General features: G+C 44.5%; 6 protein-coding genes, 3 long non-coding RNA genes, 1 other non-coding gene and 2 pseudogenes across 21 annotated transcripts; 2 read left to right on the top strand and 10 right to left on the bottom strand.

The window, feature by feature from the left end:
* Positions 1–4,540: 4,540 nt before the first annotated feature.
* Positions 4,541–5,428, bottom strand: LOC127296087 (17.4 kDa class I heat shock protein-like). Its single transcript, XM_051326118.2, has one exon. It carries the CDS (start codon positions 5,299–5,301, stop codon positions 4,846–4,848), a length of 456 nt encoding a protein of 151 aa, XP_051182078.1. The 5' UTR covers positions 5,302–5,428; the 3' UTR covers positions 4,541–4,845.
* A 14,202-nt stretch (positions 5,429–19,630) lies between these two features.
* LOC127296083 (lecithin-cholesterol acyltransferase-like 1) lies at positions 19,631–21,458 on the bottom strand (annotated as a pseudogene).
* Positions 21,459–31,631: 10,173 nt separating this feature from the next.
* On the bottom strand, positions 31,632–37,193 carry LOC127296088 (uncharacterized). Of its 5 annotated transcripts, none has more exons than XR_007848256.2 (4): positions 35,703–37,193; positions 33,806–34,368; positions 32,524–32,653; positions 31,632–32,321 (listed from the first exon to the last, which is right to left on the bottom strand). It is a non-coding gene; the product is annotated as an uncharacterized lncRNA (long non-coding RNA). The 5 variants fall into 5 exon arrangements; XR_007848255.2 differs by having other exon boundaries at positions 31,632–32,653; positions 35,703–35,963; positions 36,108–37,193; XR_007848253.2 differs by having other exon boundaries at positions 31,632–32,653.
* Positions 37,194–37,848: 655 nt separating this feature from the next.
* LOC127296084 (17.9 kDa class I heat shock protein) lies at positions 37,849–38,632 on the bottom strand. Its single transcript, XM_051326115.2, has one exon. The coding sequence runs from the start codon at positions 38,581–38,583 to the stop codon at positions 38,095–38,097; it is 489 nt and encodes a 162-aa protein (XP_051182075.1). The 5' UTR covers positions 38,584–38,632; the 3' UTR covers positions 37,849–38,094.
* Positions 38,633–44,081: 5,449 nt separating this feature from the next.
* LOC127296086 (17.4 kDa class I heat shock protein-like) lies at positions 44,082–44,966 on the bottom strand. Its single transcript, XM_051326117.2, has one exon. The coding sequence runs from the start codon at positions 44,838–44,840 to the stop codon at positions 44,376–44,378; it is 465 nt and encodes a 154-aa protein (XP_051182077.1). The 5' UTR covers positions 44,841–44,966; the 3' UTR covers positions 44,082–44,375.
* A 76-nt stretch (positions 44,967–45,042) lies between these two features.
* On the bottom strand, positions 45,043–114,437 carry LOC127347800 (lecithin-cholesterol acyltransferase-like 1; annotated as a pseudogene).
* On the bottom strand, positions 100,779–103,391 carry LOC139830685 (uncharacterized). The gene is made up of 2 exons (XR_011743798.1): positions 102,798–103,391; positions 100,779–102,595 (listed from the first exon to the last, which is right to left on the bottom strand). It is a non-coding gene; the product is annotated as an uncharacterized lncRNA (long non-coding RNA).
* Positions 114,438–117,082: 2,645 nt separating the features above from the next.
* On the bottom strand, positions 117,083–117,950 carry LOC127296085 (17.9 kDa class I heat shock protein). Its single transcript, XM_051326116.2, has one exon. It carries the CDS (start codon positions 117,787–117,789, stop codon positions 117,301–117,303), a length of 489 nt encoding a protein of 162 aa, XP_051182076.1. The 5' UTR covers positions 117,790–117,950; the 3' UTR covers positions 117,083–117,300.
* Positions 117,951–122,793: 4,843 nt separating this feature from the next.
* LOC127296082 (17.4 kDa class I heat shock protein-like) lies at positions 122,794–123,677 on the bottom strand. Its single transcript, XM_051326114.2, has one exon. The coding sequence runs from the start codon at positions 123,550–123,552 to the stop codon at positions 123,088–123,090; it is 465 nt and encodes a 154-aa protein (XP_051182074.1). The 5' UTR covers positions 123,553–123,677; the 3' UTR covers positions 122,794–123,087.
* A 312-nt stretch (positions 123,678–123,989) lies between these two features.
* Positions 123,990–126,559, top strand: LOC127296081 (uncharacterized). The gene is made up of 2 exons (XM_051326112.1): positions 123,990–125,729; positions 125,805–126,559. Exon 1 carries the CDS (start codon positions 125,021–125,023, stop codon positions 125,681–125,683), a length of 663 nt encoding a protein of 220 aa, XP_051182072.1. The 5' UTR covers positions 123,990–125,020; the 3' UTR covers positions 125,684–125,729; positions 125,805–126,559.
* TRNAC-GCA (transfer RNA cysteine (anticodon GCA)) lies at positions 124,786–124,856 on the bottom strand. The gene has a single exon. It is a non-coding gene; the product is annotated as a tRNA-Cys (tRNA).
* Positions 126,560–138,205: 11,646 nt separating the features above from the next.
* LOC127296079 (uncharacterized) lies at positions 138,206–141,078 on the top strand. 8 transcript variants are annotated; one of them, XR_007848251.2, is made up of 6 exons: positions 138,207–138,456; positions 138,551–138,968; positions 139,267–139,421; positions 139,506–140,307; positions 140,457–140,556; positions 140,757–141,078. It is a non-coding gene; the product is annotated as an uncharacterized lncRNA (long non-coding RNA). The 8 variants fall into 8 exon arrangements; XR_007848248.2 differs by having other exon boundaries at positions 138,211–138,456; positions 138,551–139,421; positions 140,757–140,919; positions 141,040–141,078; XR_007848247.2 differs by having other exon boundaries at positions 138,213–138,456; positions 138,551–139,421; positions 139,506–139,664; positions 140,162–140,307.
* The last annotated feature ends 3,101 nt before the right edge of the window (positions 141,079–144,179 follow it).

The following is a 144,179-nucleotide window of genomic DNA, read 5'->3' as shown; positions in this document are numbered from 1 at the left end:
AGAAATCCAATTGGAATCACTATACCCTTCAAGTCCTCTTGGATACCCGGTATAATGAATTCCATAACTCATGGTTCCCTTTAGATAGCGCATCACTCTCTCAAGAGCATGCCAATGATCATCTCCCGGGTTGGCCACAAACCGGCTAAGTTTGCACACAGCAAACGAGATATCAGGCCTCGTAGCGCAAGCTAAATACATGAGTGAACCAATGATTTGAGAGTATCTCAATTGATCTCTAGTTGTCTTTTCATTCTTTCGAAGCAGGACACTAGGATCATAAGGTGTGAGAGAAGATTTGCAATCAGCATAGCCAAATCTGTTCAACACCTTCTCAACATAATGAGATTGCACAAGTGTAATCCCATTATTCTCATCTCTCAATAGCTTGATGTTTAATATAACATCAGCTTCTCCAAGATCTTTCATCTCAAAACACTGAGATAAGAAGGTTTTGACCTCCTCAATCACTTTGAGACTTGTCCCAAAAATTAGTATGTCATCCGCATACAAGCATAGGACAACTCCCTCACCCCCACCATGGCGGTAGTACACACATTTGTCGGCTTCATTGACAACAAAGCCCACAGATGTCAAAGTTCTTTCAAACTTCTCATGCCATTATTTGGGTGCTTGTTTGAGACCATACAAAGATTTCTTTAATTTACACACCTTTCTTTCTTGACCTTGCAGTACGAAACCATCAGGCTGTTCCATGTAAATTTCCTCGTCCAACTCTCCATTTAGGAAAGCCGTCTTAACGTCCATTTGATGAACGAGAAGACCGTGTGAGGCAGCCAATAATAGTAGTACTCGAATGGTGATCAATCTCGCCACAGGTGAGTAAGTATCGAAGAAATCTTCGCCTTCCTTTTGGGTATAGCCTTTGGCTACAAGCCGAGCTTTGTACTTCTCAATAGTACCATCAGCTCGAAGCTTCTTCTTAAATACCCATTTACATCCTACAGGTTTTCACCCATAAGGACGCTCAGTTGACTCCCACATTCCATTAGCCAAGATGGAATCCATCTCGCTTTGAACCGCTTCCTTCCAGTAGTCTGCATCAGGAGATGCGAGAGCTTCTGAAATGGTAGTGGGAGTATCATCCACAAGATACACAATGAAATCATTACCAAAAGACTTTGCAGTCCTTTGTCTCTTACTCCTTGTGGGAGCTTCATTGTCATCTTCATCAGAATCTGAACTCTCATCATCAGATTCCTCATCAGACTCCATAGGAGTTTCATGTATTGGATCAGATTCCCAACTAGACATGCCATGCATATCTCTCATAGGGAATATATCCTCAAAGAATGTAGCATCTCTTGATTCAAAGATGGTGCCAGCATTCATGTCGTCCACTCCAGATTTCACCACAAGAAATCTATAAGCAATGCTATGGGTAGCATAGCCAAGAAAGACACAATCCACGGTTTTTGGTCCAAGCTTTCGCTTTTTGGTGATTGGTAAATTCACTTTTGCCAAACAGCCCCAAGTTCGTAGGTAGGAGAGTGTTGGTCTTTTCTTTTCCCATTCCTCATAAGGGGTAATCTCTTTATTCTTGGTTGGAACACGGTTTAGGACATGACACGAAGTCAAAATAGCCTCCCCCACCATTCCTTGGATAAACCCGAAACATCTAACATGGCGTTAACCAGATCTGTTAGAGTACGGTTTTTCCTTTCCGCAATCCCATTGGATTGTGGGGAATTGGGAGGCGTCCTCTCATGGATTATACCATGTTCCGCACAGAATAAATTGAACTCATTAGAAAAGTACTCTCCACCACGATCGGACCGAACCCTTTTTATCTTTCTTTCAAGTTGATTCTCAACTTCAGCCTTATAGATTTTAAAGAAATCAAGAGCCTCATCTTTAGTTTTCAGGAGGTACACATAACAGTACCTAGTGGAATCATCAATCAAAGTCATGAAATATTTCTTTCCACCTCTTGTCAACTCACCATTCATCTCACATAGATCTGAATGTATGAGCTCTAGTGGTGCCAAGTTTCTTTCCTTCGCAGGCTTGTGAGGCTTGCGAGGCTGCTTTGCTTGCACACAGGCATGGCACTTAGAGCCTTTGACAAAGGTGAATTTCGGAATTAAACTTATATCAGCAAGCCGCATCATACAACCGAAATTAACATGACGAAGTCGTGAATGCCAAACATTAGTTTCATCAACACTAATGCTTACATGGTTCACAACATTATCACAAAAGTCTTCTAGAAAGAAGCGAAACATTCCCTCACATTCATATCCCTTTCCAACAAAAGTTCCATACTTAGACAGTACAACTTTATTGGACTCAAACACCAACTTAAACCCATCTTTCATAAGACGGGAGCCACTAACGAGGTTCTTCTTGATAGAAGGGACATGCAACACGTTCCTCAGTTGCACGATCTTTCCCGAAGTAAACTTCAGATCTACCGTGCCAACACCACGAACAGTAGCATGTAACCCATTCCCCATCATTATTGAGGAACCTCGGGCCTGATAAGAGGTAAACATGGAGATGTCAGCACACACATGAACATTAGCACCTGTATCAACCCACCATTCCGTGGGCTGAAACACCGAAAGAACAGTAGGTAACATATTACCATACCATGTAGTTCATTCCTCTGTGTTGCCAATGACCATGCTGACAGAATTTGAGTTCTGTCCAGCCTGACATTTCTTTCCTTTGCGTTGTGGACAATGATTAGCCCAATGGCCTGTCTCGCCACACACCCAGCAAGGATCTTTCTTCTTCGTTTTCCCCTTCTTCTTGAAGTTGGTAGTCTGGAAGACTCCCTTGTTCTTTCCCTTGGACTTGTGGGCATTTTTCTGTACCATATTGGCAGCAGAACGTCCCTCGGTTCCTCCAGTGTGTTTGTCTTTTGCCCTCGCCTTCTCCTCAACATCCAGAGAGCCCATGATATTCTCAACAGAAAACTCATGCCTCTGATGTTTTAGGGAAGTGGCAAAGTTCCTCCATGAAGGGGGAAGCTTAGCGACAATGCATCCCGCGACAAACTTGTCACACTTGAAGAGCTCGAGTTCCTTTGCCATGATCTGTATCTCATGAGCCTGTTCTACTACAGATCGGTTCTCAACCATTCTGTAGTCATTGAACTGCTCCATAGCATACAGTTCACCTCCGGCATCGGCAGCACCAAACTTAGCGTCCAGTGCATCCCACAGTTCCTTCCCATTTCGGATGTGCAGATAAGCATCAACCAACTTGTCTCCAAGCACACTTAGAACGCCACCCACAAAGATTACGGTGGCATCCCCGAAAGCTTTATCCTCGTCAGGAGTAAGCGGACCTCTGGGAGTACCTTCCGCAACCCGGTGCACACCCATAGAAGTGAGCCACAAGAGGGTCTTACTCTGCCATCTCTTGAAATGAGAACCCATAAACGGACTCGGTTTGAGCGCAGCAGCAAAACCAGACGGTGAAAATTGACTAAGCAAATAAGGTTTTTGGATTGTTGGATTATTAGGCAATTTCCGTGTGAGTTTAATTACCGAAAGCAACATTACAGATGCACAAGCATACTTAACCATACACATCAGACTAAACACATGCATCAGATCTGAACATGGAACAAGTAGCAGTGCAAGGTAGGAGAGGAAAAACACGTACATCGCGACCGGGAAGGTCGCACCAGCAGCACCACCACCACCATGGGAGTTGTTGATGTCGCCCATGGTGTAGTCGAAGTCGTCGATGAAGCAGCCGAACCGGCGAAGATGAACACGAACAACAGCGAGCAGTCGCGCCGAGACGCTCCCGAAAAACCTTATCGCCCGTCTCCCGGTGCAGGATCTCAACGGACGGAGTTTCGGAGGCCTGCTCTCCCGGACGGCTGTGCACGCAGTCGCCGGGATGGGGAAGACTAGAGAGTAGCACAGCAAAAGGAACTTCACGAGAGAGATCTAAGAGTACTATTTTCAGATCTGATCGGTCTCCTTGTATAGCCTGGGAGGAAGCCGACCCGTCTTCCTTACTTAATAGATGTATTTATGCTTAGGGGAATGGTTTCCCCCCACGGTGATCGGACTATCGTCCTCTCCCCTCCCCCCTTCCCCGAACTACTGACTTGACTTCCCCCCGCATTGACACGCGTAGGAAGCCAGGGACACGCGGCGAGCATATAAGGAGGAGTGTGTCTCGAACTCGAACTCGAGTCACGAAACGCGACGTGCGTGTCGTGCCAAGACGAGTGGAGGAGGAGTGCGCGAGGGCTCCTTCTATTCTCACTTACTTGGAATGACTAGAACAACAGCCCTTATATACCACTCCAACTCTCTCCCAACTAGCAATGTGGGACTGAACTTTGTCCCCCAAGGCTGTCCCAAGCTACCAACGTGATGGGCCTTGAGATTTCAGAAATTGTAAACCACATGGCCTGGTTTATTGGGCTGCAGCCCATCTACATTCAACATCCAGGAGGCCTTTTGCTGGAGATAAAAATAATGGACAGTATCCGTCGCAGTCGTTTTTCGATAGTAAATAACTGAAGATTAAATAGGCACAAACAGAGCAATAAAACACAAACACTTTAAACGATGCTTCCCTGCCAAACATAGCACAGTATACATGATACAAAGCTCATTATGCTCACAGTTTGGAAAGAGACAAAGGAAATCTCATCGGGCTCACACGCACACCAGCTGCTGCAGTCTACGGCACACCGAACTATCAGCTAGGACCAAAGATGCAGCTTTACACAGCGAGCCCAACCTTGCACGCAAACTCAACACCAGCAGAAGTGCAGAACACACACCGCAGCGCCCATATCAGAGCTGATTTTATTTAGGCTGTGAGCAGAGAGCAGCTAAGCCGGAGTCTCTAGCCGGTGATCTGGACGGGCTTGGCGTCGGGCTTCTTGGCCTCCTCCTTGGGCACGGTCACGGTGAGCACGCCGTTCTCCATGGACGCCTTGATCTGCTCCGTCTTGGCGTTGTCCGGGAGTCGGAACCTGCGCAGAAACTTGCCGCTGCTGCGCTCGACGCGGTGCCAGGTGTCGGACTTCTCCTCCTGCTCCTTGTTCCGCTCGCCGCTGATCTGCAGCACGTTGCCGTCGTCGACCTCCACCTTCACCTCCTCCTTCTTCAGTCCCGGCACGTCTGCCTTGAACACGTGAGCCTCAGGCGTCTCCTTCCAGTCGATCCGCGCGCCGGCGAAGGCCGAGGTGTCGGAGCTGGCGCGAGGGAAGATGCTGCCGCTGCCGGAACCGAAGGGAAATGGGTCCCAGAGATCAAGAGAGAAGGGGTCGAACACGTCGGCGCGGCGAATCAGCGACATCGTCGGCGGGTTGGCGATGAACTGCTGAATGTTTAGTGAAGTGATTGTTGGCGTCTAAGAGCGGCTGGTTTTGGACGATCTATCAAGAAGCTGGCTTTCCTTGTTGCTTGTCTTGGACCTGTATCGATGCAAGATGGGATGATTTATAGGGCGAGGACGTACAATGGAGACGAGGTTCTTGAGAGTTATCGCTTCTTCCCGCACCTACCGGTAGAAGCTAGATTTGTGTAGCTGGGCCGTGAATGCTTTCCTTCAGCCCATTCGCTGGACCCTGCGGAATGATTTGTGTAGCCCAGTAGCACAATTTTACGGCAAATATCCAGGAAAAACGTGTAACATCTAGAAGCCCAATAGCACACTCTGGAGCCCTCGAGAACCACGGCCGCTCCCTATAAAATGACACATTATGTTATATAAACGGTAGATGTGCATAGTTTTAAATTTATTGAATAGAAATTTGAATTTCATCAAAATCAATGTTGAATTGGTTTTTTTCATTGGGCTATTTTTATGTTAGACTACATTTTCTAGAGAGAAAGTTAGACTACTTTAAATAGTGCTGATATACACATCATATATGTGCCCCCTCACATGGAAACTATTTTTTGATTTTGGTTTCTCCGGCTAGTAGCACATTTGATATTTGACTGATTGATCATAATTACTATGTATATGATGCATGTGTATATGATGCATGTGTTTCTAGTCGACCTGAGTGGCTAGTAGCACACGTACTTCTCTCAAAACTCAACAGAGGCATAGAGCATCACCACTCCTTAATTATAGATATACAATAGTTGTAAAAATATGTTTAGAAGACAACACACCAACCATAATTTCCATATATTTATTAATAAATTGAGATTAATTAATGAATATAACCCATTTCTAACTTATGATTCAAAACTTGGAATGACGTACCATAGATGTATAAACTACCTGACACCTAGCTCGTCAGTTCATAATATATGTAGTGTCACCATTTAGGAACTGATCATGGATCAATCCAAAAACTGGCTTCAATGTTAAATAATAAAATATATAACATGTTAAGCTAAGGATTTTAAGTAGATGTCATTGGCTTTATATGCTCTCTAAGCAAAATCAAATATTAGAAAATAAGCAGAATAAATTGGTAAATTGGTTGAGCGTTCGCGTGTGTGTCGACATGTCACATGTATTTTACTGTTTATGAACCTCGAAAACAAAACAGATTGAGTATTATTTTTTATCATCACCTAACCAAATGGAAACAAATGACACACCAAAAAACTTAGATCAGGCAATACATGAAACAAGATGGTAGAAACCATAGCTAGGACTGGAGAATGGGAAGTAATTACGTGGCATTGAGTCTTATGCAACTGAAAATAGTAAAACGTAATTTTTTGTTTAAAATGAACAAAGTGATTAGCAAGGTGATGTCAACTTGGACATGGACTTTTCTTATTTTTATGTTTATGGATCACATGAGTAATAATAATAATAGTTAATGTGTAATAGTATTCAAATGGATGTTGGACTTCAAAGTCAAAAAAATGGAAATTGAACTACAATACAAGTACTTGTCCATGGCCCTAGACCCTAGTAAAAAAAAGCACAACTAGGTGCAGGGAGCCACCACGGGAGGACTAGTAAGCGCAGGGCTCGTGGGGATGCGCTAAAATGTCCGCACACAGAAGATGTGGTGGGAGAGATTGGCATACGAGTGAGTTGTGGGTATGGATGGACATAAAGTTCGAAGCTCGGTGAGCTTAACGAGCACTCGTTTTGGTTAAATCGTTTAGCTAGGGTCGTTTTACTAACAAACCGAGCCAAACATCACTTTTTTCTCTTTAACGTTAACAAGCTAAACAAACAAACTTGTGAATCTAGCGAGCTACTTGGTAAGCTCGTTAATTTGGAGCACATCTTACTGAGCCAGTTAAAATAAACCAGTATGTACTAAGCCCAGCTAAACCGCTCTTATGGGGTATAGGAGCAACCAAGACAAGCAAAATTACCGTAACCTTTCCCTGAATCTTCGTGTCGTAGATTTCTCGAAGTCATGCATGCGTTGAACTTCTTAACGAGGTTAGTGAGCAGCTCGTGAGCATATATTGAACCGAGCCAATCCTTATTTTTAGCTCATCAAGTATAAGGAGCTTAATGATTCGAGTCTTAGCAATCACAAGCCTTAATGGACCAAGTATTAATGAGCCAATTCTTAATGAGCCGAGCTGCTTGTTAGTCCAGCCCTATCTCGTGGGCGGGAGTCACGGACGGCAACTTGTTCACGCGTTGTCTTCCATCTCATAGAAGTTATTCATGTAGGCTTCAATAGAAATTCAAGAAATTGATATTGAGCATTTGTAAGTACATTGAAAGTATTCAACGTGTCATGACATGACATAAATGAAGAAACTAGCCTAGCCCATTTTTCATAGATTGACCTGTACCTCCATATGAAAGTGTATCCTCGCAATTATTTTGGTACTACAAATGTTTGTTTTATGGTGGTACAGTTTATTTGGTTATGTTGGTAGAACTTAGTATACATAGACGTCTCTTTTTTTGCGGGTATAGATGTCTCATTTTTACATGTAGAGAAATTTGTATGTGTGCTCATGCAATAGTTTTCTTTTCTTCCGTATATGGAGTATCATGGCAACTTTTGTGTGTGTCTTTGTGGATTAATTAAAGTTCCATTCTAGATATGATCATAGTCCTAAATATGTACTATGTTTTTTTATGTTTTCATCAACACTACGTGGGTTGATTGACGGTTTCTTGTCCTACAACATGATAAACACCTTTCTTCGGTTCATCTCACTGGTAGAAAAACAGGCTTCCGTCCAGCCCCATAAGTCGCGAAGCTATAGGAACCGCGACTAATGGGACCTTTAGTCGCGGTTCGGGAGGCGAACCGCGACCAAAGGCCTGGGCCCAGGGCGCTCGGTGGCCAGCTGGTGCACGTGGGGGGCTTTAGTGGCCAACCGCGACTAAAGGTGCCCGAAGGCCTTTAGTCGCGGTTGGCCAGGCCAACCGCGACTAAAGCCCCTCCCCTATATATACCCATCCAGCAGCCAACACTTAGCCATTTGGAGCCATTCTCTTCACAAACTTCACAAGTGGGTGTTAGGTTTGCTTTTGGTTCCTCTTATGCACATAAGGTGTTTGATGAAATGCCCCAAGAGCATGAAACAAACATGATATGAAGTGTTGGAGCCACACTTGAGCTTTCTCATTTATTTTTTCCTCCTCGATCGCGGTTAGCAACTTGAACCTTTGATGTGTCATTGATAAAATATGCATGTGTGTAGTTCATTGTTTAATTTATATTGTTTGTAGCTAGTTAGTTTAACAAATGCATGATGGTTAATTATATATTTTATATTATAATAATGCAGATGAATCGGCAATGGATGTACGGTAACCGACTCTCCGGCGAGTTCACTACGGGTTTGAAAGATTTCCTCGTAGTGGCTAATGCGAACAAGCATGGGGGTTTTGTTATCTGTCCATGTGTTAACTGTAAGAATCAGAAGGATTACTCTTCCTCAAGAGATGTTCACATGCACCTGCTTCGGCACGGTTTCATGCCAAGCTATAATTGTTGGACCAAGCATGGAGAAAGAGGGGTTATAATGGAAGAAGATGAAGCAGGGGATGATTTCATCGATGAAAGCTATCTTGCTCATTTCGGTGATACTTTCATGGAGGATGCTGAAGGTGAAGGGGAAGGTGAAGGGGAAGGTGAAGAAGAGGCACGTGATGATCCCGTTGATGATCTTGGTCGGACCATTGCTGATGCACGGAGACGCTGCGAAACTGAAAAGGAGAGGGAGAATTTGGATCGCATGTTAGAGGATCACAGAAGGCGCTGTACCGGATGCGATGATGGTCTGAAAAAGCTGGGCTGCACACTGGATTTGCTGAAATGGAAGGCACAGGCAGGTGTAGCTGACTCGGCATTTGAAAACTTGCTGAAAATGTTGAAGAATATGTTTCCAAAGAATAACGAGTTGCCCGCCAGTACGTACGAAGCAAAGAAGGTTGTCTGCCCTCTAGGTTTAGAGGTTCTGAAGATACATGCATACATCAACGACTGCATCCTCTACCGCGGTGAATACGAGAATTTGAATGAATGCCCGGTATGCACTGCATTGCGTTATAAGATCAGAGGCGATGACCCTGGTGACGATGTTGAGGGCCGAGAAACCCGTGAAGAGGGTTCCCGCCAAGGTGATGTGGTATGCTCCTATAATACCACGGTTGAAACGTCTGTTCAGGAACAAAGAGCATGCCAAGTTGTTGCGATGGCACAAAGAGGACCGTAAGTCGGACGGGGAGTTGAGACACCCCGCAGATGGAACGCAATGGAGAAAGATCGACAGAGAGTTCAAAGATTTTGCAGTTGACGCAAGGAACATAAGATTTGGTCTAACTACGGATGGCATGAATCCTTTTGGCGAGCAGAGCTCCAGCCATAGCACCTGGCCCGTGACTCTATGCATCTACAACCTTTCTCCTTGGTTGTGCATGAAGCGGAAGTTCATTATGATGCCAGTGCTCATCCAAGGTCCGAAGCAACCCGGCAACGACATCGATGTGTACCTAAGGCCATTAGTTGATGAACTTTTACAGCTGTGGGGCAGACCTGGTGTCCGTGTGTGGGATGAGCACAAAGAAGAGGAATTTGACCTACGAGCGTTGCTTTTCGTAACCATCAACGATTGGCCTGCTCTTAGTAACCTTTCGGGACTGTCAAATAAGGGATACAATGCATGCACACACTGCTTACATGAGACTGAAAGTGTACATTTGCCAAATTGTAAGAAGAACGTGTACCTTGGGCATCGTCGATTTCTTCCGAAAGGTCATCCAGTAAGAAAGAAAGGCAAGCATTACAACGGCAAGGCAGATCACCGGCCGAAGCCTGCGGAACACACTGGTTTTGAGGTATTTGATATGGTCCAGGATTTGAAAGTCATCTTTGGAAAGGGTCCTGGCGGACAATCGGTTCCGAAGGGAGCCGACGGGCACGCAGCCATGTGGAAGAAGAAATCTATATTCTGGGAGCTAGAATATTGGAAAGTCCTAGAAGTCCGCTCTGCAATCGACGTGATGCACGTTACGAAGAATATTTGCGTGAACCTCCTAAGCTTCTTGGGCGTGTATGGGAAGACAAATGATACAAAGGAAGCACGGAAGGACCAGCAAAGTTTGAAAGACCCTGATGACCGGCATCCGGAACGGTTTCAAGGTCGTGCCAGCTACGCTCTGACCAAAGAAGAGAAGGTCATCTTTTTTGAATGCCTGAGCAGTATGAAGGTCCCGTCTGGATTCTCGTCCAATATAAAGGGAATAATAAACATGGCGGAGAAAAAGTTCCAAAACCTGAAGTCTCACGACTGCCACGTGATTATGACGCAATTGCTTCCGATTGCTTTGAGCGGGCTCCTGCCGGAAAATGTTCGAGTAGCCATTGTGAAGCTATGTGCATTCCTCAATGCAATCTCTCAGAAGGTAATCAATCCAGAAGTTCTACCACGGTTACAGAACGATGTGATCCAATGTCTTATCAGTTTCGAGTTGGTGTTCCCGCCATCCTTCTTCAATATTATGACGCACCTCCTGGTTCACCTAGTCGATGAGATTTCCATTCTCGGTCCTGTATTTCTACACAATATGTTCCCCTTCGAGAGGTTCATGGGAATATTAAAGAAATATGTTCGTAACCGTGCTAGGCCAGAAGGAAGCATCGCCAAGGGCTATGGAAATGAGGAGGTAATTGAGTTTTGTGTTGACTTTGTTCTTGACCTTAAGCCGATTGGTCTTCCTCGATCGCGTCACGAGGGGAGACTAAGTGGAAAAGGCACGATCGGAAGGAAATCAACGATATGTATGGACGGCCATTCTCCGATCGAAGCACACCACACAGTTCTGACCAATTCCAGCTTGGTGGCTCCGTACTTTGAGAAACACAAGAATATTTTACGCTCGGATAACCCTGGGAAGCCTGAATCCTGGATTAGGAAGGCCCACATGGAGACTTTCGGCAGTTGGTTGAGAAAACATTTAATGAATGACGATCATGTTGTAGATCAGCTGTACATGTTGGCCAAGACACCATCTTCGACTATAACGACTTTCCAAGGGTACGAGATAAATGGGAATACATTTTACACGATCGCCCAAGATAAAAAGAGCACCAACCAAAACAGTGGTGTCCTCTTTGATGCAGCAACCGAGAATGGGCAAAAGGTCACATATTATGGTTACATAGAGGAGATATGGGAACTTGACTATGGACCCTCCTTTAGGGTCCCTTTGTTCCGGTGCAAATGGTTCAAGCTAACAGGAGGTGGGGTAAAGGTGGACCAGCAATATGGAATGACAATGGTGGATTTCAACAATCTTGGTTACCTTGACGAACCATTCGTCCTAGCGAAAGATGTCGCTCAGGTTTTCTATGTGAAGGACATGAGTAGCAAACCGAGGAAACGGAAAGATAAGAAAACGATCAGTACATCATGCGATGATCCAAAGCGCCACATTGTTCTTTCAGGGAAAAGAAACATCGTGGGAGTGGAGGACAAGACAGACACGTCAGAAGATTATAATATGTTTGCTGAAATTCCGCCCTTCAAAGTGAACACCGACCCAAGCATTAAGTTAAATGATGAGGATGCTCCATGGATACGGCACAATCGTAAGCAAGCAGGGACACAAGGGAAGAAATGATGTGTAATAATTTATTGTACCAAACTTTGTTGAATGAATCATGTGAATTATATTACCCGTGATGTGTTTGGTGTCCATTTTCGAATGATTCAATTGACTCGAGATAGCACTGATGATACATGAAATTTGGAGTGATTCAGTCATGCTCCTGCCTAGGCGTATAATATGCATACTCGTAGTCTTCATAGCCGCCGCCGTTGTACTGGTAGTCGTCGCCTTCTAAGTTGCCGCCGTCGTCGTCGCTGCTGTCGTCGCTGTCATCGGGCGGCGCTCGTGGCTCGAACTGAGGGTAGCGCAGGCGGGGGATATCGCCGGCCGTGATGTAGTCCATGACGCTCTGCAGAGTCCGGCCGTACCACCATAGCCGACGGCCGGCCTCGTGGAAGTTCCCAGGAGGCAGACCGTCCTCCTCATACCTGGCGAGCGCCCTCTCACGCCGATTGATGAAGAAGGTGTCCCAAGTATGCTGGTTATCGGGATGCCAGCGGGGATTCATCCGCTGCTCCGGCGTGAGGTCGAGGTAGTAGTGGTTCGTGATGGCCGCCCGGCGCGCAGTACCCTGAGGGACGGGAGGGACCGGCACGCCGCCGGCGCTTAGGCTCCAGCCCCCACGGACGCGGTAGCCCGGTGGGCAAGGGTAGTTCGAGGCGCAAAGCTCCTCCACCTGCTGGTAGGTTAGAGTGGGTGCGGTGGAAGCCATGAGAGAGTGATGAGAGATTGTAGAGATGTGATAATGCTGGCCAAGCCGGGCTACATATATGTAGTGACAAATGGCGGGAAAAATGGGAGCGGGAAGACAGGAGGCGGGAAGAAAGTGGCGGGAAGAAAGAGGCGGGAAGAAATTGGCGGGAAGAAATTGGCGGAAAGAAAGAGGCGGGAAGACAGGGAAGAAATGGCGGGAAGACGAGGCGGGAAGAGGGGGTCGGCGGAAAGACAGAGGCGGGAAGAGGGGGCCAACGAGAAGACAGAGGCGGCCGGGAAGAAATTTTGAATTAAATTAGTTTTATTTTTATGAATTTATTGATGTATTATTTGTATTTTTAAAATTTTGAATTGAATTAGTTTTATTTTTCTGAATTTTTTGATATATTATTTGTATTTTTAAAATTTTGAATTGAATTAGTTTTATTTTTCTGAATTTTTTGATATATTATTTGTATTTTAAATTTTTTGAATTGAATTAGTTTTATTTTTCTGAATTTTTTGATATATTATTTGTATTTTTAAAATTTTGAATTGAATTAGTTTTATTTTTCTGAATTTTTTGATATATTATTTGTATTTTTAAAATTTTGAATTGAATTAGTTTTATTTTCTGAATTTTTTGATATATTATTTGTATTTTTAAAATTTTCAATTGAATTAGATTTATTTTTATGAATTTTTTGATATATTATTTGTATTTTTAAAATTTTGAATCGAATTAGTTTTATTTTTCTGAATTTTTGATATATTATTTGTATTTTTAAAATTTTGAATTGAATTAGTTATATTTTTCTGAGTTTTTCTGTATTTTTAACATTTTGAAAAACAAAAAGTAATTCGAAAAATACCTTTAGTCGCGGTTCTGTGCGCGCGCGGGAACGAAAAACCGGCGAAAAAAGCCTTTAGTCGCGGTTGGGCTGGCCAACCGCGACAAAAGGGTACCCTTTAGTCGCGCTCTCCTCCCCAACCGCGACTAAAGGGGGGGGGGCTATAAATACTTTTCCCGAACCGTCGCTCCGCACATCGTCTTCTTCGCCGCTCTCGCTCCGTCTCTGCCGATCGATCGAGAGCTCGCCGTCGCCGCACCGTCGCCGCACCGTCGCTGCCGCCGAGCCTCGCCGTCGCCGCACCGTCGCCGCCGCAGACGCTGCCGCCGCGCCTCACAGTGTACCGCGCGCCGTACGTGTACGTCGCCGCCGCCGGCCGGATCGATCCGTGTATCGTGTATATGTCGCACCGCCGCCTCGTCATCACCGGCGCAGAAGAGAGAGGAGAGAGGCGCCAGGGCCGCCGCCGCTCATGCGCGCTCGCCCGCGGCGCTTCTGCTCGTCGCCGGCGGCCGCCGCGTGTGCGCGCATGAGAGAGAGAGGGGGAGGAGCGCGCGCAGACGAGCCCCGGCCTGCCTTTTTTTTTTTTTTTTTTTTAGTTTTTTACTTTCTTTAACTATAAGTTTTTTTAATTAAAAACTAGTAAAAATGCAACTACAACTTTGACTTAATAAAAATTGAACTAAAATGGGTACTAAAAAAAGAACTAAAATTTTGACTTAATTAAAAACTTTGTCTTAATTAAAAACTTTGACTTAATTAAAAACTTTGTTTAAAAAAAGAACTAAAATTTTGACTTAATAAAAATGAACTAAAATTTTGACTTAATAAAAATTGACTTAATAAAAAATGAACTAAAATTTTGACTTAATAAAAAATGAACTAAAATTGTAACGCCGCCGTACCGTCGCCAACGCCGTCAACGCGCCAACGCTACCTCTATTCATAAAAATGTAACGCCGTCAACGCTACCGCCTCTATTCAACGCGCCAACGCCAACACTACCTCTATTCAACGCGCCAACGCCAACGCCGTCAACGCGCCAACGCCAACGCGCTCGTCCTCGCCTCCCTCTTCCGCGACACCCTCTCCCACCCCTTCCTCGCCCCCTCCTTTTGCCACCGCTATTTCACCACCGCCACCGGTCTCTCGGTCACTTTAAAATAACTTAACAAAAGTTTGTCACTTTTAAAATAACAAAAATAACTTAACCACCGCGCGTATACGGAGGGGGCATCGCCATCGCGAGGGTTATGTGTCCTCGGCACCGCCACCGCCCTTTCGCCACCGCCACCGGTCTCTCGGTCACGCGGTCACTGCGTCCCCCCTCTCGCCTCCCGCTCGTCGCCCTCTCTGTTTATATGTAGAAGAGATGTGATAATGCATATACACAATTAATTTGTTTTGACTACATGTTTTCAGGACTGACAAATGGCGGACGATAGAGCTGACCCGATTATGGACAACTATGATCCGGACCTTGAAGACCATATGTTCGGCATCATAAACGGCGATATTCTATATGTGCCGACCGGACAAGAAGAAGATGATATCTCTTCTTATCTGAACCTTGAGGGTGAAGATGAAGGGCGCCGTCAGCAAGATGATGCCGAAGAAACGTCGATAAACGACGATCTTCAATTGGAAGTAGCAACCACCTCCGGCGCCGAGGTATATATATACATTGAGCCTCTGGTGATACAAACTAACTGATTTGAATAAATATGTGTGTACTAACGCGCGCGACTCTCTTTCTTATTTTAGCCCTCGGCCGGATCGTCGAAACAATAGAGTACGTCGTCAAAGCATGGCGCAACCAAGACGATGAAACCAGGAGAAATATGCACCATCGAGGTTGTCGAGGAAGCAACCGGCAGGCCGCTGGAGCCCCGCAAGAAAGCCACCAAGTTTATCAGCCAATGCGGAGCCGTTGTTAGAGACAACGTCTCGATCACCGTCCAGGAGTGGAATGAGCCAAAGAAGGCACGTCTTGGTTTCACTTTTGTCGATAAGACAACAAAAAAAGATTGCTTCAACAAGCTTATGGAACATTTCGTTCTACCTCCGGAATACCGCAAATACGATGAGGAGGGTAACAAGATTGAGGAAAACAAGGAGAGGTGCAAGCTAGTCAAACAGTTCGCTCTTTCTAAGATGTCCGACGCATTCCGGAAATACAAGCAAAATCTAGCCCATGACTTTGTCAAGCAGGGCAAGACTCCGAATTTCAAAGGACAATATGAGAAACTGCAACATGATTGGCCAGAATTTGTGAAGCAAAAGAAATCGAAGCAGTTCCTTGAAATATCGAAAAAAAATAAGGAAAATGCGGCCAAGAAGGAGTACAATCATATTATGGGGCCAGGAGGGTATCGCTTTTGGCTACCTAGGTGGGAGAAGATGGAGAACGAGCTGAGGGCGCGAGGAATCCGTCCAGGTACGGAGGGATGGGACCCAAGGGCCAAAAGCTGGTGGTACGGGCATGGGGGATCGCTGAACCCGGAGACAGGGGAGTGTGTTTACCAGGGCAAAATAATTAAACCCACCCAAAAGCTTATTGAGGCAATGAGGGATGCTCAAGAGGGGAGGATCAAGTTCAACAGAGAGAACGACGCCCTGACAAAAGCCCTCGGGAATCTTGCACACGGAGGACGTGTACGAGGCATGGGGCACATTCTGTGGAAAGTAGGGTTCCCCCAGAACGATGACCCATACGGTTACAGAAGCCGTAAGAGAAAGATGGATCGGGAAGCAGATGTTGTGGCGCGGTTGGCATCGGAAATGGATGTCATGAAGAAAACCGTGAGTGTACTAGTAGCCGAAAGAGATGCAGCTCGGGCGCAGCATGAAGATCATCCATTGGATCTCGGAAGCCAGCAGCGGAGAAGCAGCGTGGCTTCCACGGAGGCCCCACCGGCTGGTGCAAAGACGATCGAAATTACTGCACCGGAGCCTCTGGTGGTCGAAATTACTGCACCGGAGCCTCCTCGCTACCCCGTGGACGATATAAAGGAGATGAAAGCATGTCATCTGTATTATCCTATCGGGAACATGTCCATGAAGGTAGCCATCGGCAGTGCTTTACCACCTGGAGCACTCCACCACAACAACCCCATTCAAGATGGCTATGCTCGTGTCACGGTGGAGGACATAGTCCAAGGGTTTGAGGACCTGGACATTGACATTGCTACACCTGAAGGGGCGACAAGACTTGGAGATGTCAAGCGCCAGTTCATTCTATGGCAGAAGAAGTTTATCAAGTTTCCAGGCGAGGCACCAACAAGTCCACCCCCCTACGGTGGTGGTGGTGGCGGCGGTGGCGGCGGTGGTGGTGGTGCTTCACCTACACCTCCTTCACGTCAGCCGACACCGCCCCCAATTCACCTCCGGCGGGTAAGCAGCCGCCGCCCCCTAGTACGCCCCGGGCGGGTAAGCAGACGCCGCCCCCCAATCCACCTCCGGCGAAGAAGCAGAAGCAGCAGTCCTGGATTATTAACCCGGACCCTTACGTACCTAAGAAAACAAAGGTACCGGAGCCATCACTGAAGCCTCTCCCCACGAGGCCTTGGGAACGTAGTGCCAAGGAAGTCGAGGCGGCCGCGACTGCTGATTTAGAGAAATGGAAGGCGGGCTGCAAGAAGAAAAGAGAGCCCGAGCCCAAGCCAGTATTTTCTGATGAGCAGAAGAAGTGGGCTAAGTCATTTTGAACACACCGTCCCAAGCCGCGAAGAATCTGCCTGACGACTATGCACGTGAACTAAAGAATCAGGCACGCATGTTCAAAGAGAAGAAAGAGGAGGCCGATAAAGCGGAATTACAAAGTGCACAAAGCGGGAAACGAGTTGTTGCCCAGCTCGGGGAACAAAGTAAACAATCGATTGCCCCGCTTATAGTGACAGCCGCCGGTTCGGATGCCCCCGAAATCATAGAAGCTGCGGCAGCACAGGGATTGACTGTAACGAGTGCCAGAGAACAAGCGGCCAACTTAGGTATTACTCTTCGTGAACTGTTAGGCCTTGATGAAGCGCCAGTGAAGGAGGTAGTACTTACATATGTGAAGAATGGGCCTCTCGTTGGGCCTGCGCAGGAAGAGGATCTACCTCCACAAATGAAAGGTCTGCTGAACTGGTACAAGGGTTACATAAAACATAAAAACGCCAAAGATTATATTTTTGCGGAAGTTGGATATGAGCATCACTTCAAACAATACTCTGTACAAATTCATCTGAGTGAATTGTTCCAGCTTTTCAATCTGCGCGAGCTCGACAAATCTATCATCAGTTGCTACGTTCTGTAAGTGATTTATTTCTACCCCATCTCGTTCATATTGCTTGCACTATATATATATGTCCTAACTATATTGTTGTGTCCGCTATTATACATGCAGATTGAAGATTAAGGAATGCAGAGTAAGGAGCATCCATGATGTTGGGTTCATTGACCCACACATCGTTAATGGATATACGTTAAAGCATCACCCCGCCGACGTGGAGAAATACCTGTGGCGGTTTCTTGAAAAGCAGGAACTCAAAAGTGATATTCTATTTCCTTACCATTTTGGGTGAGTGTTTATGTCTTGAGCACATTCTCTTTTGTTTACTCCATGCATGGTATGTGGCCGGCTAATCGATGAGTTATGCATGACGTACTGTGCATGTATCGTGTCCGCAGGTTCCACTGGATTCTGCTAGTAATTAAAGTTGACAAATCAGAATGTATCGTCCACGACTCTTTGAATATGGATAAGGCGGAGTGGGCCGACATGAGACAAATGATTCAAAAGTAATTGTTTTCATTCATTTGCGCTCTATATCGATCGGCCTATTTCGTTCATTTCCTAATTAAGCTTCAAGTAATTAACTAATAACTCTCTTGTTCATTTAATTTTCTTTGCCTCGTAGGGTTTGGAGACGGTTTGCAGATACAAAGGTCGGTGAATTCAAAAAAGAGCTAAATTTCATGCGGTCAAAGGCTAAGAATGGTAGCGATATTCAGCCACCGGGAACCAATCTGTGTGGATACTATGTCTGTGAGATGATCCGGAGATACACCTCTGAGCGCGTTCCGAGTGATCTCAATGCTCAGAGGAATAACCTCCGGATGATGCTTAGTCCAGAAGCTCGCTTCCGACCACTTCAAGAGGAACTAGCTGGATGGTTCAGGAGGGAAGTCCTCGATCCTAAAGGAGAACACCATTGCGAGGACGTAGAACTATACATGCATTAAATTATGTATGGAAACTTGTTCAAACTTGTATATGGTCATCCGATGATATTGAATATATATTGTATATTCCTCTTGAATTCTTTTTGGTTCTAATTTCAAATTTGTTTGAAATTGTACATTCATATGCATGTATATATGTAGTACCGTAGAATATGTGAAACTCCTTCAAAATTACAATAAAGCACAAAAGAAATAAAACAATATACAAATTAAACAGAAAATATGTTTAGGGGGGGGGGGGGGCAGGTTTAGGGGGGCCTAAAACCCTAAACCTGCGGCGGCCTTTAGTCGCGGTTGGCCAGAAGAACCGTGACTAAAGGTCCTCCGCCCTGACGGTCGCCTGGCGCCCATGTGGACGGGTCTTTAGTCGCGGTTCGTAAGCAACCGCGACTAAAGGGGGGGCCTTTAGTCTCGCTAATTTGGTCGCGGTTGCGCAACCGCGACTAATGGCAGTTGCGAACCGCGACCAAAGGCCCTTTTTCCACCAGTGTCTTATCATATGCAACTATCAATTTTGAAAGAAATAAAAATCACATTTACCAGTTCTAGCATTTTATAGAAAACAATCCAGATGTAACCAATGATTTATCCCAAGAACGTGCAAAATATTAATTTCAAAAAAGTTACCACTATGCCTAGATTTGTTTTCAAAATTTTGTTTTCAGAATCCCTAGATTTCATAGAAAACAATCCAGATGTAACCAATGATTTATCCCAAGAACATGCAAAATATTAATTTCAAAATTTCAAAACATAACTTTTCATAGTAACTATGCCTAGATTTGTTTTCAGAATTTTTTTGAAACTTATAAATATAATTTAGTTATGTTTTTAAAACGAAGATATCGCTGAAGGTCTGGAGGAAAATACACATTCCGCAGAAGAATTCAACCTCCCGGTCCACATATAGCCGATACAGAACAATAAATATCCATGAAGCAGATCAGAAACTCATGGTGCTTGCTCGTGCAGGCAATGTTATGCTCGGCAAGCTACATCACCCGTGTATCCACGGCTCGAGTGGCAACAAGAATCTCACCGATCAAACGCTGCAACGCAGTACTATCCGAGACAACACCGAGGTGAGACATGTTGGCGATCCTGACGAACTTGTAGTACTCCTGCCTCGGGCCTCCACCGATCACCTCGTCAAGCGCCAGTATGCTCGGCAAGTTCACCACCCCGTCGCCGTCTCCGTACACCACCTCGGGGGCGTTCCCGCCGCCGTCTCGTAACACCAGCATCTCTGGTGTCGGCACGCCGCCGCCATTGACGCACGTGACGGGCACCACCGGCGCTCCGAGGTTCAGTGCCACGGGAAGCGCCCGCGTCTCGTAGAGCTGCACCGAGTACGGCGGCAGCCCGGCCGCCGCCAGAAACGCCGGCGTGTCGCGCGCGGCGTAGCTCCTGTTCCGCGTGACTACAGCGGCGTGTCGTCGCGGAATGCTATGGGAGACGGCAGCGCCGTGAACGTGCTGGCGAAGGTCCTGCCCACGCTTGGCAGCGACAGGACGTCGGCCGGCGACGGCGAGGAGGCGGATGAGCTGGAGGAGGTAATGCTGGCGGCGAGGCCCTGCATTGACAAGACGAACCCGCCGGCGCCCGTGGAGGCCATGACGAAGTGCTTGACGAACCTCCTGCGCCAGGGTAGCGGGCTCCATCTGAGGAAGTCCAGAGCGAAGTAGCCGCCCTGGCTGTGCGAGACGAGGAGGACAGGCTTGCCCCCATTCGCCCTGCTCGCGCGCTCCACGAGTGCTCTGAACCGCCACCGGAATAGGGACAACTCCCTGTTCGCCTGCCCTGCCGGGGAGGGAGCGTGCCGGAAGTCGTACGGAGCGCCGAAGAGGGTCTCGCCGTCGCGGTATCCCTCTCGCTCCAACGCCTCCACCAGCTTCCCCATGCAGAGCTCCCTGGCCAACGAAACCCTTAACAAAATCGACCGGTGTGATGAACTGAATTGGAGTGCCCTGCTTTGCATTAGTTGTTGTGATGAACTAACGACATGAGAGGTTAATTAGTCTGTGATAATTACTTGTCGGCAGGGTCGTCGGCGAGGAAGCCACGGGTGGAGCCGAAGGAGACGGCGCGGGTCTCGACGCCGGGCGCGTTGCCGTAGTCGCCGACGGCTTGGTCATAGACCAGGCGGAGCTGGCCTGCGAAGCAGGGGACTTCAGCATCAGGAGCGGTGATGTTCTTCCATAGCAGTGACCACCGGCCGTCGCCCTTCCGTGCCACGCAGAACGCCGGCGGCGGCTCGTAGGCGTCGGTGAGGCGGACCTCGATCTGGCTGCAGGTGTTACCCGGCAGCAGCACGACAGGGTGGACGCCCAAGGCGTGGTCGAAGGCGTATGGTTCAGTGTATTGCAAGGCGGCGGTGTAGCGGACTCGGAAGAATATGGAAAGGATGAGCAGGAACCGTGGCCAGTTGGCCACCATCGGAGCTTTGTGGCCATGGAGAAAGATCTGTGCCCGTGCGTAAGCTGCTGGTTTCGGTCGACGAGATAGAACGGATAGTGCGCAGCAGGGTTCGAGTGGTTCTGTGGTTGACACAAATATTCCGATTTTTTTTTAAAGTTTTGGCTCGAATACTGATCTCGTCACAATATTCTGACCACAAAGTGTTTGACATGTACAGAAACTTCGGTTCAGAAATCAGAACTTAGGGGCATCCAAATTCAGTACTAGCATAAACATCTTGCGAGATTTCAGTACACCCTTCTCGATAGAGTTTTCTACGCGCTGGAATGGCATCATCGAGACTGGAAACCTTTAGAAGTTCAACAGGGATTCAGAAACGAAGAGGAAAACTCTGAACGTAAAAGAGGATGATGACTCACTCGTTAGATAAACTAGTTGAATGCCCGTGCGTTGCTACGGCTTATTATTTTTTCTTTCATCGTTGTACATGTGAACATAATCCATGTGATAAATTTGGTGGTGTGAAGGAAACAAATAAAAACACTCCTTTTTATCAATATTTCTGTTAGGCAATATGCTTGTTGTATTACCAGGGGCCAAAGGTCACAATATATAGTACATGTACAGGTGCAAATATGCAGGAAGCCCCCTAACATATGGGGAAACTACAATATACAGATATATACTCTAACACCCCCCCCCCCCGCAAACTCATGGTGGATCCACAACACTGAGTTTGGAGAGTAAAAAGTCATGCTGCGCTCGAGTTTGTGCCTTTGTAAAGAAATCCGCCGACTGCAAATCTGAAGGCACATAATGAACCGCAACAACCTCATCCTGCACCTGAGCACGTGTATAAAAAGCATCAACACCAATATGCTTGGTCAGCTCATGCTTGACCGGATCACGTGCAATCGATAGCACCTGTCTTGTCGGACAAAAGTGGAGTGGGTGTCGTAACAGAGACCCCAAAATCTGCAAGCAACCACCGTAACCAGGTCACCTCAGCAATCAACAAAGCCATAGCCCGCAGCTCAGCCTCAACACTCGAACGAGAAACCGCTACCTGTTTCTTCGTCTTCCAAGCAACAAGCGAACCACCAAGAAACACACAAGAAGTGCGAAAGTGAACGACGATCCGTAGGATCACTCGCCCACGTAGCATCCGAGTAGCACTGGAGCTGGAGAGAGCTAGAACGAGGAAAGAAAAAGCGACGAGTGATCGTGCCACGAAGGTAACGAAGAACACGGAGGAGATGACTGTAGTGAACAGTGGTAGGAGCTGAGACAAACTGACTCAGAATATGAACAGGATAAGAAATATCAGGACGAGTGACAGCAAGATAAACAAGACTCCCAACAAGATGACGATAACGTGTGGGATCAGGAAGAGGATCACCATCAGTAGGACGAAGCTTAACATTAAGCTCCATAGGAGTATCAACCGTGCGCTCATCCCCAAGAGCAGCACGAGCAAGAAGATCCTGAATGTACTTCTCCTGAGAGATAGAAAAGCCATCAGAAGTGGAGGAAACCTCAATCCCAAGAAAATAGCGAAGAGGACCAAGATCAGTCATGAGAAACTGATCACGAAGACGAGCCTTTACAAAGGCAATATACTCAGGATCATCACCAGTAATGATCATATCATCAACATAGAGAAGGAGAAGGGTGCGTCCACGAGGAGAAGTGTGAACGAAAAGTGCTGGATCATGAAGACTAGGAGAGAAACCAGCAGCAGTCACCACAGAGGCAAAGCGCTCAAACCAGGCACGAGGGGCCTGTTTGAGACCATAGAGAGAACGTCGAAGACGACAAACCATTCCATCGGGAACGGAATACCCAGGAGGAGGCTGCATGTAAACCTCCTCACTCAACTCGCCATTAAGAAAAGCATTCTGAACATCAAGCTGGGAGACAGACCAGCGGCGAACAGAGGCAACAGCAAGAAGGGTACGCACAGTAGTCATATGAGCCACAGGGGCAAAAGTCTCATCATAGTCACGGCCGTGCTCCTGCTGAAAACCACGAGCCACAAGACGCGCTTTATAGCGCTCAAGAGATCCATCAGAGCGAGTCTTAATTTTATAGACCCACTTACACGTGATGGGACGAACACCAGAAGGGGGAGAAACAAGATCCCAAGTGCCAGTGTGCTCAAGCGCAGCAATCTCCTCAGCCATGGCAAGCTGCCATTCAGGATGACGCTCGGCATCCCGATAAGAAGCCGGCTCGGAAACGACAGAGAGACCATACTGACTAGGAGAGTAACGAACTGGAGCACGACACTGACGAACAGGCCGAGAAGGGGGAAGGTCATCTGCAGAAGACAAGTCATCAGAAGAAGAGGAAGAAGGGACAGAATCGGAAGGAGCCGAAGCCGGAGAACGAGGAGTACTAGGTGGACTAGACGAACGAGAGGATGGCGTCGAAGGGGGCGCATCAGAAGTAGGAGGGAGGGGAGGAGGGACAGCAGGGAGTGCATCCGGAAAAAGAAGAAAAGAGATATCATCCACCGGGTAAGTACCCGAGGTGGGGCGAGGATAGAAGGGACGCGTCTCATCAAATGTGACGTCACGAGAGATGCGCATCCGACGACCAACGGGGTCCCAACAGCGATAGCCCTTATGCTCATCACTGTATCCGAGAAAAACACACTCAACAGACTGAGCGGTCAGTTTGGTGCGTTCGCGAGGAGGCAGAAGGACATAGCAGACGCAACCAAATGAACGGAGAGTCGAGTAGTCTGGAGAAACACCAGAGAGATGCTCGAGAGGAATGCCACCCTGTAGAGCAGTGGAAGGCTGAATGTTAATGAGGTGGGCCGACGTAGCGACAGCCTCAGCCCAGAAATGTGGCGGAAGAGAAGAGGCAATCATCATAGCACGGGTGGTCTCAAGAAGATGACGATGCTTACGCTCGGCGACGCCATTTTGAGCATGCGCGCCGGGACAAGAAAACTGAGCGAGGGTGCCCTCCTCAGCAAGGACACCACGAAGGTGCTGAGAGATATACTCACCAGCAGAATCAGCACGGAACACGCGAATGGGTGAGGAATACTGAGTGCGGACCATGGCCGCAAAACGCTGATAAATAGAGAGCACCTCACTGCGAGAGTGCATGAAAAACACCCAGGTGTACCGTGAAAAATCATCAATGAATAAGATATAGTATCGATGGCCCCCTTTCGAAGCGAAGGGAGCCGGACCCCAAACATCTGAATGGACTAAATCGAACGGTCGCTGAGAGACAGACACACTAGTAGGATAGGGAAGCTGAATCTGTTTGCCTAACCTACAACCCTGACAGTGTAACGACCCATCTCCAGAGACAGACCCCAGAAGGCCACGATGAACCAAAGACGACAGGCGAGACTCACAAAGGTGACCAAGACGATGATGCCACTGCTGAAAAGAGCCGGTGACAGAGGCAACAACCGAAGGAGAACTGGCAGATGAAGTGGCAGCGGAAGGAACACGAAGCCAGTCTAACTCCCAAAGCCCCGGAGACTGACGGCTACGAGGGCCAGCTCCAACCAGGGCCTGTGTGCGACGATCCTGAACCGCACAAGACTCAGCGTCAAGAATGACGCGACAACCAGAATCGGTGAGCTGGCTAGCAGAGAAAAGGTTCATCTGAAGGCGAGGAACATGAGTGTAACACCCCAAATTTCAATGAAAAGAAAGTTAGAGAATTCAGAAAGCAAAATTTCAAACCAACAAAAACTTTTCTTTTGCATATAGTACCATGCATAGGACTTGTGCATTTGAGTGATATGCCATGATGATTGTTGTTACTTGTATCTTGATGTGCTCTAAAACCCTAGAGTGATCATATGAAGATCACCAACCAAATAAATCAAAGTGGAAGAAAATTCCAATAAATACAAAACCCTAAAAACCCTCACTTATGCTCTATGGCATTTTTATAAATTTTGACCCTAGACCTATTTGGTCTTCACCATTAGTTGAATAATGTTATTAAACACTTATTACAACTTTTGGAACCAAGGTTTCACTTTTCAAATAAATTTCAAACACAATTTCCACTCACATGAGATAATGGCCAAATCTGCCAATTTTAGTCTGATCACCACTTTGAGCCCCTGCAATTCAATTTTCCCAAACCAATTCTTGCTAACTCTTTGCACCATTTCAAAGTCAACATCAAGGTGAACAACTTTGATGAAGACCACCCTGCCAAATTCATTTTTGATCACTAGCTATGCTCATCCAAAGTCTTGACTTTTTAACATTGTCAACAATCTCCACTTAGCCATTTTGGCCAAAATTTGAAATCTAATTTTTCCACCACCACCTCCATTCATCTCTGGTCAATTACAACTTATCTCAACACTCACTTTTCAAAAAGGTTCACCATTTGAATTATTTCCATTTTGGATATTTTAGTATTTTCCAAAATTGAACACTATTCCTACACTATAGCAAATAGTGATCTACTCAAACTAACCTACTCTAACCAACCCCAAATGGTCCCCTGGTCCCCTCTCTCCCTAACCTCAGCATAGAAACCCTAGGGAGGGAGAGAGAACAAGCATGGCATGGCCATGCCGGCCACATGCCGGCCATGCCGCACCACCTCCTCTCTCCTTCATCGCCGACCCTGGCCACCATGTCCCTGCACTCCACCTCACTCTACTGGATCGCCTAGCATCGGCCGTTGTCGAGGAGGAACACCGCACAAAGCCGGACAAGCACGCGTCCATGGCGCCCTGGACGCCGCTCGCGTCGCGCGTGTGCACGCCGCGGGCATACACTGGACACGCGCCGCGCCACGACCTCGAGCACGCCCTGGCCCCGCTTGCAACACGTTGAGCACCGCAGTGACACCGCGAAGCCACCAGACATGCGCCCAGCCCAGACCCGTGACCGCCGGCGCCGGAGACGATGACTTGCTCCCGTACGCGCCGCGGCCGTCGTGGAAGCAACGCGACCAACCTAGCCACCGCCCGACCCCGTTGTCGCCGCCAATAGCATCGCCAGGAGCCGTAGAACACTGCCACCACCTCTCCTAGCTCGATAGCTCGCCGGAGAAGCCGCGCCATGGTCGACTTCTTCACGGCCCCGCAGCACCCTCGCGTCTCTATAAAAGGAGACCTCTCCTCGTCGATCTGAGCACACCATCGCCTTCCCCTCTCATCACCCGACCACCAGAGCCACTCCACCCTCAACATTGCCCACTGACGCCGCCCAATTGAAGCCTCACTGCCCGTGGTCGCCGCCGAAGCTCGCCGTCGATTGGAGCCGCCCCAGGACGAGCCGCCGGTACCAGGAGCTTCGCCGTCGTCGACATCGTCCCCGAGCACACTGCCCACCCTAGCTGGAGCCACCGTAAGCGCTCCGACCCCCTGCCCTCGCCGCCAGACCCTCTGCTACTCGCCGGAGAAGACGACGACCGTGCGCCGTTGGATCGCCTTCTAATCCAACGCGCCACGTCGCTCGTACCGTTTCGGGTTTTAAACAGCCACTGACGCGTGGACCCCACCCTGTCAGCAGGCCCGCGCGCACTGGATGCGCTGCTGGGCCGTTTTCTTTGTTTTAAACCGTTTTCGGCCCACGTTGGTTTCCCGCCGGCCTGTTTAATTCAAATTCGATTTAAACTTTTCCCAACTTTTCCAATACTGCACAAACTTTGAAATTAAATAGTTTCAAATTGGCTAAACCAAATTTAGTGAATTTTATATTGTTAGAAAGCCACTGAAATTCTCTATCCAATGCCACTAGCCTCAGGGTCAAATTCTTTGTACAATTAATGTGACAAAAATAACAAAACAGGGACTTTTCCCTATTCAAATAATTCTTAAAAATCAACCAAAATAGATATTAAGTTAATTCCAACTCTAATAGCTCACTTTTGACTTACACTAATTGTTTATGCAATAAAATGGTGTGGTCACTTTGCATGATCATGCCATGGTTTTGTGAATGGATATTTTGACTAGTTTAACTAGTTGATATTGTCCAAAACTATTAGAATTAAATTGTGTGAAGTATTACACTTCATTTAAACTTGTCTCACATGAATTCATGGGATGTTTGGACCCCTGGTTCCAAACTCTCTTATATGAATTTCTTGAGATTTAAATCAAATGTAGTGTTAGTTAAATGGTATGAGGTGTTCCACCTCATTTAAATCATTCTCCCAAATGATGATGATGATGAACATTTGATTTAGGTCAATATGAGTTCATCCATGATTGTTGGAGAAATTAAATCTTAAGAAGATTTCAATGAGAGGAAATTATTTCTCAAGAACCCTATGGAAACTATCATTTACATAGGGAATACAAATTCTACTTTAAATCCCACAACCCATGCACCCTAGTTTATTTATGTGGTGTGCATAGAGTAGTTGAGTGTTTATTTGTGATGTGTGGAATAGCCATTGAATTAGTGAGTAATTATACTCGTATTCAAATTTAGACGGTAGCACCGGAGAGTACGCCGAAGAAGAAGGTTGCTACCAGGAGGAGGAAGAGGAACAGTTTGAAAACTACCAAGGCAAGCTAAATTACTATGCAAGCTTTTATTCTTGCAAAGTGCAAAGCCCCTTGGGGCATGGCACCATGTTTCTTATCTTTTCTTATGAGAACCCATCCCAAGTTTTTACTTGTTTTCTAAATGATTTACTTTTATAGTTAACTTTGGTCAAAGTACAAGTTGGATACTAGAGTAGTGAGTTAGTCTCTTCCAAGCAAAGCAAGGTAGCACCCCTCATGACTTAGAGCTAGTGCTAATCAACTAAACTTGACTACTCTAGATGGGAATCTTATGTTTTTGAAAGGATTTTGAAACCTTGGAATGAAGATGCATTCCATTGAATGATTTTTGTAGGTGAATATGACCAAGAGAAGATGGTGATTTTTGATAAAACCTGATGTTGGTTTGAATGCGATACCTTTCCAATTCTCAAGTACCCCCACAATACCTGATTATGGGTAGGGCTTAACTGGAAGTTTATGCGTCTTAGTATGGGTTCCCTCTAAACAAGCGTCATCGGGGTTATGCCGAAAGCTGCCTCTACCACAAAAGAAACGATACGATATGATGCGAAATGAGGTGAATGTCCGGCCCAAGCCCTGTGCAGTTCCCAGGTTGACAGTTGGTCTTCACTGGGAGGCCAAGCTCATGGGGAGAGGTGCTCATACTAGGGTTCGTAAGTGAAAGGTTATGGTTGATGATCCGCGTACTGTGTTACGATTATTCGGGGAAATCCCGACGGATGAAATCAAATGTTGTGGCACAAGTGTGCAACCTCTGCAGAGTGTAAACCTATTCGAATAGCCGCGTCCACGGTTACGGACGGTTGGAAAGGCCATACAGTTTCCGATATCATATCTTGAAAATGATGTTGAAAGGTGATGGTGAAATGAATGGTGGTGGATTGAATTGAAATCACCACTTGAATGGTGGGGATGACACTAATGTTCCCACTTGAGTTAGTTAGCACTTGAGTAAGTTTTTCTCAAAACTTCGTGAACTAAAACTAGCTTTATGCAAATAAACTAGAGCTTAGCAAACCCCACTAGATTGTCTAGCACTTACTTTTAGTATTGGTTTGCGAGTACTCAACGTACTCACGGCTTTGTCCCTGGCTATTCAAATGGCCAGAGTATGAAGATGAACAAGGAGATGACCAGCAGGATGCCTACGACAACTAAGCGCCTTCCGACGTCAAGCGTTGGCCTGTGGACTCGAGAGTCCTTGTATCTCACGCTTCCGCTATGTTGAACCATGAACTTGTGTTTGTTCGTTGATCGATAGATCAACTATTCGTGTAATATGGATCATGTGATTCCAAATTTGTAAGACTTATGGTTTGTAATGAATGATGACTGTGATACTTAACTATTATGCCTCGCAACAACAATATTCCTGGGATTGCGATGTATGACATAATAGGCATTCGGACTTAAAAATCCGGGTGTTGACAATGAGAAACATCAGGGACAGAGAAAGAGGGAGTAGAAAGGGTGCCTGTACTAGAAACGGGAATAGAGGTACCATCAGCCGTGACAACACGGACAGGAGAAATAAGAGACCGAAGAGCAGACAGGATAGAAGACTCAGAGGTCATATGAAAGGAAGCTCCAGAATCCAGATACCACGGGGACGTACTGATCGTGTAGAAAGTGGTGGTCGCGCAGCGCCGTAAGAGCCGATCCACAGAACCAGCAGCGCCCGGCGAGGAAGAGTCTCGTAGTAGCAAGGCACCACGAAGACCCCTGAGAATGTCCTGATCAGAGAGTGCAACTGCAGAAGATCCTGAAGAGCCAGCCTGCTGACGATCCTGGAACTGCTGACGTAAACTGGGATCCCGCGTCCAGCAGGTGGAGGAAGTGTGGCCAACCTTGCCACAGTAGGTGCAATGAGGACGAGGGCGGAGACTCGAACCGCAAGGCTGCTGACGTAAACTGGAATCCCAAGCATCAAGCAGGCGGTGAAGCTGCGCTATCTCATGCGCAGAGAGGGGCGCGACTGGAGAGGTCGACGTACAATCAGGTGCCGACGAGGAGCTATCACCCACACGCACAGAGGCCACCAAAGGGGGCGACGGAGAGCAACACGCCGATGAAGAAAGAGTCGGCAAAGCGCGGTCATAACCACGTGAAGGAGCCGCGAAAGTCGATGAAGAGCGGCAGGCCGACATAGACGAAGTCGGCGAAGCGCGGGCAGAGCCGCGTGAAGAGGCCGCGAAAGTCGATGTAGAGCGGCAGGTCGACATAGACGAAGTCGGCGAAGCGCGGGCAGAGCCGCGTGAAGAGGCCGCCAAAGTCGATGTAGAGCGGCAGGCCGACATAGATGAAGTCGGCGAAACGCGGGCAGAGCCACGTGAAGAGGCCGCAAAAGTCGATGTAGAGCAGCAGGCCGAGGGAGACAAAGTCGGCAAAGCACGGCCAGAGCCGCGGGAAGAGGCCGCGAAAGTCGGTATAGAGCGGCGAGCCGACGTAGACGGAGTCGGTGAAGCGCGGGCATAGCCGCGTGAAGAGGCCGCAAACGGCGACGAAGAATGGCTAGCCGTCATACACGGAGGCAGCGGGCAAATACCAAGTACCGAAGGAAGGCCCAAAGATAAGGCGGGATCAGCGGAAGAAGACATCGGGTAACAACATCTTTTTTTTTTTTTTTTTTTTGGAACAGATCTAAGTGAACTTGCAGAGTAGACAGGTAGCCGGCCACGCGAGGCGTCGGACGGGCAGGCGGCCACGCGAGGCATAGAGCAGTAGCAGGGGCAGAATCGGCCGGGGATCTTGGGAAGAAACAACCAGAGCTGCAGCAGGGGCACGCGGGGAGCAGACCACGGTGCACCGCACGAAATCTCCAGGCTGGAGTCCAGGCTCCCGCAGAAGTCAGAACCCAGCACAATCCCGTCGCCCCGTCGGAAGCAGGGTAGATCGAGAAGAGCAGGGGGCGCGTGGCGGGGCGGATCCTGGACGGAGATGGCGCGGAGGGCCGGACGCGCTCAGCAGATCCGGGAAGCGGAGCGGGGAGATCGAGGCCAGGCGGCGGATCCTGGCGCGGAGAGCCGGGCGGGAGCAGTGGTGGAATCGGGCGAGGGGGAGAGCAGGTCGGGCCGATTGGAGCAGATCGGGCCGATTGGAGCAGAGGACGGGCGACGGAAGACGAACAAGCAACCTCGGCCGGGGAGAAGACTTGAGGAGGATCAATTTTGCTCTGATACCATGTTAAGCTTCATGCACTAGCCAGTTGAACCAAAAGTCCGAACTGATGGAAAGGACTAGGCAATCTACTTGTACACTTCACAACACCCCCACTCGCTTGTGACGGGAGAAGAGAGTCAACACGTGAAAGAAGAAGAGCACACCGAAACACAGCGGTGGCTAAAGAGGGGGGCAACAGCAATTTTTAGGCTTAATTGCGAAAACCAGGATTTGAACTCGAGACCTGGGCTCTGATACCATGTTAGGCAATATGCTTGTTGTATTACCAGGGGGCCAAAGGCCACAATATATAGTACATGTACAGGTGCAAATATGCAGGAAGCCCCCTAACATATGGGGAAACTACAATATACAGATATATACTCTAACAATTTCAACGGCAACACCATCTAGCCATTTGGTTTACTCAATTTGATCTTCTTCGTCATTAGATTCTAAAAGTTACTTTACTTCTATTTCAAATTGCATTTGATGTTTGTTGTTGGTTCCTAAGTGAAGTACCTATGAAAAAAATCTATACTTTTGGATTTCCATGAATTCATTTTTTTCTTATTATTCTATTGATTACTTTTTATGACTTTTGCTACATAAGTTAATTGAGAACTTTGATATCTACTTTCTTTTTATAGTTTATCAATACTTTTCCTGATTTTATAGCTTGTATTTTGATGTGCCATATATAGACTCCATGCCAGTCAAAACCAGGGACCAAAAGTTACAAAAAAAAAACATAATTATATGGAGAGAGATATTACTCCGATAACTCTTTAATTTGCAACCATGAATGTCAGATCAAGGCACATATGTCTTACCATGTGTGACAAACATACTTTCCTCCATCTGAAGTGACATGTGTGTTGCTTAACAAATAACAAACATAATTTTTTTTGTTCAAAATATACTATGTCAACTACTCGTGTGTCAACACATGTGTGTTCCTACAAATGTTTGCTCCTTGGCAAGGAATCTTGACATCAAGTCACCTATGTATGTGGCAACTGATCAATGACCAGATTATAGGCTTGGACATGATGCATATACTCTTTGTCTCCAGGTCCAACGTATCCAAGTTCTCCACGTAGTGCCGGTTCATCACATGTACCCCTGCTACTTTCTCTGAGGACTTGTTTGTCTCCCGTGGGTGTGATAAAAAAATGAAATTAATTATCAGAAATTTCAACACATGACTAAGAAAATTGGATGAAGTAAAACAACAGATATCTTGAACATTTTTCGGAATTGTCAGCAGAAAACATGGTGGACAACAAAATAAGAATTTCAGTAGGTGCAAAAAAGAAACAACTACTATAGCCTAGTGCTTACCAGACAAAGATTCTGCAACCTCTAAAATTTCCATGAGTGTCTCACAAAGAAAACAATCTAGCAATTGATTACCAAGCACCTCTGACTTGTACCTAACCAATAGTTGAACTTCTTTGAAAAACAAACTACCCAATGAACTTGAAAAATTATTATGAATGATTATTATGATATCGAAGATGGCTGAATGTCCCCATTCAGACCTATGGAGATATATCATTGCTTCTGAAAAAGACCATTGTGCAATTATGTTTTCTTGAGTATATTTATTTGCAGAACTTGAACTGATATACTCACCGGTGAATTCATATGAAAACGAGGCATGCTGTTTCAGGCCTTGGATAAGGAGAAGCTTCTTAGGAAACGGGCATTTGCTTCAGGAAAAAGACCCTTTAGAGATGTCCAGATAGCATGCGTTAAAAAGTACCTGAAATATATGCATGGCAGTTAATGATCAAGCACGTACTCATTAAGGGCCCGTTCGGTTCGTAGGAATTGTGCATGAATTTCAAAGGAACACCCTCCCTATGGGATTATAGATATGCCTTATGGCATCTATAACCCTAAAAGAGCAGCATTATAAATTATAGTTGAATGCCGTACGTTGCTACGGAGAAATGTTAAAACAATTTATATATAGGAACCAATTTGTACATCTAATTGCAAAACATGATACCTCAAGGCAATAAATTTTCAACAACCTGGTTTTCGTTGTCATGCTATCTCATCTACTTCAGATAAGTGTGGTGTGCTACCTTAATCCATGTCTTAATTGTGTCGTTCTCTTCTCTAACCACATTCCGCGGGCCACCTACTGTACGCTAAATTTTGGAACTCTGGTTACCCTTCTCGAGCAAAGTTCTAACCACATAGCAACATTTGTATTCCGTTGACGCATAGGCCATGCCTCTAATAACTGCTAAAGGCATTCCCTCGAAACATGACGTTTTGTGCATCGGTGTTCCAAGGGAAAGAAATACCAATGCATGTACTTTTTTCTAAAATGATAGCTAAGTCTAATTCAGTAACATCCTCTCGACCTTGTGATGGAAAAAAAATTTAGATGATCTCCTCCACAATAAAACATGTCCTCTAGAATGGGATATACAATCCACACGGTACTATTAAGAAATAGATTGATCCGTTGAGACGCTCTGTATTGTAATATAACAGAGTTGGCAAATATAATAAAACTAATCATCGTTTCAATTATCAATTATTAAAGGTGTCGTTCCGCAACTTATCCCTAGAGGGGGTTTCACATCTGCAATACATGCAATACGTGGATGACACCATCTTACTCATTCAAAACGATGGTCCCATTATCACCAATTAAAGTTTCTCCTACTTTACTTTGAGCTGCTCCCAGGGCTCAAAAATCATTTTTTTACTTAACTGAAGTCATTCTTATGCAGTCAACTTGATACGCTTCATCATCTGTACACTTTCGGCAAAGGCTAAATATGCAATTTAGGTTGTGTTTTTGGCTTGAAGCTGGGCGCTTCGGACTATTAGAAACAAATTTACTATTACACATAAATTTCCGAAACAACCGGTTGATTGCATTTTCGAAACTCACCTTTCCTTGCAGAAATAGCGGAGTTGTTAAGAAGCATGGATAGTCAGCTTAGGGACTTTACGATGTAGTTTCTCAAGAACATCTACAGGAACACCTACGCTCCGCTTGCTCCTTGCCAGCCTCCATAGTCCTCTTACTTGCGATTCTATGCATTCCTACCAAGTGCTGGTGTGGCTAAAACTCGGGCATGAGGCTCTCTGTGTAATCTTTAACTTGGTATACCCAACAAGCATCTGTCCCCATGAACTTCTTTGAAAAACAAACTACCCAATGAACTTGAAAAATTATCAGGAATGATTATTATGGTATCGAAGATGGCTGAATGTCCCCATTCAGACCTATGGAGATATATCATTGCTTCTGAAACAGACCATTGTGCAATTATGTTTTCTTGAGTATATTTATTTGCAGAACTTGAACTGATATGCTCACCGGTGAATTCATATGAAAACGAGGCATGCTGTTTCAGGCCCTGGATAAGGAGAAGCTTCTTAGGAAACGGGCATTTGCTTCAGGAAAAAAAACCCTTTAGAGATGGCCAGATAGCATGCGTTAAAAAGTACCTGAAATATATGCATGGCAGTTAATGATCAAGCACGTACTCATTAAGGGACCGTTCGGTTCGTAGAAATTGTGCATGAATTTCAAAGGAGTGCATGAATTTCAAAGGAACACCCTCCCTATGGGATTATAGATATGCCTTATGGCATCTATAACCCTAAGAAAGCAGCATTATAAATTATACTATGCTTCTTGGGAAATAAATCCTACATAGTGCCTTTGTATGAAAGGGAGAAACTTACAATGTCTGTACATTAGATGCAGAGGTGGCAATCAAAATAAAGTTAGTAAAATACGCTCTATATATCTTTCATTTTCATACTTCTTGGTTGGGTCTTTAATTAAACAGGGTATGCTCCATCAGTGGAGATCTGAATGCGTTCCCTTGAGTTTTCATCCGGTAGGAATATTGATAGAAAAAAATAAGATTAATCGACAACTCCACGGACTATCTGTTTCCCCGGTTTCTCCACAAATGAACTATACAACTTTGAATAAGTAAATCTCTGATTTATTTAATTAAGGAAATTTCTAATTTATTTAAATAAGTAAATTTCTAGTTATTTTTAAAAAATCCTACTATGTACCCTAGTCTTTCATTTCTAATTGCTTAATATAAGTAAATTCCAAACGGCGGATAGTTTCCAAAAGTAACCTGGTCCGTGCATAACAAACTGTGACCACATGATTCAAGGTTTCAGATTAATACCAGTGCAGAAAGTATATTTTTAATCTGTATGTATTAGCTCACCAAGAAGTCTACATATCTTATGATTCAGTTACTTTCTACGTACAAACACTGACAGAGAAAATCTGCACCAGCTGCATAAATGGAGCTACATTAGACAGGGAGCTAAGTCAAACAGTAGTTGTCAAAAGCACTAAAAAGAGGTCTTCAACTACATTATCTATGCACTTCCGATCAATCATAAGAATATGAAAACACATAATAATACACCATTCTCACAATAGATGTCTAGTGAATTTGGAATCAGTATTTAAATACCTTTGTGATGTAAGAATGAACAAAAAATGCTTCAGAGTTCATATATTTTGAAAAATTACAGAAATGGCAATGTGGCAGTTTTAATCTTTTCCCTCCATTTGAAAATATAGCATGCTCTCGAATGTCTATGTTTCCTTACGAATTTCCATCTAAATTAAAAGGCTAAGTTGCTACTACTGAATGCAACAATGGCCTTACTTTTGTTCTATGCAGTCCCGATACTGCTATGGAAGACAATTACAGCATATTATGATTCACAACATGGCATTACCTGAATGACTTAACAACACAAATACTTACATATGTAAGAATAGCAGATTTTGTAATCACCTGAGGATTTTCCGGCTAATAGGACGCCCGGCGGCCTAGTTACTGCAATTAGATTAAAGATAGACAACAAATGTAATTGAAGAGACCCTTGAATTGACCAACAAAACACCCACAACTTTGCAGCTTCCATTCATGGTATTGTGATTGATGATAAGGTCCATCCAGATGTGTTGTATAGTGTTGTGATGAACATGCTTGGCTTCACTGAGGAAGCTTTTCTTGTTGTATTATCTAATCTGATGGATAAAAATGCATAGGGATCTGCATCAGAAAGCAGTTAATGTTAGCTGTTGAACAATATGAAGTCCGTAGTCATGCAAAATTATGAGCTTCGCCAGATATGGGCTGCTACGGTCTTGATCAAATGTAGCATTTGCAATCCAAAGCCACTATACATGACAATACCAGCTATATCAACTCATGCCAAGTCCCTTTCCAAGCTTTCATCCTAAAGATCTAAAATAAGTCATCACCTTTGTGCCCTTTCTCTTGCCTGCAAGAATTCATCCTCATATAAATACAAGATATATGGGCAGGTGTGCAGGAGTATTGCGGTATTGCCCAAGCAACAACAATGGAGCTACTGAAGCTGCTGACAAGTTCAAACTTAATTTTGCAATAACCAACAAATTACTCGGAAAATGTTGTGATTCTCAATTTATTCTCGCTGGACCTAAAACGATAATGGTAATCTACTCAGCGAGCTACAACTTCTACTATTGAACTGCCTAGATATCATTTACTGAAGGAGTGAATCTCTCATGCCCTTGGCATTTTACATGTGATTTACTAACATTGTCGATTTAGTAACTAAACTAACTACATACTGGATATAGTGTCCCAAATCTTCAGGTTCCACCGAATCAGAATCAGCAAGCATGGAACAGTGGAAGTTCGGAAACCTGACAAACTTAAAATATGGGTTTCGCAAGGTTTTTCTTTGTCTAGTAGCTAATGTTCCACCAATCAGCCAGTCCTCACATGTGCAGATCTTGGAGCCCAAAAAAAAAAAAAAAAAAAAAAAAAAAAAAAAAAATGATGAAGAGAACAAACTCAAAGGTTGTCAAGCACACTTGAGGACGCATTGGCCACGAGAGACACTTCCGGAATCTAGCCGGCGGCCATGTCAGTGAGCAAGGTGAGGGGCAGCGGCGGGGACCCGCAGAGCAGGAGTTCATCGCAGGGGCACGGGATGGGCGTGGCCCCCGTGGTGCACCAGCGGCAGGGCCCGGTGTCGAAGCTTGAGGTGGTGGCGGCGCTCCATCTTGGAGGTTTCAGGGCGACGTGGTGACCTCCGGTGGTGGCCTGCACTTCCGTGCCTCTTGAAGCTAGTCCTATGCCACCTCTGGAGGTAGAGAACCTGACGACGTTGTGGATGGGATTGCGATAGGGTGCTGGGTGCATAATGATCCGATGGGCACCTCTTGAAGCTAGTCCTATGCCACCTCTGGAGGTAGAGAACCTGACGACGTTGTGGATGGGATTGCGATAGGGTGCATAATGATCCGATGGGCACATAATGGATGAGGGAAAAGGGTGGAGCGAGATTTTGGCAAGTAAGAATCCTATCAAATCAAGTGTTTTAGCAAGTAATAATAAGAATCATTTTTCCACAGGCAAGTGGATATCTCTTTCCTTTTGCGCGAGAGGAAAAAATGATGAGATATCAATTAATTGATTGGAGACATTAATTACTCGTGATTTTGGAACCGGTAAGTATGTGTGCGCTTAGATGTAGATTGAACGCTCCAGATGAATGCAAAGTGCAAAGTACAAAGTGCATGTCGGCCCAATGTTTGTGATCAACGGCTAGGATTTTTCCAATGTTTAATGTCAAAGTGCACACCATCCCCAACTCCAATATAATAGTAAAGATCAAGTGTTTTAGCAAGTAATAATAAGAATCATTTTTCCACAGGCAAGTGGATATCTCTTTCCTTTTGCGCGAGAGGAAAAAATGATGAGATATCAATTAATTGATTGGAGACATTAATTACTCGTGATTTTGGAACCGGTAAGTATGTGTGCGCTTAGATGTAGATTGAACGCTCCAGATGAATGCAAAGTGCAAAGTACAAAGTGCATGTCGGCCCAATGTTTGAGCGGAGTGTTTTTGACGTGATCAACGGCTGGGATTTTTCCAATGTTTAATGTCAAAGTGCACACCATCCCCAACTCCAATATAATAGTAAAGATAATAGTAAAGATCTTAACCAGCACAGAAGATGATTACAACACTTCACTTCAGACTCGATACTCGCCTTACAGGAACAAGAACGACTCAACACATTCGACAGGCGACACAGACCCAAATCCACTCATTACAGGAACAGAAACGACTCAAACACATCCATCCAAGCAGCGAACTCAATATCTACAGCTTCAAAGAAGCCTAGCCGGAGATCTGGATGGACTTGACCTCGGGCTTCTTGGCCTCCTCCTTGGGCACGGTGACGGTGAGTACACCATTCTCCATGGACGCCTTGATCTGCTCCGGCTTGGCATTGTCCGGGAGCCGGAACCGGCGCAGGAACCTGCCGCTGCTGCGCTCGACGCGGTGCCAGGTGTCGGACTTCTCCTCCTGCTCCTTGTTGCGCTCGCCGCTGATCTGCAGCACGTTCCCGTCCTCCACCTCCACCTTGACCTCCTCCTTCTTCAGCCCAGGCACGTCCGCCTTGAACACGTGCGCCTCGGGCGTCTCCTTCCAGTCGATGCGCGCGCCGGCGAAGGCCGCGGTCTCGGAGGAGGTGCGCGGGAACGAGGGGAAGAGGCTGCCCCCGCCGCTGCTGCTGCTGCCGGAGCCGAAGGGGAAGCCGTCGAAGGGGTCGAAGAGGTCGAGGGACAAGGGGTCGAACACGTTGCTGCGGCGGATCAGCGACATGGTTGCTCGATTCGGTGGGGAAAGGACGGATTGGGAAAGCTCTGTCAATTCAGGTATGCTTCGGATGTGTGTGTACCAACTCAACAAGGCTTGCGATTGCTTCGGTCTGGGCCGTGGCGACGGGGAGAGGCGAGAATTTATACAGCGACGGTGAGCGCGGTGGGACGAAGGTCTGGAGCGTACTCGTCTGTTCTGGAATCACTGGAATCTGGAAGTAGCTAGTTTTGGAACCGTTCAGCTCGATGTCTTTGGGCCGAAGCGGGCCTGCTAATGCAAACGAGAATCTTCTGGTGCTTTCTCACCTAGTGGGTGTGATCATCTGGTGCTTAGTCTTCCTTGATTTTTTCTTTTGGCGTTGAAGACGCTATGAAGAGATCCTTTTTCGATGAGTTCTAAAGAAAAAAGAGAGAGATTGATATGGATGGCTTTTTTAAGGCGAACCCAAGGATCATCCCAACCTCGTCAATGGTATAATTTTTTCCCGAATGTAACATTTTTTTCTCTATGGTACAACATAGATAATTTCTCTGTATCATATACACAAAAAGTTATTGTACCACTTTGTTCATAGTTCCACAACGGAAAATAATGTAATTTGTAACAAATCACAACAATGTGTGTAACATTCGAAAAATCCCCAATTTTTTCCCTTTGTCAACGACCATAGAAGTAGTGCCATGGACGATTCGAGATCGCCGACGATGAATCCGCCATGCGCAAGGTCCGTCAAAGCTAGAGCAGAGGAGCCCCGACCAATCTTCTCAATGATGTCGTCTTCTCCGGGTCCGATATCCTATGGCAAGCTCTGCCCATGGCGTCCTTGGCGAGGAGGTGGGAGCTTGAGCGTCGGTGGCTGGGTGCAGCTCCAGCGGAGGAGCTGCAGATCGGTGACCGGACCGAGCGTGTGGAGGAGCAGCGGTGGCCGGCACACAGAAGGCCACAAGCAGCGGCCGGAGGAGCATCAGTCGGCGGCCGCCTGCAGAAGAGTTGCGGAGATTGGTGGCTGGGAGGGTGGAGGAGCATCGGCGGTGGCCGCGCGCCGGAGTCCGCGGGCAGCAACCAAAGGAGAGCATCGGCAAAAGAAGTGGGGAAGGGGAGGCATCTCACCGGGAGTTGGTCTGCTCACTTCTCCTCCTCTCGCGAAGCGTCTACACATTTTCCCCTTGAGAATTGGCTATGGCCGGCCGGATCCAATACTTCTAGTCGCCGACATCCACGCTGGAGGCCGTAGAGATGGAGTAGGATTTCAGCCTTCTCTGTACATTAGTAGTGATAGTTTTAGGTGTAGGTATGGTATAGGTCTAGGATTGTTGCCGTCAGAGAGTACACCGCCGGAGGTGGTGAGCGGCCTCTTGTGGTGGGCGGCGGTCTGGTGGTTGGCTGCAGAGCTCTAACGGTCGAAGCCGAAGGTGGCCGGCGGCAGGATCTCTGCCTCCCCTTCAATAAAGCTTGCTAGCTGTCAAGGATTGTTCGATTTAGCTCCTCTGCCTCCAATGTGTGGCCATCGTGGAGATGGAATCGTTGAAGGAGGGTGGATTTCTCCTAATCCTCAATATATGTGATGGTAAGCTCAACTTCTTGGCAAATCTGAAGGGTATCTGGCAAAGCATTAGCTTCCAGGTTTATATTGTATTTTCTCAAGGAGGAGTTTTGGCGACCTGACGTTTCTGAGGTTGCACTCGGGAGATCTCATTAGCAATGGTGTTTATTTGGAAGCTACACCGCTCATGGTGGTGGTCGAAGGGTGTCCTTCTCTGGAGGCTACATCAAACTCCACTTTGTCGACCGGCAGTCTTCGTGTCGCTGTTGCTTCTCCTGGTCGAAGGGCGACTGGAAGGACATGGATGCCGCCTAGAGGATGAATAGGTGATTAAAAACTTTTACAATTATGGCTTAACAAATGCGAAATAAAACTAGGTTTAGTTTGTCAAGCACAAAACCTGTACAACTAGGATTCACATATGTGCACCAACAACTTATACTAGGAAAGACAAGCAACTATGTGATAGCAAGATACATAACTTCAAGCACGACGGCTATCACAAAGTAAAATTCATAAGCAAAGATCTCGGGTATAGGAATAAGCAAGGTGACGCGGAGACAATGATGTATCCGAAGTTCACACTCTTGCGAGTGCTACTCTCAGTTGGAGCAGTGTGGGGGCACAAGGCTCCCCAAACGCCACGAATGCCTCAGCGTATTCTCCTCGAGCCTTCCCACCAAAAGGGAAGTTCTCGATCCACTATGGAACCTTGAGGGTGGTCACCGAACCCGCAAAAAGCTTGGGGCTATCTTCATAACTTAATTGGAGGCTCCCAACATACCGCCACAAAGGCCTCACACTTGAGGAATCTCCAAAACATAATTGGAGTCTCCAAGAACACCACTAAGACACAAAGCTACAAACTTAAGACAATCTTAAAAACTTAATTAGAGGCCCCAAGAACACCGCAAAGATCACTAAGCCATCTAGGTTCTAAAGACCGAAGAGGAACAAGCTCCGAGAACAAGTTGCCGACGTGAATATCTCACGAACTTTCACCTCCACGTAAGTTAAACCGATCACGAAATGCAATGGCTAGAACACCACAAAGATTATCAAGTCCTCCTCTCTCAAATTCCAACAAAACTACAAAAGCTTTTGGGGAAATAAGAGAGGAACAACAAATAGGAGGATGAACACCAAATTTTTCCAAGATCTATATCTAGTAGATTCCCCTCACAAAAAGAGGGATTCGTTTGGTCAAGGTGTAGATATAGATCTCCTCTCTATTTTTCTCAAATATGATCAAGAATCATGAAAGAATTAGAGGGAGATGAACCTTCTAAAAGTCAACAATGGGGTAAAGAAAGAGTAGGAAAAGCAACCGGCTCAATGGGGAAGAACGGGATCATATATGCCCCCCAAAACGGAATCTAACCGTTGAAACGCACCCAAAAACAGCCCCCAGCAGGACCTTCCGGCCATGGTCGAACGACTCCGACTGGCGGACTCGTCCGGCCATGGACAGACCATTTCGTGCAGGTTACTACGAGCAAAATCGTCACAAAAAATGCCGCTATTTTCACCTCCGGACGCCGAATTTGATGATCATGGACTCGTTGGAATCACAAAAAAAAAATCTCTACAAGATCATGCAGGGAAACACATAGTACAACCACAAACAATAAGATCAAATGTGGAAAGGTATAACCTATCTATAAGAGTCAAACCGGTAACACCTCCAATATGGAAAATGCAACAACTTAAGTTAGGAAACTCGAATTTAGGTGAAATCAATTTTGTTGGAAAGAGGATGACAAGAGATAACCCACAAGGAAATAAAATCTTAAGAAAAAGTGGGATAGATTTTTCCATGAATTTAGAGGTGAAACCTCTCAATACAAAGAACCGGGGGAAACTCCAATATAAAAAAATGCAACAAGTATTTCATGTGGAATCCGTTTTTAATGAACTAGAGCTTGTTATGAGAATAAACAAGGGGAGTAGTGTTTTGGAACATGGGAGCATATGCTCCCTCTATTTTGAGTTTCATCTTACACATATTTTGAATTTCAAAAAAATTGAAACGAAAAATTCGCACGTACATCTTCACGTGCTATGCGCTCACAAAGTTGTTTCATAAAAAATGGACTTTCCATGTGACATGTGTAAAAAAGAGAAAATTCAGTCCAAAAAATAATGCTTTTTACACGATAAATTTTCTCTTTTTTACATAGACCACAAAAAATATTGATTTTTCGTCAAACCTGACGAATGCACATATATTATGGAGATGTACATGTAGAATTTTTTGTCAAAATTTTTCGACAACTCGAAATATAATTTTTTGGTATAGGGAGAATATGCACCCGGGAGCCGAACTGAATTTCCGAATAAACACAAACTTTAAAACACCATATGGATAAAATCCAAATAACAACCAAAAAAAAGATGATGCAAGGATGTAAAGGTTTGAGCTCTCACCAAATTATATGATCGAGTTACTCCCTCGTAGGTGCTTGCTGGCAGGGTTGGTGGCAGCGCGGTGGCTCGATGAACTACCTGACAGTCCAGGGACAATTTGGCTAGGCCGTCAGACGCTTTGTAAATGAGACTAGCCGGACTGTCCAACACCCTCTTTGATAGTCTCGCTTGACACGCACCAGACTATCTTGCGCTGCCCGCGACGGGCTATCTTGCGGCATCAGTCATTAGGTTTGCCAGCGACAACTGTGATTGCACGGTTAGCTGGTGGTGACGGCGATCGGCGCTGGCACGTACGTGAGATGAATGGGGTTATACCTCTCGTGTAAAACAAAGGTTTAAAAGTACGGTATACCTATATATGAGCATACGGGGTTTTGAATTTAGATTTAGGCTTTGAATTTAGATTTAGGCATGGCTTTGATAATACGTTTAAGGGGAGAAAGTTGTACTGCAAAACATTCAAAACTGGAAAACCAAAGTTTCTCCACTTGGTACGACAACATTAACATGGAATACTGCCCATGTAGTTCAGTACAAGTGTATAAATAGGTAAAACTGTGAAACTCAAAACTAATCCTGGTGTATATGTATTCGGGTAAAAAACATATGTTAATACATTATAAAATTTAGAAAAAAAGTTTCGCATGTAGAGGGATATGTTCTATGTGCATACATAAAGTTTCACATAAAATCTATATTTTCCGAGTCTTGTAAAAAGAGACAAACAAATATCTCGAGAAATGGATTCTTTTAGCAACAAAATTGATCTTTTTTACACAGGAAACAAAACATGTCGGGTTTTGCTAATTTTGTGAGCATGTAGGTACACACGGAACATTTTTTGTATTATTTAATATTTTTAAATATGTTTAAAATATATTTCAAATAGAGAATGCAAATGCACCAAACACCCTACCCGATAAAACTAACCTAACTGGAACAATGTTTCTAGAAAATCATCAGCACAAAGAGTATCTGGTAGACTATTCCTAACATTCTACATTGAAGAAGAATGGTATCATTGAATCTCAGTTGCAATTCATCTCCTAACTTAGCAACCCATGTTGAACTTATCACTAGCACGACCTACGAAACAAATCTGACGGTTTGTGGGTAGTTTTCTGCAGCCTTACTTGCATTTAAAAGATTAATTGCAACTTCGATTTGAAAAATCTAAGTTGCAACTTAACTAACTTGAGTGCATGATGTAAATATGATGCTGAGCAGTAACTTAGCTTAGTAACAGCTGGCGATTTCCTTTTAATTTTATACACAGAATCAAGGATAGGGGAAAGCTAGTTGTTTTTATAGAAACAGGAGGTCCTCCCTCGGCCTCTCGAACTGCAGTTTATGTTAGAAACCGTGAAGCGGATCACAAATGTTCTGCTACCAGCAAGACACGAGGCTCAGGAAGCCTTTTGCTGGGGATAAAAATAATGGACAACATCCGTCGCAGAGGAAAACTCGGCCGAAATATGGTCGTTTTTCGGCAGTAAATAACTGAAGATTATAGGCACAAACAGAGTAATAAAACACAAACACTTCAAACGATGCTCCTCTGCCAAACATAGCACAGTATACGTGATACAAAGCTCATTATGCTCACAGTTTGAAAAGAGACAAAGGAAATCTCATCGGGCTCACACGCACAGCAGCTGCTGCAGTCTACGGCACACCGAACTATCAGCTAGGACCAAAGATGAAGTTTCACACAGCGAGCCCAACCTTGCACGCAAACGCAACACTCAGAACACACACCGCAGCACCCATATCAAAGCTGATTTATTTAGGCTGTGAGCAGAGAGCAGCTAAGCCGGAGTCTCTAGCCGGTGATCTGGACGGGCTTGGCGTCTGGCTTCTTGGCCTCCTCCTTGGGCACGGTCACGGTGAGCACGCCGTTTTCCATGGACGCCTTGATCTGCTCCGTCTTGGCGTTGTCTGGGAGCCGGAACCTGCGCATAAACTTCCCGCTGCTGCGCTCGACGCGGTGCCAGGTGTCGGACTTCTCCTCCTGCTCCTTGTTCCGCTCGCCGCTGATCTGCAGCATGTTGCCGTCGTCGACCTCCACCTTCACCTCCTCCTTCTTCAGCCCCGGCACGTCTGCCTTGAACACGTGAGCCTGAGGCGTCTCCTTCCAGTCGATCCGTGCGCCAGCGAAGGCCGCGGTGTCGGAGCTGGTGCGAGGGAAGAGGCTGCCGCTGCCGGAGCCAAAGGGGAAGCCGTTGAAGGGGTCCCACAGATCAAGAGAGAAGGGGTCGAACACGTCGGCCCGGCGAATCAGCGACATCGTCGGCGGGTTGGCGATGAACTGCTGAATGTTTAGCGAAGTGATTGTGGTTGTCTAAGAGCGGCTGGTTTTGCACGATCTATCAAGAAGCTGGCTTTCGTTGTTGATGTCTTGGACATGTATCGCTGCAGGATGGATGATTTATAGAGTGCGGACCTGCAATGGAGACGAGGTTCTTGAGAGTTCTAGCTTCTTCGGGCACCTACCGGTAGAAGCCAGATTTGTGTAGCTGGGCCGGGAAGGCTTTCGCTGGACCCTGCAGAATGATTTGTGTAACCCAGTAGCACAACTTAACGGCAAATATCCAGAAAAAACGTGTAACCTCTGGAAGCCCAATAGCACACTGCAGCGCTCGAGAACCTACGGCCGCACCCTATAAAATGACACATTATGTTATAAACGGTAGATGTGCATTAAATTTATAGAATAGAAATTTGAATTTCATCAAAAATCAACGTTGAATTAGTTTTTTATTGGGATAGTTTTAAGTTAGACTACATTTTCTTGAGAGAAAGTTAGACTACTTTAAATACTAGTGATGATATACACATCATATATGTGCCCCCTCATATGAAAACTATTTTTTCATTTTGGTTTCTCCGGCTAGTAGCACATTGTATATTTGACCGATTGATCATAATTACTATGTATACTATGCATTATGCATGTGTTTCAAGTCGACCTGAGTGGCTAGTAGCACACATACTTCTCTCAAAACTCAACAGAGGCATAGAGCATCACCAGTCCTTAATTATAGATATACAAAAGTTGTAAAAATATCTTTAGAAGACAACACACCAAACATAATTTTCATATATTTATTAATAAATTGAGATTAATCAATGAATATAACCCATTTCTAACTTATGATTCAAATCGAATAACGTACCACGGATGTATAAACTACCTGACATCTAGCTTGTCAATTCATAATATATGTAGTATCATCAGTTAGGAACTAATCGTGGATCGTCCCAAAAAATTGCTTCAATATTACGTAATAAAATATATAACATGTTAAGCTAGGGATTTTTAGTAGATTTCATTGGCTTTATATGCTCTCTAAATTAGAAAATAATCAGCATAAATTGGTTGAGCGTTCGGCGTGTGAGTCGACATGTGTCACATATATTTTTTCCCTTTTATGAACCTCGAAAACAAAACCAATTGGGTATTCTTTTTTTATCGTCACCTAACCAAATGGAAATTAATGACACACCAAAAAAACTTAGACCGGGCAACAAATGAAACAAGATGCTAGAAGCCATAGCTAGGACTTGATTTTTCCCACCGAGGCTTTGCCTCTGGTAGATATATAAAAAGAAAATCTATACCGTAGGGAATTCCCCTACGGTCATGCTCTTCAAAAAAAAAAAGCTAGGACTCGAGAATGGGAAGTAATTACATGTCATTGAGTCTTATGCATCTGAAAGCACTAAACATAAATTTTTGTTTAAAATGAACAAAGTGATTAGCAAGGTGATGTCAACTTGTACATGGACTTTTCTTATTTTTATGTTTATGAATCACATGAGTAATAGTAATAATAACAATAATAATAATAATTGTTAATGTGTAATAGAATTCAAATGGATGTTGGACTTGGAAGCCAAAAAAATGGAAATTGAACTACAATACAAGTACTAGTCCATGGCCCTAGAAATATAAAACACAACTAGGTGTAGGGGGCATTGCGCGGGGGGACTAGTAAGCGCAGGGCTCGTGGGGATGCGTGTCCACACACAGAAAAATATGGTGGGAGAGACTGGCAGACGAGTGAGTCGTGGGTATGGCTGTACATAAAGCTCCAAGCTCGGTGAGCTTAATGAGCACTCGTTTGGTTAAATGGTTTAGCTAGGATCATTCTACTAACAAACAGAGCCGAGCACCACTTTTTTCTCTTTAGTTAACAAGCTAAACAAGCAAACTTATGAATCAAGTGATCTACTCGGTAAGCTCGTTAATTTGGAGCACATCCTACTAAGTCAGTTAAAACAAACCAGTTTGTACTAAGACCAGCCTAAACAACCCTTATGGGGTATAGGAGCGACCAAGCACAAACGAAATTACAGTAACCCTTTCCTGAATCTTCGTGTCGTAGATTTTTCGAAGTCATGCATGCGGTGGCGACACCTATGATCTGCGCTGAACTTCTTAACGAGCTTAGTGAGCAGCTCGTGAGCATATATTGAACCGAGTCAATCCTTATTTTTAGCCCATCAAGTATAACGAGCTGAACGATCCGAGTCTTAACAATCACAAGCCTTAATGAGCCAAGTCTTAATGAGCTGAGTTGCTCGTTAGTCCAGCCCTAGTCGTGGGCGGGAATCACGGATGGCAACTTGTTCACGCATAGTTTTCCATCTCATAGAAGTTATTCATGTAAGTTACAATAGAAATTCAAGAAAATTCATTGAGCATTTGTAAGTACATTGAAAGTATTCAACATGTCACGACATGACATGAATGAAGAAACTAGCCTAGCCCATTTTTCTTAGATTGACATGTAGCTCCATATGAAAGTGTATCCTCACAATTAAATATTTGTTTTATGGTGGTACATTTTATTTGCTTATGTTGGTAGAACTTAGTATACATAGATGTCTCATTTTTGTATGTAGAGAAATTTGTATGTGTGGTCATGCGATATTTTTCTTTTCTTCCATATATGGAGTATCATGGCAAGTTTCGTGTGTGTCTTTGTGGATTGATTAAAGTTCTATTCTAGATGTGATCATAGTCCTAAATCTGTACTATGTTTTTTTTTTTCATCAACACTATGTGGGTTGATTGATGGTTTCTTGTCCTACCAGATGATAACCACCTTTCTTCGGTTCATCTTATCATAGGCAACTATCAATTTTAAAAGAAATAAAAATCACATTTATTAGTTCTAGCATTTTATAGAAAACAATCCAGATGTAACCAATGATTTATCCCAAGAACGTGCAAAATATTAATTTCAAAATTTTGTATTCCACCTACACAAAAATGACATAACTTGTCGATCTAAGTATGACTTTCAAATCTTCAAGTTTTATTAGATTTTGTCATTTTTGTGTAGCGCACAATAAAAGAATTTCGTATTGTGACTTTTCGTATTAACTATGCGTAGATTTGTTTTCAGAATTTTTTAAAACGTATAAATATAATTTTACATTTTTACTTATGTTTTAAAACGAAAAGATCACTGAATGTCGAGAGGCAAATACACTTTCTGCAGAATAGTTCAACCTCCCGGTCCGCATATAGCCGAAACAGAACAATAAATATCCATGAAGCAGAGCAGAAACTCATGGTGCTTGCTCAGTCACCGATCTGGCAATGTTATGCTCGGCAAGCTACATCAGTACATCACCGTGTATCCACGGCTCGAGTGGCAACAAAAATCTCACCGATCAAACGCTGGAACGCAGTACTATCCGAGACAACACCAAGGTGAGACATGTTGGGAGTGCGGATTTTTTCCCTAATGTATGAAGGGACCCCGCTACTATCTCTGCCGCTCGTTTGCTGGAGATTCGTGCAAAGTCAGCATGGTCAAAGCTCGCGCAAACTTTGCACTTTCACCCCTCAGAAAAAGGAAAATCACCCCCAGTACGGCCTGGACTATAAGAAGGTCGACCCAAACCCTAATCCCCCGGACTCAGCTTCAGTGACTTGCTGAACCTAAGTCACCGAGACTAAGTCACCCATCTCAGCCCTTCATTTTAGATCCAATGAACCAGATCGATCAAGATTCACACTAAAAAGGTTCAAACTTGTCAGAAAAAATTGAAAAAAATCCTATAAATCATACATGTCCGGTTCCATATTCTGAGTAATTTTCAGTTTATTTGGATTAGCGGTTTGTGATTAAACGACTTTTTTGTATTTGAAACGTAAAAAGCAGTTTAATTACAAACCACTAAATCAAATGGGCTGAAAATTTCTCAGAATGTAGAACGAAACATGTATGATATACAAGAATTTTTTCAATTTTTTCCTGAAAAGTTCGAAATTTACAATGTAACTTTGAGTTAATCTAGTTCACTGGATCTAAAATGAAGGGCTGAGATGGGTGACTTAGTCTCGGTGACTTAGGTTCAGCAAGTCACTGAAGCTGAATCCCCCCCATCCCTCCCTGTCCCGTCGCCTCTCGCAGCCACCCGCCTCCGCCCGCCGCTGTCGCCGCCACCCGCCTCCTCCCCTTGCACCGCCACCACAACCCTCCCCGCGCGACGCCTTCACACACTCCAGCGGCGGGCGCCGGCGGCCGGAGGGGCCCGCGTCCCCAACCCTCCACGCGCGACGCGGCGGTCGGGGGAGCCCGCGTCCGCAACACTCCCCGCGCGACGCGGTGGCCGGAGGAGCCCTCCCTCACGCGAGGCAGGAGCCCATCCGGCGGCGGCGCCCTCCCGTGGCGGCCAACCGCGTCCTCCGGCGCTCTCCCGCCCGGCGGTGCCCTCCCGTGGCGTGCCGTCCTCCTCCGGCATGCGTGCGATTTTTGTGGTGGCTTATGGATTTGCTCGATTTTTTTTGATCTTGTATGAAACTTGTATGTATCTCAAAAGAAACTTGAATAGTTTCTGTTTTGTCTGTAACACTTGTGAATCTCTACTGCTGTGAAATTGGTTGGAAAAAATTGCAAAATCTATGTTTGATCGTATCTGTACTGGTTGGTAACCAACTGTTATGAATCATGTGTTTCTCGTATGAATCTAGATTGAAATTGGTGTGAACTGAGCTAATTTCCTCAAATGAACAATGAATAAATTATGTGAAGAAAATGAGAACCTGAAAAGATGAATCATGGAATTTATTTCTGTTCCTATGTTCTTTCAAGAAAATGTGTATCTTTGGCGTCAGCATCTTTGGCGTCGGCACGCCGCCGCCATTGACGCACGTGACGGGCACCGCCGGCCTCCGAGGTTCACTGCCACGGCGTCTCGTAGAGCTGCACCGAGTACGGCGGCAGCCCGGACGCCGACAGAAACGCCGGCATGTTGCGCGCGGCGTAGCTCCTGTTCCGCGTGACTACCAGCGGCGTGTCGTCGCGGAATGCTATGGGAGACGGCAGTGAACGTGCTGGCGAAGGTCCTGCCCACGCTTGGCAGTGACAGGACGTCGGCCAGCGACGGCGAGGAGACGGATGAGCTGGAGGAGGTAATGATGGCGGCGAGGCCCTACATTGACAAGACGAACCCGTCGGCGCCCGTGGAGGCCATGACGAAGTGCTTGACGAACCTCCTGCGCCAGGGTAGCGGGCTCCATCTGAGGAAGTCCAGGGCGAAGTAACCGCCCTGGCTGTGTGAGACGAGGATGATAGGCTTGCCCCCGTTCGCCCTGCCCGCGCGCTCCACGAGCGCTTTGAGCCGCCGCCGGAATTTGAGACAACTCCCTGTTTGCCTGCCCCGCCGGGGCGGGAGCGTGCCGGAAGTCGTACGGAGCGCCGAAGAGGGTCTCGCCGTCGCGGTATCCCTCTCACTCCGAAGCCTCCACCAGCTTCCCCATGCAGAGCTACCTGGCCAACGAATCTGTTAACAAAATCGACCGGTGTGATGAACTGAATTGGAGTGCCCTGCTTTGCATTAGTTGTTGTGATGAACTGACGACATGAGAGGTTAATTAGTTTGTTACAATTACTTGTCGGCAGGGTCATCGGCAAGGAAGCCGCGGGTGGAGCCGAAGGAAACGGCGCGGGTCTCGATGCCCGGCGCGTTGCCGTAGTCGCCGGTGGCTTGGTCATAGACCAGGCGGAGCTGGTCGGCGAAGCAGGGGACTTCACCATCAGGAGCGTTGATGTTCTTTTTTTATAGATCAACAGGGGTTTCCCCCAGCTCCATTTCTCATTGAAAAAGAAGAGTTTACAGGAAAGGAAACAAAGCTCAAAACAAGGTTTTTGCAGAGGGGAGTGAGTCATTCGTTTTGCTGGGGAAATAGTTGCCATCCCAGCTAAGTCCAAAATACCAGCAAAACAAAAATGCCAATCACCTCACACTGAACGACAACAGGAAATAAAACGTCTAGTTTGATTACAACTCAGGAAAACAGAAACTCTATGCTGGCTTGGAGTTTCCTGCTCCTGACACTTTCCAGATGGCACCTCTTTTTCTTCTTTTCTCCCTGGGGTTTTTCTCCACATTGCTGCTTCGATCAAGTAAGCACATGAATCTTGTGAGATTCGTCAGGGTTGTTCAAGAGGTAGGTCAGTGTCGTCCTCCCTTCATAGCTCGAATTCCAGGTGGAGATCCAGTCGAAGGAGGGGGGAGGCAAAGTGGAGCTTTTAAACTGGCCAACAGCAGGTCCATGAACTGAGCGTTTCTTCCAGATTCTAGATTAAAATGTTTCTTCCAATCTCGAAGGAGAAAGAAAACCATTCGCCACACCTGTTCCATGTACTCTTGTTAAACACAAGATTATTCCTATTAAGCCATAAACCCCACATGACAGCAGGAGAAGCAACATTAAAATGCATGAATTTCTTATTACAGAGCCATTTGGAAGCAATGGATTCAAAATTGATAACATGCACATCAAAGAATTCTTCAAACAAGTCCCAAAGGGATCTAGCAACAACACACTCAAACATAAGGTGGTGTACTGTCTCAAATTCAGTACACATCTCACGATTCATGGGTTTTGGGATACCTCTAGCTCTAAGATTATCTCTAGTCATGATTTTATTCTGAGAGAACAGCCATAGGAAGACTTGGATCCTAGGAGGGATTTTAAGCTTCCACACAACAGGTAAATAAATTGGGGTGACCCCCCTAAAATTCATAATAGCATACAGAGAGCTAGAAGAGTATACCCAGAGGAATTATATTGCCAAATGAGTTGGTCCTCATCCTGAGAAAAGGAAATAGTTCTAGCAATCTCTAACAGCTCATACCACTGATTCATCATATCATCAGTAAAAGTTCTTCTAAAATTACCTCTAATCTCATGTCCATCCCAGATTTCAAAAATGGTTTTGTTTTGTTGGTTAGAAACAAAATACAAATCCCAAAATTGAGTAGCTAAGGGAGAATTACCAAACCAAATGTCTTCCCAAAATTTTATGGATTTACCATTACCCACCTGCCATTTATACCCAAACTTTACTGCCTTAGAGGCCCACATAACTCCCTTCCAGAAGGTGGAAGGCTAGAGATCATGACAAGACAAAATGTTTGGATTTTTTGTGTTATATTTAGCATCTAAAACATTCCTCCACAGAGCCCCCTCATTCTGGATATATCTCTTAATCCAGGAACCGATCAGACAGATATTTAAATCTTGTAAGTTTGGTATTCCCAGGCCTCCAAAATCCTTTTTCATACAAATAGAAGGCCAATTGGCCAGGTGTATCTTATGATTGCCTTCTTCATCATTCCACATGAAGTTGGCCATCTGTGTATCTATTAAATGCAAAGCCCATTTAGGGAATTGAAAAAAGGAAAGTAAATAAATGGGGATACTAGCTAGACAAGCTTGGATAAGAATTCTCTTGGCAGCAGACGATAGGAGTTTTCCTCTCCACCCAGTAATTCCTTTGAGAATATTCTCAATGAGAGGTTGCAAATCTTCTCTCCTTAATCTATCATGATGTGGAGGTATACTTAGATATTTAACAGGGAATCTCCCCATGACACACTGAAAAATATCTAGAAAGGGTTGTGTTTCTACCACATCCATATTAATGGGGATAAGTTCTTTTATGAAAATTCACTCTCATTCCAGAAATTTGTTCAAAACAGGTAAGGATCCACCTCAGGTTTAGAGCAACTCTAGGATCATTTTTAAAAAACAGTAAGGTATCATCAGCATATTGGAGGCTGACAATCCCTCCAAGTAGGAAATTAGGGCAAATACCACTAATCAAATCTCCTTCAGTTCCTTTCACTAGCATCCTAGAGAAAACATCTACAATGGAGTTGAATAAGAGAGGGGCAATGGGGTCCCCTGTCTCAAACCTTTCCCAGTTAGGAAGAAATCACCCTCAATATCATTCACTTTTACTCCCACAGATCCTCCTTCAGTAATCTGTCTAATAAAACGAATGAAAGTGGGGTTGAACCCTCTAAGTTCTAGGACTTCATAAATAAAATCCAAGTTAACCTTGTCATAGGCTTTTTCATAATCAAGCTTTAAAACTAAGCCTTTGTCTTTGTTTTTATGTACTTCATGAATGACCTCATGAGCAGTTACTACACTTTCTAAAATAAACCTTCCACTAATAAAAGCAGATTGGTGATAAGAGATGAGCCTATCAATGATTTTAGCTAATCTATTAGTTAAAACTGTAGTGAAAATTTAAAGGAGCAATTTAGTAAGCTAATAGGCCTAAACTTTTTCATAGATCTAGCCTCATTTTCTTTAGGAATGAGTGTAATCATAGAGAAATTTTGCATATAAAGATCTAAATCATCTCTAAATCATCCCTAGGGCAAAGCATGACCAACACCAGAATGCCATGGGTGTTAGGTACCTTACAATGTAATCTAGATTATTGACTCTAGTGCAAGTGGGATACTGTTGGAGATATGCCCAAGAGGCAATAATAAAGTGGTTATTATATATCTTTGTGTTATGATAAATGTTTGCATACCATGCTATAATTGTATTAACCGAAACATTGATACATGTGTGTTATGTAAACAACAAGGAGTCCCTAGTAAGCCTCTTGTATAACTAGCTTGTTGATTAATAGATGATCATGGTTTCGTGATCATGAACATTGGATGTTATTAATAACAAAGTTATGTCATTGATGAATGATATAATGGACTTACACCCAAATAAGCGTAGCATAAGATCACGTCATTAAGTTCAATTTGCTATAAGCTTCCGATACATAGTTACCTAGTCCTTCGACCATGAGATCATGTAAATCACTTATACCGGAAGGGTACTTTGATTACATCAAACGCCACTGCGTAAATGGGTGGTTATAAAGATGGGATTAAGTATTCGGAAAGTGTGAGTTGAGGCATATGGATCAAGAGTGGGATTTGTCCATCCTGATGACGGATAGATATACTCTGGGCCCTCTCGGCGGAATGTCGTCTGATTAGCTTGCAAGCATGTGACTGGTTCACAAGAGATGACATGCCATGGTACGAGTAAAGAGTACTTGTCGGTGACGAGGTTGAACAAGGTATCGTGATACCGATGATCGAACCTCGTACAAGTAGAGTATCGCGTGACAAAGGGAATCGGTATCATATGTGAATGGTTCAATCAATCACTAAGTTATCGTTGAATGTGTGGGAGCCATTATGGATCTCCAGATCCCGCTATTGGTTATTGGTCAGAGAGAAGTCTCAACAATGTCTGCATAGTTCACGAACCGTAGGGTGACACGCTTAAGGTTTGATGTCGTTTTAAGTAGATATGGAATATGGAATGGAGTTTGAATTTTGTTCGAAGTCTCGGATGGGATCTAGGACATCACGAGGAGGTCCGGAATGGTCCGGAGAATAAGATTCATATATAGGAAGTCACTTTCCAAGTTTGGAAATGATCCGGCGCATTTATCGAAGGCGCTAGAATGTTCTTGAACCTTGTGGAAGAAATCACTATGGAAGGTGGAGTCCCGGTGGGACTCCACCAACCCTAACTTGCCAACCAAGTGGGAGGGTGGAAACATGTTGGACTCCACCTCCTTGGCCGTCCAAGAAAGAAGGAAAGGGGGAGTCCTAGTCCCCCTAGGTTTTGCCCTTTGAAAGGTTTGAGAGTTGGACTCTTATTCGGATTCTAGGGCTACCCCTTGGGGTTCCACCTATATAATGAGGGAGAGAGGGAGGGGGCCGGCCACCACTTGAGCCGCACCACCAAGGGCACCCAAGGCCGGCGCCCCAAGCAGCCCCTCTCCCCAAACCCTAGCCGCCCCCCTCCTCATACAACTCCCGTAGTGCTTAGGCGAAGCCCTGCCAGAGTTCTCCATCACTACCGCCACCACACCGTCGTGCTGTTGGGATTCCGAGGTGGATCTACTACTTCCGCTGCCCGCTGGAACGGGGAGGAGGACGTCGTCATCAACACCGAATGTGTGACCAAGTACGGAGGTGCTGCCCGACTGTGGCACCATCAAGATCTTCTACGCGCTTTTGAAAGCAGCAAGTGATCATCTTCTGCAACAACGAGATCTAATCTCGTAGGCTTTGGAAATCTTCGAGGGTTATTTTCATGATCTTCTCGTTGCTACCATCTTCTAGATTGCATCTTGGCTTGTTATTCTTTCTTGCGGTAGGAATTTTTTTGTTTTCTATGCTACAAAACCAATCAGTGGTATCAGAGCCGTGTCTATGCATAGATTGGTTGCACGAGTAGAACACAATTGTTTTGTGGGCGTTGATGCTTTGTTGTCTTTAGTTCGTGTAGTTTGCATCTTGCGGCATGGTGGGATGAAGCGGCTCGGGCTAACTTTACATGACCGCGTTCATGAGATTTGCTCCACGCTCGACATGCAACTTGTATTGCATAAGTGGCTTTGCGGGTGTTTGTCTCTCCCACCATAGTGAAGATTCAATCTACTCTTTCTATTGACAACACTAGTATCAACGTTGTGGTTCATGTTCGTAGGTAGATCGGATCTTACTCGAAAACCCTAAACCATGTAAAATATGCAAACCAAATTAGAGGCGTCTAACTTGTTTTTGCAGGGTTTGGTGATGTGATATGGCCATGATATGATGATGAATATGTATGAGATGATCGTTATTGTATTGTGGCAGCCGGCAGGAGCCTTATGGTTGTCTTTAAATTTCACTAGTAGGCTTTGGCGCGGCGGCACGCCGCGCCCGTGGCTTCAACTCTTTTGCGTTTCTTTTAAAATGCATTGAACATCCGTGTTTGGCCATTTTCTCTAAATGGCGCAAATATTCGTAAACATATTAAATTTTCGAAGTTTTTTTGTGTGGGAAGTTGCTCAAAAAATTACCACGAGAGGGGAAAACCGCCTCGCCCGTGGCGCCATTTTTTTGCCTTTTATTTGAAAATGCACTAAATATACGCATTTAGCCGTTTGCTCTAAACGGCGCGAATGTTCCAAAAATATCTTAAATTGTCAAACTTTTTTTTTCGAAGTTGCGTCGAAAAATTACTGGAAGAGAGGGGAAAATGGGTAGCATTTGGCCATTTGCTCAAGTATTCGGTAAACATATTAAATTGTCGAAGTTTTTTTGTGTGGGAAGTTGGGTTGGAAAATTACCGCGAGATGGGTAAAAACCGCTGCGCCCGTGGCGACATTTTTTTTTTTGAAAATGTACTAAATATCCGCATTTCGCCGTTTTCTCTAAAGGGCGCGAATGTTCCAAAAATATCTTAAATTGTCAAAAAAAAATCCAAAGTTGCGTTGAAAAATTACTGCGAGAGGGGAAAAATGGTACTGGCATTGTTCATCTGTGTGCCCTGTTCACAGCTACTGTTCGCCCTACTGTTCATAGATGACCGGTACTGTACACCGAGCATTGTTCATTCACCGGTACTGTTCATGAGCAATGTTCGTCATGGGGTAATGTTCATCATCCGTTCCTGTAGCATCTTGCTAACGTGTCGCGTTTTGATTGGCAATAAATATCACATGAACAGTGCCGCATGAGGTTGAGCTGCTCCTAGCGCTAGAAATCAGTCAGCCTTTATATAGGTATCTAATGTTGATGTATTATTTCAAAGTAGTTGTAATAGTTGCTACATGGGAGAACAACCATGAAGACGGCGCCATTGACCTTGACGCTACGCCGAAGATGATGGAGATCATGCCCGTTGATGATGGAGATCATGTCCGTGCTTTGGCGACGAAGATCAAAGGCGCAAAGACAAAAGGGCCATAACATATCACATATGAATTGCATGTGATGTTAATCCTTTTATGCATCTTGTATTGCTTAGATCGCGACGGTATCATTATAATGAAGGAGATATGCCCTAGAGGCAATAATAAAGTGATTATTATTTATATCTTTATGTTTATGATAAATGTTTATATATCATGCTATAATTGTATTAACCGAAACATTAATACATGTGTGATATGTAGACAACAAAGAAGTCCCTAGTATGCCTCTTAAACTAGCTTGTTGATTAATGGATGATTAGTTTCATAATCATGAACATTGGATGTTATTAATAACAAGGTTATATCATTATATGAATGATGTAATGGACACACCCAATTAAGCGTAGCATAAGATCTCGTCATTAAGTTATTTGCTATAAGCTTTCGATACATAGTTACTTAGTCCTTATGACCATGAGATCATGTAAATCACTTATACCGGAAAGGTACTTTGATTACATCAAACGCCACTGCGTAAATGGGTGGTTATAAAGGTGGGATTAAGTATCCGGAAAGTATGAGTTGAGGCATATGGATCAACAGTGGGATTTGTCCATCCCGATGACGGATAGATATACTCTGGGCCCTCTTGGTGGAATGTCGTCTAATGTCTTGCAAGCATATGAATGAGTTCATAAGAGACCACATGCCACGGTACGAGTAAAGAGTACTTGTCAAGAGACGAGGTTGAACAAGGTATAGAGTGATACCGGAGATCAAACCTCGGACAAGTAAAATATCGCGTGACAAAGGGAATTGGTATTGTATGTGAATGGTTCATTCGATCACTAAAGTCATCGTTGAATATGTGGGAGCCATTATGGATCTCCAGATCCCGCTATTGGTTATTGGTCGGAGTGAGTACTCAACCATGTCCGCATAGTTCACGAACCGTAGGGTGACACACTTAAAGTTGGATGTTGAAATGGTAGAACTTGAATATGGAATGGAGTTCGAATATTTGTTCGGAGTCCCGGATGAGATCCCGGACATCACGAGGAGTTCCGGAATGGTCCGGAGAATAAGATTCATATATAGGATGTCATTTTATGTGAATTAAAATGTCGCGGAAGGTTCTATGGAAGGTTCTAGAAGGTTCTAGAAAAGTCCGGAAGAAACCACCAAGGAAGGTGGAGTCCACATGGGACTCCACCTCCATGGCCGGCCAACCCTAGTGGGGGAGGAGTCCCAAGTGGACTCCCCCTTAGGGGGCCGGCCACCCCCCCATATGGGAGGTGGAACTCCCACCTTTGGTGGGAGTCCTAGCTTGGCTAGGTTTCCCCCTCTTATGGAAGGTTTTTGGTTCGGGTCTTATTCGAAGACTTGGACACCAACACTTGGGGATCCACCTATATAATGAGGGGCCAAGGGAGGGGGCCGGCCACCCCAAAGACCACAAGCTGGCCGCCCCCCTTGAAGTGGCCGGCCACCCCCTCCCAAACCCTAGCCGCCCCCCTCTCCTCCATATCTCCCGCGTAGCTTAGCGAAGCTCCGCCGGACTTCTCCACCGCCACCGACACCACGCCGTCGTGCTGTCGGATTCAAGAGGAGCTACTACTTCCGCTGCCCGCTGGAACGGGAGGTGGACATCGTCTTCATCAACAACCGAACGTGTGACCGAGTACGGAGGTGCTGCCAGTTCGTGGCGCCGGAACCGATCGTGATCAAGATCTTCTACGCGCTTTTGCAAGCGGCAAGTGAACGTCTACCGCAGCAACAAGAGCCTCATCTTGTAGGCTTTGGAATCTCTTCAAGGGTGAGACTCGATAATCCCCTCGTTGCTACCGTCTTCTAGATTGCATCTTGGCTTGGATTTCGTGTTTGCGGTAGGAAAATTTTTGTTTTCTATGCAACGTTATCCTACAGTGGTATCAGAGCCGTGTCTATGCATAGATGGTTGCACGAGTAGAACACAATGGTTTTGTGGGCGTTGATGCTCTTGTTATCTTTAGTTTGAGTACTTTGCATCTTTGTGGCATAGTGGGATGAAGCGGCCCGGACTAACTTTACATGACCGCGTTCATGAGACTTGTTCCTCGTTCGACATGCAACTTGTATTGCATAAGAGGCTTTGCTGGTGTCTGTCTCTCCTACTATAGTGAAGATTCAATTTACTCTTCTATTGACAACATTAGTATCACCGTTGTGGTTCATGTTCGTAGGTAGATTAGATCTCTCTCGAAAACCCTAAACCACGTAAAATATGCAAACCAAATTAGAGACGTCTAACTTGTTTTTGCAGGGTTTGGTGATGTGATATGGCCATAATGTGATGATGAATATGTATGAGATGATCATTATTGTATTGTGGCAACCGGCAGGAGCCTTATGGTTGTCTTTAAATTTCATGTTGAGTAGTATTTCAAAGTAGTTGTAATAGTTGCTTCATGAGGTGAACAACCATGAAGCCGGCGCCATGAACCTTGACACTACGCCGACGATGATGGAGATCATGCCCGTTGATGATGGAGATCATGTGCGTGCTTTGGAGATGAAGATCGAAGGCGCAAAGACTAAAGGGCCATATCATATCACATATGAACTGCATGTGATGTTAATCCTTTTATGCATATTATTTTGCTTAGAACGCGACGGTAGCATTATAAGATGATCCCTCACATTAATATCAAGATAATAAAGTGTTCTCCCCTCGTATGCACCGTTGTAACAGTTCGTCGTTTTGAAGCATCTCGTGATGATCGGATGTGATAGATTCAACGATTCACATACAACGGGTGTAAGCCATGTTGCACACGCGGAATACTTGGGTTTGCTTGACGAGCCTAGCATGTACAGACATGGCCTCGGGACAACGGAAACCGAAAGGTTGAACACGAGTCATATGGATGATATGATCAACATGTTGATGTTCACCATTGAAGCTACATCATCTCACGTGATGATCGGTTTTGGTGTAGTGGATTTGGATCGTGTACCCCTTAACAACTATGAGGGATGTTGTATTAAGTGGGAGTTCATTAGTAATTAGATTAAAACATGAACTGATTATCATAAACATAGTCTGAGTAGTATTTTGAATTGATTTGTAGAATTGGCATCCGTTTTCTTCTATGCGCTAGTCTTGTTATTGAGATAGAAATACTGTTAAAATCTGACAAGAAACTTTACGGATTGGTACCGTATTGTTAATGAATCAAGAAATGATTAAGTCCTATTGCAAACTTTTAGTAAACCTCACTTTGTTGATTCAGAGAGCTATGGTTTCAATTAGTACCTAAAGTTATCTTGTCTCCGTGAAACTTGAAGTTCAAATCTGTTTGAAAAATAAGGAGCTGAAAATTTAGTTTTCAGAAATAATCAAGGTACGAGATATATGTGATATCTAAGACCTTATTGCAAGATGATAGAATATAAATTTGGTGAGACTACATAAACTCATAAGTTTTATGGGAATGTACGAAGGTTGAAGACGCAAGGCGTCCCAATCCTCCAACTATTGGGGCACTAACAATATTCGCATATCCATGAAGTGATTGTCCTTAGTATGCACCGTTGCTAAGACTCGTCGTTTCGAAGCATCACGTGATGATCGGGTGTTATAGATTCTACGTGTGCTTCCAACGGGTGCAAGCCAGATTTGCACATGCGAATACCAAGGTTAAAACTTTACGAGCCTAGCATGTACAGACATGGTCTCGAAAAGTCGTCATGATATGATGGATAAAATTATGAGTGAAGTTGTTCATCATAGTACAAAGTTACTAATAGTGAAATCTGAAACACTTGTCATATGATGATCAACTTCAAAGTAAGAACCTCAAGGTTATTGGTATTTGACCAATAAACCTAGAAGTTATTGATGTTGAAGTGTTTTTCTGAATAATGAGGAAAGCTAAAAGAGAAACTGCAAAAGATATTTTGGCAAAAGGAAAAGAAAAGACTAGAAAGTCTAGCTCAGGTGTATATAAATGATATACATGTTATGGTTGTATTCCTAGTTAAGTCACACTATGAAATTCTTGGGTATTAGTACTATATTGGTTGGTATGAAGTGTCATACAAAACAACGCAATACAAGAATACAATGGCCTAAGTGACTGACAAGGAATATGATAGAAATGCACGTCTGGAACAAAATAAAGTGTTATTATGTTCGTCGTTGGCATTCTATCTAGCCCTTAGAATTTATAAATAAAGAACTTAATAATTGTTATTTTGCTCTGGTCAAATGAAAACAATGAGTTGTTCAAATTATGACATTACTCCATGTACGATGGATAAGTTATTATAAATCTTAATGGTGAAACACACATACATAAAACTGACGCTAAAGTGCCATAAGGCAAATGATTTGAATTCCACTTATTTGTGGAACCGCCATTTAGGTCATGTTAGAAAGGAACGCATGAAGGAACTCCATGCAAATGGATTTTTGGAGTCATTTGATTTTTGAATCATTTGGCGCTTGCAAATCTTTTCTAAAGAGAATGATTAAAATGCCGTTCATAGGCCAAGAGTTGAACGGGCAACTAACTTAGTGAAAAATACATGATGATGTATGTGGTTCACTAGGCATAGTTGTGTGCGGGAGATTCTTCTACTTCATGAAAACTTTCAACAATGAATTGAGTATATATGTGGATATATTCAATAAGGAAGAAGTTTGAAACATTTGAATGGATTCAAATAAATTTCAGCATGAAGTAGAAATCATCGTAATAGAAAAGTCAAATATCTATGATTGGATCATGGTGGAAATATTTGAATTACGAGTTTTAGCGAACATCTAAGAGAGTTATGAAATTGTTCTACAACTTACGTTTCTTGGAGTATCATAGTGATGATGAAGTATCCAAGAGATATATCCAAACTTTGTTGGATCAATGATGAGATAAAATTTTGATGCCATTATATTTTTGTGGATTATGCTTTAGTGACTACCGCTTTTAGAGCATCATCATGATCCGTTGAAATGACACCATAAGAGTTATGGCATGGGTATAACCCTAATAGTCCTTTCTTTAAATTTTGGTCTAAGAGTTTACAACCAAAATCGGATGAATGTCTTTATTGGATATCCCAGAGATTTAATTGGGAATTCTTTCCACGAGACAAAGACAAAAGTGTTTGTCAATGTTTCTTTTTTCCGAGAAATTGTTTCTAGTGAAATATTTGAGTGGGAGGACAATATAATTTGATAAGGTTTATGAACCTGAGCATAATGATCAGAGTAGCGCAGCATCGGAATTGGTTTCGGAAGCGGCCACAACGATCATGGCTCCCATGACTACAAAGTGTTTTAGCCATGGAGATCGAAGTACATATTGAACCTTGTAGGTATGGTTTACTTTGTGATCAAATAAAGGATTGATTGTGAACAATGATAAACCAACTACAAACAAAGAAGTTATGATGGGCCCTGACTCCGTTAAAATGGCTATATGCAATGAAATCCAAGATAGATAAATACTTTTTGAAAGTAAATGGATCTATAAAATTGATGGATTTGGATGGAATATCCTTAAAGAAGCTCGACTTGTCGAAAAATTGTTTACGACAAAGTTCAAAGAGTTGACTACGATAAAGATTAGATCTTCCGTAGCAATGCTTATAGTCTATGTGGATTATTCTAGTAATCACTACATATTTCTTTTATGAGATATGCTAGTAGGATGGCAAAATACATTACTTATCATAAGTATGTATTAAAAGGTGTATACAAGATACAACCAAGAGTTTTGCTGGTCTGTGGAATACTAGATAGGTATACGAACTTCAATTGGATGAAGTAAGTATCACGGAGTAGGAATCTTCACCAGATGAAATAGTCAAAGAGTTTTTTGATTTCATTAGAGATGATGAAGAGGCTTGCATTTGTACGAAATTAAGTGGGAGCGCTAAGACATATTTATAATACTTTATGTAGGTGACATATAGTTGGTTATAAATGATGTAATTATATACTTGATTAAAAGGATTCATTGAGAAATTAACTTCAATGAAAGGATATGGACTGAAACAAATTTAATGTCAAGATCTATGAAGATAGATTGAAACACATAAATAAGTTTAAGTCAAAGTACATAGAATAGATATTGAAATAGTTCAATATAGAAATATTAAGAAAATATTCTTGTCATGTTAAAGTTTTAACAAGACTTGAGTGTATCTGACACTCAATGAGTAAAAACACATGAGTGATTATAGATCACGAATAATATGTACAAAATCAGATATCTTGTGCTCTAAAATGTTATGAGCATATACCAGAATGATTCATAAGATGATCATGGGACGACAGTAAGAATATCCTTGAGTACTTTAGAAGAACTAAGGATATATATATATATTTTTGTATGAAGAAATGACAAACAAATCGCTGTAAGGTGTTACACCGATATTGGTTTTGTCACATATAAAATATAATTTCAATCTTAAATTAGACTAAGTGTTGTTTAAAAGGTAGCACAATGAGCTAGAAGTTGTCTATGCTAGATTTAGAAGAGTTCTAAATATTGTGACGGAATCTACAAAAGAAGGCAGAGTATGTCATTGTTTTGACAATGACAAAGGATGTTAAGTCAAGAGGTTCTTTGAGAACTTGGTGTATTTCCGATGCAGTCGTAACTTTGAAGCTATATTGTGTGTGACAATATTAGTGACATATTTCAGACCGCGGAATTAAGGTTCCACCAGAAGACCAAACATATTTAATGCCGACTCATTTGGAAATGAGTGATGCGTTGAGAAGCAAATGAATTACAAAATACATATGTTTCTGAGCGTGTCAGATCCGTTGACTAAAACCTCTCCCGTGAGCAATACATGATAAAGCACCAGAAGGCCAAGGTGTTATATCTTTACAAATGTAAACTAGATTATTGACTCTAGTGCAAGTGGGAGACTGAAGGAGATATGCCCTAGAGGCAATAATAAAGTGATTATTATTTATATCTTTATGTTTATGATAAATGTTTATATATCATGCTATAATTGTATTAACCGAAACATTAATACATGTGTGATATGTAGACAACAAAGAAGTCCCTAGTATGCCTCTTAAACTAGCTTGTTGATTAATGGATGATTAGTTTCATAATCATGAACATTGGATGTTATTAATAACAAGGTTATATCATTATATGAATGATGTAATGGACACACCCAATTAAGCGTAGCATAAGATCTCGTCATTAAGTTATTTGCTATAAGCTTTCGATACATAGTTACTTAGTCCTTATGACCATGAGATCATGTAAATCACTTATACCGGAAAGGTACTTTGATTACATCAAACGCCACTGCGTAAATGGGTGGTTATAAAGGTGGGATTAAGTATCCGGAAAGTATGAGTTGAGGCATATGGATCAACAGTGGGATTTGTCCATCCCGATGACGGATAGATATACTCTGGGCCCTCTCGGTGGAATGTCGTCTAATGTCTTGCAAGCATATGAATGAGTTCATAAGAGACCACATGCCACGGTACGAGTAAAGAGTACTTGTCAAGAGACGAGGTTGAACAAGGTATAGAGTGATACCGGAGATCAAACCTCGGACAAGTAAAATATCGCGTGACAAAGGGAATTGGTATTGTATGTGAATGGTTCATTCGATCACTAAAGTCATCGTTGAATATGTGGGAGCCATTATGGATCTCCAGATCCCGCTATTGGTTATTGGTCGGAGTGAGTACTCAACCATGTCCGCATAGTTCACGAACCGTAGGGTGACACACTTAAAGTTGGATGTTGAAATGGTAGAACTTGAATATGGAATGGAGTTCGAATATTTGTTCGGAGTCCCGGATGAGATCCCGGACATCACGAGGAGTTCCGGAATGGTCCGGAGAATAAGATTCATATATAGGATGTCATTTTATGTGGATTAAAATGTCGCGGAAGGTTCTATGGAAGGTTCTAGAAGGTTCTAGAAAAGTCCGGAAGAAACCACCAAGGAAGGTGGAGTCCACATGGGACTCCACCTCCATGGCCGGCCAACCCTAGTGGGGGAGGAGTCCCAAGTGGACTCCCCCTTAGGGGGCCGGCCACCCCCCCATATGGGAGGTGGAACTCCCACCTTTGGTGGGAGTCCTAGCTTGGCTAGGTTTCCCCCTCTTATGGAAAGTTTTTGGTTCGGGTCTTATTCGAAGACTTGGACACCAACACTTGGGGATCCACCTATATAATGAGGGGCCAAGGGAGGGGGCCGGCCACCCCAAAGACCACAAGCTGGCCGCCCCCCTTGAAGTGGCCGGCCACCCCCTCCCAAACCCTAGCCGCCCCCCTCTCCTCCATATCTCCCGCGTAGCTTAGCGAAGCTCCGCCGGACTTCTCCACCGCCACCGACACCACGCCGTCGTGCTGTCGGATTCAAGAGGAGCTACTACTTCCGCTGCCCGCTGGAACGGGAGGTGGACGTCGTCTTCATCAACAACCGAACGTGTGACCGAGTACGGATGTGCTGCCCGTTCGTGGCGCCGGAACCGATCGTGATCAAGATCTTCTACGCGCTTTTGCAAGCGGCAAGTGAACGTCTACCGCAGCAACAAGAGCCTCATCTTGTAGGCTTTGGAATCTCTTCAAGGGTGAGACTCGATAATCCCCTCATTGCTACCGTCTTCTAGATTGCATCTTGGCTTGGATTTCGTGTTTGCGGTAGGAAATTTTTTGTTTTCTATGCAACGTTATCCTACATATAAGATGATCCCTCTCACAAAATATCAAGATAATAAAGTGTTCATCCTTAGTATGCACCGTTGCTAAGACTTGTCGTTTCGAAGCATCACGTGATGATCGGGTGTGATAGATTCTACATGTGCATACAATGGGTGCAAGCCAGTTTTGCACACTCGGATACTAAGGTTGCCTTGACGAGCCTAGCATGTACATACATGGTCTCGGAACACGGGATACCGAAAGGTAGAGCATGAGTCATATGAATGATATGATGAACACTTTGAGTGTTCGCCTTTGAAGTTACATCTTGTCTCGTGATGATCGGACTTGGTGTAGTGGATTTGGTTCGTGTGATCACTAAGACAATGCGAGGGATATTGTTTTGAGTGGGAGTTCACCTAGTTAATTTAAGAATTAAAATTTGAACTCAATTTATCATAAACTTAGTCTATACTCTTTGCAAATATGTTGTAGATCATGGCGTCCCCCTGCATCAATTTTAATCAGTTCCTAGATAAAGAAAAGCTTAAAAGCAATGGTAGCAACTTCACCGACTGGTTCCGTCATGTGAGGATTTTCCTCAATGGTGGAAATCTGCAATTTGTGCTCGAAGCACCGCTAGGTCCCCCACCACCACCTGCAGTATCCGAGGATGAAAAGAATGTTTACGAGACTCGGGTGACTCAGTACTCTCAAGTTCAGTGTGCCATCCTGTGCAGCCTAGAGGCGGAGCTCCAAAAGCGTTTTGAGCACCACGATCCTTATGAGCTGGTCCATGAGCTAAAAACTATTCTTGAAACTCATGCGGCCGTGGAAAGCTATGAGGCCTCGAAACACTTTTTTGGCAGTATGATGGAAGAGGGCAGCTTCGTTAGTGAGCATGTGCTCGCTATGTCCGGGCATGCGAAGAAGCTCAGTGACTTGGGGATAGTGATTCCTAACCAGCTGGGTATTCATCGTGTCCTCCAATCACTGCCACCAAGTTACAAGAACTTCTTGATGAACTACAACATGCAGAACATGAACAAAGAGTTACCTGAACTCTTCTCCATGCTGAAATCTGCTGAGATTGAGATACAGAAAGGGTACCAAGTGTTGACGGTCAACAAGACCACCAGTTTCAAGAAACAAGGCAAACCTAAGAAGGGAAACTTCAAGAAGGGCGGCAAGAAAGTTGCCGCGCCTCCTGAGAAGCCTAAGGCTGGCCCTAAACCTGATATTGAGTGCTATTACTGCAAGGAGAAGGGGCACTGGAAGCGGAATTGCCCGAAGTACATGGCTGATCTGAAGAGCGGCCTTGTCAAGAAGAAGAAAGGTATATTTGATATACATGTTATAGATGTCTATCTTACTGGTTCTTGTAGTAGTGCCTGGGTATTTGATACTGGTTCGGTTGCTCACATTTATAACTCGAAACAGGAACTACGGAATAAACGAAGCTTAGCGAGGGATGAGGTGACGATGCGCGTTGGAAATGGATCCAAGGTCGATGTGATCGCTGTTGGCACGCTCCCTCTACATCTACCTTCGGGATTAGTTTTAAACCTCAATAATTGTTATTTGGTGCCTGCGTTGAGCATGAACATTATATATGGATCTTGTTTAATGCAGGACGGTTATTCATTTAAGTCAGAGAATAATGGTTCTTCTATTTTTTATGAATAATATCTTTTATGGTCATGCGCCTGAGATGAATGGTTTATTCTTGTTAAATCTCGATAGTAGTGATACACATGTTCATAACACTGATGCTAAGCGAATTAAATTGAATGATAATTCTACTTATATGTGGCACTATCGTCTTGGTCATATTCGAGTGAAACGCATGAAGAAACTCCATTCTGATGGACTTCTTGAGTCACTTGACTTTGAGTCACTTGATAGATGCGAAGCATGTCTAATGGGAAAAATGACTAAGACTCCATTCTCTGGTACAATGGAGCGAGCTACAGACTTATTGGAAATCATACATACCGATGTGTGCGGACCAATGAGTGTAGCATCGCGCGGTGGTTATCGTTATGTTCTAACCTTCACGGATGATCTGAGTAGATATTGGTATATCTATTTCATGAAACATAAGTCCGAAACTTTCGAGAAGTTTAAGGAATTCCAAAGTGAAGTAGAAAATCAACGTAACAAGAAGATTAAGTTTCTGCGTTCTGATCGCGGAGGCGAATATCTGAGTTATGAGTTTGGCATGCATTTAAAGATATGCGGAATACTTTCACAGTTGACACCGCCGGGAACACCACAACGCAATGGTGTGTCCGAACATCGTAATCAAACTCTCTTAGATATGGTTCGTTCTATGATGTCTCTTACTGATTTGCCATTATCGTTTTGGGGTTATGCTTTAGAGACAGCCGCATTCACTTTAAATAGGGTACCATCTAAATCCGTTGAAATGACACCGTATGAATTATGGTTTCAAAAGAAACCTAAGCTGTCGTTCCTTAAAGTTTGGGGTTGCGAAGTGATGTCTACTGTTGGCTTCTTTTCCTGTAGACAGTGTTGGGACTCCAAGAGCAGAGGTTTGTAGAACAACAGCAAGTTTTCCCTTAAGTGAATCACCCAAGGTTTATCGAACTCAGGGAGGAAGAGGTCAAAGATATCCCTCTCAAGCAACCCTGCAATCATGATACAAGAAGTCTCTTGTGTCCCCAACACACCTAATACACTTGTCAGATGTATAGGTGCACTAGTTCGGCGAAGAGATAGTGAAATACAAGTGATATGGTTGAATATGAGTGGTAATAACAATCTGAATAAAGATGGCAGCGAGTAAACATGCAGTGGAACAGTAAATAAACGGAGATTCGATGTTCGGAAACAAGGCCTAGGGATCCTACTTTCACTAGTGGACACATTCAACATTGATCACATAACTGAAACTACTCTACACTCTCTTGTTGGATAACAAACACCATTCATTGTGTAGGGCTACAAGAGCACCTCAATGCCGGAGTTAACAAGCTCCACAACATTCGGAGTTCATATTTAAGTAACCTTTAGAGTGCATGATAGACCATTGCAATTATACCGAGTACTAACATAGCATGCACACTGTCACCGTCAGGCTATGAAAGGGGGAATAGATCGCATCAATACCATCATAGTAATAGTTAACTCCATAATCTACAAGAGATTACAATCATAACCTACGCCAAGTACTACATGATGCACACGCTGTCAATGTTACATCATGGAGGAGGAATAAAATACTTTAATAACATCACTAGAGTAGCACATAGATGATATTCAACTAGATCACAAAGAGAGAGAGATGAACCACATAGCTACGGTAGAGCCCTCAGCCACGCGGGAGAACTACTCCCTCCACATCATGGGAGTCAGCAACGGCGATGAAGATGGCGGTGGTGTCGATGGAGATGCCTTCCGGGGGCACTTCCCCGTCCCGGCGGCATGCCGGAACAGAGACTTCTGTCCCCCGAATCTTGGCTTCGCGATGGCGGCGGCTCTGGAAGGTTTCTCGTACCATGGCTTATTCCCTTAGGGTTTTCGCGACGGAGTCCTTAAGTAGGCGGAAGGGCAGCCTCGGAGGGGCCCTGGTGGAGCCACACCATAGGGGGGCGCCCCCCTGGCCGCGCCGCCCTGGCGTGTGGGCCCCCTGGCTCCTCTCTGGCCCCTCTTCGGTGCTCTGGAACCTTCCGGGAAAAATAAGATACTGGGCGTTGATTTCGTCCAATTCCGAGAATATTTCCTTTGTAGGATTTCTGAAAGCAAAAACAGCAGAAAACAGGGACTGGCACTTCGACATCTTGTCAATAGGTTAGTTCCGGAAAATGCATCAAAACGATATAAAGTGTGAACAAAACATGTAGGTATTGTCATAAAACAAGCATGGAACATAAGAAATTATAGATACGTTGGAGACGTATCAGCATCCCCAAGCTTAGTTCCTACTCGTCCTCGAGTAGGTAAACGATAACAAAGATAATTTTTGAAGTGACATGCTACTTACATAATCTTGATCATACTATCGTAAGGCATATGAGATGAATGAAGTGATTCAAAGCAATGGTAAAGATAATGACTAAACAATGAATCATATAGCAAAGACTTTTCATGAATAGTACTTTCAAGACAAGCATCAATAAGACTTGCATAAGAGTTAACTCATAAAGCAATAGATTCAAAGTAAAGGCATTGAAGCAACACAAAGGAAGATTTAAGTTTCAGCAGTTGCTTTCAACTTGTAACATGTATATCTCATGGATAGTTGTCATCATAAAGCAATATAACAAGTGCAATAGGTAATCATGTAAGAATCAATGCACACAATGGACACAAGTGTTTGCTTCTAAGATAGAAAGAAGTAGGTAATACTGACTCAACATAAAAGTAGAAGAAAGGCCCTTCGAAGAGGGAAGCATGGATTGCTATATTTGTGCTAGAGCTTTTATTTTGAAAACATAGAAACAATTTTGTCAACGGTAGTAATAAAGCATATGTGTTATGTATAAGATATCCTATAAGTTGCAAGCCTCATGCATAGTATACCAATAGTGCCCACACCTTGTCCTAATTAGCTTGGATTTACATGGATTATCATTGCATAACATATGTTTTAACCAAGTGTCACAAAGGGGTACCTCTATGCCGCATGTACAAAGGTCTAAGGAGAAAGCTCGCATTGGATTTCTGGCTTTTGATTATTTTCAACTTAGACATCCATACCGGGACAACATAGACAACAGATAATGGACTCCTCTTTAATGCATAAGCATTCAACAACAGATAATATTCTCATAAGAGATTGAGGATTGTTGTCCAAACTGAAACTTCCACCATGGATCATGGCTTTAGTTAGCGGCCCAATGCTCTTCTCTAACAATATGCATACTCAAACCATTCAGCTCATGATAAATCACCCTTACTTCAGACAAGACGAACATGCATAGCAACTCACATGATATTCAACAAAGTGTAATAGTTGATTGCGTCCCCAGGAACATGGTTACCGCTCAACAAGCAACTTAATAAGAAATAAGATACATAAGTACATATTTAATACCACAATAGTTTTTTAAGCTATTTTTCCCATGAGCTATATATTGCAAAGACAAAGGAATGAAATTTTAAAGGTAGCACTCAAGCAATTTACTTTGGAATGGCAGAGAAATACCATGTAGTAGGTAGGTATGGTGGACACAAATGGCATAGTTTTTGGCTCAAGGATTTGGATGCACGAGAAGTAATCCCTCTCAATACAAGGCTTAGGCTAGCAAGGTTGTTTGAAGCAAACACAAGTATGAACCGCTACAGCAAAACTTACATAAGAATATATTGCAAGCATTATAAGACTCTACACTGTCTTCCTTGTTGTTCAAACACCTCACCAGAAAATATCTAGACTTTAGAGAGACCAATCATGCAAACCAAATTTCAACAAGCTCTACAACATTTCTTCATTAATAGGTGCAAAGTACATGATGCAAGAGCTTAAACATGAGCACAACAATTGCCAAGTATCAAATTATTCAAGACATTATACCAATTACCACATGTAGCATTTTCTGTTTCCAACCATATAACAATTAACGAAGCAGTTTCAACCTTCGCCATGAACATTAAAAGTAAAGCTAAGAACACATGTGTTCATATGAACGAGCGGAGCGTTTCTCTATCCCACACAAGCATGAATTTATTCAAACACAAACAAAAATAAAAGCACACAGATGCTCCAAGTAAAGCACATAAGATGTGACGGAATAAAAATATAGTTTGACTAGAGGTGACCTGATAATTTGTCGATGAAGAAGGGGATGCCTTGGGCATCCCCAAGCTTAGATGCTTGAGTCTTCTTGAAATATGCAGGGATGAACCATGGGGGCATCCCCAAGCTTAGAGTTTTCACTCTCCTTGATCATATTGTATCATCCTCCTCTCTTGATCCTTGAAAACTTCCTCCACACCAAACTCAAAGCAAACTCATTAGAGGGTTAGTGCATAATCAAAAATTCACATGTTCAGAGGTGACATAATCATTCTTAACACTTCTGGACATTGCTCAAAGCTACTGAAAGTTAATGGAACAAAGAAATCCATCAAACATAGCAAAACAGGCAATGCGAAATAAAAGGCAGAATCTGTCAAAACAGAACAATCCGTAAAGATGAATTTTTCTGGGGCACTTAACTTGCTCAGATGAAAATTCTCAAATTGAATGAAAGTTGCATACATATCTGAGGATCACGCACGTAAATTGGCAGATTTTTCTGAGTTACCTACAGAGAACCCTACCCAAATTCGTGACAGCAAGAAATCTGTTTCTGCGCAGTAATCCAAATCTAGTATCAACCTTACTATCAAAGACTTTACTTGGCACAACAATGCAATAAAATAAAGATAAGGAGAGGTTGCTACAGTAGTAGCTATTTCCAAGACACAGCAAAACAGTAGCAAAATAAAAACATGGGTTATCTCCCAAGAAGTGCTTTCTTTATAGCCGTTAAGATGGGCTCAGTGATTTTAATGATGCACTCCCAAGAAATAAGAGTTGAAGCAAAAGAGAGCATCAAAAAGAAAATTCAAAACAAATTTAAGCCTAACCCACTTCCTATGAAAAGGAATCTTGTACACAAATAAATTCAAGTAGAACAAAGTGACAAGCATAGGAAGATAAAACACGAGTAACTTCAAGATTCTCAACATAAAGAGGGGAAACTTAATATTATTAAGATGCATATAACCATGTTTCCCTCTCTCATAATAACTTTCAGTAGTATCATGAACAAACTCAACAATATAACTATCACATAAAGCATTCTTATCATGAGTCTCATGCATAAAATAATTACTACTCCCAACATAAGCATAGTCATTCTTATTAATTGTAGTGGGAGCAAATTCAACAAGGTAGCTATCATTATCACCATAATCATCAAATATAGGAGGCATATTGTAATCATAATTAATTTTCTCCTCAATAGTAGGTGGACTGAAAATATTATAGTCATCATTGTAATCATCATTAATGGGAGGCAAAGTATCATCAAAGAAAATTTTCTCCTCCATGCTTGGGGGACTAAAAATATCATGCTCATCAAAACCAGCTTCCCCAAGCTTAGAATTTTCCATAGCATTATCAACAATGGTGTTCAAAGCGTTCATACTAATATCATTGCTACTAGCATGCAAATTAGGTTCCATAGGTTTTTTAATTTTCGTATCAAACAATCCATGTCTTAACTCAGAAAATAGATTAAAAAGCTCACTGTTATTTTCCATTATGCATAACTAGTGAACAAGAAACAAAAAAGATGCAATTGCAGGATCTAAAGGAAATAGCTTCGAGCACTCACACACCGGCAACAGTGCTAGGAAATAGCTTAGTAGTCCGAGGATATGAATACCTTTTACCTTACCTCCCCGGCAACGGCGCCAGAAAATAGCTTGCTGTCTACTGTTGGCTTATTTTCCTGTAGACAGTGTTGGGCCTCCAAGAGCAGAGGTTTGTAGAACAGCAGCAAGTTTTCCCTTAAGTGAATCACCCAAGGTTTATCGAACTCAGGGAGGAAGAGGTCAAAGATATCCCTCTCAAGCAACCCTGCAATCACGATACAAGAAGTCTCTTGTGTCCCCAACACACCTAATACACTTGTCAGATGTATAGGTGCACTAGTTCGGCGAAGAGATAGTGAAATACAAGTGATATAGATGAATATGAGTGGTAATAACAATCTGAAATAAAGATGGCAGCGAGTAAACATGCAGTGGAACAGTAAATAAACGGAGATTCGATGTTCGGAAACAAGGCCTAGGGATCCTACTTTCACTAGTGGACACTCTCAACATTGATCACATAACTGAAACTACTCTACACTCTCTTGTTGGATAACAAACACCATTCATTGTGTAGGGCTACAAGAGCACCTCAATGCCGGAGTTAACAAGCTCCACAACATTCGGAGTTCATATTTAAGTAACCTTTAGAGTGCATGATAGACCATTGCAATTATACCGAATACTAACATAGCATGCACACTATCACCGTCAGGCTATGAAAGGGGGAATAGATCGCATCAATACCATCATAGTAATAGTTAACTCCATAATCTACAAGCGATTACAATCATAACCTACGCCAAGTACTACATGATGCACACACTGTCAACGTTACATCATGGAGGAGGAATAGAATACTTTAATAGCATCACTAGAGTAGCACATAGATGATATTCAACTAGATCACAAAGAGAGAGAGAGATGAACCACATAGCTACGGTAGAGCCCTCAGCCTCGGGGGAGAAATACTCCCTCCTCATCATGGGAGTCAGCAACGGCGAGGAAGATGGCGGTGGTGTCGATGGAGATGCCTTCCGGAGGCACTTTCCCGTCCCGGCGGCGTGCCGGAATAGAGACTTCTGTCCCCCGAATCTTGGCTTCGCGATGGCGGCGGCTCTGGAAGGTTTCTCGTACCGTGGCTTATTCCCTTAGGGTTTTCGCGACGGAGTCCTTAAGTAGGCGGAAGGGCAGCCTCGGAGGGGCCCTGGTGGAGCCACACCATAGGGGGGGCGCTGACATAGGCATCCCAAATGGGCCTGCCGAAGATGGTACCCGGGGTTTACTGGAGGCCCAATACCCGAAGAATAAGAAGATTCGGGAGCCCAAGATTTACTAAGGAAAGATAGAGTTGTAATAGAAATTGTTGTTTGTAATCTGGCGGGACGAGTTAGAAACCGTCCCGGACTCTGTAAACTTGTATAGCACGAATCCCTCGGCTTCACCTCATATATAAGGGGGAGTCGAGGGACAAAAGAATCGACTGAATCATTGTCTGCAAACCCTAGTTTTCACAATCGTCGAGTACTTTTCGGCTGAAACCTTCGAGATCTACTTACCCTCTACTTCTAACTAAACCCTAGCCTACAATCCATAGGCATTGACAAGTTAATCCCTTGTCAATTGGCGCCGTCTGTGGGAATTAGAGGCGTAAGGAGCTGATCTCGATGGCACGCTCAAGATCTTCGACATCGTCAACCGCAAGCAACACAATGGATCGAGGTAAACAGATCGCTACTGGTCTTGTCGATTTTGTTCCTCACCCACCCTCCCGTTTGGATGCATATGCGTATCTGGCGGAGCCCATGGAGATGACGTTCGGAAGGTTCCACTTTCGCGTCGAGAAGGAAGGATCGTATCGTGTCGAAATTCCGATTTCGTCGGGATCATCAGTGGCCGATTCCGATTTTTCAAGCTATGCATCGTCAAACGAGTCAGGAGAAGAAGAAACCTCGGCGACACGCTACGTCAATATCAGAGCAAGAGAGAAACTCGCCAAGATCTTCAACGACATATCGTTTGAGTCATCTGCGGACTCGTATATAAGCGATGGCTCAAGCGATGTCGACAGTCATGACTTCATCGACAAATCTCTCACAGTGGGCAAGGTCCTCATCAATCTCAACGATGATGTCACCAAACCCAACATAGATCTGAGTACAAGGTATCATCAGATTTACGCCATTGAAGGTCAAGAGGAGACATCTGAGGCTTTCGACAGTTTGGGAAATCCATACGTCGATCCCTCCAATCTGCGACAAGGCTTGGGCAACAAATACGTCGGGCCGCAGCCGCGAGATAGAGTTCAACTTTCACAAGCAGCGTGGGACAGAGCTGCGAGAGCTATGAACGGCACGTAACCAATGGCTACCACAGCCACACCAGAAGAATTGCAAGCATATCAATATAGGCTCGCACGAGCTGCCAGGGAATTGGAAAAACAGACAGCTGAGTTGAACAGGAGAAAGGAGGCAGCTTCTGCATCCAGCAGGAGAAGGGCAGATCTAAGTCGACAATCTAGAACTACGGGTGATAGCCATCGGGAGGCGCGGAACAGAGCAAGATCAAGGCTGCAACACATACCCGAGGCAGAAAGAGAGCACTTGGTTCAAAACCTCGACATGTCCTTTATGTCGATAGATACAAGAGGAAACATCATCCCTAAGACACCAGAGGCTGGGTATATGGCGACACATGCTTTTATCCTTGCATCTAAACCACCTCCGGGTGACCCAAGGGAAACACTTGTACAATATGGCGGTAGCAGGAGTTGGAGCTATGGGGACAGCGTTTATATCAACGCCTCCCGAAGGAGTGGCAAGGCAAAATAGTCCGCGACCCGCAGCGGCAACAGCGGCAGCACCTGAAGGGCCAAGTGGAGCAAGAGACACAAAGCACAAGCAAGAGTCGACAGAGCGCGGCAAAACAGAAGGGATCATCGGCAATCCCCAGAACTCAACGACGAAGATATGTGCGGCTTACCATGTTTCACGAGGAGAGTCCGAAAAACGCGAGTCCCCTCAGGATTCAAGTTACCCGATAATTTCAAGAAATTCGACGGCCTTCAAGATCCAGAGGATTGGCTAGTCGACTATCTGGAGACGGTGAAGGCGACAGAGGAACTAGGGCAACAGCCATGCAAAGCATCCAGGTGCACCTGAGTGGTGCCGCACGATCATGGATAAAGAAACTCGCTCCAGGATCCATCGATAGCTGGGAAAGTTTCGAGGACGTGTTCGTCAAGAACTTCAGATCCACGTGCAAAAAACCCGCATCGTTAGAGGAGTTGAGAGCGTGTCGACAAAAGCCAGATGAGCCAATGAGAAAGTACATCCGAGAGGTGGAATATCATCAAAAACTCGGCAGAAAACATATCTCGACGAGAGAGCAATAGATGCGTTTGTCGCAGGAGTCGACGTGGAGACTTTGTCGAGGATTTGGGAAGGACCAATCCAAGGACACTAGCCGCCTTGATGGAGATACCAAAGAAATGGGCACATGGAGAAGACGCTGTCCACAACCACCGACACACGTCGCCAGAGGAGGACCGTGGTAGAAACTAACACCCGAGGCGAACATTTCCTCGGACGTACCACAACTACGACGCCCCGGGACAAATTTCGGCAGGTTTTCGGACAAATACAGGAGGCAACGAGAGATGATTACCGGAGAAGCGGTGAACAGCGAGGTGATAATAGGGATGATTCACGCAACGAGGCAAAATAGTGGGCCGAGGTTTCCAAGACCTTTCGTGTCCCCCGAGGAAATGCTGAACGGACCGTGCCGGATGCACTTCTTCCTCGACAAGAACGGGAAAAGACAGTCGGGGCACTGCGGAAGACCGTCGAAATTTTCAGGCAATGTTCGGATACGCGAGAAAATGCTCACGCTCGAGCAGCACGAGAGAAACCCTCGGGAGCCTAGGTGCGTGATTCATCTACCGCCACCGCCCGCGATTCCAGAGGACAATCGACACCGGCTAAGAATAGCGGCAGCTTTTGCACCACCACCCTATGTCGATCCTAACTCCAACGGAGCAGTGTTGATGATTCAGAAGGGAAGGCCGTCCAATAGAGCTCAAAAAGTAATCTCACGACAGGTGTTTATGGCAGAGAAAATGCCTCCACCAACGATTGAGTACCTTAATTGGTCGGGACAAGATATCGGCTTCACAATAGCGGATCATCCGCAGCAAGTTCCTCGACCAGGGCGATCGGCACTTATTCTCGCGAGCTATCGCAGGATTTGATGTCTCTCGAGTGTTCATAGACGGCGGCAGCAGCTTGAACCTCATGTATGCAGATACATTGAGGAAGATGAACATATCCTTAGCAAACTTGAAACCAACAGACACAAGATTCCACGGCATCACACCAGAGAAACCAAGTTATCCATTGGGAAAAATCAATCTCGATGTTCAATTTGGGACCCGAGAAAATTATAGAATCGAGAAGCTCGAATTTGAAGTCGTGGATTTTCCATCACAATACCACGCTCTGTTGGGACGACCAGCATATGCTAGATTTATGGCAGTACCACACTATACATACCTGTTGTGGAGGTTGCCCGGACCAAGAGGACCAATCACAGTCAAGGGAAGCTTTGCCTTAGCCGATAAGTGCGACAAGGATTTTCACGAGTTGGCGTAAACTTTCGGGATGCAAGCCGAGTACTTGGCGTCAAAAAGCATGACTGATTACGACGTCTTGCCAGACGTTGGAAGGCCAAATAAAGAATCAACTTTCAACACGAGAGAAAAATTCTAAGGAGGTGCAGATTCACCCGACAGATCCAAAAAGACGACATCTATCGCAAATGATATGGATATCGCATAGGAAAGCGCGCTCGTCAAGTTCCTCCGTGAGAACTGGAAAATCTTTGCATGGTGTCCAGCTGACATGCCAGGAGTACCTAGGGAACTTGCCGAGCACCACCTAAATTTGGATCCAACAGCGAAACCAATCAGACAACCTTTGCGGCGTTTTTCGGAACCAAACCGCAAAGCCATGCTTTCAGAAATAAATCGACTCGAAGAAGCCGGTTTTATCGGAGAAATATCTACGAAGCCACATGGGTAGCTAACCCAAGATGGTGCCGAAGAAAAACACGACAGTCCTTCGCATGTGCGTCGACTTTACGTGTCTCAATAAACATTGTCCTAAGGATCACTTTCCCCTCCCAAGGATCGATCAAATTATCGACTCCACGGCAGGTTGCGAACGTCTTTCCTTCTTGGATGCATACTCTGGTTATAACCAGATCAGATTAAAAGAAGATGATGAAGCCAAGACAGCGTTTATTACACCTTACGGCGTGTTTTGCTACAAGACAATGCCCTTTGGTCTAAAAAATGCGGGAGCAACATATCAGAGGATGATGCAGAAGTGTTTAGCAACACAGATCGGGAAAAACGTGCAAGTATACATCGATGATGTCGTCATAACATCAAAAAAGGGGACAACGTTGATCGAGGATCTCAAAGAAACTTTTGACAACCTCGACAAATTCTGCCTCAAACTGAACCCGACGAAGTGTTCTTTTGGCGTCCCAATGGAGAACTTCGGGGTTTCTAGTTTCGGCAAGAGGGATTGAAGCAAATCCCGACAAAATACAAGCCATAGTAACAATGAGAAAGCCAACAAAGTTGAAAGAAATACAGCAGCTAATCGGCGAGTCGCAGCTTTGAGCAGGTTCGTCGCCAGGTTAGGAGAAAAAGCGTTACCATTTTATGCGCTGATAAAACAAGGAGATAAATTCCAGTGGAACGAAGAGGCCGACAGAGCTTTCGAGGATCTGAAGCGAAAAATCTCGACACCACCAATCCTGGTGGCTCCAAAGGAAAAGGAACCTCTCCTGCTATATATTACAGCCACGCCCCAAGTGGTTAGCACGGTATTAGTTGTCGAAAGAGAAGAAGAAGGGAAAATCCATGGAGTACAGCGGCCAGTATACTTCGTGAGCGAAGTCTTGTCACCTTCAAAACAAAGGTACCCTCAGTACCAAAAACTAGCATATGGAGTGTTCACGACAGCACGAAAATTGCGCCACTATTTTTCGGCACACCCGATCATAGTGGTCAATGAAGCTCCCTTATCAAATATACCGAATAACCCGAAGCTACGGGTCGTGTCTCCCTTTTGGGGAATAGAACTTTCCTCGGGACATCACGTATGAAAAAAGAAAAGCAATAAAGTCGCAAATACTGCCAGACTTCATCGCAGAATGGATAGAGTTGCAAAATACAGGACCTCCAGATTTATCGAGAACTTGGACCATGAACTTTGATGGGTCCAAGAGACTAGAAGGAGTCACAGGAGTAGTACTCATATCACACTGAAGGCGACAAATTAAAGTACATCCTCCGGATGACGTTCCTTAACGCATCTAACAATGAAGCAGAATATGAGGCTCTCATACACGGGATGAAGATGGCAAAAGCCTGCGGAGCAACTCGATTAAAAATCTTTGGCGACTCACAGTTGGTGGCTCAGCAAGTTATGAACCAATGTGATGCAATCAATGATAGCATGATGGCATACAAGGAGGTGTACAACGAGCTTGAAAAGTTATTCGATGGATGCGAAGTAAATCATATTAGCAGGTTGAGCAACGACGAAGCCGACGTTCTTGCAAACATCGGGTCACAGTGCCTTCCAATCCCGCCAGGTGTATTCTGGGAAGAGATAACAGAGAGATCCACTAAGCCAACAAAGTCAAAAAAGAAGGAGAAGAAACCCTCGGGGGCTGCCAAGGAAAAGCAAGAGGACAAAGAAGAAGATCAGGACTTGGTCATGGTGATACAGATACCGTGGATGCAGCCGTACATATCATACATCATGAGGAAAGAAATACCCGATGATCCAGTCGAAGCAAGGCGAGTAATTCGACGCTCCAAAGCTTTTACGGTGGTCAAGGGAGAATTGTATAAGCGAAGTATTTCAGGCGTTTTGCAAAGGTGCGTTACACCCGAAGAAGGAAGAATAATCCTGAAGGATGTACACGAAGGAATATGTGGCCACCACGCAAGTAGTCGAGCTATCGCAGCCAAGGTTTTTCGGGCAGGATTCTACTGGTTGACAGCAATCGAGGACGCCAAGGACATAGTAAGAACTTGCGACGCATGTCAAAGGTTCGCCGCAAAACCTCACTCTCCAGCAGCAGAGTTAGCACCAATACCATTGTCTTGGCCCTTTGCTCAATGGGGACTTGATATGGTGGGTAAGTTACACAAATCCTGGCCAGGAGGAAAGGAGTACATGCTAGTAGCCGTCGATAAGTTTACAAAGTGGATAGAAGCGAAGCCGATAAATTCACCGAGATGGAGCATCCGCAAGAAATTCGTAAAAGGCCTCGTCTTCAGATTTGGAGTGCCCCACAAAGATCGTCACAGACAACGGCAGCAACTTCACATCCCATGAATTCAAAGATTATTGCGAAGAGGTGGGTATTAAGCTGAACTTTGCGTCGCTTGCACATCCTCAAACCAATGGGCAAGTCGAGAAAGCCAATGGCATCATCTCGCAATGGTATCAAGAAGCGCTTATTAGGACCACTGGAAAAAGCTCGACATACATGGCCGTAAGAACTACCAAGCGTGTTGTGGAGCATCCGAACAACACCAAACACAAGAACGCAGAAACTCCGTTTTCTGGTTCATGGAGCGAAGCGATACTACCAATCGAGATAGAGCACAACTCTCCACGTGTCGCTGAATATGATGAAGAAACGTCGAGAAGAGTGCTAGAAGACGACGTCGACGCACTTGATGAAGCTCGAGATGAAGTATTATCTCGGGTAACCAAATATCAACAGGATTTGAAGAATTACCACAGTCGACGTTTGCGGCCAAGATCTTTTCAGGTGGGAGACCTAGTTCTTCGGCTCACGCAAAAAAGTCATGAAAAACTCGAGTCACCATGGCTTGGCCCTTACATTGTCACGGAAGTAATTGGAGGAGGAGCATACGGAATAAAGGACAAGAAGACAGGTGGAGGAGCCAAACCCCTGGAACGTGGCGCAACTTAGGCGTTTTTACGCCTAGAGTCAAAATATAGTCTTTGTAAAGCTTCAATGTCTTGAAACGACCGCGAGTTTTCAGACGCACTCTTTTCCTTTTTCGGGGCACCGAGTGGGGCCGGAGAAGGTTTTTAATGAGGCGGGCTCGCGGTGCTGCAATATAATAAAGATAGTGACAATATAACTTTTCTTCCTTATCGACATGACCAAAGTCTTCGCTCCGACGAATTTCAATATAGTTCATCGACAAAAGGAAAAACTTGCCTTGGTATTCAAATACCTCGTGAGTCAACAAAAATACAAAATAGTGCTCAATAAAAAGCTTGGGGGCTCATATTCGCCTTAAATATATAAATGCCTTGGTTCAAAACCTCGCAAGTATACAAATATAGTAAAGAGTCACCGAAACAGTCGGGGCTAAACAAACAGAGAAATATAATGATTGCTTTACAATATAGTCATGGAGTACAAAGAAGAAATATCTACCCGGAGAAACTAACTAGTCTTGATTCAATATGTCATCAAGAGTAACCCCTGTTTTCCTCAGGAGCAGCACCAAGAAAATCGGCATAATGGCCATCGGCAAAAAGTCGGCATCCATCCGAAGTAGGTCCTCAATCATTTCTTCGGCTATAGGCGTAACCTTCGTGTTAATCCCGTCAACACCAACTCTCCGCCGTTTTACTTTTTGGTGAACCTTCTCGACAACCTGGGTAAGGTCAAGCTTCGAGTGGCAGATTTGGAGCATGATAAGAGCAAATCGCACCAGCTACTAGTTGAGCTTTGACAAAATCATGGATACTGCGAGCATCCTTGAACCTTTCCATCAATTCAGGAAGAGTTTTTGGTTGGACGTTGCGAGGAAACATGGAGTTGTAAACCATGGACAAGGTCTTGGTACGAAGTCGAGGAAATCGCGAGTTTGAGAGGCGCGATCTTGAAATCTGACAATTTGGCGGGTCCTTTCCGGGGTAGCCCAAAACAAAGAACCATGGTCCAAGGAGAGATTAACAAGGAGGGTTGTCCTAGCATTCACCCTCTCTTCCTCGGCAGCAGCATCAGTAAAGGCACCTATCAAAACAAAGAAGTGGAAACCTTTAAAAGACAGTAGCATGAAGATGGAAGATATCAGAGGATGAAATAGACATACCCGACATATCTGCACTGGCTTCATTCATTAATTCGAGCATGAAATTTTCTCGAATAGTCGCCTTTTCAGCATCGGAAGCAGCAATTTCCTTAGCAGCTACGGCCTCGCGAGCTTGTTGAAGAGCAATTTTTTCGGCTTCAGATGACTTACAAGATTGCTCCATCATCACAAGTGTTTGCTTCTTCGCATACTGAAGTTGTTGCCGAAGTTCATCCAGTTCTTGCGACAAGGTATCGTCGACAGGAGCGGTATCACCAAAAGCTTTCCTCGCGCGGGAAGAAGAAGGCGAAACATTGGAAGGAGCAGAAGATGGAGTATAGTTATCAAATATCAACTGAAAAATAAACAAGACAACATCAAATAACAAGCAAAGATAGAAGTCTTCATTAATCTCTTGGAATAATTACAAGGGCATTACAGTGGAGTTAAGAAAGTACGTGTCGCCAAATGACTACTTTGGCGACAGAAGCAAAAGAAACAGAAAGAAAAACAGAGGCATGCAACTAGACCTCCGGCCTCGAAGAGCTAGGAGTTGAAGCTGGCTTGATCCCCAGATACGCCAAGATCTTCTTCGTGTTGGGCTTGGCCGCCTTGATCAGCGACCTCCATCTTGACTGCTCTATCTGACTGGTGTCGCCAACCTTCATCCAATCAAGCGTCTGTTGGCTGTCAGCAACCAGGGCAACAAAGACTCTCGACAAGAACCTTCATATTCTCCGACGCATCTTCAATCCCAGGTCTTCCGAAGCATTAAACATCTTGGCGAGTTTAAGGAAAGTTTCGTTTTCTTCTTTCTTGGGGATGAAATAAGGGAACAACGCTCGACAATCCTGCATTAGCATTTGCCACGCCTTCACGAATTTCGCGCCCGTGAAACTCGAGAGAGAAAGTGCGTCAAGGAGAGGATCGTTGACAGGATTATCCAGATCAAAATCCTGGTTTGTTTGGGCTGCCACACGAGACAAGACATCACCAACAACCAAGAAACAGAAGTGCAGTAAAATAAAAGGGATTGATAATATTACTCAGAGTACGTCGACTTTGCGACTTCAAACGCTTGAGGATTCCTTCGTCACGAGAAGCTTGTGCAGCTTTGTGCTCATCCAAGGCAGCTGTCGCATCCTCAAGTTTCTTCTGCAGTTCCTCGACACCAGCAGCTTTCGCCTTAGCTTCATCAGCTTCGACCTTGGCTTTGCTAGCAGCGAGTTCAGCTTTCTTGCGAGCCGCCTCACTTTGCTCAAGTTTTTGAGCCAGTGCGTCGGCGCGTTCGTTAGCCTCTGCAAGTTTCTCTGTCGAGATATGGAAAAAAGAGAGAAGAAAGATCAAAAAATCGCGGCAAGTAACAGGAGTGACAAATTAAGGAAAAACGACAAGTATGAAAGTCGTTACCTTCGGCTCTATTAGCATATTCACGGTACCCAATAAATTGGGAACCGATGCGGAGAAGATCCTTGATCATAGGCTGTTCAACGTGAACACAGAAGAGAAACATCGGCATAAAAAAAAGATGTGAAGAAACAAAATAAAGAAAATATAGATGTCGACAAACTTACATCATCTAGGAGAGGGGCGACGAACTGCCCAACCGAGGGGCAGGATCAACAAAATTTTCAATCCTTGCCCTTATTGGTCACTGGGCACGGGGCTCGAAGGAGTAGATGTATCAACATTTTGCTGAGGAGGCGACGATTCCTCCCCTTCAACTGGTTTTTCTGAAATAACTAAAGTATGTGACGTGCTCGTTCGAGCAGCCACATCTAAAGTTGGTGTTTCTTCATCATCACTGTGACAAAATAGTGGCAGCATAAAAGCAAGGCAAAATAAAATTCTTCAAATAAAAAAGGAAAAGAGCAAGGAACCTACGAGCTGATGATACTCTCGATGTATGGATCATAAGCTGCTTTTCGAGGTGCAGGAGCAGCTCTGCGGGTTTCGAGGTCCCGGAATCTTCGGCATTGCTCCTTTTCCTTTTGCTCTTCGGAGAAACAGCAGGAGGAGGAGATTGTGCTGATGTTGTATCTTCAGAGGCAGCATCCTTCTCAGTAGATCCCGCAGATTTTCGAGAATCTGCGGGTTCATTCACAAAAGAGGGGGTCTCCTGGTTGACATCATCGACAACGGCTCTTTCTTCGACCTCTCCATCCTCAGGAAGAGGAGGAAGGGAAGCCATAGTAGGATGATTCTACAAAGAAATAGTGACAAAAGAGAATAAGTGAGATACCACTGCAAATAAGATACGAGGAACAGTTCAAAACAAGATAAAACTTCGAGAAGAGAAAATACCTCGGAAAGAGGATTGGAAGCACCGTATGGTTCCACTCGACAGAGGAGGGAATAGGATCCTTCTTGCCTAATCGAGAAATTCTTCGAACCAATTTTTCCAAGTCCTTTACGGAAAGATCACCGGGAGATTCTGTTGGCGTCATTTTCACCGAATACGTCCAAAGGGGATTTTTGCGAGCCTCAAGAGGCTGCACTCTAATCCTAAGGAAGTAGGCGATAATTTGAACACCAGATAGCTCTTTGCCTCGAGTGTTTTGAAGATGACGGATACGAGCCATGAGCGCCTCTGTCGCTTTTTCTCTTCTTCGAAGCTTCGGCATCCCAGAACGGCGACGCTGAATCCCGGCACTTCCGTCGAAAGGAACTATGTTGTGCTCCACAGAATTGGCGCTTTCTTCGTGGATGTAGAGCCACTTTTTGCGCCATCCTTGGACAGAATCAGGAAACTTGACGTCGAAATAATCGACATCAGTCCGAACACAGATAACAACGCCACCTATGTTATAAGTGACGTTGTGGGAGCCATTACGGCGGAGGCAGAAAATGCGCTTCCACAGAGCCCAATTGGGAGTGATTCCGAGGAAGCATTCGCAAAGTGTGATAAAAATAGAAATGTGAAGGATGGAATTGGGAGTCAACTGGTGCAGTTGAATCCCGTAAACAAAAAGAAGGCCGCGGAGGAAATCGTGGATTGGGGTTGAAAGGCCGCGGATCAGGTGATCAACAAAACTAACCCGATACTCCATTGGAGGCTTGGGGTAGCTTTCTTCGCTAGGAAAGCGGATGGCGTCTTCCTTCGTCATGAGGCCGAGCCTCTTCAGCGTGTTGATGTCTTGATTGGAGATTTTGGATCTCTCCCACTCAAGATCCTCGGCGGCCATCTTGGATTCCGGCGTCTTTGTGGCGAGTCGACGCGTGCGCGGTGGCATCAACGGCAAGGCGAGCAATGTATGTACGTACGGAAGATTGGAGAGAGTTGGGCGCAGGGGAAGTTTTGCCAAGAGGAACAGGTGAGCGGCGCAAGCGAGGGGATGAACGAAGGTTGAAGAAGGGTTTATATAAGATTCGGGTGAAGCAGTCTGCCGTTGGATGAAGAAATCGTGTGGAAAAGCGGAGGACGTGTGTCCACTACTTGCACGACGTGTCAACGTAGTCGAAGCAATGGACCCACAGGGCAGAAAAATCACGACTATTCGAGGAGGATGAAGTAAATTTGATTAAGGGAAGTATGTCGACAAGAAAAACGGCGACAGAAAGAATTATTCAATACCTCGGGAACCTTTGGTCAAATACAAGTTTTTGCCCAAATGCTCGGGGGCTACTTCAGAAAAAAGTAAATTTTCGAGTATGATAAATATAGAAATTGCGGGAGCCTACAACCAAGCACAAGTCCTTGGCTGTAGCCTCGGGGGCTACTCCCATCGAGAACGCTGTTCGCGCACCCGAGAGATAAAAAAAAAAAAAAAAAAAAAAAAAAAAGAGAGAGAAGAAGAAAGAGATCATATTGGGAAGTAATGAAAATATAGCGACAAGGTGGACTAAAATGTTGAGCCTACAACCAAGCACAAGTTCTTGGTTGTAGCCTCGAGAAACTACTCCCATCGGGAACGCTGTTCGCGTGCCCGATGAAATTAATAAAAATAGAAAAACAAGAGAGTATATTTCGAGTTATAATTAACTCTACATATACTCCCATCGGGAGAACAATATAAGTCATATATGACTCGATAAAATGTGTCATTCCAACAGCCGGAAAAGCACTCGACAATATATTCTCAGAACGCCGAAGTTGCGATCAATTTCTGAATGCCGCAAATTTGCGAAGGTAAGACCCCAGATCCGTTCTGCTGGGCGTGGCATCGCCAAAGATCGCGCTCGTTACTTTTATCCGTATCAACAGATACGAAGAAAAATCCTAACGGACGCGTTAGGTACCCGATAAATTTGACTGGGACTCGACAGAATGGTAAGACCTTAAGCGGCACCTGTCGACGTTTACACCAGTATCCCGAGATCATGTCCGGGGACGTGATTTTGAAGTAGGTTCTTGCGGATTGCCACTAGAGCAGTTAACTAGTACCTGATCCGTCAGATGAACTAGCCCCAATTACCAGTATCCCTGTACAATATAGAATTTTATGTGAAGAAATATAAAAGGTTAAAGCTTTCGAGTAAAAATAAACAATGGAGATTTTCCCTGACTCTACGATTCAAGCAAAATCTCGGGGGCTACTGACATAGGCATCCCAAATGGGCCTGCCGAAGATGGTACCCGGGGTTTACTGGAGGCCCAATACCCGAAGAATAAGAAGATTCGGGAGCCCAAGATTTACTAAGGAAAGATAGAGTTGTAATAGAAATTGTTGTTTGTAATCTGGCGGGACGAGTTAGAAACCGTCCCGGACTCTGTAAACTTGTATAGCACGAATCCCTCGGCTTCACCTCATATATAAGGGGGAGTCGAGGGACAAAAGAATCGACTGAATCATTGTCTGCAAACCCTAGTTTTCACAATCGTCGAGTACTTTTCGGCTGAAACCTTCGAGATCTACTTACCCTCTACTTCTAACTAAACCCTAGCCTACAATCCATAGGCATTGACAAGTTAATCCCTTGTCAGGCGCCCCCCCTCTGGCCACGCCGCCCAGGCGTGTGGGGCCCCCTGGCTCCTCTCTGGCCCCTCTTCGGTGCTTTGGAACCTTCCGGGAAAAATAAGATACTGGGCGTTGATTTCGTCCAATTCCGAGAATATTTCCTTTGTAGGATTTCTGAAACCAAAAACAGCAGAAAACAGGAACTGGCACTTCGACATCTTTTCAATAGGTTAGTTCCGGAAAATACATCAAAATGATATAAAGTGTGAACAAAACATGTAGGTATTGTCATAAAACAAGCATGGAACATAAGAAATTATAGATACGTTGGAGACGTATCATGAAGCTTATGTAAAAAAGTTACAACCTGACCAGCTAGAACCCAAAGCGGAGAAATGCATCTTCATAGGATACCCTAAAGAAACTATTGGGTACACTTTCTATCACAGATCCGAAGGCAAAATCTTTGTTGCCAAAAACGGAACCTTTCTTGAGAAGGAGTTTCTCACTAAAGAAGTGACTGGAAGGAAAGTAGAACTCGATGAGGTTATTGAACCTTCTCTCATAGATCAGAGTAGCGCAATACCGGAAGATGTTCGTGTGCAGCCTGCACCGATAGGAGAGGAAGCAAATGATAATGATCATGAAACTTCGAACAAGGCAGCTACTGAACCTCGCAGATCGACAAGGGAGCGTACCACTCCTGATTGGTATGATCCTTGTCTAAATGTCATGATTGTGGACAACAATGATGAAGACCCTGCGACGTATGAAGAAGCGCTGATGAGCCCAGATTCCAACAAATGGCAAGAAGCCATGAAATCCGAAATGGGATCCATGTATGATAACAAAGTGTGGACTTTGGTAGACTTACCTGATAGCCGCAAGGCTGTCGAAAATAAATGGATCTTCAAGAGAAAAACAGATGCTGATGGTAATATTAATGTCTATAAAGCTCGACTTGTTGCAAAGGGTTTTCGACAAATTCAAGGAGTTGACTACGATGAGACCTTCTCACCGGTAGTGAAGCTAAATTCTGTGAGGATTTTGTTAGCAATAGCTGCATTTTTCGATTATGAGATTTGGCAGATGGATGTCAAAACGGCGTTCCTTAATGACGACATTGAGGAAGAGTTGTATATGGTACAACCCAAAGGTTTTGTCGATCCTAAAAATGCTGACAAGGTATGCAAACTTCAGCGTTCCATTTATGGACTGAAGCAAGCATCCCGGAGTTGGAACCGACGCTTTGATAAGGTGATCAAAGACTTCGGGTTTATACAGTGTCATGGAGAGGCCTGTATTTACAAGAAAGTGAGTGCGAGCTCTCTAGCATTCCTGATATTATATGTAGATGACATATTATTGATTGGGAATGATATAGAACTATTAAGCAGTGTAAAAGGTTATTTGAATAAGTGTTTTTCAATGAAAGACCTTGGTGAAGCAGCGTAGATTTTAGGCATCAAGATTTATAGAGATAGATCAAGACGCCTAATAGGGCTTTCACAAAGTACATACCTGGACAAGATTCTAAAGAAGTTTAGAATGGATGAAAGCAAGAAAGGGTTCTTGCCTATGTTGCCAGGTAAGGTCTTGAGTAAGACTCAAGGTCCGGCTACGGCAGAAGAAAGAGAGAGGATGAACAAGATCCCCTATGCCTCGGCAGTAGGCTCTATCATGTATGTCATGCTATGTACTAGACCGAATATCGCACATGTTGTTATTTTGACCAGCAGATATCAAAGTGATCCAGGAATGGAACACTGGATAACGGTCAAGAATATCCTGAAGTACTTGAAAAGGACTAAGGATATGTTTCTTTGTTATGCATGGCGGTGACCAAGAGCTCGTTGTAACCAGTTACACCGATGCAAGTTGGAACACTGATCCTGATGACTCTAAGTCTCAGTCTGGGTACGTGTTTATATTGAATGGTGCTGCAGTAAGCTGGTGTAGCTCCAAGCAGTGCACGGTGGCGAAGTCTTCAACTGAATCGGAATACATAGCGGCTTCGGAGGCTTCATCGGAAGCGGTATGGATGAAGAGGTTCATTGTTGAGCTTGGTGTGTTCCTAGTGCATTGGACCCACTAGTCATCTATTGTGACAACATGGGTGCCATCGCCAATGCACAAGAACCAAGGTCACACAAGAAGCTGTGGTGACCTAGCGTACCACTGCATGGTGTAGTACACAAGTCGTTGACATAACACAAGTGAAACAGCGTTCCACTCATATTACATCCCTCAGAGTGGTACAACAAAAACATATGCGAGTCCAAGGTATGTCTATAGAAGGATACACAAATTGTTTACAGAAGATCAGCACAGCCTCCTACTTTATAGTGAGGTAAAACTTCAAATAAAGCTCCAGAAGAACGACTCGTAGTCTAACTTATTGCTAACTCAAACTTAAGGGCTACTTGGCTTGCTATAGAATTCTAGCTACTTAGGTGCTTGGATTAGGGAAAGGTTCCCTTCTATTACAAATCTAAGTTTCCACTTTAGCTGATGCAGAAGTTGACTCCATTGACTTATTTGATTGGATTCTTCATCTTGTTGCAGTTGACTCCTTTGTCTTCAAGTTCCACGGTAGTTTCTCCTTTGGTGCCTTGATCTAAGAAGGGGGTTCAAATGGGAGAGAATGAGTACGAGCGTACTCAGCAAGTTCATATTAGGAAATATGTCTATCATGCACTAGCTACAACCATAGACCAGAAAGTCATAGGCAAATGCAGGTTTTCATAAACATTTCTTCAAAAGGTTTATTTTATTTTGAAAACTATGCCCGTCAGTCTTCACAGGTTGACCAGAACTTCATGGAGTTCCTTTCATGCCGCGTTCGCAGTTCCCTTCCCGGAACAGGGAGTGACTGTAGGGATTCGTTGCATAGAAAACAAAAATTTTCCTACCGCGAACACGCAATCCAAGCCAAGATGCAATCTAGAAGACGGTAGCAACGAGGGGATTATCGAGTCTCACCCTTGAAGAGATTCCAAAGCCTACAAGATGAGGCTCTTGTTGCTGCGGTAGACGTTCACTTGCCGCTTGCAAAAGCGCGTAGAAGATCTTGATCACGACGCCACGAACGGGCAGCACCTCTGTACTCGGTCACACGTTCGGTTGTTGATGAAGACGACGTCCACCTCCCCGTTCCAGCGGGCAGCGGAAGTAGTAGCTCCTCTTGAATCCGGCAGCAAGACGGCGTGGTGTCGGTGGTGGTGGAGAATCCCGGCGGAGCTTCGCTAAGCGTGCGGGAAGTGGTGGAGGAGAGAGGGCCGCTAGGGTTTGGGAGAAGGGGGCGCTGGCCACTAGGGGGTGCGGCCACCTTGTGGTCTTGGGGTGGCCGGCCCCCTCCCCTTGGCCCCTCATTATATAGGTGGAAGCCCCAAGTGTTGGACTACAAGTCTTCGAATAAGACCCGAACCCAAAACCTTCCATGTGATAGGGAAACCTACCCAAGGTGGGAATCCCACTTGGGGTGGGATTCCCCCCTTCCATGTGGGGGGGTGGCCGGCCCCCTTGGTGGAGACCAAGGTGGACTCCCCCCTCCTAGGGTTGGCCGGCCATGGAGGTGGAGTCCCTTTGGGACTCCGCCTTCCAAAGTGGTTTCTTCCGGACTTTTCTAGAACCTTCTAGAACCTTCCATAGAACCTTCCGGATCATTTTAAATCTTATAAAATGACTTCCTATATATGAATCTTATTCTTCGGACCATTCCGGAACTCCTCGTGATGTCCGGGATCTCATCCGGGACTCTGAACAAATATTCGAACTCCATTCCATATTCAAGTTCTACCATTTCAACATCCAACCTTAAGTGTGTCACCCTACGGTTCGCGAACTATGCGGACATGGTTGAGTACTCACTCCGACCAATAACCAATAGCGGGATCTGGAGATCCATAATGGCTCCCACATATTCAACGATGACTTTAGTGATCGAATGAACCATTTACATACGATACCAATTCCCTTTGTCACGCGATATTTTTCCTTGTCCGAGGTTTGATCATCGGTATCACTCTATACCTTGTTCAACCTCGTCTCCTGACAAGTACTCTTTACTCGTACCGTGGTATGTGGTCTCTTATGAACTTATTCATATGCTTGCAAGACATTAGACGACATTCCACCGAAAGGGCCCAGAGTATATCTATCCGTCATCGGGATGGACAAATCCCACTGTTGATCCATATGCCTCAACTCATACTTTCCGGATACTTAATCCCACCTTTATAACCACCCATTTACGCAGTGGCGTTTGATGTAATCAAAGTACCTTTCCGGTATAAGTGATTTACATGATCTCATGGTCATAAGGACTAGGTAACTATGTATTGAAAGCTTATAGCAAATAACTTAATGACGTGATCTTATGCTACGCTTAATTGGGTGTGTCCATTACATCATTCATACAATGATATAACCTTGTTATTAATAACATCCAATGTTCATGATTATGAAACTAATCATCCATTAATCAACAAGCTAGTTAAGAGGCATACTAGGGACTCTTTGTTGTTTACATATCACACATGTATCAATGTTTCGGTTAATACAATTATAGCATGGTATATAAACATTTATCATAAACATAAAGATATATAATAACCACTTTATTATTGCCTCTAGGGCATATCTCCTTCAGTCTCCCACTTGCACTAGAGTCAATAATCTAGATTACATTGTAAGGTACCTAACACCCATGACATTCTGGTGTTGGTCATGCTTTGCCCTAGGGAGAGCTTTAGTCAACGGATCTGCTACATTCAGATCAGTGTGTACTTTGCAAATCTTTACTTCTCCATCTTCGATGTACTCGCGAATCGAGTGGTAATGCAGCTTGATATGCTTCAGCCTCTTGTGTGACCTTGGTTCTTGTGCATTGGCGATGGCACCCATGTTGTCACAGTATATGACTAGTGGGTCCAATGCACTAGGAACCACACCGAGCTCTACAATGAACCTCTTCATCCATACCGCTTCTGATGAAGCCTCTGAAGCCGCTATGTACTCTGATTCTGTTGAAGACTTCGCCACCGTGCACTGCTTCGAGCTTGCCCAGCTTGCATGCAGCACCATTCAATATAAACACGTACCCAGACTGTGACTTAGAGTCATCAGGATCAGTGTTCCAACTTGCATCGGTGTAACCACTTACAACGAGCTCTTGGTCACCTCCATAACAAAGAAACATATCCTTAGTTCTTTTCAAGTACTTCAGGATATTCTTGACCGCTGTCCAGTGTTCCATTCCTGGATCACTTTGATATCTGCTAGTCAAACTAACAGCATGTGCTATATCCGGTCTAGTACATAGCATGGCATACATGATAGATCCTACTACCGAGGCATAGGGGATATTACTCATCCTTTGTCTTTCTTCTGCCGTAACCGGTCCTTGAGTCTTACTCAAGACCTTGCCTGGTAACATAGGTAAGAACCCTTTCTTACTTTCGTCCATTCTAAACTTCTTTAGAATCTTGTCCAGGTATGTACTCTGTGATAGCCCTATTAGGCGTCTTGATCTATCTCTATAAATCTTGATGCCTAATATATACGATGCTTCACCAAGGTCTTTCATTGAAAAACTATTATTCAAATAACCTTTTACACTGCTTAATAATTCTATATCATTCCCAATCAATAATATGTCATCTACATATAATATCAGGAATGCTACAGAGCTCCCACTCACTTTCTTGTAAATACAGGCCTCTCCATGACACTGTATAAACCCGAAGTCTTTGATCACCTTATCAAAGCGTCGGTTCCAACTTCTTGATGCTTGCTTCAGTCCATAGATTGAACGCTGAAGTTTGCATACTTTGTCAGCATTTTTAGGATCGACAAAACCTTTGGGTTGTACCATATACAACTCTTCCTCAATGTCTCCATTAAGGAACGCCGTTTTGACATCCATCTGCCAAATCTCATAATCGAAAAATGCAGCTATTGCTAACAAAATCCTCACAGATTTTAGCTTCGCTACAGGTGAGAAAGTCTCATCGTAGTCAAATCCTTGAATTTGTCGGAAACCCTTTGCGACAAGTCGAGCTTTATAGACAGTAATATTACCATCAGCATCTATTTTTCTCTTGAAGATCCATTTATTCTCGACAGCCTTGCGGCTATCAGGTAAGTCTACCAAAGTCCATACTTTGTTATCATACATGGATCCCATTTCGGATTTCATGGCTTCTTGCCATTTGTTGGAATCTGGGCTCATCATCGCTTCTTCATACGTCGCAGGGTCCTCATCATTGTTATCCACAATCATGACATTTAGACAAGGATCATACCAATCAGGAGTGGCACGTTCCCTTGTCGATCTGCAAGGTTCAGTAGTTTCCTCGTTCGAAGTTTCATGATCATTATCATTAGCTTCCTCTGTTGCCGGTGCAGGCGGTACAGGAACAATTTCCGGTACTGCGCTACTCTGATCAACGAGTAAAGATTCATCAATCTCATCGAGTTCTACTTTTCTTCCAGTCACTTCTTTAGTGAGAAATTCTTTCTCCTTTCTCAAGAAAGGTTCCGTTCTTAGCAACACAGATTTTGCCTTCGGATCTGTGATAGAAAGTGTACCCTATAGTTTCCTTAGGGTATCCTATGAAGACGCATTTCTCCGCTTTGGGTTCTAGCTTGTCCGGTTGTAACTTCTTTACATAGGCTTCGCAACCCCAAACTTTAAGGAACGACAGCTTAGGTTTCTTATTAAACCATAATTCATACGGTGTCGTTTCTACGGATTTTGATGGTGCTCTATTTAAAGTGAATGCGGCTGTCTCTAATGCATAACTCCAAAATGATAACGGCAAATCAGTAAGAGACATCATAGAACGAACCATATCTAAGAGAGTTCGATTACGACGTTCGGACACACCGTTTCGTTGTGGTGTTCCCGGCGGTGTCAATTGTGAAAGTATTCCGCATTTCTTTAAATGCATGCCAAACTCATAACTCAGATATTCACCTCCACGATCAGATCATAGAAATTTAATCTTTTTGTTACGTTGATTTTCTACTTCACTTTGGAATTCCTTAAACTTCTCGAAAGTTTCGGATTTATGTTTCATGAAATAGATATACCCATATCTACTCAGATCATCTGTGAAGGTTAGAACATAACGATAACCACCGCGCGATGCTACGCTCATTGGTCCGCACACATCGGTATGTATGATTTCCAATAAGTCAGTAGCTCGCTCCATCATACCAGAAAATGGAGTCTTAGTCATTTTTCCCATTAGACATGCTTCGCATCTATCAAGTGACTCAAAGTCAAGTGATTCAAGTAATCCATCGGTATGGAGTTTCTTCATGCGTTTCACTCCAATATGACCAAGACGACAGTGCCACATATAAGTAGAATTATCATTCAATTTAATTCGCTTAGCATCAATGTTATGTATATGCGTATCACTACTATCGAGATCTAACAGAAATAAGCCATTATTTTCAGGTGCTCGACCATAAAAGATATTATTCATAAAAATAGAACAACCATTATTCTCAGACTTGAATGAATAACCGTCTTGCATTAAACAAGATCCAGATATAATGTTCATGCTCAACGCGGGTACAAAATAACAATTATTTAGGCTTAAAACTAATCCCGAAGGTAGATGTAGAGGAAGTGTGCCGACAGCGATCACATCGACTTTGGATCCGTTTCCAACGCGCATGGTCACTTCATCTTTCAAAAGTCTTCGTTTATTCTTTAGTTCCTGTTTCGAGTTACAAATATGAGCAACCGAACCAGTATCAAATACCCAGGTACTAGAACGAGAACCAGTGAGATAAACATCTATAACATGTATATCAGATATACCTTCTTTCTTTTTCTTGACAAGGCCGCTCTTCAGATCAGCCAGATACTTGGAGCAATTACGCTTCCAGTGTCCCTTCTCCTTGCAGTAATAGCACTCAGCATCAGGCTTAGGGCTGTTCTTAGGCTTCACAGGAGGCGTGGCAGCTTTCTTGCCACCCTTCTTGAATTTTCCCTTAGACTTGCCCTATTTCTTAAAACTGGTGGTCTTGTTGACCATCAACACTTGGTGCTCTTTCTTGATCTCAATCTCAGCAGCTTTTAGCATGCCAAAGAGTTCAGGTAACTCCTTGTTCATGTTCTGCATATTGTAGTTTATCACAAAGTTCTTGTAACTTGGTGGCAGTGATTGAAGGACACGATTAATCCCCAGTCTATTAGGAATCACTATTCCCAAGTCACTGAGTTTCTTCGCATGCCCGGTCATAACGAGCATGTGCTCACTAACGGAGCTGCATTCTTCCATCATACAGCTGAAGAAGTGTTTCGATGCTTCATAGCATTCCACGGCCGCATGAGTCTCAAATATAGCTTTCAGCTCATTGACCAACTCATGAGGATCGTGGTGCTCAAAACGTTTTTGAAGATCGGCTTCCAGACTGCACAGGAGGGCACACTAAACTTGAGAGTACCGAGTTTTCCGAGTTGCGTAAACATTCTTTACTTCCTCGGTTTCAGTTTCTGCAGGAGGGTCACCTAGCGGTGCATCAAGCACAAATTGCAGATTTCCGCCAGCGAGGAAGATCCTCACATGACGGAACCAGTCGGTGAAGTTGCTACCGTTGCTCTTAAGCCTTTCTTTCTCTAGGAACTGGTTAAAATTGATTGGGGATGCCATCTCTACAACATATATTTGCAAAAGTTTAGACTAAGGTTATGACAAATTGAGTTCAAATTTTAATTCAACATAATTAAAAATCTAGGTGAACTCCCACTCAAAACAATATCCCTCGCATTGTCTTAGTGATCACACAAACCAAATCCACCGCACCTAAGTCCGATCATCACGAGACAAGGTGTGATTTCAATGGCGAACACTCAAAGTGTTCATCATATCAACCATATGATTCATGCTCTACCTTTCGGTATCACGTGTTCCGAGACCATGTCTGTACATGCTAGGCTCGTCAAGGCCACCTTAGTATCCGCATGTGCAAAACTGGCTTGCACCCGTTGTATGCACTTGTTGATTCTATCACACCCGATCATCACGAGATGCTTCGAAACGACAAGTCTTGGCAACGGTGCTACTAAGGATGAACACTTTATTATCTTGAGATTTTAGTGAGGGATCATCTTATAATGCTACCGTCGCGATCTAAGCAAAATAAGATGCATAAAAGGATTAACATCACATGCAGTTCATATGTGATATGATATGGCCCTTTTGTCTTTGCGCCTTTGATCTTCATCTCCAAAGCACGGACATGATCTCCATCATCTTCGGGCATGATCTCCATCATCGTCGGCGTAGCGTCAAGGTCAATGGCGCCGTCTTCATGATTGTCCTCCATGTAGCAACTATTACAACTACTTTGAAATACTACTCAACATGAAATTTAAAGACAACCATAAGGCTCCTGCCGGTTGCCACAATACAATAATGATCATCTCATACATATTCATCATCACATTATGGCCATATCACATCACCAAACCCTGCAAAAACAAGTTAGACGTCTCTAATTTGGTTTGCATGTTTTACGTGGTTTAGGGTTTTCGATAGAGATCTAATCTACCTACGAACATGAACCACAACGTTGATACTAATGTTGTCAATAGAAGAGTAAATTGAATCTTCACTATAGTAGGAGAGACAGACACCTGCAAAGCCTCTTATGCAATACAAGTTGCATGTCGAACGAGGAACAAGTCTCATGAACGCGGTCATGTAAAGTTAGTCCGAGCCGCTTCATCCCACTATGCCACAAAGATGCAAAGTACTCAAACTAAAGACAGCAAGAGCATCAACGCCCACAAAAACATTGTGTTCTACTCGTGCAACCATCTATGCATAGACACGGCTCTGATACCACTGTAGGGATTCGTTGCATAGAAAACAAAAAATTTCCTACCGCGAACACGCAATCCAAGCCAAGATGCAATCTAGAAGACGGTAGCAACGAGGGGATTATCGAGTCTCACCCTTGAAGAGATTCCAAAGCCTACAAGATGAGGCTCTTGTTGCTGCGGTAGACGTTCACTTGCCGCTTGCAAAAGCGCGTAGAAGATCTTGATCACGGCGCCACGAACGGGCAGCACCTCCATACTCGGTCACACGTTCGGTTGTTGATGAAGACGACGTCCACCTCCCCGTTCCAGCGGGCAGCGGAAGTAGTAGCTCCTCTTGAATCCGGCAGCAAGACGGCGTGGTGTCGGTGGTGGTGGAGAATCCCGGCGGAGCTTCGCTAAGCGTGCGGGAAGTGGTGGAGGAGAGAGGGCCGCTAGGGTTTGGGAGAAGGGGGCGCTGGCCACTAGGGGGTGCGGCCACCTTGTGGTCTTGGGGTGGCCGGCCCCCTCCCCTTGGCCCCTCATTATATAGGTGGAAGCCCCAAGTGTTGGACTACAAGTCTTCGAATAAGACCCGAACCCAAAACCTTCCATGTGATAGGGAAACCTACCCAAGGTGGGAATCCCACTTGGGGTGGGATTCCCCCCTTCCATGTGGGGGGGGGGGGGTGGCCGGCCCCCTTGGTGGAGACCAAGGTGGACTCCCCCCTCCTAGGGTTGGCCGGCCATGGAGGTGGAGTCCCTTTGGGACTCCGCCTTCCAAAGTGGTTTCTTCCGGACTTTTCTAGAACCTTCTAGAACCTTCCATAGAACCTTCCGGATCATTTTAAATCTTATAAAATGACTTCCTATATATGAATCTTATTCTTCGGACCATTCCGGAACTCCTCGTGATGTCCGGGATCTCATCCGGGACTCTGAACAAATATTCGAACTCCATTCCATATTCAAGTTCTACCATTTCAACATCCAACCTTAAGTGTGTCACCCTACGGTTCGCGAACTATGCGGACATGGTTGAGTACTCACTCCGACCAATAACCAATAGCGGGATCTGGAGATCCATAATGGCTCCCACATATTCAACGATGACTTTAGTGATCGAATGAACCATTTACATACGATACCAATTCCCTTTGTCACGCGATATTTTTACTTGTCCGAGGTTTGATCATCGGTATCACTCTATACCTTGTTCAACCTCGTCTCCTGACAAGTACTCTTTACTCGTACCGTGGTATGTGGTCTCTTATGAACTTATTCATATGCTTGCAAGACATTAGACGACATTCCACCGAAAGGGCCCAGAGTATATCTATCCGTCATCGGGATGGACAAATCCCACTGTTGATCCATATGCCTCAACTCATACTTTCCGGATACTTAATCCCACCTTTATAACCACCCATTTACGCAGTGGCGTTTGATGTAATCAAAGTACCTTTCCGGTATAAGTGATTTACATGATCTCATGGTCATAAGGACTAGGTAACTATGTATCGAAAACTTATAGCAAATAACTTAATGACGTGATCTTATGCTACGCTTAATTGGGTGTGTCCATTACATCATTCATACAATGATATAACCTTGTTATTAATAACATCCAATGTTCATGATTATGAAACTAATCATCCATTAATCAACAAGCTAGTTAAGAGGCATACTAGGGACTCTTTGTTGTTTACATATCACACATGTATCAATGTTTCGGTTAATACAATTATAGCATGGTATATAAACATTTATCATAAACATAAAGATATATAATAACCACTTTATTATTGCCTCTAGGGCATATCTCCTTCAGTGACAGCCACAATTTGATACACTCTGCAGAGGTGCGTTACTTTTCCCATAAGAGATCTCATCCTTTTTGCCATCCGCAGGGACTTGCCCCCGTTCACACTTCCTTTGGTGTGAGGCCAGGAAAGAAGATCCAAGCCCACACCGCCTTCTCCGCGACCCTGCAAACCCACCCTTTTGTCCATCCGTACACCCCCGGTAGACATCTCCCGTTCATACGGCTTTACCCACGGTGTACTATGGACAATCCCTCATAGACGGTAGAGCCTCTCATCCACACGGATGGGGATTTTAAAGGATTTCCCAACCTACGGCAGTGTTCTCCCAACACCCCGCCAGGCCCTATCAAGTCCGTTGGCGTGCAAGAGGGAAAAGATACAGCTGGCTTCCCTAGAGCCATTATAGATCTTATGGTCAACGCGGTATGTACGGCGCTAGAATCACTGGACGGCATTGGTAATTACTCCTAGGTTAATAAAACACATGCAATGGAACCTCCACCATATCAACACAACCATGGTTCCATTGCCCACCACATAGTCATATTCATAATTGTAAAATAATACTTAGCTTTTCAATGCAAGAGTGATAAGTATAGTACTTTGCATATAGTTTGATAAAAATAATCAAATGACATGAGCAAGCGATGAACTTGCCTTTCTTGACTGCAAGATTATGCAGGCAAAAGCTTCGATACGTGAGAACTCCAAATGCTGAAATACCATCATCGTTCGGTAAGGACAATGTTTAAAGAACTGGCAAAGATGCTATAATGCATAGTATGAGATGCAATCGTCCCGAGCGTAACCTAACCTCGATGATTTGGGATGGATGAGTTGTAAAGATTTCTTTAAGGTGTGTTTCACTTTTAGGATGGTTCTCAAACAAGGTTCTTACTAGGGTTTGGTTATATTTAGTATCATAAGCAAGTGATACAATGCATCATAACAATCATACATATAAAGAATTGTAGTGGAATAATATGTAAAGAACAATTGTCAATTTTAAATTCTATAAGACATGGTTGATGATTACTTATATTATACTTCAAAAGAATAACTTTTGAAGAACATGTTGATTGAGAAATAGTAAGTACTTTAAATAAGAACTAGGGCTTCTATGGTTTGATTAACATTTGTACTTCAAAAGAATAACTTTTGAAGAATAGGTTAATAAGAACAAGAACTACTTTAAATAGGAGCTATTACTTCTAGGGTTTACTATTAGATTCAATTAAGTTTACTATTAGAGACTAGTTGGTTCTTAGTTGGAATGGGTCTATATGCAGCAAGTCTTGGCAGGTTTATTACTATGGTTTCTCCTAGATATCATATCAAAGGATAGTTCAAGGTGATACTATGGGTTAGGGTTTACTATAACTTCCTATTTGTTTCACTAAGGAATCACTAATGGTTTCCAAGGTAAGTGGTTTATGATCCTTAAGTAGGGTTTAGTGGGACAGGAACATGTGTTGTGAATTATTACACAAGGTTGGTACTAGGGTTCATCATTATGGTTCTACTATGGTTTGATGGTTGAGGTTGATCTTAATGGTATGGTATATAGGAGTGGTGATCAATGGTACTAATCCAATTAACAAGTTAGGGTTTGTATCTAGGTGGCACTAGTGGATCAGATAGGTGTTAACCAAAAATAAAGACATGAAATGATGGTCTCATGTGAATTGTACCTAGTTTTATTTTAGTGGATCATGAGTATGTACTTATTGGTTGTTTATTAAGGTTCTACATGTAAAGGTGAAGTGGATATGATCACATGGGCTAAACCCCTAGGGTTTTAGGGTTGCACAAATTTAGGGTGATCATATGAAATAATGAGATCAAGATTCATGTTTATGTTAGAATTAGGGTTTCTAAATTATGGTACAACTCTTAAAATGATAATTGACAATAGAGATGTGGTCACTAATTACTTTGAAATAAAATTAATAATGGTTTTAGCATTTTATTAACTTTCACAAGAATTAATAATTAGGGCAACTCTTATTTAGGTTTAATTTAGAAATCAGGGTTTAATAATTGTTATTAGGTTTAAAGTACTTAACTTGTTAACTAAAGATGTTTAAGTAAACAATTGTTGGGCTACCAAAATAATATTGGCTTTTAATATTTTCTTGAGTTATTACTATTTAAAGAAAATAGGAAATAGCAATATGCAAATTAGGGTTTATGAATTATCACAAATATTTAAGTGGAGGCAATTATGATAAAGAAAATTAAGCTTAACATTTTATGTACTTTCTGAATAATTAGAATTTAATTTTTGTATCTTAACTATTTATTGAATTCAATTTGTACTTAAAACAATTGGAAATACATAATTAATACAGATAAAAATAAGTTAATTTTTATTTTGACACACATTTTTATTTTATATTTTATTTGAATAGAGTTTATTTTTTAGAGCATTTTGATACATTATTTATATTTTTGTGAACTAAAATTAAATTTGTATGATTTTACAAAGTTTCAGCATTTTTCTGGAATCTTCTTTACTATTAAATCTCAACCCGTTGGTACGTACGTCGCCCTCAGGCTCTCGATCCGATCGCTAATACCTCCTCTCGAGTCAGGCCTCAGTCAGGCCCAGACCAAAGCAAAACGACTCTAACCTCTCGAGTCAGGCCTCGAGTCAGGCCCAAATTGAACAGACCAAAGCAAAACGACTCTGATGGCCCAGTTATCATGTTTCCATTAACCAGGCCACCAACCAAAAGACATACTTGACCCACGAAAAAAGTCCACGAAAACAAGTCCAACAAGACAAGTCCAAGTCGACTACAATACCTACTCTGATACCGTACGATCGCATTGCTTCTCCGAAACAAATTTGGACGACCACCAATCCAGGCCGCATAAAAAGAACCAGCCTACCTCCACCAGAAAAACAGTTTCGATAGAGATATCACATTAGAACCAATTCAATAATACTTCGACAGAAATTTGGACGACCACGAAACCTCGCTGCCTTCTCGACAGAACTCCGCTGCCTTCTGCTATTGTCTCTATCGCTGCTGTCTGGCCAGAACTTCAATGTCCACCTGTGCTACAACCAAGGTATGATGTCTCTGCCGTCTCACCAAAACTCCGATGTCCATCCGAAACTCCGACTTCCACCCATGCTACAAAACGAGAATAAATAACGGAAACACGGCAAACCATGATCTTAATGTAAAACTGTAAAAGTTCACAGCAACAAAAACTTCAAACCTTAAATACACAAATTACTTTCAGGATCAGGTTAAGTAGCCCACTAAATTTACAAAGAAGCACAGTTCATCGTTAAATTTACTAAAAAGCACACTATGCTCTGCCAATACGATATTATTGGAAACATGATAAACTAACACTTCATTATGCATGGTCGTTACTCCTGTGAAATAATCTACCACTACATTATTTGAAGAATTAGAGTATGGGATGTTAAACTAAATAACCTACCACTAATTATTTGAAGAATTTGAGTATGGGATGTTTAATAAACCATACATACATGACTGTTTCATACCTTTTGATCTCTTGCTTTTCCGTCCAAGAAACAAGCGCTGTTCACGAAAAACAGTCAAATGCTTGAAATTGTCAAATACCTCTACGACTGACAACACGTTTCTACCTTTTATTTTTTGTTGTCATTGCAGAATGGATCACAACGATCAAACAAACATTGCAGATCAAAGGCAACCAATTCGAAACATTTCAAAAGGTAGAAATCAAACACAAAATAAAGTGTTTGGTTCAATCATATGAATACCATCCGCAGAGATTAAATCGTTTATTTAAATAATCATAATGATCAGAATATTTTCTGCATTTTAAGCTATTGGAGAAATCTGCCTGTGCAGACAATCCAATTCGGATCAAGGTGAATTGTACTGATGGAATTTTAACTACAAGAACATCATACAATTCATGTTGTACAGAACCAAAGTTCATAAACCAAGCTATTATAGACTAACACTCCAAAAATTCAGGGAGCAAAATGCTTGACTCGCCAGTAACCAGACCAGCCGCATGTTTTTCCCCTTCCAAAACCAGCTCATTCCCAACCCGGCATAATGAATCAGACAGCGTTTTCAGCAGGATAGACCCGAAAATGCTGGGCGAAGCTTACCGGAGGCGGCCGACGGAGCACACGGCGCGGTGACGTCGAGGTCCGTTGTGAGTTGCCGGAGAATTTTGGGCGTTATGTCAAGGCCTTGCTGCTTAATCCTCAGAAGCATCTCATTCACCAAAGCACATACTTGATCCAAGATGACAACAATCAGTTACGCACTAAAACTTAGCAAGTCGACCTGCAAGTTGATAGATGCTACACTGATTCAGCTTATCAGAAAGTAGCAGACACATAAAACACTCTGATTCGCATCAAAATGAAGTGTACTGATGCTATTTTCACTACAGTCTACAGGAGCATCATCCAATTCATGTTGTAAAGTAGCAAAGCTATTCTCGAATAACACAGCTAGAATTCAAGGAGCAAAATGCTTGACTCACCAATATCTCCAACCAGTCGCATGCTCTTCACCTTTCAATATCTGCTCATCGAGATGGCGGTGGTGGAGGAGAGGACGGCGCGGAGGACGGCGTTGTCGTGGGGGCCGACGTCCGTGCCTCGATGCTGCCCGCCTGGATCGGGTATGTCCGCCTCTTCGGCAGCACGCTGCAGGGCCGGCGCTGGTGGCCGGAGCAGAGAGGGGAGCGCAGATGCTCGGTCTCCTCTCCATGGAAGCGGGCTCGAGCAGGAACGGCCGACTCGGAGCTTGCCGGAGGTGGCCGTCAGAGCGCACGGCTGGGTGGGCTCGAGGTCGGCAGTGGGTTGTGGGAGGATGCGTCGGAGTGAGCGAAAGAGGAGGATGTGGAGGGAGGGGTCGCGGAAGAGTACCAGAGAGGGAGCTGGAGCGGCCGCCGGAATCAACCCAACACGGTGGGATCTTGAGCAGAAAAGGTGAGGATTTGGCGAAGCGAGTGAGTTGGGGGGAAGAGTAGAAAGGGAGAGGCCTGGGCGCCTGGCCTCTTTGTTACACGTTTCGCTTTGCATTATTTTACATATTGGTAAGACAGGAAAACAGAATTGAGTACCTCGGTGCTATTTAGCGTGTAGACTTCATGAGTCTCATGCTCTCATTGTGCTGTGTAGATGTACAATTTCCATACTATTTTCACTCTATTTAATTATGTTTACATATGAAATATTTTTAAATTTTGTATTACATATGTTCATTGTGGCAAGTTTATTAAAAAAATTATGTATGTAGATACTCTATCACCAGAACGCACTCACACCCATGTGTGTACAAAATCCATCATACTCTATGTTTTTAAGAGTAAGCGGTGACGCAAAAGATCGCATGTCATATTGCTTTTCATTCAATTCTATCACTTGTTTTATTTTTAAAACGGAGGCAAAAGCTTTGCCTCATCCATTAATTAAGCAAAAGATGCCCTGTTTTTAGGAGAAAATCAAGCGAAAACCTACAACGACAGGGCCAAGCCCACACCCACCCACACGACGCCGCGAAGGGCACACCGAGCCACCCTGGCTACCCACAGAAGCTACACAAACGCGAAGCTCAAGTTAGCCTATGCCAAACAGATGGCTCCCCAAGAAAAGGTCGGTAGCTTCGATTCTGACGACGAGCCCCGGAGAGGAGATGCACAAGACCTGCGCCGAAAAGGATCTTCACTGCCGGACCGCTCGAAGGTCATCGTACACCACCCAAAGGCAGCTTCGACTACACAGCAAGAGGAGGCCAACCTGAAGACATTCGGACACGCCGGGATGGAGCCGACTAACACGATCTTGCAGCAACCAAACGATGCCCAACACCATTGTCGTTGCCACCCAAGCCCACCGCCGAGAGACACCTTATCACCAACAAACATAGAGAATTGGCAATTTTTGTGTGTATCTTATATATACACGTGTGAAATACATAATGCTATTTTTTAAAGCCGTAGCAACGCACGGGCATTCAACTAGTTTGAAATAAGGCAAAAAGCTAAACTTACCGGTTCACTCGTACCCGCAGGGACTGACTTGTGGGACCAAGGTACACGTCGACTGCCCTATTGGCGTAGGACGAGTCAAAGATGTAGCGAGGGCCCACTGCCACGTCGGCCTCGCCGGTCAATGACCGCCGGTGGTCGGCGCACGACGGCGCCGCCGTTTTACGGCCCCCCGGGAAGAACTACTGGGCTCTTTCGACTCCTCTCGAGCTACTGAACATGATGGTGGTGTTTTCCTCTCGAATAGAGCACCGGAGCTTCGCCATCCATCATGTCCGCGGCGGAGCGACTCCGGCCAAATGGCTACCTAGCGCTACGGTGGACGATTCGAGAGGATAAATGTTGCTACAGACGCGTAATCATACCCTGAGTCTTCTGAGATGGTCGCCGGTGCTGATTGAGGGCGGAGGCGAGCTCCATTTTGCCGTTCCCGACGAACTGCTGCAGAAGGGAAGCCCGAAATTCTCATCACTGCGGCCTCTCCTGGATGCTAGCTTCCTGCTGGAGACCCTACGTGTAGTGGCGCTTCTCCTCGACTCCTTATCGAGCTCCAGGGTGCTCCCAATCAACGGCGTGGTGTGGTTCACCGGCGACATAAGGTGAGAGCGTACGGGAGATAGAGAGATCTTGAGAGAGAACGGTGAGGTGCTTCGTGTAACTAGGGTTCTGGAGATCTTCATGACGTCTTTATAGCTCAAGGGAGGGTTAGGTTCGATGGCAATCCCTTGCCGACGGTCAGGATACTGCGGACACGGCGGTTAGGGCTCGGGCGCGAATCACTTCGTCTCTGGATAGACTCGGACGCAGAGAGGGTTTGTAGAAGTTCTGAGAGGCTCGTTGGCGTCCGGGCGTCCTTATCCATGGCGAGAGACGTGGCCAACACCGTGCCATCGTGCTGTCGACTTCCAGGAAGAAGAAGAATGTGGCTTCTTTCTTCGCACGATTCTTAAAGTGAATCGGTACGGTGGGCTGGTGTCTGGTGGGTTGGTCTGCTTCGTGGGCTCGGCTGCTGGGCTGCTCTTTGGGCTGAAGCTGGGTTGCTGCGGCCAGGTAGAGTAAGTCCTCTCCCCTCTTTTTTTCTCTTTTTATTTTCGGTTTTAAATTTGTTATTTGAAATCCAATTTGATTTCTGTTTATTTTTGCAGGTTCTAAAATCTTTGTATACCAATTTAATTTGATTCTTATACATACTGCATGGTTGTTTTATCCCAACAAGTATTTAATGTTTAATTAAATTGGGATTGTTGTGAGAGTTATGGCAAATTTAAAATAAGCATGAGTTGGGGTATTTATTTCAATTCCCTTTTTAATTTGGGAACTAGATCTATTTGAATGATTTGAAATTTCTAACATTTGCATGGTGAGCACATGATTAGGGTTTGCTAGTACTTAGCAATATTGATGGTTCACATATACTGTGATTATGGCTAGGTTTTAAAATGAATGGTAATGAGGATGGATTGAATCATGATTTTATGTGGACAACTATTTCTAAGGGTCTAAGAAAAGGGTTGGATAAACTCTATTTTTTTACTAATCTTGCTTAGAAACTTCTAGCTTAAATTATCTGAGATAGATTCTATGCTCATCATGGTTAACTCAACTACTTATATGATGATTTTATTTTATAAAATACTATTTCATTTGGTTAACTAAACAAGGTATTTGGAAAGCAAAATAGAATTGGATATTGGTTCACTCTACTCACCATATGGCATCTAGTCCTTAAGTATATATGGCTTGGTTTATACTTGTGATCCATGATACACAAGTTAGGACATAATATTTTATGTGGGGTGAACTCTACTTGAAAGGTTTAGAGCTTTGGTGATACTTCATTAATTGAAGTATAAAATAGGCATGATGCATGGCAGGGTTCTACTTATAATCCAAAGTGACACTTGGATTTGAATCCAAATATGGCCTAGGGTTTTAGTAGTGATCACCCAAGTGATACACAACTAGGATTAGGTATGAACATAAGCTTGCTTATGTTTAATTGGCTAGGGTTACTCCTCCTCACTTAGGTAGAATTCTTGTATCAAGGAAATGCTAGGGTTGTCTCAAGTATTTGGATAAGCAAGGTTTAGGTACAATGCCATTACTCCCTTACACAAGGCATGAGTATTGGTTTGGTTAACCACTAGTGAATTACTTATTATCTCATGAGAACAATTAGATCTATTGGTCACATATATAGGTTTAACTTATCATCCCAATTTATAAGATAAGATCATGCATTAAACATGATCAACTATTCCTCACTAATCTCTCTTTATCATTCCTCTCATCACACTCACCTAGATTCTTAGGGTTTATGGTCATCATCAAGTTGCAATGATCACAACAATTACCTCTCTTGAATTTCTAGTCAAATAGGTACTTACTTACCATCAAGTGTTAGCTAGATCAAGTAAGGTTTAGTACTTGACTTGTACTCCTTATAACATTAATTAATATCAACGGCTTACCTCACTTAAACAGGGTTTGAATATTAACATGTGGCTCTACGCAATGAATGGTATAACATAATAAAATGATCCTCTCCTTTCTCTGAGGGTTAATAGGAATGAGTTGAGAAACAAGGTTGGAATGATCAAAGGTTAATGAAGAATGAATATGAATGTTCTTGACTTGGTTCAAGTATTGTAGTTGAAAAGATATACCATGTGAATCATGGTAAGAATTACTTATTTAGTACAGGACATGGAAAAGATAAGTAAAGAATAGGTTCTTAATTATTCATGTTCTTTAATTTAGAATTGAATAATTATTCATGTATTGTTGTAAGGAATGTCATATTGAGATCCTTTATAAGATCTTATAGTTGACCCTTACTTAAGATGTTGTTTGTGGTTAAAACTAATTCCATTTGATCTAGCCCATAGATCAAATCATCTCTACCCAAAACAGGGTTTTAGCAAAGATCACAGTGAAGTTTATAGCGCTTGACTTGATGATCTACTTCAATTCCAGCAAGTCAAGTGAAACTTAAGTTACTATGGTAAGTTTTATTTGAAAGCGCGAAAATTCCCCGGATTTTCTATGCATGAATGCAATGCACACTTTGGTGTTCTCCCATTTTATAGCCTCTAAACCTGGGATATTACAGAAGCTGAAGGATATCAAGCTGCATTTTCATTCGATTCACGAGTACATCGAAGATGGTGAAGTAAAGATTTGCAAAGTACACACAGATCTGAATGTGGCAGATCCGTTGACTAAAGCTCTCCCTAGGGCAAAGTCTGACCAACACCAGAATGCCATGGGTGTTAGGTACCTTACAATGTAATCTAGATTATTGACTCTAGTGCAAGTGGGAGACTGTTGGAGATATACCCAAGAGGCAATAATAAAGTGGTTATTATATATCTTTGTGTTATGATAAATGTATGCATACCATGCTATAATTGTATTAACCGAAACATTGATACATGTGTGTTATGTAAACAACAAGGAGTCCCTAGTAAGCCTCTTGTATAACTAGCTTGTTGATTAATAGATGATCATGGTTTCGTGATCATGAACATTGGATGTTATTAATAACAAGGTTATGTCATTGACGAATGATATAATGGACTTACACCCAAATAAGCGTAGCATAAGATCACGTCATTAAGTTTAATTTGCTATAAGCTTCCGATACATAGTTACCTAGTCCTTCGACCATGAGATCATGTAAATCACTTATACCGGAAGGGTACTTTGATTACATCAAGCGCCACTGCGTAAATGGGTGGTTATAAAGATGTGATTAAGTATTCGGAAAGTGTGAGTTGAGGCATATGGATCAAGAGTGGGATTTGTTCATCCTGATGATGGATAGATATACTCTGGGCCCTCTCGGTGAAATGTCGTCTGATTAGCTTGCAAGCATGTGACTGGTTCACAAGAGATGACATGCCACAGTACGAGTAATGAGTACTTGTCGGTGATGAGGTTGAACAAGGTATCGTGATACCGATGATCGAACCTCGAACAAGTAGAGTATCGCGTGACAAAGGGAATCGGTATCGTATGTGAATGGTTCAATCGATCACTAAGTTATCGTTGAATGTGTGGGAGCCATTATGGATCTCCAGATCCCGCTATTGGTTATTGGTCGGAGAGAAGTCTCAACCATATCTGCATAGTTCACGAACCGTAGGGTGACACACTTAAGGTTTGATGTCGTTTTAAGTAGATATGGAATATGGAATGGAGTTCGAATTTTGTTCGGAGTCTCGGATGGGATCCAGGACATCACGGGGAGGTCTGGAATGGTCCGGAGAATAAGATTCATATATAGGAAGTCACTTTCCAAGTTTGGAAATGATTCGGTGCATTTATGGAAGGCGCTAGAATGTTCTAGAACCTTCAGGAAGAAATCACTATGGAAGGTGGAGTCCCGGTGGGACTCCACTAACCCTAACTTGCCAACCAAGTGGGAGGGTGGAGTCCATGGTGGACTCCACCTCCTTGGCCGGCCAAGAAAGAAGGAAAGGGGGAGTCCTAGTCCCCCTAGGTTTTGCCCTTTGGAAGGTTTGAGAGTTGGACTCTTATTCGGATTCTAGGGCTACCCCTTGGGGTTCCACCTATATAATGAGGGAGAGAGGGAGGGTCCGGCCACCACTTGAGCCGCACCACCAAGGGCACCCAAGGCCGGCACCCCAAGCAGCCCCTCTCCCCAAACCCTTGCCGCCCCCTCCTCATACAACTCCCATAGTGCTTAGGCGAAGCCCTGCCGAGTTCTCCATCACCACCGCCACCACGCCGTCGTGCTGTCGGGATTCCGAGGAGGATCTACTACTTCCGCTGCCCGCTGGAACGGGGAGGAGGACGTCGTCATCAACACCGAACGTGTGACCGAGTACGGAGGTGCTGCCCGACTGTGGCACCGTCAAGATCTTCTACGCGCTTTTGAAAGCGGCAAGTGATCATCTTCTGCAACAACAAGATCTAATCTCTTAGGCTTTGGAAATCTTCGAGGGTTATTCTCATGATCTTCTCGTTGCTACCATCTTCTAGATTGCATCTTGGCTTGTTATTCGTTCTTGCAGTAGGATTTTTTTTGTTTTCTATGCTACGAATCCAATCAGTATTAAACATATTAACCAAGTCATATTTAACAACATCCCATAATTTCTGGTAAAACATAAAGGATAAACCATCTGGACCAGGTGCCCCATCAGCATAAGACCCAAACACTACTATTCTGACCTCCTCCTCAGTGAAAGCACTTCCTAGCATAAGATTTTCCTCTAAGGATACTTTCTCGTCCTCTAATAAAAAGGTATCCTGTAATCTAATGTCAGGTCTTGTTTCATATTTAAAAAGATCTTTGTAGTAATCAATAGCTATTTTAAGCATATCTTTATTCTCAGTAACAGGACCCTGAGGTCCATCTAAAACATGTATAAACTTCTTCCTTCTTCTATGATTAGCAACAACATGAAAATATGCAGTATTCCTATCTCCTTCTAGAATATTCCTATCTCTAGATCTTTGTCTAGCTTTAGTCTCCTCGAGGATCCAAAAAGAGTTTAATTCTCTAAGAATATAATCCCACCTCTCCCTCTCTAAGAGAGAGAGAACACATGTTTCAGACTTAATGTCAAGAGCATCATACTCTAGCATCAAATCTTTCTTCTGTTTTCTAGCAGTAGCTTCAAAATTACCGCTCCACCCTTTAGCCAACCTTCTAAACATTATAAGCTTTGTTTTCCAGATATCAACTACATTATCACTATTAACTTCTACATTCCAAGCTATATTAACCAAATCTATGAACTCGGGAATTGCTAGCCACCATTTTTCAAATTTAAACCCTCCTTTTTTGGGATTCTAGCCTCTCCAGAGTCCCAAATAAGAGGAGTGTGATCACTACCTGATCTAGACAGAACTCTAACACTAGCTAAAGGGAAGTTACTGTCAAAAGAAGTAGTACAGAAAATCATGTCCACCTTACACATGACAGGGTTCTCTTGATTATTCCCCCAAGTGTAATTTCTACCGGAGACCCCTATTTCCATAAGGTCCCACAACTCTATCCAGGAATTGAATTTATCTGCCCATTCAAAATTTATGTTACCATTATTTTTATCTTCAATAAACCTAACAAAATTAAAGTCTCCACCTATCATAGCAGGACCCTCCCAGTTAAGGAAGAGTTCATGAAGTTCAGAGATGAACTCCAGCTTTTTATCCTCATAGGAAGAACCATAAACAGTAGTAATCCTACAAATAAAATAATTCCATCTGTTCTTAACTACAACACTAACAGAAAAAGATTTGATTTCCCAGGCTAGAACTTCTAGGAGATCAGCATTAATGCCTACTAGGATACCACTAGTTGTACCTATTGCTAGCAGGTGATTCCAAATAAAATTCCTAATTCCTAGGAGGTTTTTCATGAAAGAATTGGTTAATTCTTCCTTCTTAGTTTCTTGAAAGCCAATGTAGTCTAGATTCAATGGCACTAAATTATCATCTATGAAAACCTTCCTACCAGGAGCAGAAATACTCCTGCTATTCCAAAAACCACAAATCATAGATAAAACTTCTTGGGGTGCTTGCCCCAATATTTCCTAATAACATCTATCCATTCCTCAGCTAGCTCCTCTTGTTGTTCCTTATTAGACAAGGAAGCAGCTCTAGGGGAAGAGCAAGCAGTATGCATACTATCAGAATCTACATCTATATTAACACCAACTATTTTGGCAGCATCATCTAAGTCATCATATTGTAAAACATTAAAAGGATTACTAGAAATTATACCTTTCATCCTGGGAATCTCCAAGTTGTTGATTTTCTTCATCTCCTGAGCCTTCTCCATGATGTTATTGGACCTGTCAATCCTGCTGCTTTTCCTGACAGGTTGCACAGACGCCCACTTGGATTTCTTCTTTGCAGGTAACACTTATGTCTCTTGAACAGGAATCCTAGAGGGAATCTCAACATCTGGCATGATATCATCAGGTAGTTCTACTTCTTGTGTATCTTCCTCCACTGGAGCAGCCTTTTCCATCATATGGTTCAAGTTGTTCTTGAGAATTTTCTCACTATACCATAATTTCTTCACCTCCTCATTCACAGACACAGTAGCCGGGGTCTTGTCCCACACAAAAGCATCATTATGATCCACTAAACCTTTCTGGAAGAGGATCTGGTAGAGAGCAGAAGCATTTGCACCTTGAGGAGAGCAGTTCTCTCCTAGGGGAGTTTCCATAACTTGGTCCTTCTGGTTGTATTGATCATTTGCAGAAGCCTGGTTGATATTTCCAAGGGAGAAAGATTGAGGCCTTGTAGCAGTACCAAACTTTCCTCCATTGTCTTGTCCACCTTGGTTACTTCCTTCAGTATCTCTCTTGCTCTGATCATCTAACTTTTCTCCCAACAGGTCATCATTGTCCTCAGCAGTAGGGATCACACTTTCCAAGGTAAAGCCTAGATGAAACAGGTTTCCATGATAACCAAACAATCTTCCATGAGGTAGTTTGGAAGGATCCCTGCAATGAACCTTTACTCTAACCTCTTGGGCATTGTTCCTAAACACACTAAGCCAGTCCACCTCCAACAGTAAACCACATACGGAGACAACTTGATCAAGGCTAGTCCACTCACACCACTTTGTTAGTAACCCAGTAACATTGATCCAAGTTTCCTTGAACACTTCCACAGGTTCAGGGTCATCATTCCAAGCTTCAACCTTGACCCAAATGCCCTTTTTCTTGAGACCAAAACAGGGGTAACCAATGACTTCTTCTACTTTAAGGTGGGGAGGGAATTTCACCGGATAAACATCTGCTTGCCCTAGCTCTCTAATCTGCCATGGCCAGTTGGTTTTGTAGATCTGGGAAAACTCAGAGTACAACTCCTCCCTAGTAACTTCTCCTCCCTCAATGATCACAATCCCACAGTTTCTAGTAGAACCTACTGGGTTGATCACTGTCTCAGGCATCTCAATGCAAATCGAGCACCACTTCTAACATACTTTTCTAGTTGGTGTGGTCTCTTCCTGACAGGGCACTCATCAACTAGGTGGTTAGTTGCTTTATAGATGAAACACATGGGTGTTCTTCCACAAGATGCTTGGTGATGACCAGGCTCCCCACATCACATGCAGATGGTGTTTGTGTAACTCATCTGAGCTGCAGTAGAGGAGACAACAGAAGGAGAATTCTGTTGAGCAACCCCCAGTTTCTTCTTCCCCTGGCAGAGTTCTTTGGTTTGCTTGCCATGTCTCCTCCAATGGGTGCATGTGGTTGTTGTTGCTGCTGCTGCTGAACTGGTTGTTGAAATCGAGGTTGCTAAGGCACTGGTTAGACTGGAGACCATATGCTGGGTTAGGAAGGAACTGCTGATAAGCTCCATTGAAAGCCCAAGGAGGAGGCATAGGTCCTGGAACAAAACCAAAAGGTTGTTGAGGGTAACCAAAGGCACCAGGTTGAGGAAACTCCATGGGCATCTGTGGCTGCTGCTGGAACTGAGGCTGCATCTTCCTAGGTTGCTGCTGCCACTGCTCTTGATTATTTCATCCACCACCTCTGCCTCTACCCTTGTAACCTCCACGACCAGCCATGTTTGTTTGGATATCTACAAAGCAAAGCTCTACTCCTAGATGGCTCTCCCCAGAATTCTCCTCCGCCGCCACCCAAGAGGCCAAAAGAGGAACCCTAAAAGGGTAGGGCTTCCTTTTTATACAGGGCTTGCGAGGAGGATGGCAGGTGGGATGCCATGGAATATGCCAAAGTTGCTAGAAAAAGTTTTTCACCTCATCAGAGCATCCTCCACCACACACATGATGTATCTCACTGATCTCTGGACCCCTCCAGAGTGCTAATCTTGATGCTTTTGGATTCCTCTGTCCCATCCTTCTAGAAGCTTGAGCAGTTTCAGCCATGTGAGGTTTCTGTGTTTGCTTTTGCAGTGGAGAGGTTGTCTGAACTTCTGCAGTCAGTTCTCTGGTGGAAGTTGTCTCAACTGCTGGACGATTTCCTCCAAGTACCTGGTATGGTAGCTGAATTGAATCAAGCCATTGATTGACTGAACCTCGGATTTGTTGAACCCTTGAGCACTCTGCACTGGCTGCCAGGTCCTTGGAGCGCTGCAGTTGGCTGCTTCCTGTGCTAGCTCGAACGCAGTTCGTGGCTTCCTCGGTCGCCCAATATTTGGCTTCAACGGACGGCAAACCTGACCTGATTCCGAAGTCGATTCCTGCCCCTGAGACTCACATTGATACTCCTCCTCTGAGGATCTTGACCTCGCCATTAGCTTGGAGAGCTTGACGTATTTCTTCGGACCAGGCTTCATCACCTGCGCCTCTGCGTGAGGCAAACCAAGCTTCATCACTTGCGCCTCTGCGCGAGGCTCTGCCGTATGTCGAGGACCCGCCGAAGCGGGGTGCGCTGATGATGATGGAGCCTATGCGAAGTTCGCTCGCTGCTGGAGTTGGAGGTGGAGCTTAGGCGGCACCCTCGACGAGCGCATCCCAAACCTTCCCCAATCTCCAACGCCAACCGCGACGGACTCTAGCAGGTCCGAGTGCGCCGCCACCTCCTAGATCCTCTCCAAATCTCGCCTCCGTGCACATCCCTTCTCCTTGTGCCTCCGCTCCGCCATCCGCCAGTACCGTCGCTAGAGTAAGACGTCGTGGACTCGCCACAGATCTAGGTGGATGGAGCTTGGTGGTGAAGGTTTGTGCGATGAGAGTGGGTGGAGAAGTGGTGAACAATGGAGGAGATGGGTGTCTGGGGCTTCCTCCTCTCGACGCGTGGGGCTTCCACGCTGGCGGCCATGATCCGCCATGGGAGGGGATCGAGGAGGTCCCACCATGAACAGGGCGCTCGGTCGGAACCACGCTCGCCATTTTTTCCATCTTGCTCTCAGCGGTGATGTTCTTCCACAGCAGGGACCACCAGCCGTGGCCCTTCCGCGCCGCGTAGAACACCGACGGTGGCTCGTAGGCGTCGGTGAAGCGGGACTCAATCTGGCTGCAGGTGTTACCCGGCAGCAGCACGACAGTGTGGACGCCCAAGGCGTGTTGACAGCGTATGGTTCAGTGTATTGCAAGGCGGCGGTGTGGCGGACTCGGAAGAATATGGAATGGATGAGCAGGAACCGTGGCCACTATCGGAGCTTTGTGGCCATGAAGAAAGATCTATGCCCGTGCGTAAGAGCATCTGCAGTCGCGTCCCCAAAGCGTCCCCCAAACCGCGCCGGATTGAGTGTTTGGGGGACGTGTTTTGTTCGTGCCACGCTTGGGGGACGTCGCTCCCCAGCCGCATCCCCCAAACGCCGCCCCAAACATTAAAAATACTTCTTTTTTAACACAGAACCATTTATCAAATATAGCATATGAATAAAAATGTTTGCGAGGATTGTTTTCAAATTAAAATACAACAAACAATAAAACAAGTAAACAAATATAATAAATAGGGCTAGATGCTAGATCAAGGTGCCACGGTATTTCCTTTGATCCTCCACAAATGCTCAACGAGATCAGCTTGAAGTTGATCATGAACATTGTTGTCACAGATCTCTGCGTGCATGGCGAGGAAATCAGCAAAATCTGCAGGCAACTCATGATCAACCTTCGCAAGAGGGCCCTCACACTCATAGGGACCAACATGTGTCCTGGCATGATTTTTGCGGTCATCCTCGATGATCATGTTGTGCATGATCACACAAGCCTGCATCACGTCCCACATTTGGTCGTGAGACCAGCTTAGAGCAGGGTACCGAACAATGGCAAATTGTGCTTGAAGCACACCAAATGCCCGCTCGGCATCCTTCCTGCAAGCCTCCTGTCGCGTAGCAAAGTGGGAATTCCTCAGACCTGATGGATTCGAGATTGTTTTGACAAAAGTGGCACATTTTGGATATATACCATCGGCTAGATAATAGCCTTTGGTATATTCGTGGCCACTGATCTCATAGTTGCATGGTGGAGCATGCCCTTCCACTAGTCTGCTAAACACCGGAGACTGCTGCAACACGTTGATGTCATTGTGTGATCCCACCATTGCAAAGAAAGAATGCCAAATCCACAGGTCATAATCTGCCACAGCTTCAAGCACCACACTGTAATATCCATGATGCTCTTTGTATATACCTTGACAAGCAAACGGGCAGTTCTTACATGCCCAGTGCATGCAATCGATGCTTCCAAGCATTCCAGGAAATCCTCTGGCAGCATTTTGTGCCATGATCCTTGCAATATCTTCCTCAGTTGGCCCTCTCAAGTAGTATTTGCCAAACTTTCCCACTACAGCTCGGCAAAACTTTTACATGCACTCAATGGCAATAGACTCACTCATGCGAAGGTAGTTATCCTGTGTATCGGCAGGTGCTCTATATGCAAGCATCCTCATGGCGACGGTGCACTTCTGAATGGACGAGAACCCGACAACGCCTACAACGTCGAGCTTGAGCTTGAATTAGGGGACGAACTCTCGAATGCCGAGGAGGATATTCATGAACAGACCCTTGTTCATCCTGTACCGGCGCCGAAAATTGTCGGCATGTGTTGCCTCATCTGCGAAGTAGTCATTGTGCAGTATGGTATGCCCCTCCATCCTCTGCCGGGGCTTGGACTTCTTTCTCCCCGGCCTTGATCCTCCGCGGCGCGGCCTCTTCCTCTTCTCCGCCTCGGCGTCAACCATGTCCTGGAGGGACGCGATGATCAGCAAATGCTCTCGCAGGTCGTCGTCGAAGGCTTGCTCGTCCTCCAGCAGCAGGGCAAGCATCTCATCGTCGATGTCCATGTCAAACGCAAAATCAATGGTTAAAATTGCGCCGAGGCAGATGACGCAACGAACATCGGCCAATCGCGCCTACCTGGCAAGTCGTCGAGCACCTTGTGTGCGCGGAGGTGGGGCGGATTTGACGCCGCGTTCTGGGACGCGCTGGCGAAGCGGCCGCGGCGGAACGACCGGCGGGAGCGCCAGCCGCGACGACGGTGCCGACTCTCAGAAGAGATCAGACGTCGAAACGGCCGGGAAATCCAGCGGCGACGGAGGGGCGGGAGGCGCGGGTAGGAAGGAGCGACGAGAAAAAAAAGCGCGAACCAACGATTTATGCAAATAGTCGCCGACATGTGGGAGCCCGCCTCGCTTTTCGTTGTGTCCGGCGGGCCAGGAGCGTCCCCTATGGGGCGGGGACGGGCTCGGGGCGTCGAACACCGTATTGGAGCGTCGGACAAAATTCGGCTTTAGAGGACGCGGCTAGAACTTTTTTTATCCGACGCGCCCCAAATTGCTTTGGGGGAGGGGACGATGCTCTATGCTGCTGGTTTCGGTTGACAAGGGAAGATAGAACGGATAGTGCGCAGCAGGGTTCGAGTGGTTTGCACTTGGTAGCAGCTCGTTAGTGTACACTTTCACACAAATATTTTGACTTTTTTTTTAAAGTTTTGGCTCGAATACTGATATCATCAGCCATCACAATATTCTGACCACGAAGTGTTGCCATGTACAGAAACTTTGGTTCAGAAATCAGAATTCATGTATATTCATTACTAGCATAAACATCCGGCGAGATTGCATTACATATCTATAGCGAAAGAAACTCTGAACTTGCTGCCATATAGCGCATTTATTTTCTACGAGAATTCTGGAAAAGCGGATTCGCCTAGTGTAGCGGCAATTTGATGGCAGAGTTCTAAACGTTGGCTGTCACGCTAGAACAGAGTGTCAGAGTTCATGTGCTGTGAACACGCTAGAATGGCATCATGGAGACTGGAAATCTATAAAAGTTCAACAGGGAGTCAGAAACCATTTGGAAAACTCTGAAGCTAAAAGAGGACGATGACTCACTCGTTAGATCAAGCTTAACCAGCACAGAAGATGATTACAACACTTCACTTCAGACTCGATACTCGCCTTACAGGAACAAGAACGACTCAACACATTCGACAGGCGACACAGACCCAAATCCACTCATTACAGGAACAGAAACGACTCAAACACATCCATCCAAGCAGCGAACTCAATATCTACAGCTTCAAAGAAGCCTAGCCGGAGATCTGGATGGACTTGACCTCGGGCTTCTTGGCCTCCTCCTTGGGCACGGTGACGGTGAGTACACCATTCTCCATGGACGCCTTGATCTGCTCCGGCTTGGCATTGTCCGGGAGCCGGAACCGGCGCAGGAACCTGCCGCTGCTGCGCTCGACGCGGTGCCAGGTGTCGGACTTCTCCTCCTGCTCCTTGTTGCGCTCGCCGCTGATCTGCAGCACGTTCCCGTCCTCCACCTCCACCTTGACCTCCTCCTTCTTCAGCCCAGGCACGTCCGCCTTGAACACGTGCGCCTCGGGCGTCTCCTTCCAGTCGATGCGCGCGCCGGCGAAGGCCGCGGTCTCGGAGGAGGTGCGCGGGAACGAGGGGAAGAGGCTGCCCCCGCCGCTGCTGCTGCTGCCGGAGCCGAAGGGGAAGCCGTCGAAGGGGTCGAAGAGGTCGAGGGACAAGGGGTCGAACACGTTGCTGCGGCGGATCAGCGACATGGTTGCTCGATTCGGTGGGGAAAGGACTCAGCGAGATTGGGAAAGCTCTGTCAATTCAGGTATGCTTCGGATGTGTGTGTACCAACTCAACAAGGCTTGCGATTGCTTCGGTCTGGGCCGTGGCGACGGGGAGAGGCGAGAATTTATACAGCGACGGTGAGCGCGGTGGGACGAAGGTCTGGAGCGTACTCGTCTGTTCTGGAATCACTGGAATCTGGAAGTAGCTAGTTTTGGAACCGTTCAGCTCGATGCTGGGCTGGAAGCGGGCCTGCTAATGCAAACGAGAATCTTCTGGTGCTTTCTCACCTAGTGGGTGTGATCATCTGGTGCTTAGTCTTCCTTGATTTTTTCTTTTGGCGTTGAAGACGCTATGAAGAGATCCTTTTTCGATGAGTTCTAAAGAAAAAAGAGAGAGATTGATATGGATGGCTTTTTTAAGGCGAACCCAAGGATCATCCCAACCTCGTCAATGGTATAATTTTTTCCCGAATGTAACATTTTTTTCTCTATGGTACAACATAGATAATTTCTCTGTATCATATACACAAAAAGTTATTGTACCACTTTGTTCATAGTTCCACAACGGAAAATAATGTAATTTGTAACAAATCACAACAATGTGTGTAACATTCGAAAAATCCCCAATTTTTTCCCTTTGTCAACGACCATAGAAGTAGTGCCATGGACGATTCGAGATCGCCGACGATGAATCCGCCATGCGCAAGGTCCGTCCAAGCTAGAGCAGAGGAGCCCCGACCAATCTTCTCAATGATGTCGTCTTCTCCGGGTCCGATATCCTATGGCAAGCTCTGCCCATGGCGTCCTTGGCGAGGAGGTGGGAGCTTGAGCGTCGGTGGCTGGGTGCAGCTCCAGCGGAGGAGCTGCAGATCGGTGACCGGACCGAGCGTGTGGAGGAGCAGCGGTGGCCGACACACAGGAGGCCACAAGCAGCGGCTGAAGGAGCATCAGTCGGCGGCCGCCTGCGGAAGAGTTGCAGAGATCGGTGGCCGGGAGGGTGGAGGAGCATCGGCGGTGGCCGCGCGCCGGAGTCCGCGGGCAGCAACCAATGGAGAGCATCGGCAAAAGAAGTGTGTAAGGGGAGGCATCTCGCCGGGAGTTGGTCTGCTCACTTCTCCTCCTCTCGCGAAGCGTCTACACATTTTCCCCTTGAGAATTGGCTATGGCCGGCCGGATCCAATACTTCTAGTCGCCGACATCCACGCTGGAGGCCGTAGAGATGGAGTAGGATTTCAGCCTTCTCTGTACATTAGTAGTGATAGTTTTAGGTGTAGGTATGGTATAGGTCTAGGATTGTTGCCGTCAGAGAGTACACCGCCGGAGGTGGTGAGCGGCCTCTTGTGGTGGGCGGCGGTCTGGTGGTTGGCTGCAGAGCTCTAACGGTCGAAGCCGAAGGTGGCCGGCGGCAGGATCTCTGCCTCCCCTTCAATAAAGCTTGCTAGCTGTCAAGGATTGTTCGATTTAGCTCCTCTGCCTCCAATGTGTGGCCATCGTGGAGATGGAATCGTTGAAGGAGGGTGGATTTCTCCTAATCCTCAATATATGTGATGGTAAGCTCAACTTCTTGGCAAATCTGAAGGGTATCTGGCAAAGCATTAGCTTCCAGGTTTATATTGTATTTTCTCAAGGAGGAGTTTTGGCGACCTGACGTTTCTGAGGTTGCACTCGGGAGATCTCATTAGCAATGGTGTTTATTTGGAAGCTACACCGCTCATGGTGGTGGTCGAAGGGTGTCCTTCTCTGGAGGCTACATCAAACTCCACTTTGTCGACCGGCAGTCTTCGTGTCGCTGTTGCTTCTCCTGGTCGAAGGGCGACTGGAAGGACATGGATGCCGCCTAGAGGATGAATAGGTGATTAAAAACTTTTACAATTATGGCTTAACAAATGCGAAATAAAACTAGGTTTAGTTTGTCAAGCACAAAACCTGTACAACTAGGATTCACATATGTGCACCAACAACTTATACTAGGAAAGACAAGCAACTATGTGATAGCAAGATACATAACTTCAAGCACGACGGCTATCACAAAGTAAAATTCATAAGCAAAGATCTCGGGTATAGGAATAAGCAAGGTGACGCGGAGACAATGATGTATCCGAAGTTCACACTCTTGCGAGTGCTACTCTCAGTTGGAGCAGTGTGGGGGCACAAGGCTCCCCAAACGCCACGAATGCCTCAGCGTATTCTCCTCGAGCCTTCCCACCAAAAGGGAAGTTCTCGATCCACTATGGAACCTTGAGGGTGGTCACCGAACCCGCAAAAAGCTTGGGGCTATCTTCATAACTTAATTGGAGGCTCCCAACATACCGCCACAAAGGCCTCACACTTGAGGAATCTCCAAAACATAATTGGAGTCTCCAAGAACACCACTAAGACACAAAGCTACAAACTTAAGACAATCTTAACAACTTAATTAGAGGCCCCAAGAACACCGCAAAGATCACTAAGCCATCTAGGTTCTAAAGACCGAAGAGGAACAAGCTCCGAGAACAAGTTGCCGACGTGAATATCTCACGAACTTTCACCTCCACGTAAGTTAAACCGATCACGAAATGCAATGGCTAGAACACCACAAAGATTCTCAAGTCCTCCTCTCTCAAATTCCAACAAAACTACAAAAGCTTTTGGAGAAATAAGAGAGGAACAACAAATAGGAGGATGAACATCAAATTTCTCCAAGATCTATATCTAGTAGATTCCCCTCACAAAAAGAGGGATTCGTTTGGTCAAGGTGTAGATATAGATCTCCTCTCTATTTTTCTCAAATATGATCAAGAATCATGAAAGAATTAGAGGGAGATGAACCTTCTAAAAGTCAACAATGGGGTAAAGAAAGAGTAGGAAAAGCAACCGGCTCAATGGGGAAGAACGGGATCATATATGCCCCCCAAAACGGAATCTAACCGTTGAAACGCACCCAAAAACAGCCCCCAGCAGGACCTTCCGGCCATGGTCGAACGACTCCGACTGGCGGACTCGTCCGGCCATGGACAGACCATTTCGTGCAGGTTACTACGAGCAAAATCGTCACAAAAAATGCCGCTATTTTCACCTCCGGACGCCGAATTTGATGATCATGGACTCGTTGGAATCACAAAAAAAAAATCTCTACAAGATCATGCAGGGAAACACATAGTACAACCACAAACAATAAGATCAAATGTGGAAAGGTATAACCTATCTATAAGAGTCAAACCGGTAACACCTCCAATATGGAAAATGCAACAACTTAAGTTAGGAAACTCGAATTTAGGTGAAATCAATTTTGTTGGAAAGAGGATGACAAGAGATAACCCACAAGGAAATAAAATCTTAAGAAAAAGTGGGATAGATTTTTCCATGAATTTAGAGGTGAAACCTCTCAATACAAAGAACCGGGGGAAACTCCAATATAAAAAAATGCAACAAGTATTTCATGTGGAATCCGTTTTTAATGAACTAGAGCTTGTTATGAGAATAAATAAACACAAACTTTAAAACACCATATGGATAAAATCCAAATAACAACCAGGGACTAGAGCTCGATGAACTACCTGACAGTCCAGGGACAATTTGGCTAGGCCGTCAGACGCTTTGTAAATGAGACTAGCCGGACTGTCCAACACCCTCTTTGATAGTCTCGCTTGACACGCACCAGACTATCTTGCGCTGCCCGCGACGGGCTATCTTGCGGCATCAGTCATTAGGTTTGCCAGCGACAACTGTGATTGCACGGTTAGCCGGTGGTGACGGCGATCGGCGCTGGCACGTGAGATGAATGGGGTTATACCTCTCGTGTAAAACAAAGGTTTAAAAGTACGGTATACCTATATATGAGCATACGGGGTTTTGAATTTAGATTTAGGCTTTGAATTTAGATTTAGGCATGGCTTTGATAATACGTTTAAGGGGAGAAAGTTGTACTGCAAAACATTCAAAACTGGAAAACCAAAGTTTCTCCACTTGGTACGACAACATTAACATGGAATACTGCCCATGTAGTTCAGTACAAGTGTATAAATAGGTAAAACTGTGAAACTCAAAACTAATCCTGGTGTATATGTATTCGGGTAAAAAACATATGTTAATACATTATAAAATTTAGAAAAAAAGTTTCGCATGTAGAGGGATATGTTCTATGTGCATACATAAAGTTTCACATAAAATCTATATTTTCCGAGTCTTGTAAAAAGAGACAAACAAATATCTCGAGAAATGGATTCTTTTAGCAACAAAATTGATCTTTTTTACACAGGAAACAAAACATGTCGGGTTTTGCTAATTTTGTGAGCATGTAGGTACACACGGAACATTTTTTGTATTATTTAATATTTTTAAATATGTTTAAAATATATTTCAAATAGAGAATGCAAATGCACCAAACACCCTACCCGATAAAACTAACCTAACTGGAACAATGTTTCTAGAAAATCATCAGCACAGAAGAGTATCTGGTAGACTATTCCTAACATTCTACATTGAAGAAGAATGGTATCATTGAATCTCAGTTGCAATTCATCTCCTAACTTAGCAACCCATGTTGAACTTATCACTAGCACGACCTACGAAACAAATCTGACGGTTTGTGGGTAGTTTTCTGCAGCCTTACTTGCATTTAAAAGATTAATTGCAACTTCGATTTGAAAAATCTAAGTTGCAACTTAACTAACTTGAGTGCATGATGTAAATATGATGCTGAGCAGTAACTTAGCTTAGTAACAGCTGGCGATTTCCTTTTAATTTTATACACAGAATCAAGGATAGGGGAAAGCTAGTTGTTTTTATAGAAACAGGAGGTCCTCCCTCGGCCTCTCGAACTGCAGTTTATGTTAGAAACCGTGAAGCGGATCACAAATGTTCTGCTACCAGCAAGACACGAGGCTCAGGAAGCCTTTTGCTGGGGATAAAAATAATGGACAACATCCGTCGCAGAGGAAAACTCGGCCGAAATATGGTCGTTTTTCGGCAGTAAATAACTGAAGATTATAGGCACAAACAGAGTAATAAAACACAAACACTTCAAACGATGCTCCTCTGCCAAACATAGCACAGTATACGTGATACAAAGCTCATTATGCTCACAGTTTGAAAAGAGACAAAGGAAATCTCATCGGGCTCACACGCACAGCAGCTGCTGCAGTCTACGGCACACCGAACTATCAGCTAGGACCAAAGATGAAGTTTCACACAGCGAGCCCAACCTTGCACGCAAACGCAACACTCAGAACACACACCGCAGCACCCATATCAAAGCTGATTTATTTAGGCTGTGAGCAGAGAGCAGCTAAGCCGGAGTCTCTAGCCGGTGATCTGGACGGGCTTGGCGTCTGGCTTCTTGGCCTCCTCCTTGGGCACGGTCACGGTGAGCACGCCGTTTTCCATGGACGCCTTGATCTGCTCCGTCTTGGCGTTGTCTGGGAGCCGGAACCTGCGCATAAACTTCCCGCTGCTGCGCTCGACGCGGTGCCAGGTGTCGGACTTCTCCTCCTGCTCCTTGTTCCGCTCGCCGCTGATCTGCAGCATGTTGCCGTCGTCGACCTCCACCTTCACCTCCTCCTTCTTCAGCCCCGGCACGTCTGCCTTGAACACGTGAGCCTGAGGCGTCTCCTTCCAGTCGATCCGTGCGCCAGCGAAGGCCGCGGTGTCGGAGCTGGTGCGAGGGAAGAGGCTGCCGCTGCCGGAGCCAAAGGGGAAGCCGTTGAAGGGGTCCCACAGATCAAGAGAGAAGGGGTCGAACACGTCGGCGCGACGAATCAGCGACATCGTCGGCGGGTTGGCGATGAACTGCTGAATGTTTAGTGAAGTGATTGTTGGTGTCTAAGAGCGGCTGGTTTTGGACGATCGATCGAGAAGCTGACTTTCGTTGTTGCTTGTCTTGGACCTGTATCGATGTAGGATGGGATGATTTATAGGGTGAGGACGTGCAATGGAGACGAGGTTCCTGAGAGTTCTCGCTTCTTCGCGCACCTACCGGTAGAAGCTAGATTTGTGTAGCTAGGCCGGGAATGCTTTCCTTCAGCCCATTCGCTGGACCCTCCGGAATGATTTGTGTAACCCAGTAGCACAATTTTACGGCAAATATCCAGGATAAACGTGTAACCTCTCGAAGCCCAATAGCACACTCTGGGGCTCTCGAGAACCCACGGTCGCTCCCTATAAAATGGCACATTTCGCTTATATATGGTATAAGGGCATCTCCAACGGGGAGACCCATCCCGCGCCCGCGCGTTCGGATGGGTCGAACCGGACAAAAACGCGGCCCAGCGCGCGGATCCATCCCTAAAATGGATGGCCGCGGCGTCCGGGACGATCCAAACCCGGTCCAAATCTGGGACGAGTTTGAGTGGCCGCGGATGCCGAAGGCTAGTCGCTCGCGTCCTCCCCTTGTCCGCCACTGGTCCGCCTGTCTGTCTCCCAAAACAAAAACACTCCACTCCACTCCCAAAATCTAGAGATAGCCGACGAAGCGACTGCCGCCGCCACAGCCACCACCGCCATCATCGGAGACGAGGCACAGCTCGCGGCCGTAGCCGCTCCTCCCGTGGAGGCGGATCCTCAACTGGACGCTCCGGTGGTCGTCGAGCCCGGGCCACCGGCGAAGAAGACGAAGCCCGAGCTCACCGCTGAGCAGAGGGCGATGGAGACCAAGAAGGGGGGGGAGCGGCGCAGGGCGCTCGACCAACAGAAGAGGGAGGCCGCCGCCGCGGAGGAGAGGCAACGGGCGGCGGAGCAGCTCCTCGAACTCCAAACGCATGCGAAGGCTTGTGTCATTCAAGAGCAGGCGCAGGCCATGCTCTTTTACGGCCACGCAGCGCTCGGCCAGCACATGATCATCCCAGGCACCGGCACGACCTCGGGGGGAGCTCGGCCTCGTCCGCCCAGTATCAGCAGGCCTAGTTACTCTCTTCCCCGAACTTATGCAGAGTACGAATTTATCGAGTTCGATCAGTACTATAAAACCTAAGTATTTTATTAAACTTAAGTATTTTATTGATGAGGCGGCACCCAGATTTGAACTGGGGATAAAGGATTTGCAGTCTCCTGCCTTACCGCTTGGCCATGCCGCCAAAAAATCCGAGGGAAAATCGAGAAAAGAGGAAGTATTCATCCACGTTTTCTTGCGAAAAACCCTTTTATTTTGAATATAATTCTACTTACTTTTTTTCCAATCTAAAAAAAAGATTCCTGCTTTTTTTGCTCAACTGGCCCGCCGACTGCCCCGTTTGCATACATGCCCGGCGCGCACGAAATGGGGGCGCAGTCAGGGCGGTACGCGTACCCGTCACGGGATGGGTCACCGGAGCTGGGGGAGTCCATGACGGGGTCGTTACCTTCGTCCATTGACCTCAACCGTGCGCCGGCGAACTCCAAAGGGCCCAAGCACCTGGGAGCAGCAGCAATGGCCGGTGCATGCAACCTGCTCGACGATTTGTCGGCCGAGCGCGCACAGCCACCGTTGCAGGCACCGTCCATCGTGCAGGCCCCTCCATCTTTCCCGCAGAAAATGCCGACGACCATGCCATATCCTTCGACACAGCAGGCTCCCCAGCCACCTCCCATTGACACACAGGAGGATACCACTGCCTGTCCCGGCAGCATTAACATCGAGGAGGAGCCTTTGTTCACTCAGGAGCTCACACAAGCCGCAACTGCACAAGCTCGAGCTCGCCGGGTAAGCAAAAGAACCAGCAACTACACGGAGAAGGAGGACAAGGTGCTCGTCGAAGGATGGTTGACCATCGGGCAAGATGCATTGACGGGTGCCGAGCAGAAGGGGACCGCATTCTGGCGCCGGATCTATGATTATTTCCATGAACATCGCAAATACGGGCTGGATCCAAAAGAGGTGGGGAGCAATTCAAACGGAATGCAACAAGTTTCAGGCGGCGTATGATCACGTGAGGCGGATCCCTGTTAGTGGCATGGGTGTGAAGGATTTGGTATGATTCTTAACCTCAACTTATTCATCCAATGTTTGCACATATGTTTACCGTTGCTTTCTTGCTTTGCTCTAGGTGTGGCAAGCTTTGGAATGGTACAAAAGCAACAATAAAGAAAAGACTTTTGCCTTCCCTCATTGTTGGAAGGAACTCCAAGGCACCCCTAAGTTCCAGGAGGGGTACGACGGGTACATGACGACCTTGACTGGCAACAAGACCGCCAAAGATCCCACAGCCATTGACCTTGATGGTGGGCAGCCTTGCGGTAGCTCCCTTCTCGTGCAAGTCGTCCACGCGGCCACAAGGCAACCAAAGCCGACATGAAGCGTGATGCTTCGTCCATGCTATTGTTCGGCACTTTGAAGGAGATGCATGCAGACAGAGAGGTGTCCACGGACAAGAGGGATGAGAGGAGGCGCCGGGAGAAAGATGAGGACAAGAAGAACTACTTCGATGTCCAAAAGAAGAAGCTTGAGATTGAAGAGGTCAAGGCCAAGACCAAAGCTAGAGAAATTGAGCTCAAAGAGAGAGAAATTGAGCTCACAGCAATGGCGCCAAAGAGGTGGAGTTGAAGGTGAAGGAAGTTGAGCTCAAACGGCAAGCCGAGGACAACCTGATCATGAACGCCAACCTGACCACCATGAGCGAGGCGAAGAGAGCTTGGTTCGAGAAGAAGCAGAAGGAGATCCTAGAGCGCCCAAATTGAGTTGACAATCTCAATTTGTAATTTTTATATTTGTTCAAACTATGGCACATTTCATTTCTTCATCATGCAACATTTTATTTGTATGCTATTTGATATTATTCTATAATTGTTAGATATTATTCTATATTTGTTAGACATTATTTATAAGTATGTGTGGCCAGATGGCCTATTTCCCAAAGAAAAATGCCAAATGGCCAAATGGGTGGCCGCTGCGTTGGGCGCACCGCGCGACCCAAACGGACGCGCGGACGCGGGGCTCCGTCCACGCGTCCGCTCGGCTACCCAAACGGCCCAAAACGGACGGCCCAGCGTGTCCGTTTGGGTCGCCCCGTTGGAGATGCCCTAAACAGTAGATGTTTTGCATGTTGCGACTAGATTATGTCAGAATAAAGTTTCACTTTTATAGAAATAATACCCGAGTTGAATTTCATCGAAAATCAATGTTGAATTAATTTTTTATTGGGATAGTTTTAAGTTAGTGATGAGGACATCCCTACCTCACTACCACCTCCGTCATTGCCAAATGAAGATGGACCTGCTGTGAAGCTCAAGTCCAATGAAGTTCGGATTGGACCAATTACATGGCTCGTGCGAAGCTACTTAAACAACAGGTGAACTTGTTCCTAAACGATACTTTGATTGATCAGAATTTTATACTACCTAAGTCCCATTACTTATGTATCATCAGGTATGAGGAGGAGACAAGCATCGCACGAGGAGGAGAAGAGCAGCTGGACGTGAAGGTGGACATGGAGCTGGACAAGGAGCTGGACGTGAAGACATCTCATGGACGCGCGAGGGAGGAGCGGGAGGCTTGCGTGAGAGGAGAAGACGAAGTCCAGGCCGGCCCAGCACCCGATCAGACCAGCCGCCACGCCGGCGCGCCCGGTCCTTGGCCCGGTCCGACCGGGCGGCAGGCTGGATCCACCCCGGCGCCAACCGGGTGCCACGCTTATGCCAACCGGCGGGGTTACTGTAACACAATTTCCGAGCCCGGTTGGAACCCGGTCTCTGGCCCGGTTTGAACCGGCCAGCCCGGTCCCAGGCCCGGTCGACCGGCCTCCAGACCGTCCGTGTCCGAGTCTGTCTCGACCAGATCTAATCTGGGTCGGTTATTCTCGTAGTTTTTCGACCAGAGGTCATCCCGGACGCCTATATAAGTGCCCAGGACGCCCCTAGCTGTTTTAGACCACGTTTAAGATAAACCCTAGTTCTTAGTTGTTTGCTCTGCAAAACTATTGGATTCCCTACACCATATTGCTTGATATTGTGTAGATCGTGATAAAGTATTGTGTGATCTGCTGTTCCATTAGGAATTAGACGGTTGCAACTTACCGCTTCGTGGTCGGCGGCTACGTGCGCAAGTGTGTGGAGTTGCGAATATCTTGCAGGGTTGAGAGCTGTTTCCTGCGACAGGGACCAATCGAGAGATCTCGTTGCGTCATACAAGTTATCATCCACTACATCATCGTGTTCTGCCGCTGCTATCACCCCGTGATCATCATCACCACCGTTGCTTACTGAGAAGATCGGGCCACCCCTTATCATCTTGGTATCAGATTTCCAGTTTTCCTCGGTAAGCCATCCACAATCCACCCCGTAGTTGAGTTGTGAGTGTTTTCCTATCCATAAAAAGCCAAAAAAATTAGGGTTAGGGTTTGTCATAGCCTTAGATTGCACTAATTTCAAGTTTTAGTTGCTTTTCGTAGTTGTTTTTGCGTATCTTTTTCTTGCATCTAGTATTGTTAGGGTTTGAGTCTCTACTATCATCTAGTTATAGTTATTGTTACTCCGAGTCCACATAGCGTACAGTGTGCTTTTCCCAACCATAGCCACAGGCCCAAAGCCTATCGATATACGTGACTAGGAACTTCCCCAGAAGAGACTAGTTTTACCGCTCGACAGGATGCTCATTAGGGTTTTGGTGCTTTGCATATCTTGTTGGCCGTGTTATCAAGGAGTGTGTCATAAAATAAAATAAAATAAAAAATTGAAAAGAAGCAAAAAAGAGCTACATAGCTGCGTTACAAAAGAAAATACAAAACGACAAAGTGAACTGCTAGAAGAATCAAGTGAAGGCCTAAGTTTACTTTACTGCACCCCTAGTTGAGCAATCTTGTGCTTGTTTCGTTGAGCTTTGCTAGCGTCTCTCTAGTGCATTGCAACCTTTCCTCCATATAGTTGCATTGCCCCATCATATCGCCTTGTGTGAGTATCTTTGGTTGTCTACGGTCATCGCTAGAGCTTGTTATTGGTGCAAATAGGTAGCCTACCTACAGCCCCACATATACCCTGCTTTGTCGTGTGATTTGTTCTTATACCCTTGATATTCTCTTCGCTACATCCGTGCACTAGTTGTTTCTACAAGTGGTAAGCAACACTAATTTACTTTGGAACGGTAAGATCTCCTTTTCTTATCAGTTTTGAGTGAGTTGTGAGAGTACCACCATATATATTTTGATTTAGTGCACTAACTTACTAATCATGTCTGCTAGTGATCATAAAATTGTTAACCAGGAAAACAAGAGTGCTGCAGACCTCATCACATGGAGGGAGTTTGAGGCTCTTCGTAATGAGATGCGACGTGAATGCCGCGCTCAGGACGATGTGCTTAATGGGAAGGTTGAAGAGATCAACCAAAAGTTGGATGCTACTAATGCGACCGTCACCACATTGGCTGATCAAGTGACGGATATACAATGCAATATTGCCGATATGCGCTTAGCTATTGAGAATTTGACCGCACAACAACAACAAGACGAAGACGAAGATCCTGAGCTTCCAGATGACGCACACAATGCTCGTGGTGCGCCACGTGGTAATCGTCCTCGAGGATGGGCTCCGCTTGACCGCCATGGTCGTGGACATGATGAGGAAGATGGTTTGGCTAAGCCTAAGTTTTCCATACCCAAGTTTGAAGGAGGAGCTTATGTTGAAGAATACCTCACTTGGGAGCTCAAGATTGAGAATTTATGGAACTTACATCCGAACTACACTGAAGATAGAAAGATCAAGCTTGCTTCTTCTGAATTTGATGGCTATGCATTGCGTTGGTGGGATGCTTTTGTTCGTAACCATGTTGAGGATGGTGAGCAACCTATACGCACATGGCGTGCCATGAAGGAAGCAATGACTTCTCGCTTTGTGCCTACAAATTACTTGCGGAATATATACGATAAGTTGACTCTATTGAGACAAGGTGTGAAGACTGTGGATGAATACTACATGGAGATGGAGATGCTTATGCAGCGTGACCGTGTCCGTGAGTCTCTTGAGATGGCAATGCAACATTTTCTGAACGGCTTGAAGTATGATATCAAAGGCATTGTTCGTCACTACAGTTACACCAACATGAATCAATTGTTACATCATGCACGAGAAGTTGAATCACAGTTGGCTGACGAAGCAAAGATTAAAGGACGAGCTTCAGGAGCAGGGCGCTACACGCCTCACGCGCGCCCTACTATGGCGCCGGCGCCATCATCGCGCTCCGCCCCGTACTCTACTCCGCCTAGTAGCCGGTCTCCAATGTGTCTAACACAAAGAAGTCCGAATCTGCTGCAAGTACGAGTGGTTCTAATGTGTCTACTGCGTGTAACCGTGATATGGCTTGTCATACATGTGGTGGCAAAGGTCACTTCAAGAGAGATTGTCCTAACCGCAAAGTCATGATTATCAATGAGGAAAATCAGTATGAGACTGGAGATGATGTTGATCCTAATGCTCCAGAAGATGATGTAGTGACACTGATGGTGAAGATGCATATCCGTCTGATGCTCGCACCATTGTTGTGTCGCAGCGTGCTCTTAATGTATTGCCTAGTGCATCTACTCAGCGCTGCAATTTGTTCCAAACAAAGGCTTTAGTTGGTCCTGACAAGCCTTGCAAGGTCATTATTGATGGCGGGAGTTCCCGCAATTTAGCAAGCAAGGAGTTGTGTACCAAGCTGAAGTTGAAGTATCTACCGCACCCGCATCCATACTATATTCAGTGGTTGAGAGACAATGGAGAGATGAAGGTAAACCACATGGTGCGTGTTGAGTTTGCTAATGGACCGTATAAGGATTGCATTGACTTTGATGTGGTTCCTATGACGGTGTGTCACTTATTATTGGGACGGCCTTGGCTCTATGATCGTTCTGTGCAACACAATGGCCGTGCCAATACATATCACTTGGAGTTCAAGGGCAAGAAAATCAACTTACAGCCTATGACACCACAACAAATTGTCAATGAGTCTCGTCAGAAAGTTGAAGTAAACTTGGAGGATGCTTCTTTAGATAGGCGAGAGAATTGTAATGTTGTGAGTGATATAACGAAAGTGAGAGCGTGAATTCCTTGGTCTCATTAGCCACCAAAGAAGACATGAGAGAATTTAGCAAGGACCCTACAGCCATGCCTCTTGTGCTCTTGTACAGGGGTACGGTTTTGGTTTCTAACGACATGACCCCTCTTCCTCTTGGTATTTCTAATGTTTTGCAGGAATTTGGCGACGTGTTTCCGGATGAGGTACCCGCAGGACTTCCACCATTGCGAGGTATTGAGCATCAAATTGACTTGATTCCCGGCGCTTCGCTACCCAATCGGGCACCATATAGAACAAATCCCGAAGAGACGAAGGAAATACAGAAGCAAGTACAAGCGCTACTCGACAAAGGTTATATCCGCATAAGCCTTAGTCCTTGTGTTGTTCCTGTTATTCTTGTTCCTAAGAAAGATGGTACATGACGTATGTGCGTAGATTGTAGGGCTATAAACAACATTACTATTCGATATCGTCATCCTATTCCCCGTTTAGAGGATATGCTAGATGGATTGAGTGGTGCTGTTGTGTTCTATAAAATTGATTTGCGTAGTAGTTATCATCAAATTAGGATGAAAGAAGGGGATGAGTGGAAAACAGCCTTTAAAACAAAATTTGGTTTATATGAGTGGTTAGTAATGCCTTTTGGTTTGACTAATGCACCTAGTACTTTCATGAGACTGATGAACCATGTTTTGCGTGAATTTATTGGCAAATTTGTGGTTGTGTATTTTGATGATATATTAATTTACAGCCGCAATGAATCTGATCATACTATACATATTCGACATGTTTTGCAAGTGTTGCGTGATAATATACTCTATGGTAATCTTGAGAAGTGCACATTTTGCAAAGATAAGGTCATATTTCTGGGTTATGTTGTCTCTAAGCATGGAGTAGAAGTAGATGTGTCTAAAATTGAAGCTATTCAAAATTGGCCTACTCCCATGAATGTGAGTCAAGTAAGAAGTTTTCATGGTCTAGCTGGGTTTTATAGAAGATTTGTGCCCAACTTTAGTACTATTGTTGCACCTTTGAATGACTTGACTAAAAAGGGTGTTATATTTGAGTGGGGCGCATCCCAAGATCATGCTTTTGATGAACTTAAGAGATTGTTAACTTCTGCACCGTTGCTTGCACTTCCTGAGTTCAATAAGCAATTTGAGATTGAATGTGATGCTAGTGGTATTGGAATTGGTGGTGTGTTGATGCAAGAGGGTCGCCTAATTGCATATTTTTCTGAAAAACTTTCTGGTGCTAAGTTGAACTATCCTATATATGATAAAGAATTGTATGCTTTAATTAGAGTTCTTAAGGTTTGGCAACATTATTTGTGGCCAAAAGAATTTATCATACATTCTGATCATGAAGCTTTGAAATATCTGAAAGCCCAATCTACTTTGCATAAGCGTCTTGCTAAGTGGGCTGAGTTCATTGAGTCTTTTCCATACATTATTAAGTATAAGAAGGGAAAAGATAATATTGTTGCTGATGCTCTATCTAGGAAGAATATGTTATTAATTCACCTTGATGTTAAAATTCCTGGATTAGAAGTACTATGTGATTTGTATGCTACTGATCATGATTTTGCTGAACCATATCGCTTATGTGCTCTTGGTAAAGCATGGGAAAAATATCACATACATGATGGGTTCTTGTTTAGAGCTAACAAACTATGTGTTCCAGAATCGTCTGTGCGTTTGCTCTTAGTGCAGTAATCACATGCTGGAGGTTTGATGGGTCACTTTGGGCGTGAGAAGACGCTACTCATGCTAGCTGACCACTTTTATTGGCCAAAGATGAGGCGGGATGTGGACAGGTATGTGAAGAGGTGCATTACTTGCAACAAGTCCAAGTCCAAGCTGAAGCCTCACGGTTTGTATACTCCTTTACCGGCACCTACTACACCTTGGGAGGATATTAGTATGGATTTTTTGTTGGGTTTGCCGCGTACTAAGAGAGGCCATGATTCTATATTTGTGGTAGTGGACAAATTTTCTAAGATGTCACACTTTATTGCCTGCCACAAAAGCGACGATGCGTCGCATATTGCTAACTTGTTTTTCAGGGAGGTTGTGCGACTACATGGAGTCCCAAAGACTATTGTTTCTGATCGTGACGTGAAATTTATGAGCTACTTCTGGAAGACGATGTGGAGGAAGCTGGGAACGAAGCTACTCTTCAGTACTACTTGTCATCCCCAAACTGATGGACAAACTGAAGTGGTGAATAGAACATTGTCACAACTGTTGAGATCCATGATCAAGAAAAACCTGAAGGAGTGGGAAGAGTGTTTGCCGCATGTGGAGTTTGCTTACAACAGGGCGGTACATTCTACCACGGAGCTGTGTCCTTTTGAGGTGGTGTATGGCTTCAAACCCATTACTCCACTTGACTTGTTGCCTTTGCCCATACATGAGCGAGTTAATATGGAGGCATCCAAGAGGGCAGATTTTGTGCGAAAGATCCATGTGAAGACTAAAGAGTTGATAAAGAAGAAAGGCAAGAGCAATGCTGCAAGGATGAACAAGAAGCGCAAAGAGATGTTGTTCAAGCCTGGTGATATGGTCTGGGTACATTTTCGCAAGGATAGGTTCCCGAAGCTACGGAAGTCCAAGTTGCTTCCTCGTGGTGCTGGTCCTTACAAAGTGCTTGCCAAGATCAATGATAATGCATACTCGATAGATCTTTCACTTGATGAGTTTGGTGTCAGTAATTCTTTCAATGTTGCTGATTTGACACCATATGACGCAGAAGACCTTGGAGCGTCGAGGTCGATGCCTTTTGAAGGGGGCAGAGATGATGAGGACATCCCTACCTCACTACCACCTCCGCCATTGCCAAATGAAGATGAACCTGCTGTGAAGCTCAAGTCCAATGAAGTTCGGATTGGACCAATTACAAGGGCTCGTGCGAAGCTACTTAAACAACATGTGAACTTGTTCCTAAACGATACTTTGATTGATCAGAATTTTATAATACCTAAGTCCCATTGCTTATGTATCATCAGGTATGAGGAGGAGACAAGCATCGCATGAGGAGGAGAAGAGCAGCTGGACGTGAAGGTGGACGTGGAGCTGGGCAAGGAGCTGGACGTGAAGACATCTCATGGACGCGCGAGGGAGGAGCGGGAGGCATGCGCGAGAGGAGAAGACGAAGTCCAGGCCGGCCCAGCACCCGGTCAGACCGGCCGCCACGCCGGCGCGCCCGGTCCTTGGCCCGGTACGACCGGGCGGCAGGCCGGATCCACCCCGGCGCCAACCGGGCGCCACGCTTATGCCAATCAGCGGGGTTACTGTAACACAATTCCCGAGCCCGGTTGGAACCCGGTCCCTGTCCCGGTTTGAACCGGCCAGCCTGGTCCCAGGCCCGGTTGACCGGTCTCCAGACCGGCCGTGTCCGAGTCTGTCTCGACCAGATCTATTCTGGGTCGGTTATTCTCGTAGTTTTTCGACCAGAGGTCGTCCCGGACGCCTATATAAGTGCCCAGGACGGCCCCTAGCTGTTTTAGACCACGTTTAAGATAAACCCTAGTTCTTAGTTGTTTGCTCTGCAAAACTATTGAATTCCCTACACCATATTGCTTGATATTGTGTAGATCCTATAAAGTCTTTTGTGATTAGCTGTTCCATTGGGAATTAGACGGTTGGAACTTACCGCTTCGTGGTCGGCGGCTGCGTGCGCAAGTGTGTGGAGTTGCGAATATCTTGCAGGGTTGAGAGCTGTTGCATTACCGACAGGGACCAATCGAGAGATCTCGTTGCGTCATACAAGTTATCATCCACTACATCGTCGTGTTCCTCCGCTGCTATCACCCCGTGATCATCATCACCACCGTTGCTTACTGAGAAGATCGGGCCACCCCTTATCAGTTAGACTTCATTTTCTTGAGAGAAAGTTAGACTACTATAAATAGTGGTGATATACTACATCATATATGTGCCCCCTCACATGGAAACTATTTTTCCATTTTGGTTTCTCCTTCTGTTAGTTCCTGAGTGGCTAGTAGCACATTTGATATTTGACCGATTGATCATAATTACTATGTATATGATGCATGTGTTTCCAAGTTGACCTCAGTGGCTAGTAGCACATACACTTCTCTCAAAACTCAACAGAGGCATAGAGCATCACCAATTCTTAATTATAGATATACAATAGTTGTAAAAATATGTTTAGAAGACAACACACCAACCATAATTCTCATATATTTATTAATAAATTGAGATTAATCAATGTGTATAGTATAACCCATTTCTAACTTATGATTCAAAACTACGAATGACATACCACGGATGTATAAACTACATGACACCTAGCTTGTTAGTTCATAATATATGTAGTGTCATCAATTAGAAACTAATCTTGGATTATCACCAGAACTTGCTTCAATGTTACGTAATAAAATAGACAACATGTTAAGCTAGGGATTTTAAGTAGATATTATTTGCTTTATATGCTCTCTAAGCATAATCAATCGTTAGAAAATAAGTAACATAAATTGGTTGAGCGTTCGGGTGTGTGCCGACATGTCGCGTGTATTTTCTTTATATGAACCTCGAAGACAAGACCGATTGAGTATTCTTTTTTTTCTCGTCACCTAACCAAATGGAAACAAATGACACACCAAAAATCTTAGATCATGCAACAAATGAAACAAGATGCTAGAAGCCATAGCTAGGACTCGAGAATGGGAAATAATTACGTAACATTGAGCAAAGTGATTAGCAAGGTGATGTCAACTTGGACATAGCATTTTCTTATTTTTATGTATATGGATCACATGAGTAATAATAATAATAGTTAATGTGTAACAAAATTCAAATGGATGTTGGACTCTCAAAGCCAAAAAAATAAAATAGAAATTGAACTACAATACAAGTAGTAGTCCATGGCCCTAGTAGAAAAAGCACAACTAGGTGCAGGGGGCCATGGTGCGGGAGGACTAGTAAGCGCAGGGCTCGTGGGAATACGCTAAAATGTCCGCACACAGAAGATGTGGTGGGAGAGATTGGCAGGCGAGTGAGTTGTGGGTATGGTTGGACAGAAAGCTTGAAGCTCAGTAAGCTTAATGAGCGCTCGTTTGGTTAAATCGTTTAGCTAGGGTCGTTCTACTAACAAACCAAGCCGAGCAACACTTTTTTCTCTTTAGCGTTAACAAGCTAAACAAGCAAACTTGTGAATCTAGCGAGCTACTCGGTACGATCGTTAATTTGGAGCACATCTTACTGAGTCAAACATACCAGTTTGTAGGCAAGGCTAAACTGCCCTTATGGGGTATAGGAGCAACCAAGCACAAGAGAAATTATTGTAACCCTTCCCTGAATCTTCGTGTCATAGATTTCTTGAAGTCATTCATGTAAGTTACAACATAAATTCAAGAAAATTCATTGGGCATTTGTAAGTATATTGAAAGTATTCAACATGTCACAACATGACATGACTGAAGAAACTAGCCTAGCCCATTTTTCGTAGATTGACATGTAGCTCCATATGAAAGTGTATCCTCACAATTATTATGGTACTACAAATGTTTATTTTATGGTGGTACATTTTATTTACTTATTTTGGTAGAACTTATTATACATAGATGTCTCATTTTTGTATGTAGAGAAATTTGTATGTGTGGTCATGCGATAGTTTTATTTTCTTCCGTATATGGAGTATCATGTCAACTTTTGTGTGTGTCTTTGTGGATTGATTAAAGTTCTATTCTAGATATGATCATAGTTCTACATCTGTACTATGTTGTTTTTTGATGTTATCATAGGCAACTATATTTTTAAAAGAAATAAAAATCACATTTAGTAGTTCTAGCATTTTATAAAAACAATCCAGATGTAACCAATGATTTATCCTACGAACGAGCAAAATATTAATTTCAAATATTTTATATTCACACAAACATGACATTGCTTGTGGATCTAAGTATGACATTTAAATCTCCAAGTTTTATCCGATTTTGTTATTTTTGTGTAGCTCATAATAAAAAGAATTTCGTATTGTGACTTTTCATATTGACTATGCCTAGATTTGTTTTTGGATTTTTTAAAACTTAAAAATATAATTTTAGTTATTGTTTTTAAAAGGAAGAGATCGCTGAAGGTCTTGAGGCAAATTATTATTACATATATAAAAGCCAAACCTCTTTGCTGAAACCATAAAAATTTGGGTACTGTTCCTTCAACTGATTTTACTGTAGACGGACACAACGTTCCTGTAGATGGTCGATTTTGGTTTTCCTTTCTCCTTTTTATTTGCGTGTGAAATTCTCGGTTTACCGGCTGTTTGCGGTGATCTATCCGGTAAACTTGGCCGTTAGAGCATCCCCAGCCGTTGGGGCTCCCCAGGCCAAAATCCGGCGTTATTTAGCGCCGGATGGATGTATTTTGTGGCCTGGGGAGGCCCATTTTCCCAGCCGCGAGCATGGTCGCCTTCTGACGCACACCCACCGCGTGCATAGCGACGGTGCAGTCACCGGGAAGGGCAATCGTCGGAGTGCCCTCGACGCATTGAACCGTCGCGAAGTGGTCTGGAGAGCCCAAACGACTCGTCGGGAACGGTCGAAGTGGCCTCGATGCGAGAACCTCCGTAATGGAGCACGAACTCCGCGGAAGAGCAACCGCCGCTCTCTTCGTCGAGAGACCTACATATACGGTTTCCGACGGCCGACGCCATTCATCTGTTCTCTCCTCACCATCCTCCGTCAACCATGAGCGATCTCTCTTGGCCATCGGACACCGACAATGAGGAAGCCGCCTGGATGGCGCCATTGGTGGGATAAAGCTGCATCGTCCAGCAGCGACGATTCCCCCCCGCCGGCCAGCGAGGACGAATGGGATGACGACGAGGAGGAGGACGCATGGGATGACGACGAGGAGGAGGACGAAGAGGCCGATGAGCAGGCCGAGGAAGAGGCCGAGGAAGAGGAGGAGGAGCAGCAGGAGGAGGAGGACGAAGAGGCTGAGGACGCTGACGAGGAGGAGGACTCAACTTCCTCCGACGAGGAGGTGACGAGCCGGAAGCGTCGCCGCCACGACGATGAGGCGGGGCCATGTAGGAAGAAGAAGTAGTTTAAGTTTGTTTTAAAGTTTTTATATGTAATTTTTATGTTTATTCGAATTATATTCGAAATATATATAATCTGTCTATGTTGCACCACTTGAGAGTTCAAAGCTTTCATTCGACGAGGGTATTGCCGTAGATCGGGAAGACGAGGGTATTGCCGTACAAACCTAGGCCATTGTCGCCGACAATTTGGAGCCACGCGCGCTTTTGTTTCGTCCGGTGTCCCCGAAAGCTCCCCGGGGGGCCGGGGATGGCGTGGGATCGCCGGATGAATTTAGGCCCAAATCCGGACGAAAACGAGGAACCGGGAGCGCGACTGAGCCAAATTACGCCGTCCGGATGGAAAAAACGTCGTTCGGGGGCCTCGTCGGGGAGACGAGTGGAGATGCTCTTAGTTTACATTCTTTCCTGCTGTGTACCCGTGAAATCCGGTCGTCCGGTAAGCTTCTGTATTTGTTTTTATTTTTGGTCAAAGCGGCGACAGAACTGACCAGGAGTTCCGGGATCGAGCCGCGCGTCCCTCGCAGGCCCAGACACGTTCCCCGTCACTCCTTTCCCTCTCCGTCCAGCGCCCGGGCTCCCTGCAGCAAGAGCTATGGCACCTCGACAGCCCGGTCAACCATCCCAGCGATACCAGAAGGGCCAAGCAGGCAAGCCCTCAACCTTGGGTTGTCCCGGTGGCCTCTGTCACCGGCTGGATCGCTGGTCATGAGTAGGCCCTCAACATGACTTCCTCTGTGGCAGGTGGCTTGCGGGATGAGGACCTCACCGGGATCCACTGCGCGACGGCCAGCACCTCCGCCGTCTGCTCGGCCATCTACTCCGGATCTGAGCGCGGAGGATTGTGGAGGAAGTGGAAGCCCAGCCGCATAGCAGTTGGACTGGAGCGGCAAACGTGGTGAATCTCGGGTTTCCTCCCGTCGCCGTATCTTCCCGTTGTGCTCGAGATCGATTCTCGGCGGCAACACAAGAGGAACATTCTTGGCTGTCCGTGAGTGGCCTGGATGATGACCTCAACGGGCAGCGCTCAGGCCTCCCTCCCCTCGCTACTCTCTCTCCGATGGAAGCCAGTCCTTGCCGCGCCATGGTCGCCTCTAACGGCATCGGTTCTTCCACCACTACAACTGTCGTGGCTCCACCCTCCGTGCAGGGCATCAGGAGGGTATGAGGCCATGTCTCAAGCTCGCTGTTGCTCCCTGTGACGGGCGTTGACTCTGACATGAGGACGAAGGTCACGGACTCCAGATCGGAGAGAGGATGCCATGGTTGACTGGCGACCTTGCAAATGGCCTGGCTGTGTGTTCTTGCTCTACGTGATATCTGCTATGCTACATTGATCTGCTGAGCTTTGTTTCCTTCGTGTCTGCACCTTTTAGTGTTTCTAGCATCTGGAAACTTAGCTTGGTGATTTCAGACTTGGATAGAAAGTCTTGCTACTAATACTCTGGCAGTTGCATCAGGGTAGTCTGGGGTTCACCTCTCCATCATCAACAGGGGGCGAGGTGGCATTGTTGATATTCCGTGTTGCAGAGTTCTCCAAGGTTTCCACCCAATTGTCTAAGACAAAAGAATTCTTAGGAATATATATATATCACTGAATGCCACCGAAGAGAAGGTGAGTACTACACGTACGGTTGATTCATGATTAATTATTAGATATTTTGATTAATTAGGTATGTTTGATTTCCCTACCCTGTAGTATCGAATGAGCCTGGTCTGTCAGTTTCATCATTGGGCATGCTACTTTTTTCTGTATTTTTGGATGATATTTACCCAGGACTGATTGTTTGGCCATGCGGTATTTGCTCGCTTTAACAGCATGGGAATTTCACTGTGCTACCTGCCTATTTCTTCAACTGTAAGTTTTATGAAAGTATGCTCATCATGGGAAGCTAGAGCTTTGACTGCTTCCTTATTTTAAATTGTACTATAAGATTTCACATAGATGATACGGGACTACATGTTTAACTTCTTCCTTGGTACTTTAGTTTTGGTCTTTAGGGCTATAAGGAGATCAATTATTACTTCAAATTTTGAAGTGGTGTGGATATACTATAGATAGATATATAGCAGTATGACAGTACCTATGAGCGTGATATGTTCATTTCGGAACTGTTTCGTAATCTAGGCATGGATTTGTTTGGGAATTGTACATCCTATTGGTTTGCTGTTATCATTTCCTTGGGTGCATGTATTCAGGAGATTAAAAATATAGTTACTGGTGGCATTTGGACTTTATTTTTGCGATTTAAAATTTTAAGCAATGCATCTATTACACATTGGGTCTCAGATTTCAATTTGCTTCAGAATCCAAATGTGTTACTTACTCAATCATGTTTGTTACCCTTCTAACAGGTTCCAAACCAATCACTTGGCGCATGATATATGGAATGGATGATAGTTTCGGCTTTCTTTTACTTCTGAATACACCAGTAGGCCTAAATCCGGCCAAAGGACCAGCGGAATTGGTTATCTAATTGCTCAAGTGATACATTGAAGAGGTTAGTAGTTGGTCTGCTTAAAAATGTTTCTGTGGCATGTGTCACTCCAGTTGTGAGTTCCTGTAATAAATAATGTTTAAATGAAAATTATAGGAACCCATACTGATAATTAAATTATAGATTCGATGCAAACATTTTTCACCATCCAGGTTTACAATGTGAAAACAGTACGGTGATGATACACACCTGGGACATGGATGAGGTCCACATGAAGTACTCTGAGATAGAGAAAAATGTGTGATTTAAAAGGTTATCTTTTTCTCTACAATCATAAGTTTAGATTAATTTGTTCAATGCTTCTGTAGTATCTTTTCTCTGCAATCATGCAAACATTAGAGCTGATCTACTTTTAATTTCCTTGCATTCAGTTCTTACATTTTGCCTACTTTCTAACCATGACTTCAAACCTAGATTACTAATGTCAAGTTTACTATTTCTGTACATACCAGGTTTGGACGAGTCAATGAGGCGTTGTTTGCGAGTTAAAATCTTCATGAGGAATTCTCAGGAAAATTCCGAATATAGCAAAGTGGGAAATTGTGCATCTTGAAGAATAAGATTGGACGCTCAACCATCCTTTCTGTTTACTTCTTATTTGGAGTTTTGTCCATTGTAATGATTCTTCTCCCCAGATCCAAAATTCTTTGGATTCTGGGGACTGTAAATTCCCGATGTAGAAAGAACATTAGCAGGGAATAATGGTTTGCTCACAAAATATGTCATGTATTGCAGGTTCGTGCATATTGTGGTTAACAAGAAGATCTATTGTAATATCCCAGGTATCGGGGTTACAAAAATAGAGAAAACAGATGTGTGCATTGCATTCATGCATAGAAAATCTGGGGAATTTTCGCGCTTTAAAGTAAAACAGTCACAGTAACTGAAGTTTCACTTGATCTTGGTGGAATTGAAGTAGCTCATCAAGTCAAGCGCTATAAACCTCAATGTGACTTTGATAAAACCTTGTTTTGGGTAGAGATGATTTGATCTAAGGGGTTAGATCAAATGGAACTAATAATCAACACAACAACACTTTACTCAATGATCAATTGCTTGATCTTATAAAAGATTATAATATGGTAATCCTTGCCACAACATATGAACATCCATTTAATTGGAAATCAAGTAACAATAATTGGAGTAACTATTCCTAACTTATCTTTTCCATGTCTTAAACTAATCCTTGATCCTACCATGAACCTCATGGTATTCATTTTACTTCACTCTTGGATTCATGACAAGGAGATCAACTCTAGAAATATATATTCCTCTCTACTACATACTAATATACATCAAACCTAGAGAAGTGAGAGTTCTATGTTACTTATTAGAGGATCAATGATAAACCTTGAGTTAAACATTGGATATACATCCAAGTATTCTAATCATCATCTTCAAGAGGAACCCTAGAGTATTATTCAAGTCATTCCCAAATGAATGAGACCATTCATACCAATTCCAGCCTTACTTATTAAGCAATAAAGGACAACCTTTGAACTAAAGTAATAGGAGATTAACCATTTCATCTTGGAGTGGTGAGATAACCTAATATCACATGGAATAATACCATATCCATGAATTGATAAAGAAAGGAGGAAAGTAATCCAACCAAGATAGCCAAGTGGAGTCTTAGCCTAGATACCTAATGAGATATTAGGAATACACCATAAACCCTAGAATAACTATTCCTATGAAAGAGAGTTCAAGCTATGGTGCTACACTCAAGCTAGTTGAGGCAACACTTGAATTTGAGGGAGAGAACTATCCATATAACCAGATGATTATATCATCATTGATTAAGTAGAACCCTAACATAATATCTCAGGCATTCTCCTGGGATATAAACTTTAGAGGCAACCATAGTAGTCCCATTCAAGAAGGTAAATTAGAAGTACTACACCCTAGTTGATCAAGACAATGCTTGATCGTGGAAGTGAGAAACATATTTAATGAGAGGTATCTTAGGAAGCCAAACCTTGACCATTACAAATGGAGTAATGATCATAAACCCTAAGAACTTCAGGTAGAGATACTAGGAACAAGTTGATCATGTATAATCATGACTATGCTTTGGATAGATAATTACCAATTAAACCTTAGTTGGTTAAGCAGATATAATCCATCACATAAAATCATAGGGGAACTACTAGCAACTCTAAACTATCTCCAATATGTTAATTAGAGAAACAACTGAATAGTAAGAACCTTTGTGTAATTCATCCCATATAGCAATCTAAATGATCTTGGATTGAATCATCCTATGAGTGGTGAGGAAGAGCAACCCTAGCCAATAGTATGGTGTTAAGACACATATAGAACCTAGGCCCTATCTCAAACTAAATTAAGTATTACTTGAAGAACACAAGTAAAACCCTTAAACCATATCCCAAACATGTATATGCTTCACTTGGTGAGCATAAAATAGTCCTAATACTAAACCCTAGATACCAACTCCAAGGATGGTGTTCATAACCATACTCTTGGAAAGCAACTCAAGATATAAAAATAAATCATGATTACACCATCAGGATATGTTTCCAAAATATTAATGATGAATAATTACATAAGCAGAATAGAATTGATCCTAGTCACTTCACATCAAGGTTCAAGAAGACAATACTATTAGCCATAGAATAAACTCTATTCAATTCTAAAAATATCTAGGAAAGGAATCCCACATGAAATAGCAACCCTGAAAACATATTCTAAAATAAGACACTAAGTACTAAGATCACAAATTATTAATCAGTTCTTGCTAAATCAAACAAAGTAACAATATCATCTATTATTAAAAGTAGTTTGAAGTATTAGAAACTATCATGAATTCCAAAAAAATAAGAGAGTATGAAGTGATATTCATTAACATACTTATATGAAGTTAAGAAATGTTACAATACAACAATAGATATACAAAAAAAATGATTTAACTATAAAATGCTACTGGAAATAATATATCTATTATATTAGAAATCAGATAAACCAGAAACCTGCAAAAGAAAATAGAATTCAAATAAGAAATGAAAACAAGAAAAGGAAAACAGGAAAAAAAGAAATAAAACGACAGGAGCTTACCTGGACGGCCACGCATCCCAACAGAAACCCCATGGAGCCGCCCACGCCAGCAAATTGGCCCAGCCCAGAATACCTCTTCGTCTAAATCCCACGCACGGAGAGGAAGACACCATCTTCGTCTTCGCTTCGAACGCCTGGACGCCACCGCGACGAAGGAGCTCCACGTCCCGGCCGTCATCGTTGACTCCACGAACGCCGACGACTGCGAGGGGGGCGTATAAATACCACGGATGAAACCCTAGCCCTCGTTCCCCTTTCTCTCTGTTATTTTTGCTCAAAAGTCCGAAACCCTAGCTCCTAGGCCCCAACCGTCACCGTTGATTAAAGCCATCCCGGCGTCTACTAAGTGGCCGTGGAGATGAGGTCGACCATTCTGAGCCTCTGTGCGAGAGGAATTGGTCCGGGGTGATCTCAGTTGGGAGAATTTGGTCGATTTCGTCAACAGCAGCTCGCCGGAATCAGTGGCCGTATCGTCGACTCCGACAACCCCGCGCTTCACCGAGCATACCCATGTGTTTATGGTGAGCTAGCGCTTCTCCTGAGCCTAATTTCGCGTCCGAGCACCTTCTGTAGCTCCGTTTTGGTTGTTGGCCGGGGTTGGCCACCGCGGAGACGCTCACCGGAGTTGTCTCCGGTGACCATTTCCTAGGGGCGCCGCCTGCATACTGTTCAGCGTGTAGAGTCGCGTCAGGCTCGCCCATCCATCCGTGCAATACTGGCCGGAATCGCCGTCACCGGCAGTAACTGCCTCGCCGGCGATGTGCTCCTGTGCCCGTCAGCAGATGGACTTGGTCCACGCC

Source organism: Lolium perenne, chromosome 4 (assembly GCF_019359855.2).
Source record: "Lolium perenne isolate Kyuss_39 chromosome 4, Kyuss_2.0, whole genome shotgun sequence".
Classification (NCBI taxonomy): domain Eukaryota; kingdom Viridiplantae; phylum Streptophyta; class Magnoliopsida; order Poales; family Poaceae; genus Lolium; species Lolium perenne.
Note: the sequence above shows the minus strand (reverse complement) of the source record. Positions and strands in the feature narration are given on the sequence as shown.

What these genes read in the sequence shown, in the direction of transcription:
- LOC127296087 (XM_051326118.2), bottom strand. Translation starts at nt 5,301, where the DNA reads ATGTCGCTGATTCGCCGCGCCGACGTGTTCGACCCCTTCTCTCTTGAT.
- LOC127296085 (XM_051326116.2), bottom strand. Translation starts at nt 117,789, where the DNA reads ATGTCGCTGATCCGCCGCAGCAACGTGTTCGACCCCTTGTCCCTCGAC.
- LOC127296084 (XM_051326115.2), bottom strand. Translation starts at nt 38,583, where the DNA reads ATGTCGCTGATCCGCCGCAGCAACGTGTTCGACCCCTTGTCCCTCGAC.
- LOC127296081 (XM_051326112.1), top strand. Translation starts at nt 125,021, where the DNA reads ATGCCCGGCGCGCACGAAATGGGGGCGCAGTCAGGGCGGTACGCGTAC.
- LOC127296082 (XM_051326114.2), bottom strand. Translation starts at nt 123,552, where the DNA reads ATGTCGCTGATTCGTCGCGCCGACGTGTTCGACCCCTTCTCTCTTGAT.
- LOC127296086 (XM_051326117.2), bottom strand. Translation starts at nt 44,840, where the DNA reads ATGTCGCTGATTCGCCGGGCCGACGTGTTCGACCCCTTCTCTCTTGAT.